Source organism: Mobula birostris, chromosome 19, assembly GCF_030028105.1.
Source record: "Mobula birostris isolate sMobBir1 chromosome 19, sMobBir1.hap1, whole genome shotgun sequence".
NCBI classification, from domain to species: domain Eukaryota; kingdom Metazoa; phylum Chordata; class Chondrichthyes; order Myliobatiformes; family Myliobatidae; genus Mobula; species Mobula birostris.
The window spans coordinates 51,523,629-51,667,807 of record NC_092388.1 but is presented as its reverse complement, the minus strand read 5'-3'; the positions used below and the strand labels follow the sequence as shown (position 1 = coordinate 51,667,807).

The window sequence follows — 144,179 nt, the reverse complement described above, 5'->3', positions numbered from 1 at the left end:
AAATAAATGCATTCAAAATCCCCAAAGATAATGGAATGCAAGAGTTTCAGATTATAAACAATAATTATTTCCCTGCCTACCATGTATCTCTAAAATTATTTCCCTGCCTATCCTTGTACTGTATCTCTACAAAACTTCACATAACACACATCATATAACCTGTTGTTATATAATTTATGTATAGTTTCCTAATACAGTGTATGTTGCCTCAACTTGTAGAAAAACTGCCTGATCTAAGTCTAGAAATGAGAGATTTATTTCATATATCTGCTTAGAAACATGGTAAAATAACTTGATACAATAACTGGAGGGAAACTATTACCTCTGGTGGGGTATTTATAAAACACTTGAGTAAACCCCAATATTAGAATAACACCATTAATAGCCATTGTCAGCAGATATCCCTCTATACAAGGGAGCTCCCTTGTCAAACTGCTTGTTGATGCTCAGTCAATCAAAACTGATATTGATAGGTTTTTATTGATAAGCATTACCAATTGATATGAAATCATGTCAACTAAATGGAGTCATAAATGTCATAATATAAATAAATGTCTGAAAATGGTCAATGAGGCTGAATAGTGTATTCTGTGCTATAATCTAATTAAGGCTAACCATTAGACCTAACCGACACCTACTGCTCAAGCCATTGGATGACATTGAGGTTGTAGCTGAATTCTGGCCATGCAGAAAACTATGCCCTAGGAAGGTAGGTAGCAAAGAAAGCATTTATCTTCTCTGCAGCTATATTTTTTATGTCCACAGAATGTAGATCATCAATTCCAGGGCACCTATCGGCTCTAAGACCCCATCAATTTGCTCAGTACTTATTTTCTACTGACAGAGATTGGTTTAAGTTCCTCCTTCCCTCCTGATATCCTTTTCAGCTTCTATTGTTTTTGGGATGTTTTAATTGTCTTCTATTTGATCCAAAATAATAATTTAGAGTCTCTGCCATTTCTCTATTTCCCATTATTATTTCCCATCTCATTTTCTACAAGAAATGCCATTTACTGCATCTGCTATTCATCCATACTTCGTATTTGTTTTTATATTATTTGCTTGTTCACTTTTATACTTGATTGTCTCAATTTTTGCAATTCTTTTGGTCATCTGCTGCTGATTTCTAAAAATTTCCACTTCCTTGCTGAGCACTTATCTTTGCAACTTTGTATGCCTTTTCTTTCAAATATGAATTTTTTTCAAGTTTGACTTCCTTAGTTAGAAATGGATGGGACATCTTTCAGGTACAGCCTTTCAGTCTTATTGCAATGTACCTTTACTGAGATTTATGAACTATCTTGTTAAATGTCTGCCACTGCTGGCCTACTGTGTAACTCTTTAGTCTATTTTTCCAGTCCGCTTCAGGCAACTTTATCCTCATACAATTGCTATTAAGTCTAGGACACCAATTTTAGATCCAAATTACTCACCTCAAATTGCCTTAATTTATACTTTGTTCTATCATATAGCTGCTATTATGGCCTATATATTTGCCCCCATCAGTAAACTCATTTCATTTCATTTTGGTTCCTTTAGTATCAGAGAATGTATACGGTATACAACCTAAAATTCATCTTCTGCAGAGAGATCCATAAAACAAGAGACCCCATAGAAAGAATGATAGAACATTGAAGCCCTGCAGCCCCCCCCAGCCTCCACACAAGCTGCAGCAAAAGCACCAACCACACCCCCCCCCTTGCACCAGCAGAAACACCAACCCCACCCCACCCAGCAAAAACCCCCAAAGAGACCTTGATCCAGAGTCCATTGAAACTACAGTCCATAACCCAGCAGACTGGTATCTCAGAAGGGCTCTGTCTCGCCAGCGAGGGAGAGAGAGGTAGTTCCTGCAACAACAAGAGTGGAGACCAGCAACTTGCTTTTCTGATGTTACAATCTTCTGCCTCACTTCTCCAAGTGCCACTCTCCCCCCCCAACCCCCCGCCATCTCGAAGGTCGACAGGCTCTCACTCTGTATCAAGAGAGAAAGAGAGAGAGAGAGAGAGAGATTGCTTGAGTACAGGTACCCACGATGCTTGTCGGTGAAATTGGTGAGAAAATGGGTGATTAACGGGGTCACTCCACAAGGGCACATATCTTCCAGGCTGTTCCTGGAGATAACGAAGCATTAATCTGCACAGCCACTCTGAAAACGCACCGCTTGTGAAGAACCGTAGATCACAGACTCCGACAGAACCCCAAACACCTTGAAAAGAAGGAAAAGACATAAGAGAAGAAGAATAAGCCGTGTCATAGATGAACTGGAAGTAGTTGCCTGGGTCTGCAAAAACTGCTGGTGCCATCTTTCCACACTCCTCCTCTCTCCTCCCCCTCCTCATCATAACTTACTTTTTCTTATCTCCACCCAGAATGATTCTACATCTTAACCTCCTGAGAAAATAAAATTACTCACCACTGTCATAATCTTATCCTTTATAAACAGACTACCCCACCCATTTTTCTGCTTGTCTTTTCATAATGTCAAATACTCTGAATGTTCAGTGCACCACATTGGTTCCTTTAATGGTTGTGAGATCACACCCATTTATTTCTATTTCTGCTGCCAGCTCATCTATTAGTTATAAGTGCTGCATGCATTTAGGTAAGGAACCTTCAATTTTATCTTATTATTATTTACATAGTGGGCACAACTTCTCACCGTCGAGGACATCTCCAAGAGACAGTGCCTCAAGAAAGCCCATTCATAATTAACTACCCTCACCACTGGAGATATGCCCTTTTTGCATTATTACCGTCAGGGAGGAGATACATGAACCTGAAGATGCACACTCAATGATTCCGGATAGCTTCCTCCTCTCTGCTATCAGGTTTCTGAATAGCCCATGAACTTATGAACACAACCTCATTATTCACTTTTTGCATTATTTATCTATTTTCTAATTTATGGCAATTTTATATATTTGCATCGTACTGCAGCTGCAAAGCAACAAATTACACATCATATAAGAGTGATAATGAACCTGATCCTAATGCAGCCTCCTGCACTGCTCCTTCCCATTACACTCTAGCTACTGTTATCTGTCATTGTTCTTCACTTTTTCTCTTTTGCTTCGTAGTGTGCCTTCCTGAAGCCTTTTCTCCTTTCTGGGTTACTCCTGCCAAGCTCATTGAAGCCCTCTGCTACATTATGAACCAGCCCATGCCATGAGGATATTGGTCCTGTTCCTGCAGAGATTCTACCTACTTGGCTTGAAGAAATCCTCTCTCTCCCAGAAATGATCCCGATCCCTGAGGAATCTGAAGACATGAAAGACTTCAGATGCTGGAGTCTGGAGCATGAAACAATCTGCTGGAGGAACTCAGTGGGTAGAACAGCATTTGTGGTGGAAAAGTTGAAATCCTACATTAGAACACAAGGTTTGATCTGAAATATTGACAATTCCTGCCCCTCCCCAACTCTGCCCTACAACCCACAGACGCTTGTATACCTGCTGAGTTCTTTCAGAAAATTGTTTGTTGCCTGAGGAATTTGAACCTTCCCTTCTTGCATGATCTGTCCAGCTACATATTTAACTGCTCCCTATATGGGTACTCACTAACATGCGAAATGTAATAATTTGAAAATTACTGTATTTGGGGCTTTGGTTTTTAATCTCTTTCCAAGCACTGCTAAATATTGTCTGCTGGAGCTCAGCTCTCCCTCTGCTAGATGGGTGTCAAAGATAAGCAACATATTTACAATCTGCTACTGGCTGATGTGCAGTATTAAATTTATGCCACATGTACCTCTGAAAAAAAGCATATCCCAGAAAAGTGTCACTTAGAAGATACTGTAACAACATGGAAGTGGTCCTGTGCTCGGAGGAGACCAAAGTGTAACTTTTTGGCCTTAATACTAAGCAGTACGCTTGGTGTAAGTCTAATGCTGCACATCAGCCAGGTAGCACCATCCCTACTGTAAAGTACGGTGGAGGTAGCATCATGCTATGAGGATGCACTTCAGCACCAGGGATGGGAAATCTGGTCAGGACTGATGTGAAGATGAATGCTGCTAAATACAGAGAGATTCTGGATAAAAACCTGCTAGCCTCCACCAGAAAGCTTAAATTGGGGAGGAAGTTCATCTTTCAGCAGGACAATGACCCTAAGCAAACTGCAACAACCATGGAGTGGTTTCAAATGAAGAAAATTGATGTCCTTGAGTGGCCCAGTCCTGACCTTAACCCGACTGAACATCTCTGACGAGACCTCAAGATTACTGCCCACTGCTGCTCCCCAGCTAACCCTGAAGAGCTTGAGCAATGTTGCAAGGAGGAATAGGCAAATATTGCTCCATCATGTTGTGCAAAGCTAAAAGACACTTACCCAAAAAGACTACTGGCTGTCATAGCTGAGACAGGTGGTTCAACTAAGTACTGAGCAAAGGGGGATGAATACTTTTGAACTGTTGACATCTCAGTTTTTGAATTTTTAGTTTTTCATGCTTTACATTTTTCCTTTTTTGGCTCTACTGTGAAAAAGAATCATGTGATTCACGAATAAAAATTCACAGTTAAATTGCTCAAAATCCCTGATTTTAATACTCATTTATGTGTACAAAGAGTAGGTGCTGAATACGCTGAATACTTATTCAAGGCCTTCCTCTGGAGACTTTCACTATTGTAGCTGTTCCATGGTTTAATTCATGTGATATACAAAGTATATATATATATATATATATATATATATATATATATATATAGATGTGGCCCAAGAGCACTGAGTACTGTGAAGGCTACTGAATCTGATAATATCCTAGATTAGCACTGAAAACTTGTACACATCCAACAATGCCATAGAGTCACTCTACTGGTATCCAGCAGTGAAGACACGGAAGACTGTCCGGATATGTCCTGTACTCAAAAAAAATTACAGGTCAAACTACTATACTTAATTACTGTAAAAAAAAGGTTACTCCCAATTATCAGCACAATAGGGATGGAAAGTATCAGTGCAATTATCAAGCAATATTTGCTCACTAATAATACTCTATAACCAATCTTCAGCATTGATTTCACCAGGACCACAAAGCATCACAACCCATCAATACTTCAGCTGAATCAAAATTCAAAGTTCAAAGTAAATTTATTATCAAAGTACATATATGTTGCTATATACGACCCTGAGATTATTTTCTTGTGGGCATATTTAATAAATCCATAATAGAATAATAACCATATCAGAATCAATGAAAGAGCGCACCAGCTTGGGTGTTCAACCAGTGTCTAAAGACAACCAACTGTGAAAATACATAAAGAAAGAAATAACAATAATAAATAAATAAACAATAAATATCAAGAACATGAAATGAAGAGTCCTTGAAAATGAGTCCATAGATTGTGTGAACATTTCACTGATGGGGCAAGTGAAGTTGAGTGGAGTTAGCTCCACTGGTTCAAGAGCCTGATGGTTGAGGGGTAATAACTATTCCTGAACCTGGTGGTGTGTGTTCTGAGGCTCCTATACCTTCTTCCTGATGGCAGCAGAAAGAAGAGAGTGTGTCATGGTGGCAGGGGTCCACGATGATGGATGCTGCTTTCTGCAGCAGCATTTTGTGTGTATGTGCACAATGGTGGGGAGAGTTTAACCCAGGATGGACTGGGCTATATCTACTACTTTTTGTTGGATTTTCTGTTCAAGGGCATTGGTGTTTCCAGACCACGCTGTGATGCAGCCAGTCAATACAATCTCCACTACGCATCTATAGAAGTTTCTTAAAGTTTTAGATGTCATGCCGAATGTTCACAAACTCCTGAGGAAGTAGAGGTGCTGCCGTGCTTTCTTTGTAATTGCACTTACATGCTGGGCCCAGGACAGTTGCTCCAAAATGGTAACACTGAGGAATTTAAAGTTACCAATTCTGTCCACCTCTGACCCTCCGATCGGGACTGACTCATGGACTTCTGGTTTCCTCCCCCGAAGACAATAATCAGCTCCTTATCTTTGCTGACATTGATTAAGAGGTTGTTGTAATGGCACCACTCAGCCAGAATTTCAATCTCCCTCCCTATATGCTGATTTATCACCACCTTTGATTCGGCCTACAACAGTGGCGTTGTCAGCGAACTTGAATATGGCATTGTGGCTGTGCTTATCTACATAGTCATAAGCGAGCAGAGCAGGGGGCTAACCATACAGCCTTATGTGCACATGTGGTGATGGAGATCATGGAGGAGATATTGTTGCCAATCTGAACTGACTGGAGTCTGCAAGTGAGAACATCGAGGATCTAATTGCGCACGGAGGTACTGAGGCCAAGGTCTTGGAGCTTATTGATTAGTTTTGAGAGGATGGTGTTATTGAATGCTGAGCTGTAGTCTTTAAAGAGCATCTTGATGTAATAATAATAATAATCTTTATTGATTGCGAGTGGGAAATTATTTTGTTACAGCAACAACATTTAAAAACACATTTAGCAATAATAATAATAATTTAAAAATAATAAATACAATAATAAAAACTAATAATAAAGAACAGAATAATATTATACATGAGAATAGTTTACCAATATACAATACTGTGCAATAATAATGTATGAAATAATAAAACTGAGACTATTGTACCATGATGAGTGTTTTCCTGTCGCACAGAGATGAACTGTTGTATATGCTTATTGTATTTGATAGGAAAGATTTTCTGTAACAATCCTTGTGACAGTGGAGCTGAATGAGACTGTTTGAAAGAGTGCTCCGCTGCTTATTCAGTGGGTCATGGAGAGAATGTGCCTGAATATCCATAATGGATAACAGTTTGCTTAGTGACCTCTCCACCACTAACTCAAAAGAGTCCAGGTTGTAGCCAAGGATGGATCCAACAGTTTTGCTGAGTTTATTTAGTCTTTTTGCATCACCAGCATCAATGCTGCTCCCCAACATAAAGCCACTGCACTCGCTACAGCAGACGGGTAAAAGATCTCCAACATCCTGCTGCACACATTGAAGGATCTCAGCTCTCTTAGAAAATAGAGTCTGCTCATTGCCTCCTTGTAAACAGCCTTGGTGTTGGTTTTCCAGTCAAGTCTGTTGTCAAGGTGAACACCCAAGTATTTGTACTCCTCCACCACCACAACTTCTTCTCCCAGAATGTATACAGGACATGAGGTTTGAGTATGAACAACATCTAAAATGGCAAACAAGAGAAAATCTGCAGATGCTGGAAATCTGAGCAACACACACAAAATACCGGAGGAACTCAGCAGGCCAGGCAGCATCTAGGAAAAGAGTACAGTCGACATTTCAGGCTGAAACCCTTCAGCAGGACTGGAGAAAAAAAACGAAGGGTAGATTTAAAAGGTGTGGGGAGGGGAGGGAGAAACACAAGGTGATAGGTGAAACCTGAAGGGAGAGGGGATGAAGTAAAGAGCTGGGAAGTAAATTGGTAAAAGAGACAGAAGGCCATGGAAGAAAGTAAAGGAGGAGCACCACCAGAGGGAGACAATGGGTGGGCAAGGAGATAAGCTGAGAGAGGGAAAGGGGGATGGGGAATTAAGGTGGGGGGGGTGGGGGCATTACTGGAAGTTTGAGAAATCGATACTCATGCCATCAGTTTGGAGTCTATCCAAACGGAATGTAAGGTGTTGTTCCTCCAGCCCAAGTGTGGCTTCATCACAACAGTGGAGGAGGCCATGGATGGACATATCAGAATGGGAATGGGAAGTGGAATTAAAATGGGTGGCCACTGGGAGATTCCACTTTTTCAGATGGAAGGAGCATAGGTGCTCAGCGAAGTGGTCTCTCAATCTACGTCATGTCTCACCAATACGCAGGAGGCTACACCAGGAGCACTGGACACAATATATGACCCCAACAGATTTACAGTACATGGGAGAAATCAAAAGCAGACTGCTGATCACTTTCTACAACATATACCTTCCCATTGCCTGTACCTTTAATTCCCACACTGACATTCCTGTCTGTGGCCTCTTACACCACGAACAACAAGGCCCACTGTAAGTTTTAAGAACAATTTCTCAGTTTCCTTCCGGGCTTAATAACTAAACATCTTGCTTTAGGAACTTCCTTTTTCTTTCTATTTGTATCATTTTATTTATTTAGAGATACAGTGTGGAATGGATCCTTCTGCCATTTCGAGCTGTACCACCCAGCAACCTCTGACAACCTCGATTTAACCTTAACCTAATGACTGGACAACTTATCATGACCAATTAACCTATCCAGTGTGCCTTTGGACTGCGGAAGGAGATCAGGGCACCCAGACATTCCACAGGGAGAACATACAGAGACTCCTCGCAGAGGACACTGGGAATGAACTCTGAACCCTGATGCCCCGAGCTGTAATACCATTGTGCTGACAGCTCTGTTACCGTGGCGCCCATCAGGACCATACATTTTTGCCTCATTATCTTGGCTCGGTTTTTCTTTTTCTGTTAGTATAATCTGATTTGCTGGGTATGTCCTACAGCCTCATTGTTATCAAAACATTATACAGTCAAAGCACAATGTGCTCCTCTCTTCTATTCTAACTACTCGCATAGGCCTATTCATTCTCACCCTATCGGTGATTTTTCCTTTGTTCTACAATCCCTTGCATACTTTCACTGCTGTTGAAAATTAACTTGTTTACTTTTGCCCCCAATACAGATGAAGGATCCATGAACTAGATGATAATTTTTTCTCTTTCCACAGATGCTACCTGCATTGCTTAGTGTTTCCAACATTTACTGTATTATTTGAAGGCAGTAGTCACCCTGCCAACAGATGGCAGTGTAGTACACTTAACTGCACCGTCCTTGTTGAGCCAGTATATGTTATCCTTGCTTATCACAGGTAACCTTTATTTGCTAGCCTGGTGGTTAACTTAATGGTCAAGCAACTAGAGATTGAGACAATCGACCTGGAGTTTGAGTTACTATATCAAAGTACTTCAATTAAAGTATTCTTGAGTGAAAAGTTAGTACCATGAAACTACCAGATTGTCATCAAATCCTGACTTGCTCTGAACTTTCCTTTGGCGGACACCCGCATTTTATGGAAGAATAAAGCATGTAGATATGATCATTTCTCTGCATTGAGGAGATGTTTCGTTTCAATAACAAGGTTCTGTACAACCAGACTAAGAATTTTATCTTCTGACACAAAATTATAATTTCTGTTAGAACAAGCAAGTGTACCAGAAATCGTATCTAAACGCCTGATTTTGCTGCAGACAGGGCCTTAGCTGAAAGATAATCTAAAAACATCTTTAATATGATTCCTTATGTGGAAGTGAAGTTTCATTGGCTGCCTGATGACTGCATTGATCAGTCATATTTATTTTATCTTTCCTTTCACTGATCACTGATTATTCATCCAATGAAGACCTAAAGAGTTGCATTATGAAGATTAGATTATCATCACTTAAACTTCTTTCATAATACTGAGCCAATAATAATGGGGGTGTTTTCTATTTTGTGTGGGGCATATTTAAGATGTTGTCTAGTTGTTGCTTAGGTTATGAATGGACTTCTTTGCTCAAGATATTTCATATAATTCTATCTTCAGACTGGGTTCTACGATGCTTGTGGGATGAATCTATTTCATCGCAGCACCTGAAGCATTAGGTCTATTTAAGATCAATATTCACTCAGTGGCATCTTTATTAGGTACCCCCTGTACTTAATAAAGTGGCCACTGAGTGTATGTTCATGGTCTTCTGCTGCTGTAGCCCATCCACTGTAACATATGGTTATTTATAACTATGCCTTCCTGTCAACTTGAAGCAGTCTGGCCATTCTCCTCTGACCTGTCTCATTAACAAGGCATTGTCACCCACAGAACTGCCGCTCACTGTTTATTGTTTTTTGCACCATTCTCTGTAAATGCTAGAAACTGTTTTGCATGAAAATCACAGGAGATCAGCGGTTTCTGGGATACTTAAACCACCCGTCTTGTACCATCAATCATTCCATGGTCAAAGTCACTTAGATCATTTTTCTTCCCTATTTTGATGTTTGGTCTGACCAACAAATGAACCTCTTGACCATGGCTGCATGCTTCTATGCATTGAGTTGCTGCCAGGTGATTGGCTGATTAGATATTTACATTAACTAGGAGTACCTAATAAAGGGGCCACTGTGTATTTCATCACTAATAGGGTCTGTACATCTGAGCAGACACATTAGTGCTGTAAAGAACTATTATGTATTAATGGACTATTATGTGTTATGTGTCCTACAGATAGACTTCTTAATGATGTGGCATGGAGCAGATCTTTTGTTGCCCCTAAGTCATTTAGCTCCTACCTGGGGCCACAAAGTTTACTCCAGCATGCCACCTGTGCAGTCATCCAGAAGAAAAGCTCCCTCACTGCAAATTGCACTCATAGAATAGGGTAAGTAGCCTGTAAATCCTTATTCCCAGCCTCATTGGATATCAATGATGACACAAAGCTGGGTGGCAGTGTGAAATGTGAGGAGGATGTTATGAGAATGCAGGGTGACTTGGACAGGCTGGGTGAGTGGGCAGATGCATAGCAGATGCAATTTAATGTGGATAAATGTGAGGTTATCCACTTTGGTGTTAAGAACAGGAAGGCATATTATTATCTAAATGGAGTCAAGTTAGGAAAAGGGGAAGTACAACGAGATCTAGGTGTTCTTGTACATCAGTCACTGAAAGCAAGCATGCAAATACAGCAGGCTGTGAAGAAAGCTAATGGCATGCTGGCCTTCATAACAAGGGGAATTGAGTATAAGAGCAAAGAGGTCCTTCTGCAGCTGTACAGGGCCCTGGTGAGACCACACCTGGAGTACTGTGTGCAATTTTGGTCTCCAAATTTGAGGAAGGACATTCTTGCTATTGAGGGAGTGCAGCGTAGGTTCACAAGGTTAATTCCCGGTATGGCAGGACTGTCATATGTTGAAAGATTGGAGCGACTGGGCTTGTATACTCTGGAATTTAGAAGGCTGAGAGGGTATCTCATTGAAACATATAAGATTATTAAGGGATCGGACATGCTGGAGGCAGGAAGCATGTTCCCACTGATGGGTGAGTCCAGAACCAGAGGCCACAGTTTAAGAATAAGGGGTAGGCCATTTAAAACGGAGCTGAGGAAAAACTTTTTCACCCAGAGAGTGGTGGATGTATGGAATGCTCTGCCCCAGAAGGCTGTGGAGGCCAAGTCTCTGGATGCTTTCAAGAAAAAGATGGATAGAACTCTTGAAGATAGTGGAATCAAAGGTTATGGAGATAAGGCAGGAACTGGATACTGATTGTGGATGATCAGCCATGATCACAGTGAATGGTGGTGCTGTCTCGAAGGGCTGAATGGCCTACTCCTCTATTGTCTATTGTCAAAGTTACCATGAATGCTTATGAACACCATTGACACAGTCATAATAAAGACAGAACAAGTAATAAGATAGTATGTTAGACATGGCTACAGGGACTTAAGTAAAGAGTCATTCAAAAGAGTAAAATTCCAGGAATTAGTGGCAGTCTGCTTCACTGGATTGAGGACAGCTGAAAGAGGAAAAAGCAGTTGTGGATGGATTTGGAACTGTTTGGAAATTAATAATATCTGGCAGATACAGCTGTTAGGACCACTGCTGTTTATCACATTTTATTACTGACCTAGAAGTAGGTATTGGAAAAGCAATCTGTAAGACTGCAGATGAAAGGAAGATATACACAAGCATCAGGACTGAAGATGATTACAGGAAAATGTAGCTATGCTGAGGGAATAGACTTGTGATTAGAAAATGGTGCTGAACTGAGAGAAGTCAGTGTTAACTGTATGGGCATTGTGACCAGTGGACGTATGTGAACGTTACTTGGGAAAGTACCAAATCCATCCAGAGCTTTAGCAATACTTAATGGAAATCAACCTGAGCACGTCCGACCCAGTAAAATCCTGCACTTCAAACCACCCACAGACTACTGTATTTTAAGTCACTTAGGCAGTTTTGTGGTTCTGCTTTGAGTCTTTCACCACTGCCCTGATTTTGACCCCTCCTTACCTCTTCTTACCAGATTTCAATCCCTGACAGTACCACTACCAACCAACTTCATGACCTCCTATCAGTTAAATGATAAAGTATAAAGGTAAGCGAGCGAATAATATAAAAGTGGATACCAAAAGTTTTTTCAGATATATTCAGAGAAAAAGAGAGGCGAGAGTGGATATCAGACCACTGGGAATGACGTCAGAGAGGTAGTAATGGGGGACAAAGAAATGGTAGACGAATTTTGCATCAGTATTCACTGTGGAAGACACCAGCAGTACGCAGAAATTCGAGCGTGTCAAGGACAGAAGTGAGTGGAGTTGCTATTACAAAGGAGAAGGTGCTTGGAAAAGACTGGTGGTGGATGAGTCACCTGGACCAGATGGATTTCTGAAAGAGGTAACTGAGAGATTGTGGAGACATTAGTAGTGATCTTTCAAGAATCGCTAGATTCTGGAATAGTTACAAAGGACTGGCAAATTGCAAATATCACTCCATTCTTTAAGAACAGAGGGAGGCACAAGAAAACAAACTATAGACCAATTAGCCTCACCTCAGTAATTGGAAAGATGTTGAAGTCCATTATCAAGGATGAAGTTTTGGGGTACTTGCAGGCACATGATGAAATAGGCCGAAGTCAGCATGGTTTCCTTAAGCACAAATCTTGTCTGAAAAATCTTTGAGGAAATAAGAAGCAGAATAGACAAAGAAGAGTCATTAGATGCTGTTTGCTTTGATTTTCAGAAGGCCTTTGACAAGGTGCCATACAAGAGGCTGCTAACAAGGTAAGATGCCATGGTATTACAGGATTGATATTAGCATGAAGATTGGTTGACTGGCAGGAGGCAAAGTGTGGGAATAAAGGGGGGCTTTTCTGGTTAGCTGCTGGCAACTAGTGCTGTTTTGCATGGGTTAGTGTTGGAGCTCTTCTTTCACGTTATATATCAATGATTTAGATGAAGAATTGATAGTTTTGTGGCCAAATCTGCAGATGATACAAAGATAGACCATAAGACGATAAGACCATAAGACAAAGGTGCAGAAGTAGGCCATTCAGCCCATCAAGTCTGCTCCGCCATTTTATCAAGAGCTGATCCATTTTCTCCTATTTAGTCCCACTCCCCTGCCTTCTCACCCTAACCTTTGATGCCCTGGCTACTCAGATACCTATCAATCTCTGCCTTAAATACACCCAATGACTTGGCCTCCACTGCTGCCCGTGGCAACAAATTCCATAGATTCACCACCCTCTGACTAAAAAAATTAATTCGCATTTCTGTTCTGAAAGGGCACCCTTCAATCCTTAAGTCATGCCCTCTCGTACTAGACTCCCCCATCATGGGAAACAACTTTGCCACATCCACTCTGTCCATGCCTTTTAACATTCGAAATGTTTCTATGAGGTCTCCCCTCATTCTTCTAAACTCCAAGGAATACAGTCCAAGAGCGGACAAACGTTCCTCATATGTTAACCCTCTCATTCCCGGAATCAGTCTAGTGAATCTTCTCTGTACCCTCTCCAACGTCAGCACATCCTTTCTTAAATAAGGAGACCAAAACTGCCCACAGTACTCCAAGTGAGGTCTCACCAGCGCCTCATAGAGCCTCAACATCACATCCCTGCTCCTATACTCTATTCCTCTAGAAATGAATGCCAACATTGCATTCACCTTCTTCACTACTGACTCAACCTGAAGGTTAACTTTAAGGGTATCCTGTACGAGGACTCCCAAGTCTCGTTGCATCTCAGAACTTTGAATTCTTTCCTCATTTAAATAATAGTCTGCTCATTTATTTTTTCTGTCGAAGTGCATAACCATACACTTTCCAACATTGTACTTCATTTGCCACTTCTCTGCCCATTCTTCCAATCTATCCAAGTCTCTCTGCAGATTCTCCGTTTCCTCAACACTACCGGCCCCTCCACCTATCTTCGTATCGTCAGCAAACTTAGCCACAAAGCCATCTATTCCATAATCTAAATCGTTGATGTACAATGTAAAAAGAAGCGGCCCCAAAACTGATCCCTGCAGAACACCACTGGTAACCGGCAGCCAACCAGAATAGGATCCCTTTATTCCCACCCTATGTTTCCTGCCAATCAGCCAACGCTCTATCCACGTATGTAACTTTCCCGTAATTCCATGGGCTCTTATCTTGTTAAGTAGCCTCATGTGTGGCACCTTGTCAAAGGCCTTCTGAAAATCCAAATATACAACATCCACTGCATCTCCCTTGTCTAGCCTACTGGTAATTTCCTCAAAAAATTGTAATAGGTTTGTCAGGATAGGTGGAGGGACAGGTGGTGTTGTGGAAGCAGGGGGTCTGTAGGTGGACTTAGACAGACAGAAGAATGGACAAAGAAGTGGTAGATGGTTTACAGTGCAGGAAAAGGTAGATGGACTATAGTGTAGGGTCATGTTAGAAGGAATAAATGCATAGACTATTTTCTAAATGAGGAGGAAATTTTAAAAAATCAGAGTTGCAGAAGGACTTGGGAGTCCTTGTGCAGGATTCCCTAAAGGTTAACTTGCAGGTTGAGTCAGTGGTAAGGAAGGCAAGTGCAATTTTGAGAGGATTAGAATATAAGAGCAAGGACGTAATGCTGAAGCTTTATAAGGCATTGGTCAGACCGTGCTTGCAATATCGTGAGCAGATTTGGGCCCATTATCCATGCTGGTTTGGAAAAGGTCCAGAGGAGTTTCACAAGAATGATAAGGTTAATGTATGTGGAGCATTTGAAGGCTCTGGACCTATACGTGCTGGATCTTTGAAGAATGATGGGGGATCTCATTGAAACCCATTGAATATTGAAAGGCCTAGATAGAGTGGATGTGGAGAGAATGTTTACTATAGTGGGAGCGTCTAGGACCAGAGGGCACAGCCTCAGAATAGAAGGACGTCCATTTCGAACAGAAATTAGGAGGAATTTCCTTAGCTCGAGGGGAGTGTATTTATGGAATGCATTGCCACAGACGGCCGTGGAGGCCAAGTTATTGGGTAAATTTAAAGTGAAGGTTGATAGGCTTTTGATTAGCCAGGACATCAAAGGTTACAGGATAAGGCAGGTGAATGGGATTGAGAGGGATAATAAATCAGCCATGATGGAATGGCAGAGTAGACTTGCTGGGCTGAAATCATGCAAATAAATATGCCCAAATTGGTGCGGTCTTTCATTGATTCTATTGTGGTTATTATTCTATGGATTTAATGAGTATGCCTGCAAGAAAATGAAACTCAGGGTTGTATATAGTGACATAGATGTACTCTGACATTACATTTACTTTGAATTGTGAATGGCTTAATTCTGCTCCTCTGTCTTATGGTTTAAAAGTTGGCCTAAATATTGACCAAAATAATGCTGGTGATATACAGCAACATATTGTGGGTAGCTCAAAAATCGACTAGATATACTTGTTCTGAACTACAATCACTACAATCCGCAGCCTATAATTTCCCTATAAGAAACATACTTTTGAACCATCAAATCAAACTAGCGATTTTATGATCTCCTGAATGATTCGGTGAACTTGACTCTCAGGAATGCAGGTGTTGTAGTGTCAGAAGTTGGCCATCACCAGCAGAGAGTGTGCCTGGCCGGACTTCAAGCCAAATTTAGGCGCTGGGGCCTGAGAAAAAACAAACCAATGTCCAACCCCACTACTCCGTGCCGGCCAAGATCCTCCCACTGAACCCGTCTCGTCTGCCTGCGTTTGACCCATCTCCCTCTCTTCTTTCTACTACCATTGGGCAGAAGCTGCAGGACTCTCAGGTTCCATGCCACCAGGTTAAGGAACAGTTATTGTCTGACAACCATCAGGCTCCTGAACCAGTTTCACTCGCCTTACTTCACAGACTGTGGATTCACTTTCGGGAACTCTGCAGCTAATGTTCTCAGTATTATTTGTTTACTTCTGGCCATGAACCAAGATGGCAGCTTAACGTGGAGGCTCCGTACAACCTTGCACTAAACAACTTTAAAACCCTAAGTTATCAATACCAGCTGAACTCGGGCTGTGTCAAAAATGACTACAATCAAGGACTGTGATATTTTCACCCAAAGACGTGGCTCACAAAAACAGAAAGTTAACACTCCATCAACAGAGCCAGACGAGGAAGCTACTAGTAACATGGCGGAGATAATGGTGGTGCTAGCTGAACTAAAGTTACTTCGCTTTGAGTTTGGAGGATTTGGATCCAAACTGGACAGTATAGATGACTGCCTGGGTAAGATGGCCAGCTCTGTCGCTGCCTTGGAAAACAAGATGTCGGAGGTGAAGCGAAATGTTGCTTCTTATACCACATGGATGGAAGAGGCTGAAAACTGAATAATGACAGCAGAGCGGCACCGCACCTGGAAAAGAACAAGACTGAACTAACCAATGCCATGAAACAAATCGCCTACTTGGAATCCAAGACTGAAGACCTGGAGGATCGGAGTGGAAGGAAAATCTTGCGGTTGTTCGGCCTCCGGGAGGGCACTGAGGGAAACCAACCACTGCTGGAGATCATACAAAACATGCTGCCGTGCTGGCTGGAGCTGGACACCAACAGATCCTTCATCCTAGAAAGAGTTCACCGAACTCTAGCACCGCCGAAACCAACCCAGAACAGAGCAGTTCTCATTCGGTTCCCAAGATTTTGGGATCGGGAGTTTGTTCTCCGCTTCACTAAACGGCGTAATATCACGTATGAGGGAAACAAGCTTTTCTTCACTCAGGGCTTCTCAGCTGAGACCATGCAACAGCGAAATGAGTTCAACACTGTTAGAGAGTGTTCGTCGAAAAAAGAACTTTCCGCGGATTTCAACATAATCCATGCAAGATGAGGGTCCTTCACGATGGGAAAATATACCTGTTTTCATCACCAAAAGAAGCGGAAGATTTCCATCAAGGACACACCTGAGGGATCTGATTAAGGCAGTGGTGAGATTTGTTTACTTCCATACCCATGAGAATCAGCTGATACTGACTGCTTAACAGATATAAGCCTACACTGAGTCCCAGAAGAAATCTTTTTTTTAATTCCTTTATTTTTTTTTACTAGAACTGCTACTTTAGCCTCTTTTATTCTATTCTTGAAAAGATATTGTATTTAAGAGGTTGTTTATGCTGCCAGAATAGCTTTATTATTTTGCCTATTTTTATTATTTATAACATTTTTGTTTGTTGAAACCTTAATTCTGGAGAGACATTTTTAATATTATCTCCAAGGTATTGAATATAGATATCTCTCCTCACCCTATTACTGCTATCTTTGGACTACCTAAAATTTCCAGTAATCTTTCTCCTTCAGCCCGTAGAATGATTGCATTTCTTACTTTAATGGCGAGAAGATGTATTTTACAACATTGGAAAGTGCTTAATGCTCCAACTACCTTTTTTTGGTTTTCTCAGACGATATTATGCTTGAATTTGGAGAAAATTAGAAGCAATCTTTATGATTCCTCATTTAAATTTGAACAGATCTGGAGATCTTTTATTCAATATTTTCATTTAATGTAATATACACCCTTCTTGTTTTTTTTACTGTTTTTAATGGAGGTCGGGATTGAGGACGTGATTTTAAGTTTTTTGACTCTGTTTGGTTTCAAGTTAGCCCATTGCTTTGCTTTGCTTTTAGTTAGTTGCACGGTGGGTTTTTTTTGGGGGTTTTTTTTTTCCTTTTCTCTATTGATATATATTAAAATTAGTATACTATTATGTTACCTTGGTACGTTATGTTTAAATTACATTGTTTGTATCATTTTTTTGTATTAATATCCCCTGTAATTTTATTATATTCTAACAGTGTATTAGTGCCTATATGGCTTACCTTTTTGTATACTTATTTAATAAAGAGATTTAAAATGGAAGAAAAGAAACCTTAATTCTATTGAGGTGGAACTCCATGGACCTGAATGAACATTTATAATAGGCAATACTGGCATACAGTTCAGTGGCTACTTTGATTTTATTTTTATGCTAAGTGGGTTGAGTATATAATGTTCAAGATATAATAAGGTGCATGGTTGATGGACGTCACTAGTTGCCTATGGATTTAGGTTCGCATAGTTTAGCTGCTCCTCCATAGAGTGGATCAGCACAAGCCCTATAGTTTTTTGTTTTGAGCAAGGGGGGGGGGAATTCAAGAGTTCAAATGTCTATATGTGTAAATGTATATGTGTTTTTTGTTTTTCTTTATGTATGTCATGCACCCAACACAGCAGTAATATTTCTTACTCCTTTTCCTGGTATAATTGACATGTACCATATATGGAACAAACGAGCACTCAGAATATCTTTAATATTAAAGTCACAAGCTGGAATGTTAGGGGACTAAAGAAGTTAATCAAATTGAAACAGATTATAAATAGGATCAAACAGCTTAAGTCCAAAATAATTTTTCTTCAAGAAACCCATCTGACAGTTTCAGATATTAAATTGGTATGGAATAGATGGCCTAGCCAAGTTTGAGCTTTGACTGCCTTGGCCCACACATTCCTGTTTCGGGTCAAGTGGATCATTTCATTGGTATTCATTTCCAGTTCTCTGGCTGCTGTCTCCATCATCATTTGCCTTTGTCTTCCTCTTGCTTTCTTCCCTTCAATCTTTCCCATAATTACCGTACATTCTAACTCCTCTTTCCTAATCACATGTCCAATGAAGTTACGTTGCATTTTCATGATCTCATATATTATTTCTCTTTTCGTGTTTGCTCTATTCATGACATCCTTGTTAGATATTCATTTCGTCCATGATATTCTTTGCATCCTCCTCAAAAACCACATCGCTGCTGCTTCAATTCATTTCCTCATGTTACTAGATATTGTCCAACATTCTGAGCCATATAACATAACTGGATAAATGTAACATTTCTGTACTCTGAGGCGGGTTATCACACCTAGTTTAGTATTGGTCAGTATACTCTTCATTCTTGTAAAGGTGTCTTTTGCCATCCCTATTCTTCTTTAGATGTCCATGTCGCACCTGCCATCTCATGTCACCCAGCTTCCTAAGTAGCAAAATTCTGTACTTGATTCTCCTTCTTTTTGGATATCACCATACATTCTGTCCTTTTGCAATTGATAAATAGACCCATTTTTGCACTTTCTTCAACAACTATATCAATTAAGTTTTGTAGTTCTTCCTCCATACTTGCAATTAACACAGTGTCATCCGCATATCTGAAAATATTGATGTTTTCACCGTCATCTTTGATTCCCAAGATGTCTCTTATTTTTTTGTAATATTGTTTCACTGTACACATTAAATAAATCAGGGGAGAAAACGCACCCTTGTCTAACACCTCTCTTGATTTTTGTAAACTGACTAACTTCTCCATCTATTCGTACAGCGGCAGTTTGTTCCCAGTACAGATTTATGATTAGGCAGTGGTCTTTCGAATCTAGATCTAGAGTTTCCTGTAATATTTCAAATAACTTATTGTGCTTCACTTTATCAAATGCTTTTGTGTAGTTGATAAAACAAACAAATAAATCCTTTTGCACTTGAATAGCTCATTCTGATGGTATCCTTAACAGCAATATTGCGTTTCTTGTACCTTTGTCTTTCACAAAACCACATTGTTCTTTACCTATTTCAGCTCGTATCTTACTTTTAGCTCTTGTCATCAAAATTCTTCTAAGTATTTTGCTGATATGACTCATTAAACTTACGGTCCTATGTAATTTACATTCTATTGCTCCAGGTTTCTTAGGAAGAGTGATAAATACTGATTTTTTCATCTCTTCTGGTATTATTCCAGTCTCATAAATGTCATTGATTAAATCAGTAAGTTTTTCAATTCCATAATCTTCAAGGGCGATAATTTAAAGGAAAGGCAGCAGGTCCTGATGAATTAGTAATAGAACAAATTATCGCCCTTGAAGATTACAGTATGGTTGAAGTATGTAGAGAACAAAACCCTGGCAAAATAGAATACTCTTGTCATTCAAGTACATGTAAATTTCGTTCCCGTATTGATTATTTTCTTGTCTCAAGAGAGCTCTTATCAAAGATTAACAGTTGCTGGTATGATACTATAGTAATAAACAACCATGCTGCTCTTTCATTAAGTATTCATATGGAGAAATTTATTCACAGTCCCCCTAACTGGCGATTTCAGGTGAGATGGCTACAAAACCCAGACTTTGTTAAATTTGTGGGAACTAAAATAGTTAGTTATTTTGAGTTAAATACAGATCAAACTAGTGCCAGCATGAGACGGGAGGCGTTCAAGGCATATATTAGAGGAGAAATCATTAGTTATACAAGCTCCAACAACAAAAAAATAGAGATGGAAACTTTGGAAAAACAAATTAAATCTTTAGTGATAGAACTAAATGAAAGGGATAATCCAAGAAAACAAAAACATCTGCTACTTTTGAGAGCCAGATATAATAACTTATCTGCAGATAAAACTGCAAAAAGTTTAATGTAGCTGAAGCAATCTTATTACGATCAAGGAGAAAAAGCTGGGAAACTTTTGGCATGGAGAATTTAAGAAATACAGTCTGATAGAGCAATTTATACGCATCCGTCAGTCTCATGAGACCATGGATTTGTGCCTTGGAAGGTTTTTCCAGGGCTCAGGCCTAGGCAATGTTGTATGGAAGACCAGCAGTTGCCCATGCTGCAAGTCTCCCCTCTCCACGGCACCAATGTTGTCCAAGGGAAGGGCATTAGGACCCATACAGCTTGGCACCAGTGTCGTCGCAGAGCAATGTGTGGTAAGTGCCTTGCTCAAGGACACACATGCTGCCTCAGCCAGGGCTTGAACTAGCAACCTTCAAATCAATAGTTACAGCAATTAACAGGATAATAACCTCTTTAGGAAGCCTAACAGTAGACCCATTGGAAATTAATAACAGTTTTAGAGAATTTTATGAACATTTATATAGATCAGAATGCCCCCAAGCCTCAGAAGAACGGGACATATTTCTTTATCAGTTTCAATTCCAGACACTGACAGAAAATGTAAAAAAAGAGTTAGATAGAGGTATAACAATTGAAGAGATATCACAGGTTATCCAAAATATTAACAGCGGTAAAGCGCCAGGGCCTGATGGCCTACCAATTGAATTCTACAAAACATTTCAAGAAAAATTACTAGTCCCACTCTTCAATATGTAGGACGAATCCGAGCGGAATGGAACTTTTCCACCCTCTTTAAGGCTGGCAATGATAATGCTGACCTTGAAACCAGGCAAACAGCCTACAGAATGTTCCTCATTTAGACCGATAAGGCTAATTGGATTGGACACAAAAATACTTTGTAAAGCCTTAGCAAGAAGATTAGATCCTTATATCCCACATCTAGTTCATAACGATCAGAATGGTTTTGTGCAAAAACGCCAAGGATTCCATAATATTAGAAGAGTTCTTAACATAATTCATGAAAAATTTGATGCTAAAGATACAGCAGTATTATCACTGGATGCTCGGCAGGCCTTCGATAGAATAGAATGGCCATATTTATTTAATGTATTGCCTAGATATAGATTTGGAAAGGACTTCCTTAAATAGATTCAGATTTTATATATAAATCCAATAGCCAGTGTCTTAACAAATAGTATAGTTTCTGAACCAGTCATCTTGGAGCGATCTACTCGCCAGGGATGTGCTTTGTCACCAATGCTGGACATAGAACCCCTGGCTATGGCAATAAGAATGCAGACAGGCCTGTCGGGCGTCCAGCTAGGAGAACAGGAACATACAATATCCTTATATGCTGATGACGTGATTCTTTTTTTAACAAATTTATCTGTCAGTATTCCAAACTTAATGAAACAGATTGAATTGTTTGGGCAGTTCAGTTCTCTGGTTATAACATTAACAACTCAAAATCATCAATACCATTTTTGAACAAAGAAGGAAGATTGAAACCAGTCATAAAAACCCCATTTATAAATGCAAAGGAAGGATTTACCTACCATGGTGTCAAATTACCCCTGAAATTAAAACGATCGTCCCAACAAACTATGATCCACTAGTGGGCAAAGTGGAGGAGACGTTGGATCGATGGATAACAATGCCCATATCAATGACTGGCCGTATAAACATGATCAAAATGAATATATTACCAAAATTTCTATACCTTTTTCAAGCACTTCCTCTCCCACTACCAAAATCATTTTTTGATAAGCTTAATAGTATTTTTAGTCAATTCATCTGGAATAATAAAAAATCTGGACTGAAACTTAGGCTGCTATACCTGCCTTAGGAAAGGGGAGGGCTACGGTCTCCGAACCTGAAATGGTACTATTGGTCTGCTCAGTTACGTCCTGCAATGTTTTATTTCTCAATGGAGGCCCTTCCAGCCTGGGTGAATATTGAACAGGCATCATTATCAAACCTCCCATTAAAGCTCTATCTATACTTCACAGAACCTAGAAATCTGAAAAGAACAACCGAGAACCCTTTCCTCAAAAATACTATTGACATCTGGTATAAAGCACATCAGCATGTTGAAGATACTCCTCCTATCTCTCGCTTCTCCCCAATATAGGGCAATACATACTTCAGGGCAGGAAGAGCAGATGGTGGTTTCAGAATCTGGGCAGACAAAGGTGTGCAGAAAATAGAGGACCTATATATGAATGGTAATCTTATTACATTTGATCCATTGTGTCAGACATACCATATTCCTAAAAAACACTTATTAAAATATTTGCAACTGAAACATTTCATACTATCAAAATATAAGCGTTTAATATCTGAACCACCACTATCACATCTTGAAAATCTCATACTTCTAAACCTAAAGGGGAGGAGTTAGATTTCTTTATTCTATACGGCTTTGATGTCATATGATAAGGCGTCCACCATTGACAGGCCAGAGGCATGGAGACTGGATGTTCAAGAGGACATACAAGAAACTGAGTGGGAAATGGCAATGCTTAAAAGCCCGAAAACAATCAATTAACATGAGAATGAAGCTATTACAATACAAATGATTAATGAGAACTTATATTACCCCGGTCAGACTGAACTGTTGGTCCCCTGACATCCCAGACACTTGTATTAAATGTCTAGAAGAAAAGGGTACTCTGTTTCACTGTGTATGGGACTGTCCAAAATTTTAAAAAATACTGGAAAACAGTTGTTCAGCCTATATCTGTGATTGTTGGAGTAAAGGTGCCTCACCAAGCAAAAATGTGTGATTCTGCGCGTTCCGCTCCCTCCGTTTGAACTGGACTTAGTGGCATCGAGATTCTTCGTCACCGAGGAGGACGTCAGAAGGGCCTTCCTGAAGGTAAATCCAAGGAAGGCGATGGGCCCAGGTGGCGTCCCGGGACGGGTTCTCCGGGCCTGTGCAAGCGAGCTAGCTGGAGTGTTTGCTGACATCTTCAACTGCTCCTTGCTTCAGTGTAAGATCCCCTTGTGTTTTAAGAAGGCAACGATAATCCCAGTGCCGAAGAAGAGCAAGGTGGCATGCCTGAATGACTATCAACCTGTGGCTCTGACATCAATTGCTATGAAGTGCTTCGAGAGATCGGTTATGGCACACATCAACCACTGCCTACTGGTCAACCTCGCCGCTTTGCAATTCGCCTACCGGAGCAACAGGTCAACGGCAGATGCCATCTCTCTGGCCCTACATTCCTCCTTAGAACACCTGGAGAATAAAGACACATATGTAAGGCTTCTTTTCATTGACTACAGCTCTGCCTTTAATACCATCATTCCAAATAAACTGATTCCTAAGCTCCAGAACCTGGGCCTTAGCACTCAGATCTACAGCTGGATCTTCAACTTCCTCACAGACAGGACCCAGGCTGTGAAAATAGGGGACAAGCCCTCCTCTACAATCACTCTGAGCGCCGGTGCCCCACAAGGCTGTGTACTCAGCCCCCTACTGTACTCACTGTACACCCATGATTGTGTAGCCAAGTTTCCATCAAACTCAATATATAAGTTTGCTGATGACACAACAATTGTAGGCTGTATCTCGGGTAATGATGAGTTTGAGTACAGAGAGGAAATTAAGAACCTAGTGGCATGGTGTGAAGACAATAACCTATCCCTCAATGTCAGCAAGACGAAGGAATTGGTTGTTGACTTCAGAAGGAGTAGCGGACCACATGACCCAATTTACATCGGTGGTGCGCAAGTGGAACAGGTCAAAAGCTTTAAGTTCCTCGGGGTCAATATCACAAATGACCTGACTTGGTCCAACCAAGCAGAGTTCACTGCCAAGAAGGCCCACCAGCACCTTTACTTCCTGAGAAAACTAAAGAAATTTGGCCTGTCCCCTAAAACCCTCACTAATTTTCATAGATGCACCGTAGAAAGCATTCTTCTAGAGTGCATCACTACCTGGTATGTAAGTTATCTTGTCCAAGACCAAAAGAAACTGCAGAAGATCGTGAACACAGCGCAGCACATCACACAAACCAATCTTCCGTCCTTGGACTCACTTTACAACGCACGCTGTCGGAGCAGTGCTGCCAAGATAATCAAGGACACGACCCACCCAGCCAACACACTTTTCATCCTGCTTCCCTCCGGGAGAAGGCTCAGGAGCTTGAAGACTCGTACGGCCAGATTTGAGAACAGCTTCTTTCCAACTGTGATAAGACTGCTGAACGGATCTGGGCTGTACCCTCCAAATATCTGGACCTGCCTCCCGGTTTTTTTTGCACTACCTTACTTTCCATTTTTCTATTTTCTATTTATGATTTATAATTTAAATTTTTAATATTTACTAATTTTTACTATTTTTAATTTAAAAAAATATTTAATATTTGTAATCCGGGAAGCAGGAAGCGCAGAATCGAATATCGCTGTGATGATTGTATGTTCTAGTATCCATTGTTTGGCGACAATAAAGTATAAAGTATAAAGGTATATATCCAAAGAACTTTACTGTTAGTTCAAAACAGTCAATTTTAATTGACTTTGGACTCCTGCAGGCCAGGAGGATGATAGCTTTATCTTGGAGAAAAATGGATATACCTTCTGTGTACATACATCTATTGATGCTTCTGGACACATCTTCAGTGATGTTCCTGATATCATTGGGTGTTTTGGGTCTTTCAACATCATACAACCTCCTCCAGGTGACCCAGCCGGGGCTGATCAGACCCCAGCTTGTGTCCAGGTGGCTAGCTATTTATGACTCCATGGCTCCCCTCTTTTGAGCCACAGCCATCTTGAGGCCCTCTCTGCCGCATCGGTGGTACTGCGGATTGGTCTCCTCTTACCCTCTCCCTTGATGCCCAAAATGCTGAAGGTTCTAACTAAAGAACAGGCTATGAATCCCCTACAACCAACCTCCACTGGGAGACACCTTGCTCTCCATCCAGCCTGCTGACAGTTGCTGACCAGTCCTGCGTACTTGGAGAGCTTCCTTTCAAAAGCCAAGCTATCTTCCCACGGGACTGTCAGCTCCAGCAGCACCACTTGCTTAGTAGACTCAAACACTAGGACAATGTCTTGTCGCAGGGTGATGACTGCGATATGGTTGGGGAACTTCAGCTGCCCTTCGAGGTCCACCAACAGCTCCAGTCCCTTGCAGAGGTCAGAGTGCCTGCAGATGTTCTTTTGGCAGGTATTAGCTGCTCTCCAGCTCTGACAAAGGCAATGGTCTGCTTGGAGGGTCGGGACCGCTTCACCCACTTAACTCCTGCGCTGACGGCTTCAGCGATGGTCTTCAGGACCTGATCATGCCTCCACCTTTACCGTCCCTCACCAAGTGCCCTTGCACAGCCGCTGAGGATGTGCTCCAGGGTTCCTTGCTTGGAGCACAGTGGGCACACAGATGACTCTGCCTTGCCCCATGTGTGCAGGTTTGATGGGCTTGGAAGCACATTGTACACTGCCTGGATGAGAAATTGGATGCGGTGTGGTTCGGCTTTCCAAAGATCAGCCCAGGTCACTTTCCTCTCAACCCCATTCTCCCATCTTGTCCAAGCTCCCTGTTGCTTCATTCCCACCGCCTTGCAGGCTCTCATCTCCTCCACTACTGCTCTCACCTCCCCCTGAACTAGACAACGCCTTTCCTTCCCTCTGGTGTCCACTTGGGGAGTTGGAAAGGATCCTAGCCCGGCTCGGCCTCGTGTGACCACTCCCACCAGCCTCCTGTGACGCAGCCTCGCCCCTGCCTCCTGAACAGCTTCCTCTGCCCTCCACTTCCTGCCAGTACGTACTTGGATCCCTGCTCCAGCCATCTTTGGGTCACTTGAGTCCCTATACTGTAGCACTTCTCTGGCTCTTGTTACCTTGAATTCTTCCTCCAAGGATTTGAAGTGCAGTTGCAGTTTGTTGTGGTGTCCATAGAGTGCGATGCTGCTCAGGCTCTTTGGCAGCCCCCGCCATCTCCTGAGGTGGTTGCTAACCCTCCTCTCCAAGGTTTCGACTGTCGAGATCGGAACTGCATAGACGAGGAGGGGACACAGGATTCTGGGAAGAATGCCATGCTGATACACCCAGGCTTTAAACTTCCCAGGTAGGCCAGACTTGTCCACAGATTTCAGCCAGCCAGTCATCTCGGTGCAGGTTGCCTGAATGGATGTTGTGTCCTTTAAAGAGCTGTCAAAAACTTTGCCTAAGCTCTTGACTGGCTTTTCTGTGATGGTTGGGATGGCTGTGCCTGCGATGCTGAACCGGAACTTGTTCTCCACCTTCCCTTTCCTCAGCACCATCGATCTTGATTTGGCAGGTTTGAAACGCATCCGGGCCCACTCCACCAGCTTTTCGAGCCCTTGCAGAATCCTCCGGCAGCCTGGGACTGATTCTGTGGTGACTGTGAGGTCATCCATGAATGCCCTGATAGGTGGTCGCCGTTGAGCGGAATTCATTCTGGGCCCTCTGGACTCTGGTTCAGCAGACTTAGTGAGCATGTTTATGGCTAGGGAGAACAGTGTCACTGAGATAGTGCACCCTGTGATGATGCCGACCTCCACCTTGTGCCAGGTTGATGTGTTTGCTCCAGAAGAGACCCTCATCCTGAAGTTGCTGTAATAATCAGCGATAAGGTCTCTGATTCTGCTGGGGACGTGATATTTGGTCAGTGTGAGCTGCACCAGCTTGTGCGGAATGGAGCCATATGCATTTGCCAGGTCGAGCCACAACACTGACAGGTTGCCCTTATTCTCTCTGGCCTCCCTGATGAGCTGTGTCATCACACTGATGTGCTCCAGACAGCCCGGCATCCCTGAAATGCCACCCTTCTGGACTGATGTATCAATATAGGTGTTCTTTGCTAGGTAGGTGCACAACTGGTTGGAAACTGCACTGAAGAAGATCTTTGCCTCGACACACAGCAGGGAGATGATGCGAAACTGATCTATCTGGGTGGCATTTTCCTCCTTCGGGATCCACACCCCTTCAGCCATTCTCCACTGTTCTGGGACCTTCCCCCTTCTGCAGAAGATTCTCAGGATCTTCCACAGACGCAGCAGGAGTTTGGGGCAGTTCTTGTACACTTTGTACGAGGTGTTGCTTGGTCCTGGAGCCAAGCTTGCCCTTGCTTTGCGGACGACCTCTCTGACTTCCCTTGGTTGCAGCTCTGACATGTCAAACCGCACATCCGGTTCAGGTGGGTCTATTAGGATGTCACACTCTCCCAACTCCTGCTCTCTTTCAGGATCATTATATATCTTCTTCAGATGTTGGTCTATGTCTTCCTGCGAACAGGCCAGTTTCCCACTGCGCTTCTCCCCCAGCAACTCCTTGGTGAACTTGAAGGGGTTGGTGATAAAGGCAGCACGTTTTCGGGCCCTTTCACGATGCCGCCTCCGATGCCACTCTGCCCGGCGGAGGACCCTGATCTTCTTTCGTAGTATGCACATCAGCTGGACCAAGCCAATGCGCTCCTCTTCTCCTGCCTCCTTGTATTGGGACTTCAGCGCTTTCATCTCCTGCCTGATGTTTTGGATCCTCAATGCTCTTTGGTTCTTTGAGTAAGATGTTTTGGAGCCTTCCTTCTCCTCTTCTCCGAACCGTTCAGCTGCGATACTGACAATAATTGTTGTCATGGCTTGCAGCTTCCTATCAACCCCTCCCTTCGCCGTTGCTCCAGAATTTGGTTAATATCGTCATCAAGCTGCTTCCACAGTGAAGTCATGTTAGTTGCAGGCCATTTGATCCGCTTCCTGTTAGACTTCATGTTTGAGGGATTAGTTTGCAACACTTGGAGGTTCCGGGCACAATACATGTATGGGTGAAGGAGATGGCATCTTGTATTGTATTGGAGAGATTGACTTACATAACCAGATGAAGGGCAGGAGAATTTGAAAATGTGTGGAAACCTTTATTAGAGTTCCTTGGACATGAAGGTGCACAGTCATTTTGCAATAGCTGTGTGTTGAGTGCTTCTACGTTTTTTTTTCTGCTGTGTTTTTATTTTACTTCTTTGTTAAATATGTGAAGTATGTGAAATGTTATATTTCTTTTCCTTTGATGATTGTGAAAAACATGAGGACATGTTTCACTATTTAGATTAATTATTATTATTGTTTATTTGTATATGTGAACTATATGTAAAATTCAATAATTTTTTAAAAAATTATTTGTTTACTTTTATTATTTATTTGCATGATTTTGCACATTGCATGTTTGTTGGAATTTGTTATGTGTGAGTTTTTCATGGAATCTGTTGTTATTTCTTTATATTCCTGTGAGTGCCCCCAAGAAAATGAATCTCAAGATTGTATATGGCATACATATTTTGATAATAAATGTACATTAAACTTTGCAAAGTGATGATCAGCCTTTGCTTCAGCCCTACCATGCTCCTCAGAACTCTCTTTTCTGCAACTCCCCACATGTCCCATTACCAGGTTTGGACATGCTTTCTTAGGCTGTTTTGCTGATTATATGATATTAAAGTTGCTTTCTCGATAATTAGGAATTAAATTTAATATGGTTAATGCTTATAAGTTACCTGTAATAAAATAATTGATTGAATAGGTACAGTAAAACTTTGCTTGTGATATGGTGCAATATAAAATATACTTAGCTGTAGGCCAAGTATCTTTTATGTAAGAATATGAATTTAGGTCACAAAATGGAAGGCAAAGGAAAAAAGGATTAAAACTGGTCAAATTTGCTTTCAAAATACAGAGATTTGAAGTATCAAGTTTTTAAGCCATTAACTGGACCAGAAATCTTTGAAGAACACTTCAGGGAAGCTGATGTTAACATTCCTAATGATTCTTAAAATGTTTATTTCTTCTGCTGTTATGAAGTAATTGAAATGTACAGTAGGGAGCAATGATAATAAAGCCACAAGAAACCAAACATTAGTAAAAGCAAAGAGAAAGTTTAGCAGAATTTGAAATGGTTTAGCTGGGACAGCAATTGAGTGATAAAATAACATTGACGGAGAGTGACATTAAAAATCTCTTGTACACTTCTCAAGAACTGCTATTTTAAAGTAGCTGTCAGGTTTGACTTGATGAACTTGTATTTGATTGTGACATTGCTTTTTATTGCCAAAAAATGTTCCTTCGGAAATTCCCACAGCAATACAGTTTGGAGTCAAAGCATCCTCTGAATAAATGGACTAACTTCTTCTTGGTAACACCAGCAGCTTGTCTGACTTCTGCTGTGTTCACCATGGTGGAATGGGCAGTGAAAAGGTATTCATATTCACTAAATGCCTGAAGCCTACTCAGTTGTGACATTGAAACCGAGGGTTTGGAGTAAGTGAAATGTGGGCAAAATATTCACTGTAGAGTATTTCAGGTCTGGGCCCCTCATCAGAAAGAGGGAAACAAAATTGGAAGTGCCACTTTCATGCTCTATCCCATTCCCACTCTGACCTATCTGACTATTTCTGTTGGTCATCAGATTGGCTAAGGTTTTGTTCTTTCGGTATTCTGTCTCACAAGCTTAAAAACAGTAATAATGGGAATACCTTAATTTCAGATTTTCAGATTTCCACCATGTGTAGTATTTGACTTACATTATCTTGTTTTCTCTCATTCCTAGTTCTGAATAAGGGTCTCAGGTCCGAAATATTAAACATTTCACTTTCCCCTGGTACTGCCCAACCTGCTCAGTGTTTTCCAGCATTTTCTATTATTGCTTCACTAAAATTGTCATCTTGCTGGTTGTGGGATCAGCAACGATTGATATAAATATATATTTTTTAGCGATACGGCGTGGAGTTGATCCTTCTGTCCCTTTGAGCCACGCTGCCACAGCAACCCCTGACAAACCCGATTAACTGGAATCAAATCTTGGAACAATTTACAACGACCAATTAGCCCACCAGGTACATCTTTGGATTATGGGAGAAAACCAGAGGACCCAGAGGAAACTCACATATTCCATGGGGAGGACGTTCAGAGAGTCGTTGCAGAATGGCACCGGAACTGAACAGCCAGCTCTGGGACATTCCGAACTATAATAACATCGTGCTAGCTGCTGTGCTACGGTGACGTCCAGCAGTGACTCCATTCTAAAGGTACTTTGTGTGCGACAAATATTCCACTGAACTTGATGTACCACTTTACAGGTGTCTTCTGAAGAACACCAACGTAAATTGTGCACAAGTTACTTACTGATAAACAGGCAACAGAATACAAGGCAAGCTACAATAAACAATCTTAATCCATTGTACTTACAGTCCCTGCACATTTAATAACACTGCTTCCTTAAAGGGCAAATACCTCCCAAATTTCCTCACTGCCATGACTTCGAAAAAATCAGTTCATTCTGCTGTGCAGAGATTTATTTGCCCCAGTCCCTATTTGCCCTGGGAAAATTAACCCTTAAAAAGCACAATGTTCTTCTAATAAGGTATTCATCTCTGAGAAGGAACTTGAAACAAAGGCCCCTGCCTAATGGATCCAAGTGGTCAGTGGGTATGGTTTTGATAAAGACTGAGCTCTCTGTGCAGCTCCAGTCAACCTTTATCATTTATCCAACATAAATAATAGATTATCTGGTCATTTTCACATTGCTGATAGTGGAATCTTGCTGCATATAAATGAACAGGAACGATGCCAATATTTAATGTTATTTCATTGGTTGAATGTGTTTTGAGATTTTCTAAGATTATAATAGATATGAATGCATCTCAGAGGGATTGTGCCCATCTTCTTAAATGGAGACATATCTGATTGTGGTAACTACAGTACTGATTGGCTGGCAATGGGGGGGTGGTGGATTTCCTTTGCCCTCTTTGTCAAGATCCTTCTCAACTACATCCTGCCAGGACCAAAAATTTCTCTGCATGCTAAGGCACAATGGACATGATATTCATTGTGCATCAACTAAGCAATGAAGGGAGAAGCATCAACCACTATAAATTGACTTCTCTGACCTCATAACGACCTCAACCCTTTTCAAAAATTGTACTCCCAAACATTCATCTGAATTCTACATAATATTATTCAGACTATGATGTTAACTAGCTGCTCTGCAAGAAATCTAATCCCAGTGCAGACTGGTGCCCATCAAGGCTGTATCATTGGCTCATCCCTCTCACTGCAAAGCTGCACCTCCGCTCCAACAAGCTCTCCTTTGAAGTGGTGTTAATCTGTGGGAATAATGGGAAGCTGTTCAATTTACATTGCCTCCACTTCAAAACCAAGGTTACTACAACTTAAAGAAGAACAAATCTTCACATGCTGGAAGTAGACAATGTAGGAAATGTTGAAACTCCTTTAATTCCCCTCACCTCTAGATGAAAGGCATACAAGCTGTAAGAATCCATTTGGTTCAAGCTACTGCATACCTGTCTTTTAATGGAGTACATGAAATAATTCTTCTTGGGCCCTCTCATTCATCCATTCTCTCGTGCAATGAAAAATGTTATTTTATTATTTTATTTAGAGATACAATGCAGAGTAGGCCCTTCCAGTCCTTCGAGCTGTGCTGCCTCAGCAACCCCCGAACAACCCCAATTTAACCTTAACCTATCCACAGGACAATTTGCAATGAGTAATTAACCTACCTGGTACATCTTTGGACTATGGGAGGAAACCGGGGCACCCCGAGAAAACCCACACATTCCACATGGAGGATGTATATAGACTTCTTACAGAGGATACTGGAACTGAACTTGGAACTCCCGAGCTGTAATAGTGTTGCATTAACCACCACACTGCCATGGTGCCCAAATGTATTAATGCAGCTTCCTGAAGGGACCCATTCCATTCTCTCAGTTTTTCTGGTTCTATACCATCTCTGTTGGTGATGACACTCTTCACATGAGTACTTCTGAGATGCTTTCTGTTATTTTTACTCATTGATTTCCATTGTCTATAGTTGAGAGGGCCCTCACCCTTCTGTTCTATTTCTTGCACATACTCTCACCCCACTCCTTCCATTCAGAGTAAGGGTATAGTTCAGTCTCACGTGCTGAGAATCTCCATCAATTTCTGTTCTTATTTCACGCCAATCTTAGTTGTCAATTGTAGTAAGTAGATGATGCTTATGTAAGCGTGAATTCAGAGGTTGAGCTCCAAGTCATTGTAGTGTGTCCACTGAAGTACACAGGTGTACGGGCTTTAAATTAAATATTCATAAAACCAATACAAAACAGAAAATGCTGTGAACATTATTTCTTCCTCCCCCATGGAGGCTGCCTGACCGGCTGAGTGTTTCCAGCATTTCATACATTACAGATTTAACACATCTACATCTTTGCTTAAAAATTTCATCCACAAAAGCAAGTTGTCTACCAACCTATTCTCACTGCATAATATTGCCCCTGACAATGAATGTCTATGACAAGACCTTTGAAAACATGAAGCACATTCCATTTCATAGCAGCTACATCTCAATTAGGCAGGCGTATTGATGAAACTTGTCGTTAGCCTCAGTGTGCATAATGGTCTTTGGCCTTCTGAATTAAAGAAGGTTTGAACATCAAGACCTCAAATGTAGCACAAAGCTTACTTTCTGCTGGGCAGTAGTGATCCCTGTCCACCAATACTCTTTTGAGGCATGGACTACTTATAGCAAAAACCTCAAAACAATAGTAATATATCACAAATGCTACCTCCATTAATCTGTTCAAGGAGTATAAGAGATCCATGTCAGTATCCTTTCTCAGGCTAACACCCCTAGCATTAAGGCCATAAATTATGTTCAATTGCATCTGATGGGCAGGACAATTTGTGCAGATGCTCAACACCTGATGCTTGAAAGGTTCATTCTGTTTCAGCATGGCAAGATATCAGGTGGACAGAGTAAATGTTTCAAAGATGTTCTTGCAAAGGGCATAACATCTGTATTGATTCCCAGAATTCCTGACTCAGGAAAGCTGAAAGTGAAGAAGGAGTGTTTAAGATGACAGTGAGACCATCAAATCCCTTCACTCTGTCTCTTGTTTAAGTTTTGTTCATACTTGTAACGTTAATTTCCATAATGACTTGGTATGCTTTTTATAGCAAGTATAGTAGAACATAAGAAATAGGAGCAGGAATAGGCCATCTGGCCTGTCGAGCCTGTTCTGCCATTCAATAAGATCATGGCTGACCTGACCGTGGACTCATCTCCACCTACTTGCCTTTTCCCCATAACCATTAATTCCCCACTATGCAAAAATCTATCCAACCTTGTCTTAAAAATATTTACTGAGGTAGTCCCCACTGCTTCATTGGGCAGAGATTTTCACAGATTCACCACTCTCTGGGAAAAGCAGTTCCTCCTCATCTCCATCTTAAATCTACTCCCCCGTATCTTGAGGCTATGTCCCCTGTGTTGTTCAGTGTTTCCTATCCATTTGAAGATCAAAAAACAACTTCACACCTATTCTATAAACTTTTTTTGTACAATAACAATTGCTTTATTTGAGGACTTATTATGCTCTTTGATCATACGTCTAGATCACTATTTCTGATTGGGATTTATAAAGTGACAAAATTTAAATATTTTAAGGAGTAATACGGGGTAAATGTAAAATAAATTTATATGCCTATGAAGAAGTGTTGTGTATGCTTGGTTCAGCAGATTTTTTATTGACAGGAAGTTAGCCAATGGAACAAGAAAGAAAACTTGCCTGCTGTTTACACAACCATGTGACAGCATTAGATGAGGGAAATTTTCAGAAAATTCTTGCATCAGTCTCTGTGATGAGTAGTTGTGTTCATTGGAAGAAGTACAATGAAAGTAACCTGAAACTACATGTTAAGTCATGAGAGATGCTGTGAGGTTATGTTTCTTAATACCAGCTTCCAGTTCTGGTTGCCATGTCAACCAGTCATTCTTATACTAGTTTTCCTAGTTTTCAAGGTAAATAAATCTTCAAGTACAATAGTAGCTAGAATTTGCTGGAAGAGAGCATCTTCCCATTTTATCTTCACCTTCAGTCGGAACATTTCTGGTCCTGTGAATTACCGGCTGTGAGTTTCGGTACCCATAATCTTTTTTTTATCTGGGAAATTGAAGCAGAAACTAGAAGACATAGGTTTAAGCTGAGAGGGGAGAGATTTACAAATGATCACTTCTTCACACAGAGGGTGGAGTGTATATGGAATGAGCTGCCAGAGGAAGTGGTTGAAACAGGTTAAGGCATTTAAAATAGAGTGATATTTTAATGCAAGTTACTTAAGCTATGCTAGTTCAGTGTCAGTGGCAGAATATGTGTTGTACATCTGTCCATTGGCATTTTTTACTGTACATTAAATACTGAAATAAGACTCTCGTCAATTTCAAAAAGCAGGAAAGTCCCACTGCCAAAGCTTTCTTGAAAACAGGATTGGCAGAGATTTTACAAAATGATATGACATCACCAGCTTGGTATCAGCGTATCCCTCTGCAATTGGACCTTGGGCTTTCTGACTAACAGACCCCAATTAGTTAAGTTAGACAACCTCTGCTCCTCCACTCTTACCCTGAACACCGGTGTGCCTCAAGGCCGTGTGCTGAGCTTCCTTCTGTACTCCCTTTTCACCTATGACTGCATTGCTGTACATGGTTCTAACTCCATAATCAAGTTTGCAGATGACACCACGGTGGTTGGTCTGATCAGAGGGGATGACAAGACAGCCTACAGGGACGAAGTCCAGCACCTGGCTGCATGGTGTGCCGACAACAATCTGGCCCTTAACACCCAGAAGACCAAGGAGATCATTGTGGACTTCAGGCATGCCAAGAGTCACATTCACATCCCCATCTACATCAACGGAACTGTAGTGGAGCATGTATCAAGCTTCAAATTCCTTGGTGTCCACATTTCTGAGGATCTCACCTGGTCCCTGAACTCCTCTATCATGATCAAAAAGGTGCAACAGTGCCTTTATTTCCTGTGGAGCATGAAGAAAGCTTACCTCTGTCCCAAGATATTGACGGATTTTTACCGCTGTACCATTGAGAGCATACTCATCAACTGCATCTCAGTGTGGTATGGCAGTTGTCCCGTATCAGACCGCAAAGCACTCCAGCGGGTGGTGAAAACTGCCCAGCGGATTATCGGCACCTAATTGCCCATCATTGAGAACATCTACCATAAATGCTGCCTGGGCAGGGCGAAAAGCATTATCGGGGATGCATCTCATCCTAACCATGTACTTTTTACTCTCCTCCCATCTGGTAGGCGCTACAGGAGCCTCAGCTCCCGCACCAGCAGGCACAGGAGGAGCTTCTTCCCTGAGGCTGTGACCCTGCTGAACCTCACATCACAGCGCTAAGCAGTATTGCATCCGTATTGTACTGTCTCAGTACTTTTATACTTGTGTGCTGTAGCACTTTTTTTATTCGCAGTTATTTTGTAAATAACACTATTCTTTGCATTTCTGGTCAGATGCTAAATGCATTTCATTGGCTTTGTATCTGTACTCGGCACAATGACAATAAAGTTGAATCTGATCTAATCTACCCACCAGTGCTTCAGTGTGAATGGAGGGTGAACTGGAGGTGTACGTCACACAGCCAATTACCAAGTAAAAAGCTGTATAGGCAATAAGCACAATGGACCAAATGGGAACAACACACACAAAATGCTGGAGGAACTCAGCAGGCCAGGCAGCATCTATGGAAAAGAGTACAGTCAACATTTCGGGCCGGAGAAGAAAAGATAAGGAGTCAGAGTTAGAAGGTGGGAGGGAAGGTGGGGTCAAGGTGATAGGTGAAACCAGGAGGTGGGGAGGGATGAAGTAGAGAGCTGGGAAGTTGATCGGTGAAGGGGGAATCTAATACCCCTCGATCGTGACCCCACTAAGGAGCACCAGGCCATTGTCTCCCACACCATCACCGACTTTATCCGCTCAGGGGATCTCCTATCCACTGCTACCAACCTTATAGTTCCCACACCTCGCACTTCCCGTTTCTACCTCTTACCCAAGATCCACAAACCTGCCTGTCCTGGCAGTCCTATTGTCTCAGCTTGCTCCTGCCCCACCAAACTCGTTTCTGCATACCTCGACGCGGTTTTATTCCCCTCTGTTCAATCCCTTCCTACCTATGTTCGTGACACTTCTCATGCTCCTAAACTTTCCGATGATTTTAAGTTCCCTGGCCCCCACCGCTTTATTTTCACCACGGATGTCCAGTCCCTATATACTTCCATCCCTCATCAGGAAGGTCTCAAAGCTCTCTGCTTCTTTTTGGATTCCAGACCTAATCAGTTCCCCTCTACCACCACTCTGCTCCGTCTAGCGGAATTAGTCCTTACTCTTAATAATTTTTCCTTTGTCTCCTCCCACTTCCTCCAAACTAAAGGTGCAGCTATGGGCACCCGTATGGGTCCTAGCTATGCCTATCTTTTTGTTGGCTTTGTGGAACAATCAATGTTCCAAATCTATTCTGGTATCTGTCCACCACTTTTCCTTCGCTACATCGATGACTGCATTGGCGCTGCCTCCTGCACGCATGCTGAGCTTGTTGACTTCATTAACTTTGCCTCCAACTTTCACTCTGCCCTCAAGTTTACCTGGTCCATTTCTGACACCTCCCTCCCCTTTCTAGATCTTTCTGTCTCTATCTCTGGAGACAGCTTATCTACTGATGTCTACTATAAGCCTACTGACTCTCACAGCTATCTGGACTATTCCTCTTCTCACCCTGTCTCTTGCAAAAATGCCATCCCCTTCTCGCAATTCCTCCGTCTCCATTGCATCTGCTCTCAGGATGAGGCTTTTCATTCCAGGACGAGGGAGATGTCCTCCTTTTTTAAAGAAAGGGGCTTCCCTTCCTCCACCATCAACTCTGCTCTCAAACGCATCTCCCCCATTTCACGCACACCTGCCCTCACTCCATCCTCCCATCACCCCACTAGGAATAGGGTTCCCCTGGTCCCCACCTATCACCCCACCAGCCTCCGGGTCCAACATATTATTCTCTGTAACTTCCACCACCTCCAACGGGATCGCATTGGAGGCTACCCAGACAGAATATAAGGTGTTGCTCCTCCAACCTGAGTATGGCCTCTTCACAACAATAGAGGAGGCCATGGATTGACATGTTGGAATGGGAATGGGAAATGGAATTAAAATGGGTGGCCACTGGGCGATCCCGCTTTTTCTGGCAGACAGAGCATAGGTGCTCTGTGAAGTGGTCTCTCAATCTACCAAATCTCAATTACCAAAATACTAGCCATTTGGTGAAAATAGGTGATTTGCTTCCTCACACATAAACAGCATGCCATATATTTTCTGAGTCACAACCAAAGCCAGTGCACTCAGTTTGACAGTAAATATTTACATAGACATTCATCTTTGCTCATACTTTATGATCAGGCCTTGAGTTTTCAAGTTCAAGAATGCCTTAGATATGTTGACAGTGATAATATGGTCAGCTGTTCTCTTAAACAGTTTGAACATTTTCTCAGGTGGCCACTGCCCTACTGTATATGTAAGACTCTGGCCTCATTACATTAAACCATGAGTGACCAGAGAGCATTGCATAATTTGCCGGAGTAACTCATCAGGTCAGGCAGCATCTATGGAGGAAAATGAACGGTTGACATTTCGGGTTGAGCCCCTACATCAAGACTGAAAAGGAAGTTTGCAGAAGTGTGAATAAAAAGGTAGGGGGAGGAGGAGGACCAAGAGCCGGCAGATGATAGGTGAATCCAGGTGAAAGGAGCAAGGTAGGTATGTGGGTAAGGGATGGGAGAGTTGGGGGGGGGGGGAGAGAGGAATGATGTGAGAAGCTGGGAGGTGTAGGTGGAAGAGGCAAAGGTCTGAAGAAGAATTCTGATACGCGAGAACAATAAACTTTGGAAGGGAAGGAGGTGGTGAATCAGAAAGAAAAAGTGTGGGAGATGGTGAGGTGAAGGTGGGGAGGGGAAGAGGAGGAATAAAGGGGCCTTAGGCATATGGGAAAACAAAGGGAAATAGAGTTGAGTTGTCGTTGGAAGTTAGAGGTCAATGTTGATGTTCTCGGGTTGGAGACCACCAACTTGGAATATGAGGTGTCACTTCTCAGGGATATCCTGGCTGTTTTGCAGACTGAGTGAAGATGCTCAAAAAAGCAATACCCCAGCTGGAATGAGGTTTCACCAGTGTGGACGAGGCTGAATCAAGAGCACTGGATGCGATAAAACACCAATGGATTCACATGTGAAGTGTTGTATTCCATCTGAGTTCTAGAGTTCCTCCAGCATTTTGTGTCTGTTGCTCCAGATTTCTAGCACCTGCAGTCTCTCTTGTGTCTTGTGTGACCAGAGAGCCACCTTCGTCATATAGGAGGCACTATTGCCAGTTTGTATGGAGTAAGGTTCCATAATGTGGAAATGACTTTATATCTGTTTCAGTGATGTTGTTCAGTGAGGATTTAGTGTGAGCTCCCTGGATCTTTTTCAAATGGTTCCATGACTGCCTGAATTTAATATTTCATCCAGTAGACAGCATCTTCAGCAGTAGAGCATTTATTTAATACGGCAATGTCAGTTTACGTTTTTGTTGGCAAATCTGTATAGGGCTTGCTGAAACTTCTGACTTAGATGTGAGAGCACATATGTTGAATGGAAGCTAACATCTAAATTATTCGTGTTACATTGGCACATGGGAGTGGATCACTGAATTGCCCTTATGACACTGGCTAGATTTCAACATCTTATGATACTAAATTCTCCACCAGCCTCACTCTGCAGCCAGTAACTCATGACCTGTGACAAAGCTGATTTCCTCCACTTGCTCCAGAGTCATAGTGAACAGAGGGACAGGCTCTGTAAACTCAAAGTGGGCATGGATGATTCCATTCCGCCTGTGAGTGCAAAATGTATTTAGGATATATTAGTTTTAGGTATAAAGCATGTGGCCTCAACTCAGTTCCTTCTTAGAAATTGCATGGCAAACCAGCAAAGGAGAGTGAGGCGTGCAAGGGCTACATATTCTTTCTCCCTGCAGCCTCTGCCTCAGTAAAACAGCCAATATCATCAAAGACTGCACCCACTCCAGTCATTCTCTCCTCACCTTCCCATCGGGCAGAAGATACAAAAGCCTGAAAGCATGTACCACCAGACTCAAGGACATCCTCTGTCCCACTGTTAAGAGTATTGAATGGTAAGATGGACTCTTGATCTCACAATCTACATCATTATGACCTTCACCTTATTGTTTACCTACACTACATTTTCTCTGCAACTGTAATATTTTATTCTGCACTCTGTTATTGTTTTACCTTGTACTACCTCAATGCATTTTTGCAATGAATTAATCTGAATGACTAGCCTTCAAGACAATCAGGATCAGAATCAAATTTATTGTCACTGACATACTGTAGTCATGAAACTTGTTGTTTGCAGAAAGTTACAAAATAAATAAAAAGTCAAATAATGATGTAGTGTTCATTGGTCAATGGACCTTTCAGACGTTTGATCGTGGCGCTGTTCTGTAAATATTGAATGTTGGTCTTCAGGTTCCTGTACCTCCTCCCTGATGGTAGTAAGGTGAAGAGGGCATATCCCAGATGGTGAGGGTCTTTAATGACGGATGCTGCTTTCTTGGAGATGATAGTATGATAGTAGGAAACATTGTGCCCATAATGGAAATGGCTGAGTCTGCAACCTCTTGCAATTCTGTGCATTGGAGCCTTCATACTAGGCTCTGATGCAACCAGTCAGAATGCTGTCCATGATACATCCATAGAAATTTGCTAAAATCTTCGGGGCACACCCAATCTTCTCAAACTCCTAATGAAGTATATCCACTGGCATGCCTTCTTTGTGACTGCTCAATACATTGGGCCCAAGATAGATCCTTTGAGGTGTTGATGTTGAGGAACTTGAAGCTGCTCAGCCTTTTTCTGACTGAACGCTCAATGAGGACTGGCATGTTGTCTCCAATTTCCCTTTCTTGATATCCATTATCAGTTATTTGATCTTGCTGAGATGAGTGCAAGGTTGTTGTTGCAGCACCACTCAGCCAGTCAATATATCTCCTTCTACATGCCATCATGTAGCCATCTGAATGATTTTCACTGTGTGTCAATACATGTGACAACAATAAACCAATTTACCCCTATATGTCCATTGTGCGAAATGGGTGTAAGCTGTGGGGTGGAGGGGGTGGGGGAAGGAGTGCGCGGTCCTTGAATGATCCATTCTACTATGTTGGTTTGCCATGCCTTTTTTGAGAGGGAACTACAGACAGGCCACAACGCTTCCTTCCTGAAACTGAATACATTTTGCATATGCTACTATGTACAATTTTGTTTACTTTCCCCTGTATTGCAATAATTATTGTACCAGATGGATTCCAGGATGGTTTCCATTGTTAAGTAATCTTGGCATCGCATCATTCCTCTTCTCCACTCAAATGTGCCAGTGCAATAAAAACATGAAACTTTAGCATGGATTCTTTGTTGACATTTCTGGCATGCAAACACAAAACTTGCACTACCAGGATCTTCTCACATTTTGAGGCACCAGAAAATGATGAGATATAGTAAAGATATACAGTATTGCATACCTTGAATTGTTTACTTTCAGGTTGTGAACAATGAATAAAAGCCACAGACCTGGGACTGACTGATGTGAATCTAAATCCAAACTCCTGCTAGTATGGCCTGATGTTATCTAAATAATTTTTTGTCTGGAGCTAATTTATCCACTCAATGCTCTTCACTGGATATTTGGAATTGCTTGGGTATGGGTGCTGGGGGAGAATGTTAAGATTTATAAACAAAAACACAACTTCAAAAAGTTAGAACGAAAATCCAACAGCTCTTGTGGACTGTTGACTTGTAGACTCTTAGATACATGGGAGTCATACAGCAAAGGAGTAGTCCCTTCAGGCACTGTGTCCCTATTAACCATGGAAACAATCCCATTTTCCTCCCAACGTCCCCAGCAACAACTATACCCTGCCTCAGAGGTTTAGGCAATTGTGTTAATATGCAGCAAAGTACCTACACGATTGTCTTCTACCCACTATAAATGGCCTTTGTTACATATAGCAAAACAGCCATGAGCATTTGTTTTGCAACTTAGATGGCCCTTCACAGAAGCCTGAGCAAACTAATGAAAGAGGTGAAAGGGTGGGTAATCAAGAAGCATGTCTAAAAATCTCCCCGAATCGGTGTTTGGAGTGTTAATGGACAGAGGTTCAGGGAGGGCACCTGTGCAACTGAAGGCAAGGTCACCAGCAGTTGATTAAAGAGAGAGGATGTAGAAGAAACCAGAGCGAGCAGAAATGTTAGTATAAGGGAGCTGTAGGAGTGAAGATGATTACAAAGATTGTGAGGATGTATTGCAAATTTCAGATGTTGATATTTCAAAAGCAAATGGTTACCAGAGATGGTGTGGACTGATTAATTGTTATATACATTCTGAAAACAGTTTTGACAGCAGGGAGAGAATGGAAGTTGCAGCCAGACTTGACTAGCTATAATTGACTAGATATTGAATCAATTGAGCATAATCAGCCCTATTGAGCTGGATAAAAGTTTACATAGTATAATTTAAAATTTATGACACATAAAGAGGATATTGCTAATTGACTTGTTTACTGATTTGCCCACCGCTGAAACTACATAGCCTGTAATTCATCAGTGGTTTGTATGGGGTATCCAGGGAGAGGGAACAGCTCTGGTGAAAGGGCTTTTCATGTCCATTTCGGGGCAGCTCACTCACCTTTGGTCCCCACCAGACACTCAGCTCTCACCTGTGGATCCAAGTAGCTGTTTGCACGCGATAGTGGCCATACCTGGTACATCGCTTTGACCAGGCGGGCTAAACCAGGTGAGGGTAGCCAGCAAGCCTCATACCCTGGTGAGATAGGGACATGCCTGTCCCAGCATGCAAAATTGGCTCTGGCTGACTGGGTGGATGAGATCTACAGTAAGTTCTAATAGCCAGGAAAACGGTACTGCATCACTCCATAGAGAGCAAAGAGCATGACAAGGCATAGAAGATGTCATAGTCATCCACTGCAACCAAGGAAGACCCCAGTTTGTGATGCTTGTTTGTACCACTGGACCTGGACTTACTGAGAGTGGAACTGCCCCAGTGCAATGACTTTTCTTCTTTAAAAACTGTACTCCACAGGTTTCCTGTTATCATTGGACATGACTGAAACTACCACCACAACCACAATGCATCAGTTTAACTTTTCCTCCCTTTTCAAATAACAATCTATTATTTGCAATTCCAGTCTTTCATCTTCGAGGATTATAAAATCATTCTCTGGCCCTTTGCAATTTCCTGTCCTATTCCTCTTAATAAGATGGGATATTTTTCATTCATGTCAGGCGAATTATCCAGTTTTAAAGGTGCTAAACACCTTCACACATATTAATAGATACCTTCACACCTTCACATATATTAATAGATACCTTCACACCTTCACACGTATTAATAGATACCTTCACACCTTCACACATATTAATAGATACCTTCACAGCTTCACACATATTAATAGATATCTTCACACCTTCACACCTTCACACATATTAATAGATATCTTCATACCTTCACACATATTAATAGATATCTTCACACTTTCACACCTTCACACATATTAAAAGATACCTTCACACCTTCACACATATTAATAGGTACCTTCACAGCTTCACACATATTAATAGATATCTTCACACCTTCACACCTTCACACATATTAATAGATACCTTCACACCTTCACACGTATTAATAGATACCTTCACACCTTCACACATATTAATAGACACCTTCACACGTATTAATAGATATCTTCACACCTTCACACCTTCACACATATTAATAGATACCTTCACACCTTCACACGTATTAATAGATACCTTCACACCTTCACACCTTCACACATATTAATAGATACCTTCACACCTTCACACGTATTAATAGATACCTTCACACCTTCACACATATTAATAGACACCTTCACACGTATTAATAGATATCTTCACACCTTCACACCTTCACACATATTAATAGATACCTTCACACCTTCACACATATTAATAGATATCTGCACACCTTCACACATATTAATAGATATCTTCACACCTTCACACATATTAATAGATACCTTCACACCTTCACACGTATTAATAGATACCTTCACACCTTCACACATATTAATAGACACCTTCACACGTATTAATAGATATCTTCACACCTTCACACCTTCACACATATTAATAGATACCTTCACACCTTCACACATATTAATAGATATCTTCACACCTTCACACATATTAATAGATATCTTCACACCTTCACACATATTAATAGATACCTTCACAGCTTCACACATATTAATAGATATCTTCACACCTTCACACATATTAATAGATACCTTCACACCTTCACACATATTAATAGATACCTTCACAGCTTCACACATATTAATAGATACCTTCACAGCTTCACACATATTAATAGATATCTTCACACCTTCACACATATTAATAGATATCTTCACAGCTTCACACATATTAATAGATACCTTCACAGCTTCACACATATTAATAGATATCTTCACACCTTCACACGTATTAATAGATACCTTCACACCTTCACACATATTAATAGATACCTTCACAGCTTCACACATATTAATAGATATCTTCACACCTTCACACGTATTAATAGATACCTTCACACCTTCACACATATTAATAGATACCTTCACAGCTTCACATATATTAATAGATATCTTCACACCTTCACACGTATTAATAGATATCTTCACACCTTCACACATATTAATAGATACCTTCACAGCTTCACACATATTAATAGATATCACACCTTCACACATATTAATAGATACCTTCACACCTTCACACATATTAATAGATATCTTCACAGCTTCACACATATTAATAGATACCTTCACAGCTTCACACATATTAATAGATATCTTCACACCTTCACACATATTAATAGATACCTTCACACCTTCACACATATTAATAGATATCTTCACACCTTCACACATATTAATAGATATCTTCACACCTTCACACATATTAATAGATACCTTCACAGCTTCACACATATTAATAGATATCTTCACACCTTCACACGTATTAATAGATATCTTCACACCTTCACACATATTAATAGATACCTTCACAGCTTCACACATATTAATAGATATCTTCACACCTTCACACATATTAATAGATATCTTCACACCTTCACACATATTAATAGATACCTTCACAGCTTCACACATATTAATAGATATCTTCACACCTTCACACATATTAATAGATACCTTCACACCTTCACACATATTAATAGATATCTTCACACCTTCACACATATTAATAGATATCTTCACACCTTCACACATATTAATAGATACCTTCACAGCTTCACACATATTAATAGATACCTTCACAGCTTCACAGCTTCACACGTATTAATAGCATATAGAAGCCCTATGGCTCACCACATTTATGTTACCTGTTTTCCCTACCTTCCAAATCCCATTTACCTGTACTAAGTCCATAGCCTTCTGTGTGTTGGAGAATCAGAACTTGTCTAGACAGTTCTCAGATGTTGTGACGGCACCTTTAGGCAGCAAATTCCAGACTCCAACCACCCTCTGTGAGAATGTTCCTCCTCATATCTTCTCTACACCTTACACCACTCATCTTAAACCTATGCTCGCTTGTCTTAAACAGCCCCACCATTAAGAAATGTTTCTACCATGTACTCTAACTATTCACAAATTTATATACCTACTGTATATTAGGTCAAGCTTCTCCGTCCTCCACTGCAGAGAAAATAAACAAGGCTTATGCTACTTTTCCTTATAACCATAATGCTCCAGTCCAGGCACCAACCTGGTGAACACTCTACAGCACAACTTCAACACTTCCTCTTTTGTGAGGGCAGATGCAAAATATTCTTTCAGAACTTTATCCAAATCTTCCACATCCATACCTTTTTACCCTAATAATGTTTACTCTTTTCTTGTATTCTGTTCACTAGTATTCATAAAAACGTCTTTGAATTTTCTTTGAATTTATTTGCTGTTTTTTTTTGTTGCATTTTCTTTCTTTGGTTGCCTCACCTACACTTTCTATGGTCTTTCAGGTTTTATGATCCTGGTGTCAGAGTTAAGCTTTCCTTTTTTAACTTATACTACCTTGTCATTGAGGAGGCTCTAGATTTGGCTTATGCATTCTGATACCCTTTGTAGAACCATGTGTACTCTGAATCCTTGTATCTCCTCGCTAAATGCTTCTTGTTTTAAGATTGGTTTAATTTGAAATGGTAGTTTCCAATGTATCTTGGAAATCAATTCTTGGTCCAGTAACTTTGGCTAGATGCCAACTGAGAACATTGACTCCTACTTTATTTGATCTTTTTCCATAGCTATTTAAAATCCAAACAAATTTTGATCACTGCTATACCACAAACTACTCTTTTCACTGATACTTGTATGCTTGTGCAGTTTCCTTCTGAGAAATTAAAATCCTGAACTGCCCCCACTCTTGATGGGTTTGCTACATACTGGCTAAAAACATTGCAAAGTTACACTTAAATAATTTTATGCCCTTTTTTTTACACTGACTGAATCATTGTATATATTACAGTGATTGTAATATCCCTCAAATATTGCCCTGTGGAGGGAAATGGACAATTGACCTTTTCGGTCAAGACTCTTCATTTGGAATGGTCTCAATCCAAAATGTTAACTGTCCATTTCCCTCCATATTGTTGCCTCATCTGCTGAGTTCCTCAAGCTCCTTTGTGTGTTGCTCCTGATTCCTGCATCTGCAATGCTGTCTGTCTATTATTGCTCTAATGCTTTTGCATGTATCAGAAATTTACTCTTGTATCTCCCTATGGCTGACTGGAAGTCCACAATACATTCCCAAGAGAATGAATACCCTTTTTGTTTTAAAAAACAACGAACATCATCAGTTTCATTGAACCCTGCGTACAAACTGAGGACAAAGGAGTGATTGTGCGATATCCATAGGCATAGAGAATAATTCATGAGTTTCAGGATGGATGGTTATGAACCTGGGAGTTGATAAGGAGCTCAGAATTCTTGGAGAAGAAGATAAGATGTGTTTGCAGTTAGTGAGGATATAAGAGCAGATTTTTTTTTTGTTGCCATTTGAATGATACTGTACTTTGGAAAATGAGGGAAACTTTTAATCAGAAGTCAGAACAAAGATGAGTTGTTCAGTTTTAATAGTTCACAAAGGGTAGCTTGAAATGATATGCTTCTGCATTACTGTATTGTTTGCCTTTTATCCATCATTAATTATTATTATTATTATTTAGTTTGATTAGAATATTAAAATTACACCATGGTAATCAGTAATGGCAGATCCTTCACTGGTGCAAGGATAATGGGAGTGTTTGTCTTAGCTTGTATACTCTGAATCATCAAAACTTACAGCTTTATTACATTGAAAATGTTTACTCACTGCCCTGAGAAACTGAGTGCTAGCCACCTAGAGTTATCGTTTTAGCAGAATTAAATGGACTCTAATGGCCTTCTTTAAATTAGATCCACTAATATATATGGGGTACCAATGAGCGATCTTGAACTACCAAATTCCAACTCAGATGATTTTTTTAAAAGAAATATTCAAATTATTCTTTCTTTTCAATTACTTTTATTTTATAGAAAACAAGTCTGTGTTAAATGAGATAGATTTTGATTCAGTGGTCTTGATTTGGTGCCTTTGATATGAGACATAAATTCAAACACAGTCGTCACTATTATTGTGGATTTGAACTCATCAAATCCAAGCTGATCTGCAATCACCCACTTACTATCACCTAATCCTACACTCATCTCATTTTATTCTCCCATTTTCCCATCAACTCTGCCTAGAGTTCACCACTCATCTATACACTTGATGTAATTTACAGTGATATCAGACTTTGGGATTAAACTTTAATCATCCTGTTGATTTCTGAGGAATCCAGAACACCTGGAGCAGTGTTTCCCAACCTTCTTTAAGCCCATGCCCCCCAAAGAACTTTCATATTTGCCAATGCCCATATACTTTCTGGTACCCCCATAGTGTAAAAGCATGTCTGACATATGTTAACCTGGAAAAATCATTCAGCTTTAAATTTTTATTTGTCTTTAAACCTAGCTTACACAGTACCTGTGCACTGTACAGCAGTATCGATATCAATGTGATCCTAGAGCTTGATGGCTTTTAGCAAGAGTTGAAATACCTGGTTCAAGTTGTCACAGCAAAAGCCTTCAGTCACCATGTGTAATAATGTCCAAGCAGTTTCTGTTTTTTTGCGAATATATGATTCACTGCACTGGAGCCTCTTTCAACAAAGTAGGAATGGGAATGCAATGACGAGCAGTTTGGCTCTTCTCTAAAGACCAAGAAACTTCATATGACAGTGTAGCCACGTACCACAAAAGCCACATTTTTGAAAAGCATTTTTGCTTCTTCATCATTCTGAATTTCGATAATTTCTTCTTGCAAGCCCTCTTCCTGTTCTTCCACCTTACAAAGAAATGGGTTAATTACCCAGTCTGGAATTTCCAGATTGTTCAAATACCTGAATCAATTTTGAAAATCCTTCTTCAGTGTCTGCAGGTGTAAGCAGTACTCCTACAAATCACCATCTGTGAATGAGAGTGCCACACTTTCAATGCAGGGATACTGTGAGAACATTCTTTTCCCAATGTTTTGCTTATACATTTCCAATTTTCTGATAAAAGTGGGCTTTGTACTTTTTTACTTGGATTAAGTTGAAATTCTCAACCTGCAGTTTCATATTTAGAGTGTTCATTTTGACATACAGATTGGCTAGGTATGCCACATCTCCATGTAGAAGTTCAGTCTTGTTTCCTAAGCTCTTGTCAACTTTGAGCATAAATCCAACCACAGTGTCAAAAGGATCAAAGAAACATTTTAAGCAGCAGCCTTTTGACAGCCAATACACTTCAATGTGAAGGAGCAAGCATTCAAACTCTTCATCATTACCTTGACATATCTGGCATAATATTCTGCTATTTAATGGATGAGCTTTAATTTGGTTGATAGCCGATATTACAATAGTCATGCTTCATGAAAGTCATAGGCTGAGGTTTTCGGCTGCAAGATGTTGACGATGAATTACAAACAGACTTGGAATTTCTATTTTCATAAATGCCACTAAGCTAGCATAGCAACTTGTCATATATGGTGCTCCATCTGTGCACAAGAAATTATGTTCCTAATCGGAATACTTTTATCCTCAATATATATTTGAGCTCGTCGCAGATTGACTCTCCTTTGATATTTGTTTCTAACTTTTTATGAAACAGAATCTCTTCAAAAACTTTTCCATTTTTGACAAACTACATATGCCATTAGCGAAAAAGGTCATTTTCAGCTTCCTTGGCAAAGGACTCAAGTGTGCAATGCTTTTCAAATGCTTCTTTCATCTTCTGGAACTGAGTAATACCATGAGCAGCCTCTTCAGGGTGTCTTTTACAGAAGTGTTCCTGCAATCTTGATGGTTTCATGGCTTCATTAGACAGTATGGTATTACAAATAAGACACATGGGGCTAATTTATGCATCCCCAGTAATGTCTGGTTGGCAAGGTTGGGTGAGATTGCCGAGTTTCAGATGCATTGTGACGATGAGTGCCCACCGTCAGCAGAGCTCCTGTGTTCCCGTGCCTCATCCTTTTTTCTTTGGAAGTGCCTGCTCTACTCATTGTCGCTCAGGTGTTGTGACTCAAGTTAGGATGCTGTTCCCCCCCCCCAAGAATCTTGAACACCCTTCAATGACTTCTATTTCCCCTAACATCCCCCTGTTGGGAATCACTGACCGAAAGAAAACACACAGTTTCACTAAGAGAATGTGTAACTTCCGCATAGATCATGGCACCTGAGGTCAGGATGTAATCCAGGAGCGGTGAGGCAGCTGCTCTGTGCTACTCTTGAACATAGAACAGTACAGCACAGGAATAGGCTCTTTGGCTCTCAACGTTGTGCCAAACCAGCTAGAAAGCTAATCAAAAACTCCCTAACACTAATCCCTCCTACCTACAGCAATTCCATATCCCTCCATCTGCCAATCCAAATGTCTCTTAAAAGCCTCTAATGTATTTGCCTCTATCACCATACCAGGCAGCGCATTCCAGGTATCCTGGACTCTCTGAGTAAAAAACTTACCTCTCACATCCCCCTTGAACCTAGCCCCTCTCACCTTCAATGCACGCCCTCTGGTATTAGACATTTCAACCCTGGGAAACAGATACTCTGAACACTCTATCTATGCCTCTCATAATCTTATAAACATCTATCAGATCTCCATTTAGCTCCAACGCTCCAGAGAAAACAACCAAAGTTTTTCCAGCCTCTCATGACAGCACAGGCCCTCTAAACCAAACAACATCCTGGTAAACCCCTTCTGCACCCTCCCCAAAGCCTCAACATCCTTCCTATAGTGGAATGCCCAGAAGTCCTATGCAATACACCAAATGAGGCCTAAACAGAATTTTATAAAGTTGCAACACAGCCACCTGACTTTTAAACCCAATGCCTCGGTTAATAAAAGCAAGCATTCCATAAGCCTTCATAACCACCTTATCGACCTACGTAGCCACTTTCGACGAGCTATGAACTTGGATCCCAAGATCTCTCTGCTCAGCAACACTGCTTCATCTTTGTCCTCTAAACACCCTAACGTATTTATACACTGGGCACTGATCTCCTGGTCCTCCATTTCCTTTTCTTTGGTAAATACTATAGCAAGGTACTCAGTAAGTACCTCACTCACATTCTCTGCAACCAAGCAAGTGTTCTACCCTTTATCCATGAGTGGTCCCAGCCTCTCCCTAGTTATCCTCTTGCTCTTGATGTATGAATGCAAAGCCTTAGGATTGACCTTAATTCTACTTGCCAAGGACTTTTCAAGGCCCCTCCGGGCTTTCCTAATTCCCTTCTTTAGTTCTTTTCTGGCTTCTTTATACTCCTCGTGTTCTTCGTTTGATCCTAACTTCCAAAGCTTTACATACTTCCCTTTTTCTTCTTGACTAAATTCATCACCTCTCTGGACATTCAAGGTTCTCTTATCTTTCCATTCCTGTCCTTCCTTCTAACAGGAACATACCTTTCCTGTACTCTGTGTAATTGATTTTTAAACACCCTCTGCATGTCTGATGTGAACTTGCCAGGGAAAAGGTATTCCCAATTAAGCTTCTTTATTCCTACCTAATGCCTCATAATTTGCCGAACTCCAATTTAAAGCTCTCTCACAAGGGCCATACCTTTTGTTATCTATAGCTACCTTGAAAGCTAAGGAGTTGTGGTCACTGTTCCCTAAATGTTCACCCACTGAAAGGTCAGTCACCTGGCCAGGCTCATTACCCAACACAAGGTCCAGTACAGCCCCTCCCCTCATTGGACTATTCACATATTGATTTAATATGGATACACTTAACAAATTCTGCCCCATCTAAACCTCTTGCATTAAGGCGGCCCCAGTTTATACGAGGGAAGTTGAAATCCCCCACAACAACAACCATAATATTTTTACACTTTTCCTTAATCTGATCACATATCTGTTCCTCAATGGTTATTAGGGGGTCTGTAGTACAATACCATCAGTGTGATTGTACCCTCCCTGTGCCCTTCCATATGGACACCCCTCCATTATGTCTCCCTCGAGTGCAGCTGTGATATTGTCCCTGAATAGTAGTGCAATTCCACCTCCATCTCTTTTACATCCTCGTCTATATTTTCTAAAACTTCAAAAAGCTGGTATATTAATCATCCATTCCTGCCCCTCTCTTAACCAAGTTTCAGTAATGGCTACACATCATAGTTCCATGTACTGATCCATACTCTATGTTCATCACGCTTACCCATAATACTCCTAGAATTAAAACACACATACCTCAAACTATCCAACCTTCTTTTCCTACATGTGTTCAGTGGGCAAAATTTATGGAAGAAATGGAGAATTTAAGGATGATTGATTGTTACAATTATTCATAAGTAATTGGTGGGTCCCAGAGCAAATGATATTTGGGAATAAATCTAATAGAGCACCACAGATACGAATACTAAATATAATAACTAGTTTATGCATGAAAAGACATAGATGACAGGCAGAATTTGCATAAGCTTGTGAAACAATGATGGCATAAGTTGACCCATTCCTTGTGGATGGAGACACATGAATCTGCAGATATGTAATCTAGAGCAAAAACAAATTTTAGGAGGAGCTCAGTAGATCAGGCAGCATCACTGGAGGAAGAGGGATGGTCACGGGATCTTGCCTGTGAAGATTTCATGTGGAAAAAGCAAGACAATACTTTTGTTCTTCTCTGACAAATCTACATTTTTTATATTAAGGCAATTTTTCTTCACAAAAGAGTTTAGAAACAATGGATCCATTATTTCCAAGTCTGAAATCAATTACCTTTCATAGAGTTGTATTTGAAAGAAGGAAGTAAAAAGCATCTTAAAGGTTAGGAGGAGAGATATTTTGGTGGGGGTGGGAAAAGGAACGAGGGCATTTCAGAATTCAAGGAATAGCAATTAAAAGTTGTGCAAAGGAAACTGGGACACCTAGCAAGCTCAATCTGGAGGAATGCAGACTGTAAAGATAGCTGAAAACATAACGACATGAATTACAAGTAGGAAAAGGCCACTCATCTTTTGAGCCTGTTGTACTATTTCATAAGATCATGGGCTGATCTGAACTCTACTATTCCATAAGATAATGGGCTGATCTGAACTCTGCATTTCCATAAGATCATGGGCTGATCTGAACTCGGCATTTCCATAAGATCATGGGTGGAACTGAACTCTGCATTTCCATAAGATCATGGGCTGATTTGAACTCTGCATTTCTGTCCACCCCAGTAACCTTTCACCCTTTGTTTATTATAAATCTAGTGCACTCTAAAAATATTCAAAGGGTCTTCTTCTGCCTTTGTGAAAGAGTTTAAGAGACTTAAGATCATCTGAGAAAGAAAAAAATGTCACCCCATCTTTCTCTTAACTTGGTAATGTTTTATTTTAAGTAATGTGTTCTAATTCTAGATACCCCCAAAAGAGAATACAATCTCTCCATATCAAAAACCCTTAGGATCTTATGTTTCAATCATGTGCCATTTTATTCTTTTAACTCCAACTGAATAAGCTGAGACCACTTGAATTTCCCTCATAAGAAAACATACTTGTTCCCAGGTTTGAATCTATTGAATCATCTCTGAACTGCTTCCAATAGACTAACATTCTTCCTTAAATTATGAGACCAGAAGAAGTGGGCTTAGTTGAAGCACAAGTTCTCCAATGTATTTGCAATTAACAGTAATATTCCATCAATTTACTGCTGAGATAGGGATAAGGGAATCCATGGAAAGCTAGATTAAGTTCAAATTGAAAGAATTCTTGTCCTTAGCTATTGTACTACCCCATGAATCTCCATGTTCAGCACAGCATTCTCCGCAACTTCCACCATCTTCAACGGGATCTTACCACCAAGCACATCTTCACCTCCCCCACTCTGTTCTCTGCAGGGATTGCTGTCTCTGGGATTCCCTTGTCCGTTCTTCCCTCCCCACTGACATTCTTCCTGGCACTATCCCTGCAAGTGGAAGGAGTACTACACCTGCCCATTCACCTCCTCCCTCACCTTCATTCAGGGTCTCCAACAGTCCTTCCAGGTAAAATAACACCTTCACCTGCATACCTGTACTCTCAATGCTGCCTCCCCTACATTGGTGAAACCTGACATGGATTGGGGGACAGCTGTGTGGAGCACCTCCGCTCTGTCCATAACAAGCAGGATTTCCAGGTGGTGAATTATTTTAAATCCAATCCCCCACTCCCATTCTGACATGGTCTGCTTTACTGTGGCGATGAGGCCACCCTCAGGTTGGAAAAGCACACCTGGTAATTTTCCCTCCCCCTTCTTCCATACCTCACTCCAGCTGCCCTCTTAACTCAGCCTGTCACCTCCCTCTGATGCCCCATCCTTTCTCCCATGGTCAACTCTCCTCTCTTCTCTTGTAGGTATTTTCTTCTTCACCTTCTAGTTTCTCACTTTACACCCCACCGACCTGCGCTCACCTATCACCTTATCACTTGTACTCCTTCCCCTCCCCCCACCTTCCTATCGTGGCTCCTTCCTTTTTTCTTTTTAGTTCATATGAAGGGTCTTGGCCCGAAACGTCGCTTGTTTATTCCTTTCCATAAATGCTGCCTGCCCTGCTGAGTTGCTCCAGCTTTGTGTATGTGTTATTCTGGATTTCCAGCATCTGCTGAATCTCTTGGTCAATTTGCATATAGTACATTACGATTCAACCTTTTGCTTTCATAAATAGTTTTTATAATGAATTTTAACAGAAAACTTTAAAAAAACTGTGTGGGGAACTTTAAACGAGGAACGCATCAGTTCCACAGAAATCTTTCCTCCTCAGCAGAGGTGAACATCAATATTTAAATTACCGACAGAAGGAAGTTCTTTCCTTAACTTCCTGCTAATTCGCTACATTATGGGTGGAGGTAGGTCTGACGTGGTGTGCGTTGGTTTGGAAAGAGAACACCCCTCACTTAGCTCTTCAAAATAGTCTTTCAGGAAGTTGCAGATATATATTCCGCATCATATGGATAAATTATCTGAGGGATGACGCGCGGTTTCATTGCTTGTGGAGTTTGAACTATTGTGTGTAGTCTGTAGCTAAGCTGACACAGTTGAGAAGTGGCATTGTACGTGCGTTGCTTCAAACCGCAGTTTGGCTTCCATACCAGGATTAAAGAAAAAACAAGCGGCTTTCCTCAACTGTACTTTGGGGGTGGACTTCTCCTTGTTCAGAGGTAATGCATGTTAAAATCAAGCAGATTTAACGTGATCACTGTTAATTCTTACGCATTGTTTAAAAAATAAACAACAGGTAGATTGGCTAAGAGAAAGCCCCATACAGTTACTGGCTGCTAGGGGAGTTTTGCTTTTAGGCTTTGTGAGGAATCTCGGACATAGAATTTATGGATAAGGGCAAAATATTTTTAATGTTTTCTTTGAAGATATAACGTTGTTTCGCGCAGGACTGTTAAGATTTTAACAGGAGTTTCTCTACTGATAACATTCATATTTTTTAACTACGTAATAGTTGGAACTGAAAGTGTGTTGGCAAACTGAATAATTCAACTGACATCAGTATTTGATTGATAACGTCGATGTCTAGCCAAACTTGCTTCAAAGCAAAAGGTATGTTACAGACAGGTTAACTCGCAGTAGATTGTAGCCGGTGTTTCTGAACAAAATTAGATTTTAAGAAACGTAACTTTTTTAAAAAACTTGACTTTTACGAGCGACTGTACACATTTTCCCTCAGGTTGAGTCAAAATCATTGTAACTGGGGGTTTCAAATGCATTGCGTGCAGATTTAAGAGATTGATCAGATAATATTGCAGTGGCAGTAGTTGCTGCTACTAATATTTAGATGGGTTATGGGCGTTACTCAATTCGCATGTGATCTGGAAGATTAGTTGGTCTCAAAACTAATTGAATTTTCGGCTAAATTGAGTTCCAATGATGCGTATCGTTTATTTCACAGTTTACACGATGTAGTTACAAACAAAACAAGAAAAATGCTGGAAGTACAGTACACAGTTTACTTTTTCTCTCTCTAGAAGTGCTATTTGAACTGAAATGTAAACACAAAATGTTGCACAAGATTTTTAACCTTTGTTTTTAGAGCTGCAGAGTCTTAACAGGTTAGGAACAGACTCTTTGGAAACGGGCACTTTATCTCCATCTAGATGAGAGGAAAGAGAGGAAATTTCATTTGAATGTGGGAAAAGTGGAAGGTTCCTCGTGACAGTATTTGGGAGTGGCAGTGGCCTATGTGGTGGTTGTGCATCTCAGAGAAAAGCAATACTCATCTTAGTAAACAACATTGCTTCACTGTTTTAAATGTTCTACTTACCAAGAGAGTTCTCCTCCATGATCCTGGCCACAACGTGCATACTGCCAAAAGCCAACGTTAATCAGGCACTCGAGATATTGAATGCTGCCATCACCAAACAAGAAATAGCCAACCCTGATGCCTTCAATAAGGCTTATTTGAAGAAATCTCTGTCCCATTACCATCAACGTATGACCTGTAGCACCAGGGGTCCCAACACAGTGGATCACTATTGTGCTACATTTAGAAATGTTCACTGTTCAGTGCCTACACTGGATTTTGAGAAATCTGATTACTTGGCCGTCCTTCTCCTACTTGCATACGGGCAGGGGCTAAAGAGCAAGGCTCCAGAGATGAGAGCAACAAAGAGGTAGTCGCGGGAGGCAGATGAACGGCTATGGGATTGCTTCGAGTTGGTGGACTGGACCATGTTTCAGGACTTGTCGGAGGATCTGAATGAATACACATGGTTGTCACGCACTTTATAAAACAGCCATAGACAAGTGTGTTCCCACAAAGTCCTTCAGTCTTCTCCAATCAGAAGCCCTGGATGAACCATGAGATCCACAATCTGCTGAGGGCCAGATCAGTGGCATTCAGGTCTGGAGACCAAGTCAGCTGCAAGAGATACAGGTATGATCTTTGGAAAGCCATCTCTCATACAAAGTGGCAATTCTGAACCGAACTTGAATCACTGAAGGATGTTTAACACTGGTAAGGCTCCAGAACAGGGGGTCAGAGTTTGAGGATAAAGGGGAAGTCTTTTAGGACCGAGATTAGGAAAAACTTCTTCACACAGAGAGTGGTGAATCCGTGGAATTCTCTGCCACAGGAAACAGTTGAGGCCAGTTCATTGGCTATATTTAAGAGGGAGTTAGATATGGCCCTTGTGGCTATGGGGATCAGGGAGTATGGAGGGAAGGCTGGGGCGGGGTTCTGAGTTGGATGATCAGCCATGATCATAATAAATGGTGGTGCAGGCTCGAAGGGCCGAATGGCCTACTCCTGCACCTATTTTCTATGTTTCTATGTTTAAACGCTATTATCTCTTACAAATTAAAGCCAAGTGACATACGTTAGATGACAACAAAGCTTCGCTCTCAGATGATCGCAATGCCTTCTGTGATCAAAACATGGAGGAACCCTCATGAACTCCCCATAGCCCCTGATGACCCATTGATTTCAATCTCTGAGGCCAATGAAAGAGCATTGTTCAGGAAGGTGAACACACAGAAAACATATGGCCAGATGGGATACCTGGCCGAGTACTAAAGACCTGTGCTGATCAACTGGCTGCAGTGTTCACTGAGATCTTTAACCTCTTGCTTTGGCTTCAGTAATATCAGTGCTTAAGAAGAATGTGATAGCCTGCCTCTGTAACTATCATCTAGTAGCACTTTCATCCATAGTGATGCAGTGTTTTGAGGAGCTGGTGATGAAACATTAACTCCTGCCTGAGAAGTGATGTGGATCTGCTCCAATTTGCCTACCATCACAACAGGTCCATAGCAGATGCTATCTGAATGGCACTTCACTCAACTCTGGAACATTAGAATAGTGAAGATGCTTTTTATCAACTATAGCTTCACATTCAATATTATCATCCCCTCAAAACTAATCAATAAGCTTCAAGACCTTGGCCTCTATACCTCCTTGTGCAATAGGATCCTCAATTTACTCACTTGCAGACTCAGTCAGTTCAGATTGACAAAACATCTCCTCCACAATCTCCATTAGCACCGTTGCCCAAAACGCTGTGTGCTTAGCCCCTGCTCTACTCTCTTTGTACTTAGGACTGAGTGGCTAAGCACAGCTCCAGTGCCATATTTAAGTTTATTGATGACATGACTATCATAGGCTGAATTGAAGGTGATGATGAATCAGCACATAGGAGGGAGATTGCAAATCTGGCTGAGAAGTGCAGCAACAACAACAACCTCTCACTCAATGTCAGCAAGACCGAGGGGCTGATTATTGACTACAGGAGGAGGAAACCGAAGGTGCATCAGCCAATCCTCATTGGGGGATCGGAAGTGGGGAGGGCCAGCAACTTTAAATTCTTTGGTGTTAACACTTCAGAGGATCTGTCTCGCTGCTGCCATCAGGAAGAAAGTACAGGAGCCCCAGAACCCATACTACCAGGTTCAGGAATAGTTATTAGCCCTCAACCATCAGTCTCCTGAACCAAAGCGGATAACTTCACTCAATTTCACTTGTCCCATCATTGAAATGTTCCCATAACCAATTGGGCTCATTTTTACAGACTCTTCATCTCACAATTTCAATATATATTTATTTTTCTTTTGTATTTGTGCAATTTGTTGTCTTTTGCACATTGGTTGATTGTCCCTCCTGTTGGGTGCTGTCTTTCATTGATTCTGTTGTTTTTCTTGGATTTACTTTGTGTGCCTTCAGCCCACCATGTGCATACTGACTACTCATACATATTAATTCTATTTTCCCTTATATCTTCTATGCCTTGGCTTTTACAGTGGAATTTGAAATACAACTTAAATGTCATGAGACTGTCTACCTCCAGCATATCTTAAGATGGGTAACTCCAGATTCCGGATACCCTATGGGAAAGAAAAAAAATCTGATTACCTCTAAGCAAGCATCTTACACAAGGCTTAGACCTTTGCCCTCTGATTTGATACACCTTTGTTCGGGGAAAAAAGTTTCTCAGCTTCCACCCTACCTGCACCCCTGTATTTTGTGAACCTCAAACTGATTCCCTCCCAGCTTCTTCTAAATCCAAGAAACACAAACCCAGCTTATTCAGTCTCCCATCTTAACTGAATGCTTAGCACTCCATCCTCGGCCACACCTTGGTGAATCTCCCCTGCTGTCTCTCCAGATGCTGTTCTGATTGTAGTATGGTGGCCAGAAGAACTTTCTATTTTCCATTTAATGCTTTACAATTATTTTATAAAAATGCATCATAACTTCCCTGTTAATCTATACATATGTCCCATGTGTCTTAATCTTATCTATCTTCTATTCTGCTATCTCAAGGATCTTTTGATTGTACAGCAAGTTTCTTTATATTCTCCGGAGCCTTATCATTCATTGTGTGTATCCTACCCTTATTAATCTTCCCAAAGGTACATCATTTCACACCTACAAGGATTAAATCCCATTTGCCATTGCTCTGTTCACTTTTTTTAATCAATTCATCAATATCTTCTTGTCGTTTAAGACTGCTCTCAATATCATCATTTCCACCAGTTCTTAAGTCAAATTATCAACAAGTGTGACAATCAGGCGATGGTGGTGCTGGCAGCTATTGCTATTTGCTGCCGAAATCAGATAAGATTATTTCACCGAGCACTATCAGTTTTGCCCAGTTGCAACAGAGCGAGAAAGAAACAAAGGATATTTAGCAAGAAATACCATACATGACTCGCAATCTTTCACGCAGTTGGTTCAGCCGATGAAGTAATTTCGAAGGGTGGTTCTCATTGTGATGGAGTGTGGAGGTGGACATTTTCTGTATGTAGCCCGTCATAATTTGGAATGCATTACCAGAAAGGATAGTAAAAGGAGCTTTTGAAAGTGCAATAACTTTCAAAATACAATAGGATAAATACTTGAAAGGTTTAAAACCTCAAGTACAATGGAGTTAAAGACTGCCTCTGATTTCATGTTGCTGGATGTGTGCTGTTGTTAGAATCTGTCATGTGAAAATCAAGAACAATTGCATAGAAACTCTGTTCTGCTTCCTGCAGAAGGAAGCCTCTCACGCTGGGAATTCAGTGACATATTTAGAGGGAAAGAAATCATGATTTGACTGTTTATGCCAACATATAGAGTGCTGTACATAATGAGAGAATTTCAGATAAATTATGACAGTGTAACCTGGAGCAGCAGATTCCTCTGAAAAGCTGAAATTTGTCATACACAAGGAATGCTGTTTTTCTCAAGGTGAATGGAAGTGATTGTTTTTTGTGGTATAAACAGTGTTGTTTTTTCTTTAATGGAGGGGAGTAAATTAAATTTGTCATGGATTTCATTTTTAGCCTGGACAGGAATCAAGGTAATGTATGTGGAGAAGGGGTGGCAGACTGGTACAGCAAGTGGAGTGTTGCCTCAGCTCCAAGGATTTGAATTCAACACTGACTTCTGTTATCTGTGTGCAGTTTGCAGGTTTTCTCTGTGTTCATATTTTCATCTGGCTGTTCGAGTTTCCTCCCAGATCCCAGAGATGTCCAGGTTCACAGGTTCATTGGCCTCTCTTAAGCTGACTCTAGTATGAACAGGAGTGGTAGCAAATGGGAGTAGTTGGGAATGTGGAAAAAATAAAATGGGGTTACTGTAGGATGAGTGCAGATGTGTGCTTAATGATTGAGATGGACTTGGTGGATGAAGGCTCTGTCCCTGGCATCTCACCTCTCCACTCTTTCATTAAGAAAGAAGAAAGACTTGACCATGAATTCTGGTGTCACTGAAGTTGAAGCCAAAGGCTTACCCCGGCATAATTATAGGTGATATAAAACCAGGGGAAATTGATGTCTCTTGTAACTAGTGCACTCGGAATACAAATTCTTCTGTATATCCCAAAACTTTCACTTAATCTCCTTACCCATTTTGGCCTTAACAAACAAGTCAGCTGATTAATGGGGTCTTTATTATAGCAACACACATCAAAGTTGCTGGTGAACGCAGCAGGCCAGGCAGCATCTGCAGGAAGAGGTGCAGTCGACGTTTCAGGCCGAGACCCTTCGTCAGGACTAACTGAAGGAAGAGTGAGTAAGGGATTTGAAAGTTGGAGGGGGAGGGGGAGATCCAAAATGATTGGAGAAGACAGGAGGGGGAGGGATAGAGCCAAGAGCTGGACAGGTGATAGGCAAAAGGAGATACAAGAGGATCATGGGACAGGAGGTCTGGGAAGAAAGACAAGGGGGGGGGACCCAGAGAATGGGCAAGAGGTATATTCAGAGGGACAGAGGGAGAAAAAGGAGAGTGAGAGAAAGAATTTGTGCATAAAAATAAGTAACAGATGGGGTACGAGGGGGAGGTGGGGCCTTAGCGGAAGTTAGAGAAGTCGATGTTCATACCATCAGCTTGGAGGCTACCCAGACGGAATATAAGGTGTTGTTCCTCCAACCTGAGTGTGGCTTCATCTTTACAGTAGAGGAGGCCATGGATAGACATGTCAGAATGGGAATGGGATGTGGAATTAAAATGTGTGGCCACTGGGAGATCCTGCTTTCTCTGGCGGACAGAGCGTAGATGTTCAGCAAAGTGGTCTCCCAGTCTGCGTTGGGTCTCGCCAATATATAAAAGGCCACATCGGGAGCACCGGACGCAGTATATCACCCCAGTCGACTCACAGGTGAGGTGTTGCCTCACCTGGAAGGACTGTTTAGGGCCCTGAATGGTGGTAAGGGAGGAAGTGTAAGGGCATGTGTAGCACTTGTTCCGCTTACACGGATAAGTGCCAGGAGCGAGATCAGTGGGGAGGGATGGGAGGGACGAATGGACAAGGGAGTTGCGTAGGGAGCGATCCCTGCGGAATGCAGAGAGAGGGGGGGAGGGAAAGATGTGCTTAGTGGTGAGATCCCGTTGGAGGTGGCGGAAGTTACGGAGAATAATATGTTGGACCCAGAGGCTGGTGGGGTGGTAGGTGAGGACCAGGGGAACCCTATTCCTAGTGGGGTGGCGGGAGGATGGAGTGAGAGCAGATGTACGTGAAATGGGGGAGATGCATTTAAGAGCAGAGTTGATAGTGGAGGAAGGGAAGCCCCTTTCTTTAAAAAGGGAAGACATCTCCCTTGTCCTAGAATGAAAAGCCTCATCCTGAGAGCAGATGCGGCGGAGACGGAGGAATTGCGAGAAGGGGATGGCGTTTTTGCAAGAGACAGGGTGAGAAGAGGAATAGTCCAGATAGCTGTGAGAGTCAGTAGGCTTACAGTAGACATCAGTTGATAAGCTGTCTCCAGAGACAGAGACAGAAAGATCTAGAAAGGGGAGGGAGGTGTCGGAAATGGACCAGGTAAACTTGAGGGCAGGGTGAAAGTTGGAGGCAAAGTTAATAAAGTCAACGAGTTCTGCATGCGTGCAGGAAGCAGCGCCAATGCAGTCGTCGACGTAGCGAAGGAAAAGTGGGGGACAGATACCAGAATAGGCACGGAACATAGATTGTTCCATAAACCCAACAAAAAAGCAGGCATAGCTAGGACCCATACGGGTGCCCATAGCTACACCTTTAGTTTGGAGGAGGTGGGAGGAGCTGAAGGAGAAATTATTAAGAGTAAGGACTAATTCTGCTAGACGGAGTAGAGTGGTGGTACTATAAGCCTACTGACTCTCACAGCTATCTGTCTCCGCCACATCTGCTCTCAGGATGAGGCTTTTCATTCTAGGACGAGGAAGATGTCTTCCTTTTTTAAAGAAAGGGGCTTCCCTTCCTCCACTATCAACTCTGCTCTTAAACGCATCTCCCCCATTTCACGTACATCTGCTCTCACTCCATCCTCCCGCCACCCCACTAGGATTAGGGTTCCCCTGGTCCTCACCTACCACCCCACCAGCCTCTGGGTCCAACATATTATTCTCCGTAACTTCCGCCACCTCCAACGGGATCCCACCACTAAGCACATCTTTCCCTCCCCCCCCCCCCCCCGCATTCAGCAGGGATCGCTCCCTACGCAACTCCCTTGTCCATTTGTTCCCCTCCATCCCTCCCCACTGATCTCCCTCCTGGCACTTATCCGTGTAAGCGGAACAAGTGCTACACATGCCCTTACACTTCCTCCCTTACCACCATTCAGGGCCCCAAACAGTCCTTCCAGATGAGGCAACACTTCACCTGTGAGTCGACAGGGGTGATATACTGCGTCCGGTGCTCCTGATGTGGCCTTTTTATATATTGGCGAGACCCGACGCAGACTGGGAGACCGCTTTGCTGAACATCTACGCTCTGTCCGCCAGAGAAAGCAGGATCTCCCAGTGGCCACACATTTTAATTCCGCATCCCATTCCCATTCTGACATGTCTATCCACGGCCTCCTCTACTGTAAAGATGAAGCCACACTTAGGTTGGAGGAACAACACCTTATATTCCGTCTGGGTAGCCTCCAAGCTGATGGTATGAACATCGACTTCTCTAACTTCCGCTAAGGCCCCACCTCCCCCTCGTACCCCATCTGTTACTTATTTTTATGCACACATTCTTTTTCTTACTCTCCTTTTTCTCCCTCTGTCCCTCTGTATATACCTCTTGCCCATCCTCTGGGTTCCCCCCCCCCCTTGTCTTTCTTCCCGGACCTCCTGTCCCATGATCCTCTCGTGTCCCCTTTTGCCTATCACCTGTCCAGCTCTTGGCTCCATCCCTCCCCCTCCTGTCTTCTCCTATCATTTTGGATCTCCCCCTCCCCCTCCAACTTTCAAATCTCTTACTCTTCCTTCAGTTAGTCCTGACGAAGGGTCTCGGCCTGAAACGTCGACTGCACCTCTTCCTACAGATGCTGCCTGGCCTGCTGCGTTCACCAGCAACTTTGATGTGTGTAACTTGAATTTCCAGCATCTGCAGAATTCCTGTTTGGGGTCTTATGTTTACTCTGAATCTAATAATATTATGGCGGCTGATATGTGAAAATTATTGTGTCAACTAAGCTGCATGTCCTTTTGCAAAACAAATGTATTTATTACTGCCAGTTGGACCAGGAAGCAAATTGTGGAACTGTCGTCTTAAATGAGGGAACTTAAAAAGCTTACATGACTTTGGATATCTTGCACGAAGATCAGGAAACAAAATAGAGCTGTTGAAGCAAAAGTGGGAAAACTGGTTTGTTTATTACTACAGGCAAAGAGCAGGTGGATTCTAATACCTAAAAGCAGGTGTGTCACATTTTACAAATTCATAAGTGATATGACGCTGTATATATCAATAAAGTAACTGCAACTCTGTACTTGACCCCCCCACCCCCAGGTTATGACCTTAGAGGTTACAGAAATTTCACCATACTGAATTCACAAATTACTACCCAAAATTTTGAGATATGGAAATAAAACTTGGGGGGGGGGGAAGGTTGGTTTTGTGTGTGTGTGATTATTTCTCAAGATGCATTTCTGATGCATGTACAGATAATGTACCTTCATATTAAGGAAAATTGCAGTTGAGATGATTTTCGAGCAAAGCTTACCTTATGGAGTAATGCACACAAAATGCTGCAGGAACTAACTAAGTCAGGCAGCATCTATGGAGGGGAATAAACAGTAGAGGTTTCAGGCTGAGACCCTTCATCAGGATTGGAAAGGAAGGGGGCAGCAACTAGCAAAAGAAGGAAGAGGAAGGGTCAGGAGTATGTTGGCAGGTGATAAATGAGACCAGATGAGGGGGAAGGGGGATGAAGTAAGAACCTGGGAGAGGTAAAGGGCTGAAGAAGAAGGAATCTAATAAGAGAAGACAGCGGGCCATGGAAGAAAGGGAATGAGTTAATGAGGATGGCGATTCCTCTACCCTGATGGTGATGGTGAACTGGGCTTGTACTCGTTGGAATTTAGAAGATTGAGGGGGGATCTGATTGAAACGTATAAAATCCTAAATGGATTGGACAGGCTAGATGCAGGAAGATTGTTCCCGATGTTGGGGAAGTCCAGAACAAGGGGTCACAGTTTGAGGATAAAGGGGAAGCCTTTTAGGACCGAGATTAGGAAAAACTTCTTCACTCAGAGAGTGGTGAATCTGTGGAATTCTCTGCCACAGGAAGCAGTTGAGGCCAGTACATTGGCTATATTTAAGAGGGAGTTAGATATGGCCCTTGTGGCTACGGGGATCAGGGGGTATGGAGGGAAGGCTGGGGCAGGGTTCTGAGTTGGATGATCAGCCATGATCATAATAAATGGTGGTGCAGGCTCGAAGGGCCGAATGGCCTACTCCTGCACCTATTTTCTATGTTTTTCTATGAAATGTGTGACTTGAGCATGCATTTGATAGGTATTGCAAGAAATTAGCATTGAAGGTGGTCACGTTATGTGCCACGTTTGTAACTGTCTATCATAATCCTGATTTATTGGTAATTTACTCATGTCTGGTTTCACACATTTACCTTGTTCCTTTTTTTAACAACAGTTCTGCATCAGAAGCCACCTGTACATAAACTTGGTGTTCCACAAAATTATCTTGACACTATTTTGTTTCTAATTTCCCAATTGTTGATGTTTCTCCTAAATTTAAAAACCTTTACTTTCATCCTTTTATTTTTCCCAGTGGAGAATTATGGGAAAGGTTTTGTCAATCTTAATATTCACCTGGAAGCTAAAATGAGATTTTTTGCTGCAGTTCTCTTTTCATTCTATTCCCACCTGTTTCTGTAATCGTATTTGTTGGTCTTTACTTCCTGGGAATTACTGAGAATTTATAGTTTGGAACTCTGCTTCCCTCTTCCCAGTTCATCAGGACTGTACTTGTCCAATTACAGTTTCATTACTTTTTTAAAATAAAAGTCCTTTTGAACATCAAAAAAATATCTCATATGCCCTCTTCCAAAATTCTAGAAAGCTTCATTTTTTTTAACCCAGAATTGATTTAGCATTTCAATTTTACTTTTACTGCGTTACTCACTAAAGACTTTCTTTTTGCATTGACCTGCAGTTGTTTTTTTTATTATTTTCTAATCAATATACTTTTGGATACTTTCTGTTTTTGTTGTTTTCAGAGTTTTATCTATATGTTGTGCCCTTCTGTTTGTCCTGTCTCCTTGTTTTAATATGATGACAACACTAAAGTTAAGAAGAGTGGAGGTGATTTGGATTAATTTCTGTTCCTTCAGGCATGGTTACCATACTTGTAATATGTATCTGTGACTACTTTCATGCACAACTTGGAAGTCACCATCCTTAACAGGAGAAAAGCTGCAGATGCTGGAAATCCAAGCAAATAAACAAAATGCTGGAGGAACTCAGCAGGCCAGGCTGCATCAATGGAAAAGAGTAAACAGTTGCCATTTCAGGCCGAGACCCTTCATCAGGTCCTGATGAAGGGTTTCGACTCCAAATGTCGACTGTTTACTCTTTTTCCATTGATGCAGCCAGGGCTGCTGAGTTCCTCCAGCATTTTGTGTGAGTCACCATCCTTAGCTGGATGCATTTTGTTTTTTGGAAAACTACCCAAAGTGGGGTTATTGAGCACTATTTCTCTTAAATGATTTTTCCTATCAACAGTAACAACTGGTTTTATCAAGTTTGCTCCAACTTCTTCTTCTCTTTTCTTGGAGAGGAAAAAGTAGAACTGGTAATACTTGGCTTCCACATCGTTGTCATATTTATTTTGGTTCTAGAGCACCAGTTTCAAATTATACCTCCCATTCCTTTACCTTTTTATTCTTTTGTGAAGAATAACTAGATGAAGAATAACTCGGGCCAGGCATGTTTGTAATCCATAATATTTATCACTTTTCCTCAGATTCTTCTGTTAATGTCCTCGTTTTAGTTACTTCTCTTCACTGAAATTTGATACTGTATCCTGCACATGCTCTTGATCAATTTACTGCATTGATGCCATCCCAAACACTTGGCTGTACGTCAACCAACTTGAATATCCTCTTCCAACATATTTTGCTGTTTATTCCCTCTTACCAAGAAGCTATTTTTGATTGGCTCATGGGACGCATCATATTGGTGGAACCTTTGTGTGTCTGGGAGCTTGTAACCTGTGTCTTGGGGGAAATTGTTCTTTTTGTGTACTGTACACAGGACCTTCCAGGCTAATGTCATGTAATGCATTGAAGGGTTATTATTGTAGAACTAATGGTCTACAAATGGCAATAACATGTCTCTTCACAATGTTATCGTCATTCCTTTCTCGATATCCTCTTCTCTGCAGTGCTGTGGTGTTGGTGCTCACTTGTCTCTGCTCTGCCATTGTTTTTGTTGGAATTATGGAGAGCCAGAACAGTAATACTACAAGGCATTACATGCCTCCAGGCTTTTCTGTAATGCCTCCATCTCCATATCTCATTATTCCTCTAAAAGTGACATGTATTCTGAGGACAATATCTATGGAATACAGAGTGGGTTCGTTTTCTAAGCTGTGTTACTGAATGCAAGGCACTCATTTTGGTTGATTTTCCGTGTGCAGATGCTTGTCCTGATGGCTGGAAACTCCACCTTGTATTCAAGAAAAGGGCAGAGTTTCTAATAGCGAAAAGTCAGAATAATCTATAACTGAGGCATGAAAAGAAAGCATTGCGATTTTGCATTGGACAGCTGTGTTTTGTCTGTTTGGTCACAAATTTTGCATGATCAGTACAAGAGAGGTTCTGAAGAACAGGTTCAAATCATTTTTTTCCAAAATAAATGTGTTTCTGAGGAATGAAGTCCTTTGCTAAATTTAGTTTCTTCTGTACATAGGTTAACAAGTCTATTTAAATAGTTTCGTCAAGTGCTTGTGGAAAGTAATTATCTCTTGGGGACTATTTATGTCAATAAAAGATAGGGATGGTTTCTAAGCTAATAATGGGAGTTCAATGTGAGAAACTAAATGATTCCTTGATGTTAGCATTTCTGATGACACATTAATAAACGCTGGGACTAATTTTAATTGTCATGTGCTTTTTGAGGGAGGAAGGCAAGTTTCAGTGTCTGTATAAACCCTTTGCTAAGGCGAATGGGTAAAAATGTCATTGTTGAGCTAGAATATAAAAGCTGGAATATTGCTTTTAATTCTGGCCACAGCTTTAGAGAAGGTGCAGATATTTACAGGATAATGCAACTTGCGGGGCTCTATCGAATTCTACAGCTTCAGATATCTTGCCCTTTTTTTTTCTTGTTTGCATCAGGACAGCCATTTGTACATGCTGTTCACAAAACGCGCCCCCCCCCCCTTACCCCCACTGATTGCACTTGTATTGTTTGGCCTACCCAGAAGACCAGGTGATGCAACATCATCCAGACTTCACAACTTAACAACATTGCTGTAGACAAAAGAGATTAACTGTCCATTTTCATCATTTAGGGTTGCCAACTTTCTCACTCCCAAATAAGGGACAAAAGTAGCAGTCAAATACGGGACACTTGTGTTTACCCCGAGAAAGACTACCATGACCATGAAGCCTTGCGCGGGCACTTGTGTGCGCATGCGTGTACATGCCAAATTTTTTTCTACAAATTGGTTTTGGCTTAATCTTCTGGACTACACTGTATGTACATTATTTCTACTTTATATAGGCTGTGTATTTATCATATCATTCCTGCTTTTACTATATGCTAGTGTTATTTTAGGTTTTATGTGTTATTTGGTAGGTTATTTTTTGGGTCTGGGAACGCTCAAAATTTTTTCCCATATAAATTAATGGTAATTGCTTCTTCCCTTTACGCCATTTCGGCACGAAAGGTTTCATAGGAACGTGCTACCTTAGCGGGGGAAATACGGGACCAGGGCGGTCCTGTATGGGACAAACCCAATTTAGCCCAATATATGGGATGTCCCAGCAAATATGGGACAGTATGGCAACCCTACCTTCATTCCACTCAGTGGTCTTCTCCATATTCTTCATTACTTAGATTGTCCCTGCACCTCCCATAATGTGCCAGGTTTTGAGCAATTTTTAGACAAAGGTCTAGTAAAGTTTGCCAGTAGTAAGAAAGGAAAATGGTTTACAGTTCTTAATAGAGCAAGACAGATGAATAACAAGCCAGAATGGCCTTGATATATTTGTTGCTGGAGCTTGAAGAATGGTAGCTGCTGTAATAGTTCAAAACATCCTGGATGTGTGAATGGTTCCAGTAGATCAAAAGGTAGCTTGGTATCAGTCACCTGGGAAATGCAGGAATGCCTTAGTAAGGAAGCCTTAGCCTTAGTAAGCTTTCTACAGAGCACGTAGAAAACTTCACTGTAATTAGGCAGAATTAACATAGATTTATGAAAGGGTAATGGTGTGTGTGGACAGGATATAATCAACATGATGGTCATGTAGAACCATTGCCAGACAAAAAAATTGCACAAACCATTTTGGCTTGTTATTCATCTATCTTACAAGGAATGTTGCTGTATTAAGACCTAGAAACCATTTTCCTTGCTTGTATACAGGCTTTTCAGGGTAATGTAGTGCACATGTAATAGTTGGCTGAAGAGGATATTACGGGAGTCAGCAACCTGACGACATGAAAATCATCTGTGATGTTGGCGTGCCATGCTTGAATTATGTGTATGGTATAGGACAGTTGAGGAAGGATAGAGCTATGTACATTGGAGTTTGACTGAAATATACAAGGTTTTGAGTAAGCTAGACGAGATGAGCTATTGTTTTCTTGTACCAAGTGGTCTTGTCATGCAGTGTAGGGTTAGCTATTTGGGACTGATATTGGGTGAAATTTGTCCAGTGGATCTTCAAAACACTCTGAATCAGGGCCGTGGACTCTCAGTTTTTGAGCATATTTAAATCTGGAGTGATTAGGTTCTTGAACTCCCCTTGAAATCAATTGTTATGATTATCAGTCGGAAAAGTGGGTTTGAGGCACCTTGCAGGAATAAATCCTTTTGTTCTTGTATTTAAAGGTGTCGTAGTTTTCTTGTTTACTGTTTCTGCCAACATTCTGGTTAAATACTTCCGGCAGAGGTGTTTAAAAGGGGGTTGGATAATACCTGAAATTAAAGAATTGTCAAGATCATGACGGGGAAACAAGGACTTGCTGGATTGCTCATTTGTTGAGCCAGTCTAGAGTTGATGGGCAGAATGGCAATTTGTGAGCGGTCTTTGGGGTCCGTGTATGGGTACCTCTGTCCTGGTTTCTGTTTTGGAGAGGAGAGGGGAAACTGTGTTGGTTTGTGGTCTCCAGTTGTGAGAGCTTCTTGTGGGGCATGAGAGGTTCTGAGTGCTGCATTTGTTCAGTGTGGCTTGGTCACTCCATGCACCAAGTAATGTGGACTGTATTATTTGGTTATCTCTTAACCACCTCCAAAATAAAGTTTTCTTCCAAGGTTCTCCTTCGAGTAATATCTGTACAGATAACATGCAGCTTATGGAACACACATCAAAGTTGCTGGTGAACGCAGCAGGCCAGGCAGCATCTGTAGGAAGAGGTGCAGTCGGCGTTTCAGGCCGAGACCCTTCGTCAGGACTAACTGAAGGAAGAGTGAGTAAGGGATTTGAAAGTTGGAGGGGGAGGGGGAGATCCAAAATGATAGGAGAAGACAGGAGGGGGAGGGATGGAGCCAAGAGCTGGACAGGTGATAGGCAAAAGGGGATACGAGAAGATCATGGGACAGGAGGTCCGGGAAGAAAGACAAGGGGGGGGACCCAGAGGATGGGCAAGAGGTACATTCAGAGGGACAGAGGGAGAAAAAGGAGAGTGAGAGAGAGAATGTGTGCATAAAATAAGTAACAGATGGGGTACGAGGGGGAGGTGGGGCCTTAGCCGAAGTTAGAGAAGTCGAATTTCCAGCATCTGCAGAATTCCTGTTGTATGCAGCTTATGGAAATGTTTTTGGTACAGAATGTACCAGGAAAGCTTTAAGAACAAAATTTGGTCCTTTGGACCTGAGTCAGAAATTGCACTGAACAGATGTTATGTTGGTTATATTAATTGCATGTAAATGGCATTGTAAAATACTGCAAATTGCTGATTCTTATTGCAGAAAGTGTTTAAGTTTTACTAGGGTTGCTACTAGCCTTATTTTTAAGGGCTCACTGAAAAACCTTGGTAATATTCTAACTTGCCATTCTATTGAATAATGGAGTACCTTGGTCTTTTGTTCCACAATCACTTCTGGCATAATTGGTCTTTCACTTGTTGATTCAACAATCTCCTATCATGTTCAGCGTGTTGCTTGTGGAGTTGAACACTGGGTAATGCAAGTTCCTCTTCCCTTTTCCAAGTAGTGGCTTTGAATATTCTTTGTAATCTCATTCAAAGCTTGCTTTAGTGCTGCTTGGCTACCACCCGCCCCCCCCCCCCCCCTCCCGGCCAAACATTTCTTTATATGAGTATTTAAATGCATTAATTCTTCAAACAAGTAAGTGAAGGTATATGGCAATAGGCCATTTGTTACCTCTCTCTGCTTTACCTTTTCAAAAGACAGCTGCTTTGTATGATACTGCATATTGCCTCACATTTATTTATTTCCAAGTATTTAGTATCTTTGGTGTTAGCTGGTACACGTTCTGCTTCTTCCGCGAAAGGACCTAATAGACTCCTGTGAGGGTGGGGGGGGTGGGAGAGGAAAAATAATTCTCCATTCCTCTTCTAAGTGGGCATGACAGGTTAGATTTGAAATGTTTCCAGAGACCTGACTGTGGGAACAAAGTTACAAGGTAGAGGTGGTCATTTTGGTCTTCTGAGATGGTAGTGAATTTCTGGGAATGTTTATTTCTTGAAGGCTATGGAGACTAGATCATTAGAAGTATTTAAAGTGGAGGTAAATGATTTTGAATGACTGGGAGATCGAAGATTGTGGTGCGGAGGAGGTAGCTGGGGAGAGCATGCACAACAGGTTAGACGAAACAGATAAACTATGATAGTATTGAGTGGGTGTGATAAGGAGATGTGGTGCTGGCCAGGTTGAAGGAGTCAGGTGGCCTCCACTAGTTTTGTGTTGTTCAGATACATTTATAACTACTAGTTACCATTTAGCAAGACCATTGATTTTTTTTTTTGGATGTTTGACAAACTGTCAAGTAGTTTTGTTCTTTCTGCAGCAGGTGTAGTATTGACATGTGTTTGGACTATGTGAAGGAGCACTGGCCCTCTAGTAATGGTTCTAGAATAGGATCCCATGAAGGGAGATGATAAATTGGGTGTTGAATCACCACAGTTGCCAGCAAAAGTAAAAATGAAATTGACAGTATCAGAAACTTGAATATTCCAGATGACTTTTCACTACTGGATTCCTGAACAGCTGTTTGGGTGGAGTTGGGCTTTCCTTCTAAACTCTTCTTGGACAAGGTCTCCAGATTTTGGTTATGTCTGCACTGCTACTCAAAACCCATGTTTGAGATGTGCATCTTTATCCTGGGAGGATTGGGAAAACAGTATCAGCTGTGTTTGAGTCAGAGCTACAGATCACGTACATGAAGAACTATGCTGCAATTCTGAAAGAATTCCACAAATGTACAGTGTTGCTTAATACATTCTGAGAGGAAAAAGGAAATGTTGCATTGCATCTTAGAATTTATTACTTTAATGAGATTTGCACAGTAAAGGAAAAAATTTCATGGATGTTGAAGGTCACTGATAAGCAAAGGAAATGTTTGAAGAACTAGGGTATGGAAGGAGAAGTAGTTAACCTTTCAAATGTCTAATGAAACTAACTTTTTTTCTTTTCACTGCTTCCTGGTATGATGAAATCATATTTCTGTTTATTGTAAGATTCTTGAATATTAGGTGACATTGGCAATAGCTAGTCTTCCTTTACATATAAGAAGCTGCTTGAATATGCTTAGTGGGATTAGAGTTGAGTGAACAGTGTCAGTGTTAGAAATATGGTTATTAAAACTAAGTGCTGTCTCCTATAGGACAATGAATTGGATGGCCCGTTGTGGTAAACCATGTATATATGTTGTAACTCGGTTACCTGTCTGGACACACCCCTCTGCTGACTGCCCCTGTGGCTCCTCCCACAGAGTCCTGTATAAAGGTGTTCGTCTTGCCCCTCCCTCTCAGTCCGGGGGCAGACACTCACTGTGGAGGTCGTATTGTACAGCGAATAAAAGCCTTTCAGTATTTTTACCAAACCTCAGTCTTTTGGAGTAATTGAAGGTGCTTCAACCATAGACTGGCTTCTGTGATGGTGGTGGAGATCTCAGGAGGAAGTCTTTTGGCTGAATATGTGCATGCTCCATCTTTGTCTGTGGCCCTATTTCTTGCTTGTGTTAGCTGAGTATCAGTATTACATGCGTAGGACTTCAGAACAGGGTGCTAGACTTCAATCTGATTCATTGGTTTTAAGATAATTTACCTCTGCCTGTTGCCTGCTGTCGTGACTGTTTAGCACTCATGTCGACCGATGCTACAGTTTTTACTACCTCATTTTTAGACATCAATTTAGTGAAATAGGATAAAACTTAAAGGTAACATTTCATTTTTTTTAAAGATGGGTTCAACTTTTTTATCCCTTTGCAATTCCCAGACAGTTCTTTCAAGGTGAGGCAAGGCATTCTTTAAGGTCTCCTGTCCAATAGTTATTCCTCCAGGTGACATTGCTAAAGTAATTTCACTTTTCATTACCCTGAACTGCTGTGTTGGGCTGACTAGTATCCAAATTGTTGATGTAGGCCCCATAGTACAATGGTGACCACACTTCAAAACTATTTCAAATGCTTTAAGCATTTTTGAGTCAGGAAACAAAAGCCACTTGTTCAAGCTGGTGTCTGACAAGTAGCCTTTGCTTCAAGTAGCGTGATTAAAGCTCTAGCTTTGACTCTGTGGTGGATCGTGCTTTAGTTCACACAAAGTGTGGGCTGTGCAACATTGCATGGATTCCAGTTGGCAAATATTGATATTATCACTGCATTATCAACTGTAGGCACGAATTAAACATATTTTCTGGCAGCTGCTCTCTTTCCACTTCCACTTGCATTGCACAGAGTGGTCTGTCTGGTAATACCTTCCTGCACGGCGCTGGCTTAGTTATGGTTGGCAAGACCCTGTGTTCCTTGTAGCTGTAAACAGCATAATGTGGCAGAAGCTGTAATGCTTTGACAGCTGGTTGGCTGAACTAGTCATCAGACAATATGCAAGTGTATGAATATAATGGATAAATGACAGACGCTATTGCAAACATTCAAAAAAATCAGGGTTTTAAGATATTACCTTAACTGTGAGAAAACAAATTAAGCTAATTAATTTAAAATAAATATTTAATAACTGATACCATTCTTCATTGAAGTGAATGCTCATTTACTCATACTGCCTTATGAAATAGGAGGCTATTCAGCCCCTTAGGTCTATGCTAGGTGTCTATTCATTACTTCCCTTAATTCCCATGACATATTCTGCTGTTCTCTCCTCGTGCTCATCAACCCTTCCCCACACCCCCTACTTTGATTCTTCTGGCACCCCCATACACAAGATTAATTTACAGAAGTCAGTTTAACTGCTCATCTTGAGGATGGAGGAAGAATCTGGTGACCCAGATGGGGAAAATGGATCCCACAATCTCTTTGACCCACTACCATCAGGAAGGTGGTACAGGAGCATCAGCACTAGGCCTGCCAGACTGGGAAGCAGTTTTTTCCCTCGACCTGTGAAGCTATTGGAAACCCTGCCTCCATCAAGGTCTTGCCACTAGGGCACTGAACTATTAACTGTTTACCTGTGCTGAACTTTACTACATGCATTTTGAATTGTATTTTAACTTGTGGTATATAATTTGTAGTATAATATTTTGGTTTGTGTGCTCTGTGTAATGCGGGTTGTGTGGGTGGATCCTGCTCCAGAGAAATGCTGTTTCGTTTGGTTGTATATATGTACAGTCAGTCGACAATAAACTTGAACAGATGAAACCCACGTAGTCACAGGGAGAATGTGCAAACTTCATGTAGACAGCAGGGGAGGTCAGCATTGTTACTGGACCTGTGTGACACTAGCATCAACACTATCTTTGCATATACATTGAAGTGGGAACATGTGGTGGTGTAATCTGGTGGAGCAACATTCTTCACTGGAATATTTGCTTTATTTCACACCAATAATTTCCTTGATGGTGAGCTGCGGCTTTCAGTGTCATCACTGGTAAGTTCTCCTCCATTTTGTGCACTAGCCTAGCTTGAAATAGTATCACACTTCTTCGTCATTGCTGGAACTAGTGCCTGAAGATCCCTTCATAACAGCTCTGTATGGATCCCTTCACCACAAGGACTTTAGTGGTTCCTTCACTCTGAGTACAGATGTAAAAGAGCAATAAATACCAGCCTTGCCGGTGGTGACTACAGCCCAAGTGTGAAGGTATCTCATGGTTCTCTGGCAAGTCTCTTAGAGGCATTGAGTGGAAACTTGGATACCTTTTCTGTCTGCTATTCCTGTTAATGTTACACAGTTGGCGAGACCATGAATGTTGGAATGACTGGGATGTTTTTAAAAAATATATATTGATAGCAAGAAATATCTTACAATTTTATTTGCTTATTTCTTGAAGGCTTCAAAGCATTTTTCATGCTTTTTGGAGAGTAGCCTATTTCCAAGGCTTGCTGTGAATATGTGCGCAGAAAGATCCCACAAGCACAAATAACATGTTTGTATGATGGTGGAAAAGATGATGTGGCTCTTCAGGTTTTCTTCCAACATAAAGGTGATGGACATCTTAACCTGAAAAGGCAACAAAGGGCTACATATAAAATCTCTTCCATAGGACAGCACTGTATGCACCTTTAATGGAGTGTGCTGGTTTTATAAGCTGTAAATGGAGTCAATTGTAAGGGGTTTCTTCTTTTATGTTATTGCTGAGGCTAATAGAATGGCTTCTTTGTTAAGTTTAAAAAAAAAATGGCTTCTCTGATGTTAACTGCTGAGACAGTGGTTCTCTCTCTAGCAGCTTGTTTGGGTTATACTACTGATAATGAGAATTGTATTCATTTGCTAACCAATTGGGATAGATGTTATTCTTGTGTGTCTGTAAACTATTGTTTTCGTGGGCCTTGGGGCAGAAGGTGCGATGGGCACAGAGAGAGGAGACGCGATGCTGTAAGCTGGCTGACGGAACGGACCCCGAACGGGAGTCCGAGGCCCAGGGTCTTCGGCGAGGAAGGACGTGCTGGACGCGCCCTGGTCGACCACCGTGGTTGGTCACAGGCGGTGGGTCGAGGGGGTCGGAGGGGATCGAATGGTGGAAAGAAGACCCCGTTAATTGAGCTCCAACGGTTGTGCATGAAGTGGTTGAATTCTGATAAGTTTGGCGCCTTTGGCTTTCCTTTTATATTGTATCTCTTCTAATTACTTAGTTCCAGTAAGATCACAGATTGTATTCTGTAAATCATGTGGTGTATTGTCTGTTATTTGGCGGGGTGGGGTACATCACACAGCATCTACCCAAACTTGATTACCCAGTTTGGTGGGGCCGAAGGCTGCTCCCCCTAGAGGAAAGTGAGCTGAGCGAGCCTGAGGCTTACCAGGGGGCCACACAATGAACACAGATCTTACTCCCAAACAACTTAGCTGAGTTCAGTTGTTTGAATAAGGTTATTCCAATGGAAGTAATGGTTTGAAATTATTACGTGATGTTGTAACAAACATGAATTATGCAAGAAAGATGAATTGAAATAAAACTTGCTGACGTGTACATGCAATTTATTTAACTACTTCCGTTGCTGTGCAATAGACTTGCATTTGTGGAGCTTACCTTCATCTGGAGATTCAAGTAGGTGGTTATTAATTTTTCTCTGAGATAATAAAGCTACAGTAGGTTTAAATGAGTTCCTGGAGTGGTCAGTTGGTAGTTTGGAGTAGTTCCCAATCATACACACTGCCTGAAAGTTCAGAAGCAATAGATTCACCAAGTGGATGTTTTCGATGTAGTGTGAAGCAGCTGAAGTGAGTGATGATACTCATAAATTACTGCTCAATCTTTGTTTTATCAAAACAAATTCAGTGCTTGAGATCATACATGAAAGAAAAAAGGTGAATCAATTTAGTGATGCTATGAGTTGATCTGTATAAGCAATATGCAAGGTAAGCTTTTTGCTGTATCTTGATACATGTATCAATAATAAATTAATCCTTAATGTTGTAATTATTACAGGTGCCAGGGCTGGTTCCAGTGTGCAAACTCTCAAGAATGGAGACGGATAATAACACCCATCAGGCGGTGGCAAAGGGTTTATCGGTGGACAGTGAGTTGACTCTTGAGCCACTGATAATGTGCAAGCTGTGCCTTTGTGAATACGCTCCTAGTAGAATGACCACTCTGGAGCAGTGTAGCTGCGTCTTCTGTACCCTGGTGAGTGCTTTCAGTTACTCATAACAGAGGGGAGCTTGTTGAAACTGAGCCCGGTGCATAGGTATAACTGAGATTGTTTTCATTTTGATTGATCAGGAGTGATGCAGCTTTACTGTAAATGGTAAATCTCAGGAACTTACTACTTCCCTGTCTCAGTCCCTGACACTTGTTTTTATTGTCTCTGATCTTCATTTCAGTGTTCCCATAAATTAGTTCCCATAAACTAGAGCTATTCCAAGACCATTATTAGAGCATTTCAATCCAACCAATCTATTTATCTTCCTCTAAGCACTTAGATTTTCCATATCCTTTTAATCTTTTTCTTTCATCCCTTGTCCACTTTAATTTGATGGTTGATACTTTTTCTGCCTCAGTCATGAGTCTTGGAAGTGAAAAGTTTATACTTCTTGGTGCAACTAAATTTCTTCAGCACTTCCAAGTTCATTGTATTGCAAGTCAATCCAATGACGTAATTCTAGAGAAATCAGAGATTTTCTGGATACTTTTATATTTCTAATCATCTGGCTGCGTCTATATCAGTGTTTCCCAATTTTTTTTTATGCCATGGACCAATACCATTAAGCACGGATACTGTGGACTGTTCCAGGTTGTGAACCCTTGATATAGGTGAATCCTCACATCTATCTTTCATCCAGCACGTAGACTGTTTCAACCAATTATCTTGGTTTTAAGTAAACTCTTGGTTACTTCATGGTCTGTATCTCTGCCAGATTCAGTAGCAACGACCAAAGTGCACACAGCCCTCTGATCACAGGGTGACAATAGAATTGTACAGGACAGAAACCAGTCCTTCAGCCCACCACATCCATACTGATCTTTTTGCCCAGCTATAGTCATCCCATTTGCCCACATTAGCTCTGGATCTTCAATGCCTTGCCTCTTCAAGTGCCTGTTTAAATGAGTCCTAAACATAGCAGTTGTATCCATTTCCATGCCAATCTCTGTCAATCCCAATACCAACCACACTTCGTGATAAATCAAAAATAATTTTCTTCTGGGATCACCTTTAAGGATCCTTCTTCTCACCTTAAACTTATGATCTCCTGTTTTGATACGCCTGTTATGAGAAAAGGATTCCATCTGTTCCTTTTAGAATTTTGTGTCAGATCGCCCCTTAATCTCTGGTGCTGTGCTTCAGGGATTCCCAACCTTTTCTGTTATGGACAAATACCATTAAGTAAGGGGTCCATGGACTCTGGTTGGAAACTCCTGCTCTAGTTAAATGAGCCTATAATTGCATTAGAGAGTGTGCAGGGAAGATTATCGTCTTCACAATTAAAGTTTAACGACTATTGCTACTTTTAGTGAATAGTTTATCTCAAATTTGCTGACGTGTCTACCTTTGGTTTAAAATATGTATATTCCTTTTCATCTACAGTATGTTTAATGTTCTATTAAATTATCCAATAACCCCAGTTTTGCTAATCTTAACCAGATCATTGCACAGGATGAGTTGATGTGATCCTTCTCTCTTTCCCAGCAGAATTCTATTGCAGAACCTCTGGGTGGTGGAACTAGCTCCAATTTTGTTTTCCCCTATTGGTTTTAAAATCCAATTTACTCTGCTCCTTTGTCTAACTTTGCAAGTGGTGTATTGTCAAAGGCTTTTCCAAAAGTGTGTCTTCCTCTACACCCTCCTCCCATGTGGAAAATAGCAGCAGGCTAAGCAACAAAAGTGAAGAGAGATCACATTTAACTTGGCCCATTATTATTACAAATCTATAGAAAAGACAGTGGTTCCATTAACATTTGTGTAGAATATGGAATTCATCTGGTTTACACTTCTGAACCCTTAATTTGATTCCAAACTCTTGAACGCATTTACAATCTGTTCACAGAACTATATTTTGGAATATTTCAATAAATTACAAGGTAACTGAGCATTCAGTAAAAATGTATGGATGGAATTATGAGCAGAAATTTGTTTTGCTAAGAGTTTTAATTGCAGCAACACAGAATATTCATATCACTTAAAATATCACATTTTGAAGAGGAGCAAAGCCCAAGGTTCTCCGATGCATTAAACATAGCAGACATTTCAATGCTAATTAACCAATGTTCTTTTTTTTCTCCCCCCCCCCCCCCCCCCTCATGTTTGGCCCATTAGTGCTTGACACAGTATGTAGAACTAATGATCAGAGAAGGTTGTGGAACTACAGTCACATGTCCAGAGCTGGAATGCCCTAAAAATGGTGTCTTACAGGATGCAGAGGTAATAGTATTTTGTGATCAATAGGAATTGTCTTAACATACTGATTTTTGGATTTAAAGTTGTAATATTTCTTCAAATTACAGTCATCTGTTAATGTCACATCAAATTGTAATGCTTCAACCAATCACTTTTTGTCAACCTATTTCTATTGATATCTCAGTGAATCTGTACTCCCTGCCATGTGAAAGTCATTTGTCACTCTTTGGGGTCCAACACCATTGCCCTGCCTTCAGTATTTTACAAGATGCTGTGAATTTAAGGGAAAGAATGGAGTGAAAATGGAGCAAAACACTCAAATTAAATGTCCTCTTGGAGTTCTAATTTTTCCATTGTCACACAAAAATCTGAGAAACCATTTTTAAAAGAAAAAAAAATCCAACCTGGATTACTTTAGAAGTAACATAGCAAACTAAAGAGTTCTAAAGTGTTTGATATTGGATCCAGAGGAATAATGTAATCTGTTTATGTATTAATCTGCTTTCTGTGCCACTCAGCGATACTGAATAGTGGAAGGATGTCAGACGAAATGAGGTGGAAATGTATGTATGCCAAAAATACAAGCAGAAATGTTCTGTGTTCCACCAAACAGTGCAACCAGAGTATTGAAGCACTCCCACTGAAGTGCCTGTTAATGTCTTTGTTAGAAATGAAAAGCCTTTACTTGTGAGTTGAGGCATTATTTTTAAGACACTTTAATGGCAAAAGTAAAATGTGCTTTGTATCCGAGAGCACCTGTGGCTTACTTGGATCAACAAAATCACTCAGAGCCTTTGGAGAAGTTTGACTAATGGATATTCATTTCCCATTGGTTGCACCAGTACCTGACGTGCCAGAATTCAGAACCAGGCTGCTGCGGTGGAATGTTTGCTTGGCTCCAAGCATCATGTGCCGCCTTCCTGCTTTTTTCTAATGGCTAATTTAGGCAAGCTTACTGTATTATTGTAGAACATTCATGCGGGTCCTCTCCTTGTTACCAATACTCAACAGGCAGACATTTGGGAGACAGGCTGGATGGATTTGTTGGCTGTTAAGGGGCTGCAGGTACCTTCTGCTGCATGGGAACTTTCTATGCAGAGATATTCAAGTGGCTGAGTTAAGCGTTTTCGCCTAACTACACCTTGCCATTGGTTTAAATATGTTGCTGGGTGATGGCATTTCTGACTTGTGGATTATTCACATTATGCACACTTCTCAGGCACAGAACCCTGTTGTAATCTGGGGAGGACTTGTATGAATTTAGTGAAGTGTGAATAGCATGCTTGTATCAAAATCCACTTCTATTTGTATGGTGACCCCTTGATAGAACCGATAACTTGACTTGTATCAGTGCAGAGGCTTTCCTGGCAGTGTTTTGCAGTGCATTTTGGTAGCTTCCATGGGTGAAGTTGTTGCTCCTTGGCTCTTATTTAAAATTTGCAAATATAGGAGTTATCATTGTCCAAGTTAACAAACATTCATATGGTTAATCAATATCTAAAAACATGGGCTGGGCTGACAAATGAATGTGACTATCAGAAAATGGGTTTCCCATTTCCTGTTGCTTGCTAGTATTCCTAGTTTAGTATAATCCTCTTCCATTTTCCCAAAGTACTTGGTTTGGTTTCAAACTCATGGGCTGGGTTGAAAGTGGAATTGTAACCTCAGTGTCAGATTTATTATGTGCATTCATTTATGGAATTGTAAGTTATCGAGCCAAGTGCTCTGTCTGCCCTGTTAATTAACTTTTATTGTTGATTGTTGAACTAGGCAATGATGGGGCCCCCAGTTCCTCCGATCACCTTCCAGCCTGTATCTCACCCTCTCAACCACACCGCCATCTGCTAAATACTGGTGATCTTCCCTCTTCCCATTCAGTTGTGAAGCATGGTTAATGTTAATGCATCTTCTAACTCTACAGGCAGTTTGACTCCTAAGTTATTCTAGAATTTTATTCCTGGTTCCATCATTTGCAGTTTCTTTTGTCGTCTTGCTTCATGAAGCAAGGCAGTAGCACTCAAGGCTAGCACTCAAGGCCAGAACTCCAGGCCGTTGTCAATGGCACAATTGATCCTTGCATGAATTTTATTAAAGCTGAGTTTTTGTTTTTTTTACTTTTTTGGGAAAGGTTGTGTCTAAATTATACAACTCAATTTAAAAAAAAAAACACCATAGTTGAATTGAGGATATTCAAATAAGCAAAGGATACAGGTAAATGCTATTAGTGTAGAAGGCAAAATGTCGGTATGAAGGGCTGAGGGCCTATTTCTGTGCTGTGTGACTATGACATGGCAGACAAAATTGTGAAAAGCCTCATTTTACTTCAAGTAAGAGCAAACAGAAGTTTATAAACTTATTTCTAGGAGGGAAAACAAATCGTTTGACTTGTATAAACACTTACTTAAAAAAAAACATTTAAATCATGCCATTAAATTATGTTCCAGGAATTCAACACTATAATACAGGAATATAATTTGTTTGGATGTGAGATCTCGTATAGAAATGAGTCGGTCTGGAATTGGTTGGGTAAATGGCAAACTCAGGAATGACTGAGAAGGAGGAAGGAAACTGGTGGAGGAGCTGGAGGCAGTCAGCTCTCTAAGGGATTAGATCAGGAAATCTGGCTCACGGTGTTAAACGTTTGGTATCGTGGGCATTTTGTAAGTGTGTGCTTTAATAATTTCTTAAGCTTGAACCATTAAAGAGCCAGGCATGAGGTTCGAAGCATAACTAAACTGAGGGTGCAGGGAAATATAGAAATATTAGGTTCAAATACCTGTGTCTTAATAAGTGAGTGGTGAAAGTGAATTGTTGAAGATTGGAATCTGCTTGTGTAGTTGGTATGATTTGTCATTTGAAGATCCATTTTTTTTTTTTTACCTTGACCAATGCCATGAAGTTATTGAATTTCTTATGGCACTGCACTTACATCCTTGGGGTCAAACTGCTGCCACTGAACTCCCTTTATTTCTGATCCCACTGGATTTTGCTAGCATGTTTGACGTGTTCCTTGAGTTCTTGATGATCCATGATATCTCTCTCCATGGTCTGGCAAGTTGTGCAATCCTTCAACCTTGTAGATTGGGTCTGTTTTACTTCCTCCACACATCTGTTTGAGTGATAATACATACAGTATCTCCTTTAAGAGTTTCGGGTTAGCTTTTAGTGGTGCTTCAAAGTTCTGGATCCCTGCCATCATTCAAGAAAGAGGATGCCAGTCATGGGTTAATGTGTGTTGGATTTCCTCCATCCATTTTCAGATTCATGGGACAGCCCTCAATAAAATTATTCTGGACAGGAAGTAAAGTGCAATTTTCCATTAAACTTAAATGTTTTGAACACGAGATTCTGCAGATGCTGGAAATCACAAAATGCTGGAGGAACTCAGCAGTTTAGGCAGCGTCTAAAAACATTCGATATTTTGGGCTGAGACCCTTCATCAGGATTAAAAAGGAAGGTGGTGGGGGGAAGAAAAATGAGGTGATCGGGGGAGGGGAAGGAGTACAAGCTGGCAAGTGATTGGTGAAAGTGGGTGAGGGGGTGATAAGTGAGGGAGGGGGAAGTAGTGAGAAGTGGAAGAAGTATGGGGCTGAAGGAGTCTGATGGGAGAGAAGAGTGGACCATAGGTGAGAGGAAAGGAGGGGGGCACCAGAAGGAAGTGATGGGCAGGTGAGGAAAAGAGGAAAAGTGAGAGGGAAGCCAGATTGGGGAATAGAAAAGAATGAATGGGCGGGGCGGAGGCGGATCTACTGGAGATTAGAGAAATTGATGTTCATGCCGTCAGGTTGGAAGCCTACCCAGGCAGAAAATAACATCAACAACAATAGTAATAATAATAATACCTTATAGAGCACTTTTCATACAAACAATGTAGTTCAAATTGGAATAAGGTGCAAACATAGAAGTAAAAGACAAAATGATGTTAGTTAAAAGCAAGTTTAAATAAATAGGATTTGAGTCGGCGTTTAAAAGTGCCAACTGAGTCTGCATCCCTTGTAGTATTAAGTTGTTGAGTTCCACAGCTTAGGAGCATAGTTTTAAAAAAAAAATGCTGACCTGCCAATTTTCTTTTGAGGGGAATTATTTAAATTTAAAAGACTGGCGGAAGAAAATGAGCAGGATTATAAAACAAAATACGAGGTGTGTCTCCTCCAGAGGAGGCCTTAACCCACACATTGGAATGAGAAGTAGAATTAAAATGGGTGGCCTTTGGGAAAAGCCGGGCTTTTGTTGCAGTCAGAGTGAATATGCTCGACGAAGCAGTCCCCCAATCTATGTTGAGCCTCACCAATGTAGGAGAGGCCACACTGGGACTGTCATTTGCAGTAGATGACTCTGACAGACTGTCAGTAGAGGTGTTGCTTCACCTGGAAGGTCTATTTGATGGTGAGGGAGGTGGTGAATGGGCAGAAGTAGCACTTGATCACTTGCAGGGGTACGTCGCAGAATGGAGATCAGTGGGGAGGGCTGAGTGGACAAGGGAGTTGTGTAGAGAGCCAGCGCTATGGAAAACAGAGATTGAGCGAGGGAAAGATGTGTTTAGTGATATGGTCCCATTGAAGAAGCCGGAAGTTATGGAAAATGACACACTGGATGCGGAGACTCATGGTAGGCAAGGGCAAGGGGAACTTGATCCCTGTTACGGCAGCAGGGAAATGGGGTGTGAAATGGAGGAGATGCTGGTGATTGATGTTAGAGGGGAGACATCTCAGATGTTCTGGAATGGAAAATCTCATCTTGAGAACAGATACAGCAGGGATGGAGGAACTGAGAAAACATAAATATTTTGACCCTGCTATTTTTAATCCAGTTTCTAAAAGCTATCTAATTCTTGTCACTCATGGATTCAATTGCTTGTGTTTTTATGATCCAGACTAGATTGGAAAACCATTCACAGGCAACAGACTTGTGACATGTTTGGAGTCATTAAAGCCAAGGGGCAAGCAAACTAAACAAATTGAGCAGTGACAAATGTCAGTGCTGATGCCATGAAACAGGATTTAAAAAAAAAAATCAACCCCTTCTTCCCAGATACGAGACCAGTGGCTTCCTGCAATTATAAAAGATGAGATGCAAATTTTGTTCATTTGCATGATGTAAATCAGATGAAAAGTGAACAGAATTAGATTTAGTATCATCGGCATATGTCGTGAAATTTGTTAACTTTATGGCAGCAGTACAATGAAATGCATGATAAATATAGAGAAAAAAGCCAGTTACATTAAGTGTGTCTATCAAATAGTTAAAATAAGTAGTGCAAAAAAAAAACAGAAATTAAAAAAAGTGAGATGGTGTTCATGGGTTCAGTGTCCATTTAGGAATCGGATGGCGGAGGGGAAGAAGCTGTTCCTGAATTACTAAGTGTGCCTTTAGGCTTCTGTACTTCCTTCCCGTCAATAACAGTGTGAAGAGGGCACGTCCTGGGCGGTGAGATACTTAATGACGGATACCACCTTCCTAAGGATACTACAGAGGCTAGTACCCATGATAGAGCTGAATAATTTTACAAGTGTCTGCAACTTTGATCTTGTGCAGTAGCTTCCCACCCATTCCCTGTCCCGCCCCCATACCAGATGGTGAGATGGTGATGCAGCCTGTCAGAATGCTCTCCAGGGTACATTCATAGAAGTTTTCAAGTGCTTTAGTTGACAAACCAAATCTCTTCAAACTCCTAATGAAATGTAGCCACTGTCCTGCCTTCTTTATAGCTGCATCAATATCTTGTTTTGTTTTCCCTCGCCTGACCACAATCAGCTCTTTGATCTTGCAGACAACCAGTTAGTTGAGTGCGAAGTTGTCACTGTAACACCACTCAGCTAACTGGTATATCTCGCTCCACGATCCTTTGCTACTTTTTCTACATTTAATAGCGAGCATGTACCCTTTACTGTTTTCGTGCAAGTCTGACACAGCTATTTTGCTTTCTCTGTGGGGCCTGATTTTGGAAAGCACATACATAATTTGTACGATGCAGGTGTGATTGAGTTGATTGACTAATGTGGCGGCATCCGTTCGTCTCACGAGACCGTGGATCTGCGCCTGGAAAGTTCCAGGGTGCAGGCCTGGGCGAGGTTGTATGGAACACTGGCAGTTGCCCGTGCTGCAAGTCTCCCCTCTCCATGACACCGATGTTGTCCAAGGGAAGGGCAAGGGCTGATACAGCTTGGCACCAGTATTGTCGCAGGAGTTGCCAGAATGAGGCAACGTTGGACTGCCTTGGGGACTCCAGCTCCGGATTTGTCCTCAGGGTTTATTCCCAAAGCCTTTCCCATGAGTGGGTATGGCCGCAAGGCAGCGGAGGTTTGAAATCAGAGCTTCCCTCTCTTAAATGGACTGCCTTCCCAGGCTGATGAGCTCCAGCTACCCGAACTAATGTGCAAAAACCAATTCCTGCAGATTGGCATACCCCTGGATCTTGGGCTACACTCAATACTGAGCTATTGTTAAAAAATAATTTAACTATGTCACTGTTGAACAGGGAGAATTCAATCAGACTGGTTATATGTTGGGAGTCCTGACCTGTTTGGAAAAAATGTATTAAATTCAGCTGTTATATCAAGCAAGTAGACATGGTCTTTAAAGTGAATAATATCTTGAAGGATGTGAGAGCCCAAAACAATGTGATTATGCAAATATTAGAAGAATGAACTAATTAGGTCAAAGCATCGACATGTGATAACTCTTACTGCCACAGTGAAACTAGAGGACTGCTGTAATGCAGAGGAAGTGAGTGCAATCACATGTTAAATGGTGAGGAGCAAAAAATTGCAGACGAGAACCAAAAAGACTGTTGTTGAAAGGATGGGTAGAGTTTGGTCAGTGTACAGAAGAGAAGCTGAAATGTTTCACAACTGTTGCAGTGTGTTGGTATGTGAACAGGGAGCATCAGATGTAGTCATAGTGATAATACAAAGTACTTTGAGAGTTCTGTCTGAACTTCACACTGTACTTAAGTAGCCAGAAGCGGGGGTTAGAAACACGAGTGATTGCAGGTGCTTATCTTCTAGCCTTCAATTTGAGTGGGGACAAAACATTTTTTAAGCGTATATGAAATGTAGGTAAGATGGTTTAATGATATAACTCACAATGAATAATAACTTTGTTTTTGAAAGGTTTGCACCTGAAATGTGCTGGCTCTGTTTCAGGTATCTTGAGGGTAAATAATAAGAGAAGCTTCTGAGGGAGGAAAATCTGCTAGATGGCAAATGGAACCTATAGCACTAAAGAACCATCTTCTGAACATGCATCAAAAAATGCAGGTTGAAAATAAAAAAAAATTATTTTTTCTTAAACATTTGAATGAATTTCAAGACCATAAGACATCGGAGCAGAATTGGGCCATGTGGCCCATCAAGTCTGCTCTGCCTGATTTATTCTCTCTTTCAACCCCATTCTCCTGCTGTCTCCTTGTAACCTCCTATATTTTTATATTTCCTTTCTTGCCTTTTTTGGGGTTGTGGTCTGTAAATTCCATAAAGATGAATTTCTCTTACTGGAGCAGCTACAAAGTGGAAGGTCAGCTATCATCTGCATCAGTCTTTAGACAAATTGAGTGTTGTGCAATGCATTGCACACATTACATGATTAAAATGTATTATATTTGATGCTTTTGAAGATATCTAGGTGAATACCAATTGCAGGGAGTTACAAAATTCATCTTGTGTTTCTGCCTGCAGCTGAAGAAAGGTAGATTTTCATTACCTTGTATCCCTAAGCATCAGAAAAATATTGTTTGTATTGTAAGCAATTTCTCATCTGTTTAGTGTTTGATCAGACATTACCAGAAATAGTGACTCATTGCTGTCACAGATTTTTGCCAAGTACTGTACCAGACCCACCCTGGTGTTTCATTCAAAACTTCTGAGTAGCAAGCAAATAATACACTGATCTAAACAATAAATTAAAGTTCAAGGAGAGAATTATGGCTGTTCATATGACACTTGTTTCTTTTTGATTGAGATTTGGTTATTGCAACAAGATTCGTATACACATAGGATTTGTGAGGGAAAACCAGTAAGAAGATCCAGGTGCTACATCAAAAGCCATTTTAAGTTTTCATACCAGCTGATAAATCTCAACCTGTGATGATTTTTGTGAAATTATTGATGTTTTTATTTTGGTGATTTCCTAAATCATTGCCAGGAACATAGGGTGTTAACGGAGTGCACTGAAAAAATCTGAAATTTTGCATACCTTTACAATGGGAAAAGTGAATAACAAAATGGAATGGGAGTTTATTAAACGTAAGAGATAAAAAATTTTCAGCAGCAGGGCTTTTGATGTTGACTTGTCAATAACAAATCTGCTTTTGCTGTGGTTCAAGGACGTAATGAGCACTAGGCCATAATAAGTTCATAAACTTGCCTCTCATCACGTCTCTTGCATCTACCCCCAGCCCTTCTCTGGTTCAATCTGCCTATTAATGCCCCTGCCTCATTCAATTGTCTAATCACCTTTAGCCCCTGTCTCTCCTCTTCCCACCCCCAAAGTGGCCATCTTCACTTTCCCTAAACCTGACGCAGGGTTTTGAGCTGTAACATTGACAATTCCTTTCCCCGCTCCCATCCCTGTGTACCTGCTCAACCTGCTGTGTTCCTCCAGCAAATTGTTTATTGCTGCAGTTTCCAGAATCAGTCCTTTGTCTCCATGGTGCCACATGGAACAGTTGTATTGATGGAGGATTTTCATTTTGATTTGAATCAAGTGTTGCTGCTTTCAAACATCTGACTTTCAAGTGGGTGAGGGGAGGATGTGGTGAGGAAGATGGGCTCATTTCTCTTGCACTTCAGAAAATTTTCAGGCTTTGTTTGGAAGTTTTGTAAACCTATAACTATTGTTTATTTTTATTGAGATACAGTGCTGAATGGGCCCTTCAGGCCCTTTGAGTCGTGCTGCCCAGCAATCCCCTGATTTAATCCTAGCCTCATCACAGGACGATTTACAATGCCCAATTAACCTACCCAACTGTACATCTTTGGACTGTGGGAGGAAACCGAAGCACCAGGAGGAAACCTACACGATCACAGGGAAACATACAAACTCCTTACAGGCAGTGGCGGGAATCGAACCCAGGTTGTAAGGCATTGTGCTAGCCATCAAGCTGTTATGAACAATGCTAGCAATTAAACCAGGATCTAATATTTTAGGAACTTGCACAAGGTAAATATTAATTGTTTTTTGTCTACATGGAACATGTGGCACTTAATGTCTCTGTGGCTTTCATCAGACATTCTGATGCCTGAATTGTTGACAACATATGTTGCTAGAATAATGGGTTCCTTATGGAGGGTTGGGGGCACTCTAGGGCAAGTGGGAATTTGGACAGATGTCTGGTGGAAGTGGTGGAATTTCCCATGGCAGCATGCAAAGGATGGTGAAACCTGCCTTACTGCCTGTCTGTTTGTTTTGTACACCCAACAAACTGCGTGTCTGTTTTGATGACCCGAGTCGATGTCTCAAGGCCTTGTCTGAAATTGACCAATTCAGTACAAGCCAGCTGTCAAATCCACTTCCTCTGTATAACTGAGTAACATACAGAGTGATGCAATTTGACTTGTTTGTGTGAAGTTCCCAGGTTCCCTTTTGACTGTGGGTTAGTAAGTTAATTGGCAACTTATTTTTTTTTTTAAAGGAAGGGGCTTCCCGTCCTCCACTATCAACTCTGCTCTTAAATGCATCTCCCCCATTTCACGTACATCTGCTCTCACTCCATCCTCTCGCCACCCCACTAGGAATAGGGTTCCCCTGGTCCTCACCTACCACCCCACCAGCCTCCAGGTCCAACATATTATCCTCCGTAACTTCCGCCACCTCCAACGGGATCCCACCACTAAGCACATCTTTCCCTCCCCCCCTCTCTCTGCATTCCGCAGGGATCGCTCCCTACACAACTCCCTTGTCCATTCGTCCCTCCCATCCTTCCCCACTGATCTCCCTCCTGGCACTTATCCGTGTAAGCGGAACAAGTGCTACACATGCCCTTACACTTCCTCCCTCACCACCATTCAGGGCCCCAAACAGTCCTTCCAGGTGAGGCAACACTTCACCTGTGAGTCGACTGGGGTGATATACTGCGTCCGGTGCTCCCGATGTGGCCTTTTATATATTGGCGAGACCCGACGCAGACTGGGAGACCGCTTTGCTGAACATCTACGCTCTGTTCGCCAGAGAAAGCAGGATCTCCCAGTGGCCACACATTTTAATTCCACATCCCATTCCCATTCTAACATGTCCATCCACGGCCTCCTCTACTGTAAAGATGAAGCCACACTCAGGTTGGAGGAGCAACACCTTATATTCCGTCTGGGTAGCCTCCAACCTGATGGCATGAACATCGACTTCTCTAACTTCCGCTAAGGTCCCACCTCCCCCTCGTACCCCATGTGTTACTCATTTTTATGCACACATTCTTTCTCTCACTCTCCTTTTTCTCCCTCTGTCCCTCTGAATATACCCCTTGCCCATCCTCTGGGTTCCCCCCCCCCTTGTCCTTCTTCCCGGACCTCCTATCCCATGATCCTCTCGTATCCCCTTTTGCCAGTCACCTGTCCAGCTCTTGGCTCCATCCCTCCCCCTCCAGTCTTCTCCTATCATTTTGGATCTCCCTCTCCCCCTCCTCCTCCAACTTTCAAATCCCTTACTCACTCTTCCTTCAGTTAGTCCTGACGAAGGGTCTCGGCCTGAAACGTCAACTGCACCTCTTCCTACAGATGCTGCCTGGCCTGCTGCGTTCACCAGCAACTTTGATATGTGTTGCTTGAATTTCCAGCATCTGCAGAATTCCTGTTGTTGGCAACTTATTATGTAGGTTGATGGAAGAATCTGATGGGAGGAGTTGATGTAAATGTGAAAAGAGGTTACGAGGAGAATTGGTGAGGGGAATGGCATTGCTTTGAGCTGCCACAGACTTGAAGTGATGAAGTAGCCTCCTCCTCTATGGTAAGGAAATGTGTTATACTTTTGAAATAAAACAAAATACAGCAGTCCAAATGTGCTCTTCTGTCTGTCTCAGTGATACCAGTGTTTTGATCTAGTGAAAATGAAGGAATATATCTAAATGGAATGTGTTGTGACAAAGAGAAAATAAAGGTCTTTCCATGCAGCTGTATTTACATATCAGAGGTTTTGAAGTTTGTATCTGGAAATACTTATTTGAATATGAGTAACCACAATGGGTGGAGCTTTTAAAAATGTATGTTTTAGTTAACTTTCTCGCTTTAACAGGAATTGACAGTTGTAACATGTTTTAGCTGGAAGTGGAGAATACATTGTGCAATTTTTCCTTCTCTGGGAAGAAGTGGAATTGCAGGTTCTGGTGGGAATCCTTCCCAAAATCCTATTTTCCCATCATTAGGAGAACATACCCACCCAAAAAAAAAAAATCCCTCAACTAAAATCCATCAGTCCCAGCTAGCATGGTTCTGCTTTTCCGTGGCAAGATGCGGTGACATCATGGGCAATTAAGATAAGTGACTTACATTTATTGATTGAATTGCAAAATAATTGTTTATTTTCTCTGGACAGAGATGGCCCTATTTGTAAATGTATTTCATAACTTTTTTTTTTAAAAGTGAGCTCCTTTCAGGTCTTGTTTAACTTGTTTTGTTTTATTTGTTTCAGATTGCTTGTTTGGTTCCAGCTGATCTGCTTCAGCTGTACCAGCAATTGAAATTTGAACGAGGTGTGCAATTTTTTAATTTGCAAAAATGCTCTCTCGGCTTCTCACTTGGGGGTTTTACCTCTTTGGACTCTTATCAATTTTTGCCTAATCATTGGGTCAGCTGGGGCTCTATTTCATAAATTTATTTTTCAAATCTAACATCTTAATCAGCTGAGGCTGCTAATCAAAGTTGGCTTGTTTGTGCTGTGCCTCCCTTTTGCCCAAATTTTCTTTATTTCTGGCTATTTTGGAGTTCTTTTCTGCACGCGCTTTATCAGCTTCTTGTCTCAATTGTAAACTGATATTGTGACGTGTGTTATGTAAGTGGTGCCTTTTCAGACTCAGCTGTGTGGAAAGGTGTGCACTAAGTGATTTTGGAGCCAATTGTAATTTATTCTCATTCAGTTTCCATTGTAGTACTGTGAATAAAATGGTGCATCCATCTCACTGCTTAGTTTTGTGTGTAATTGATCCTTTTGGGGGTTAAAACCCCACTAGCTTAAACTTTTACAGCCTTGTGCAGCCTATCAAATTGCAGACTGCCTGAGATGTTTAATCTGCTGCTGACAACAGGTCATAGTTCTGGTCCCCTAATGATAATGAGGTGAAACGGTGGCCTGTTTACCCATCAACATAACGATGATTTTTTTTGCTTTGCCTGTTGGCTTTTGATATTCAGCTTTTCTTCTGCCTTGGAAATGTTCTTGGGATATGATTAGCAAAGTGCTCATCTTAGAATGCCACAGGTTTGTTATGCTTCCATAAGATTAACGGATGGAAAAACATTGAGCTGTGACCTTTATGTTTGCCTTTCAGTGAGTTTCAGATCATGACCTCGTGATATACAAGGATGATTTCTTGGTTAATAGTTAGAAACAGAAAAACTACAGCACAATTCAGGCCCTTTGGCCCACAATGCTGTACTTTAGAAATTACCTAGGGTTACCCATAGCCCTCTGCTTTTCTAAGCTCCATGTACTTGCCATGAAATCCATTACTATCCCTAACTAGATAGTTACCCCATTTGTTCTTGGAAAAAGTTAAACCACATGCATTGAAGTCAATCCACATACTTTAACTGTGTAAGGGGAGGAATTTCCTTTCATATGCTAAATACTTAGGTGTATACAGCAATCAGTCGTCTTCCCTGCAGAGCCAAGTTGGTTGAGGAAGAGAATTGGGGAGATGAGCAACATTTTCATATTGAACTTGATGAGGAAGGCAGCTTGCAGACTCTGATCCAATGCTCTTGAGTTATAGGGGGTGGGTGTGGAAGAAATCACCCAGAGTTTCTGCTCCGGACCACTACCTATCAGGCCTTCTGGAAGTAGGCATAAGAACTTTTGCATGTTGGATTGTGCATAGTTATGATAACCCCATAATGAAATAGCTCTATGATATGCATGTTAAATACAACAGAGTAAATGGTTATTGGAGGGAGGTGCAAATGGAAGTTGATATTGCGGTCAGTTTACAAATCTCATTGAATGATGGAGCAGATTCAAGGGCCATGAATGTGTTTGTTTATATAACTGGCCACATTCATATGACCAATAACCATTGGAATAAGGCACTGGAACTCGTGAAACTTTTTTTTCTAATCTATATTCTTAATGGATTAATTAAGGAGTTTGTCTGCATTTGAACCAACTGGTGAGAGGGCAGCACCCTCACTAGCCCTAGAGAGGATACAGCCTAAACAGGGGATTGATAGAGGGATCAGTAAGGGAGGAGATATAATCCTGTCCATGTTGGGAATGGGAAATGCTGAAACTTTCTACTTTTGTTTGGGTAGAATTGTATTTTGTTCCACTCATAGAAAATAATCTCCCTTATTTGTGATTTTTTGTTTCAAGTCCACCAGTAAATGCCATGTAAATCTTCCAATTTTCTTGGTTTATGGGCAGAGTCTCTTAATAGAATGCGGGGGCGGAGGTTGTTGACGAGGATTAATATAGGATTATAGTGAATGGGTGCCTGATAGTCAGTATGGATTTGTGGGCAGAAGGGACTGTTTCTCTGACTATATTTCTTTAATGACCAAGCCCCACTCTCTCCTTTCAGTGAGTTAAACATTCTTAATTTTATTTGAATCTAATTCAAGTTGGTTTCATTCAAATGCTGCAATGTTCCCAATTGAATCAATAATTCTTCAATTTGGGGATTATGGTATACAGATATTGCCATGGAACTTGCAATTGTCAAAAGAACAATGGAAGCAACCCCCTCAAAATATTTGTTGGGTCTAGTGAACATGTACACTTTCTGTCATATCCTATTCCTGTCGTATTTTCCCTAACATATTTTGTGGATATATACCGCACCTCTGAGACAGTAATATGGCAACCACTTTTAACTCCACTTTTTGTTATAAATGAGCTGCAGCACATCAGTAAAGCACCTCACCATTATCATTAAAACTTGTATTTCCATATACTTGTATTACTATCTTTTAAAACATAATTGATTCTACAGAAAGTGATAATGCTGGGTGGTCCTGTTAAGGTTGGGGAAATATATTCTAAAAAAACCAACATTCTGAAAATAATCCAACAAAGCCAGTGAAAATGATGATGTGCAGTTGCTTTGAAAAGTATCTTCATTAACCTCTTGGATTTGGACACTGTTGGAATTTAAAACTTTTCAGAGTTGAAATAACCAGACAAAACACAGAAATTTCTAGAACTTGTAAGGGAAGAAAGGTGGTTGATTCGTCAGTCTATGCCATTGTTTTTCCTCGGTAGACCCACTCCTGTGTCTCTCTTGCCTTTTCCTATTCATGCTCTTTTCCTCAATCACTTGTCTAAAACGTACTTAAATGATCTCAATATGTTTATCCTCATTCCATGTCTATATCAAAGAATTGGACATTCTTCAGATGGCATTTACATTCACTACCTTTTAATACCAAGGGTATTACAAGGATGTAATGCACCTTTATAACACAATGTTACAGGAGTTCCCTGAGTTACAGATAACATGATTTGCTGAAATCCAACTTTAGGCAAATTTACGCATGTATTTTTCAGGCTAGTAATAACAAAATTTGTTAAAAACTTTAAGCAACATATATTTCCATTAGTTTAGTTATGGTTAGTGTCGGGGTGATTATCCAATAAAATTAAAGAATTATAGTAAATGTAGTTCTATAAACAGAAAAAAAGATGTTTCTGTCTCATAGATAGTTCTGTCAAACAGTATCCTTGTGTAAGCTGGGTACAGCCTACAGGTAGGTGTTACAATATAACCGTGTCAAAATTTGGCTTTCAGCTGTGGAAAATGAATGAAGAGAAAATGTGTTGGTGTCCTACTATTCTCTCCATCTCAATTCCAGAGTGTCTGCATCAGTTAAATTTTGTCCTACAGTTGCATGGAATTTCATCACAGTTGGTAGCAGAAATAATATGTAGTTTTCAATTGAATGAATTTTGGAGACAATAAACATCTCAAGGTCATATTTTTGCTGTACACTGGTACGTTTACCCAACTCACTTTAGATGTGTTCATTGGGCTTCACTTTGTTGAAATTTCTCTACATAGAGAGCAGTAATTCTCCAAGAATGGCCCATTAATGGTTTATATATTGGGTCTGATTAGAAGTTCCTGTCATTTCTCCATTGACTCTACTATTTCACTTGGACACTGAAATGGTTTGTTGTGTCATGTGGTTAAGTCTACTACCCTGTACTACTCTGAGCATGATGTGAGGATTCATCGTGTACCCAGATGGTAGTCTTTCTTTTATCCACACCAGCAATGAAACTGCAAATTAATCCTTGGGTAGCACCATAAAGATGAAGGGAAGATTACAAAAATGGGAAGGTACATTAGATCAATAGGGAAAGACAAGCCCTGCAATGAACTGAACACAATAACTGATCTCCTGCTTGGAAAATAGTGTGGCAAGTATTAATCTTTAAAGCTGTGATTACCCACTTTTCTCAGTAAGCAGATTGAGGAGGAAATTTGATACCCCCTTGCTTGCTTGAGGCAATTGAGTTAAATGGATCTGAGGAGGAAGTCTAATGCATATGTTATTGCTTAAAGGATTAGCTGAAGTAGGGAGGAGTGAGGCTTGTGTAGAGACATTATGGACCATTTGGGCCAAAGAGCCCACCTGTGTTCTGTAAATTCCTTGAATGAGACCTCTGCATCTACAAGGATATTTGACTTAAAATAAACCATGGTTGTTTTTTATAAATATTGAATAGTTAACCATTTAGATAATCTCAGAAGGGATCTTCAGGGAAAGTGCTGCTTTTTCAACTTTTCTTGACCTTTAGGATTTAGTATTGGCCCAACATTCCAATTGGGTTGGCCATGAAACAGTCTGAAGCATTTCAGAGGTTTTCTAAAGGATAATGCAGAGGTGAGCAAAGAATTTGGCATTTAAAAAAATAAAAAGATATAGTGTAATCCTGCAGCAGAACATCTTGAAACTTCTGAAATTTTAGTGGAACCATTTATTGGAGCACTTCTCAGCTCTATTTTTTCTTCTTTGCATCCAGATTCCTAGAACAAAAGGCTAGGAAAGTTCCTGTGAATAAAATTCACGACTAACAGTACTCAAAAATCAGACATTCGTGAATTACTACACTAAAATTAAATCTCCAATGCTTACAAATTAAACTTGAAATGGCACCATTTCCAAAATAGTAGCTATTCATAAGAAATCTTTAATTAGTTTATGGGGGGAAAAAAAACTGACATTGCACAAAATAGTTCTTGTGATGAAATGCTTTAGATGGAAAGACTGAAAATACTTTGCTCTCAGTTATGAAAGCAATCAATTTTATGACTTTATTTTTAGAAATCCATCTGGATCCCTCCAGGACAAGGTGCCCCAGGGTTCAATGTCAGGCGGTATGCCACATTGATGCAGGTGACTCTCACCAGGCAGTGCCGGTTCAGTGCCCCTCCTGTTGCACAGAGTTCTGCTCCATCTGCAAAGCCAGTTGGCATCCAGGGCAAGGTTGTCAAAAGAGCCCACCTTTCATGCTTTCAAAAGGATCTGATGACGGGTAAGGATTACAAAACCTCAAAATAGTAACCTTGTTATTGGACTGCAGAGAGATTTGTGAACTCATCGTTAATGATGCCATATCTGCGACTCACCCAGAGGTGTCATGAGAAAATCAGTGTGATTTGTAATAGGGGCACTTCCAATAATTTCATATATCTTGCCTCAGGTCTTTCCTGGCATATTTTTACAGCAGGTAAACCTAAATAGCCACAATGCATTTGTGTAACTTTTCTCAGTAGAGTTGAGATGTAGCTTGATCAGGAAAAGTGTGTATATTTGTATATCTAAAAAAACAAACCAAAGTGCTTCTCATGTAAGGAATTAAATATAAATTGGAAAAATAATGTATTCCCTGCCTAATCAGTTCATGACATCACATATTTGGACGTACCTTTGACCTTTTTAGACCATAATACTGTCAGATGTGGGAGCAGAATTAGGCTGTATGACCCATCGTGTCTGCTTCGCCATTTCATTATGGCTGATCTAATTTTCTCTCGGCCCCTGTCTCCTACCTTCTCCCCATATCCCTTCATGCCCTGACTAATTAAGAAACTATCAACCTATGCCTTAGTTATACATAAAGACTTGCCCTCCACAGCTGTCTGTGGCAAATATTCCAGAGATGCACCACCCTCTGGCTAAAGAAATTCCTCCTCCTCTCCGTTCTAAAAGGATGCCCCTGTATTCTGAGGCTGTCTTCTGGTTTTAGACTCTCCCATCATAGGAAACATCCCCTCCATGTCCACTCTATCAAGGCCTTTCACCATTCGAAAGGTTTCAGTGAGGTCACCCCTCATTCTGAATTCTAGTGATTACAGGGCTAGAGCCTTCAAATGCTCTTCATATAACAAACATAGGAAACATCCTCTTCACATCCACCCTATCTAGTTCTTTCAATATTCAGTCGGTTTCAAAGAGATCCCTCCTGCATTCTTCTAAGAGACCTTTTAATATTTATCAATATTTATCACTAGTTTCACACTGGGACATGAAGAGCAGGAGTTGGTCAGCTCAAATACATGGTGGGTACACATTTGGGCGAGGGGGTGGGTGGGCAAACTGGAAGAGGGGAATCCTATTTTCACAGAGCAAGCTTCTTCAAGAAATGAACTGGTTCAGTGTTTCAGCAACTCTCCTTATAGAACCAGTGAATGCTTTTGGGCTTTGATGTTTTACAATCACATATTATTCTAACCTCTTGACATTAAAGACACTGGTTCATCAGCAAGATGAGCACAAAGCAGTAGCCATCAGCACCCCCTATCCAAGCATTCACCTGGGCTGTAGAACTGGGTACTCTGGTTTCCTCCCACAGTCCAAAGGCTTGCTGGTTAGTAGGTTAATTTGTCATTGTAAATCATCCTGTGATTAGGCTGGGGGTAAATCGGTGGGTTGCTGCATGGTGAGGCTTGGTGGGCCGGAAGAGCCTGTTCCTCACTCTATCTTTAAATAAATAATTCACCATTAAAGCAAGCGAGGGACGGCAAAAATGATTGTATTGCTCATGTCATGACTGGCATCAGTATCTGCTAGACTGACCGTTGCCTCAACTATTCTGTTATTCCCATCAATACTACCCCAAAGCAACTTCATCAATGTTGACCTCACAGTACTAAAACAATAATGGTGACACACTCAAGAACCACACAAAGGCAGTTCTCGGAAATTCTTTGGCAACTCCATGCCTACAGGAGCCTCAGAGAGTCCATTGTTTGCAGTTGTCTCGAAGTCCATTATAGCTGGGACCTGTTAGGAGACTCCTGGGTTCTTTAACGGGAAGAATCAAGACTGGTTTAACTAGACAGAACATGAGTCAAAGAGCCAGCTAACCACAAATATAAGGCATCCTGGATTGGAAGCTTTGAATTTCCTTATGGGGAAAACAAGCACCTGCAGGCAGAGGTCCAAACTGGTGACCTAAAAACAGATAAAAGTTGTAGAGAATGCAGCAAGACGTACTCTAAAGTCCAACTTAACCATGATTCTGTCCTAGGTGTGACAGAGTCACTCCATTCTACAGCCTATACACTCTTGACTGATGGGATGTGTAAAATGCCCACAAGACAGCGAATCTCAGGGTAATATTTGGTGACGTGTACGCTCTTTGATATTAAATTTACTTTTGACTCCGACTTTGAAAATGGCTTTAACCCACTTCAAAACTAAGGTCTTGGAAACAGGCAGTATCCCTGCTGAAACAGCTGCTTATAAAATGCTTGGATGACAAAACAGGAGAGAAGACTTTGTACGATAGATCCAGAAGTCTGGGTGGAAAAAAAACAAACACAGAGCAGGTCAGGCAACGTGTGGAAAGAGAAACAACTAGCGTTTCAAGTCCAAGATCCTTTGTCAGTTCTGAGTATTTCATGCATTTTCTCTTTTCGAGGTGATAAGCCTTGCACTCAACTTCCACTGGACAAAGGTCCTCTATAACACTCTGCTCATCTTGCTGCCCCCAACATTAAGGTTCATAGTGAGGGCATGTAATGTGTGTACCTCCTCCTGGGAGCCTCTTCTCATTGAAGGTAGAATGATGTGCCAGTGTGCCAATGCATCCTTTTAGGAAATGGGTATTTGAGGATTAGGATTTTGGATCCGGGACACAACTCTTGATGTACTGTGCAGCTGTGATCCCATTCTTCTCTGTGCTTCTGAGACCTGGACCAACCACAGAAAGAACCTCCAGGTATTCAAAAGATCCCACTAACTGTGTCTTAGCGAAGTGCTGCAAATCCACCTGAAGGTGAAGTGATCCAATGCCAGTATCCTCCTTCAGGCCAATGTTCCGGTTTTGAGAGCCCAGTTATACTTAGTTTGCCTTTTTGTTCAGGCCATCTCATCCACATGCTTGACACGGAATAGACAGACATTCTATTCAGAGCTCGGCCATGGAAGGAGGTTACCAGGTTGACAAGCAAAGCTTCCAGTATTAATTATTTCTTTAAAATCACTTTGAATAAATGCAACAACTTCACCGACTCCTGGGAATCCTTGGCCTATGGCTTCTCAAAGTAAAGAAGTAGCATATAAGCTGGTATTAAGTACCTCCAGACCAAGCCCTGTGTAAAATAGTGGAAGAACCACCTCACACAGTACCCGTCCACCTGGCCAGTTGGCTCCCTTCCATCCTATCTGTAGAAAAGCTAGAGTCTGGCTCTGGACTTCGCAGTCCCCCTCTATAATTAAAGTCACTCATCTTTGATCTGAGGGGGACTGCTTAAGGAGTGGATGGAAATTCAGATAATCTAATGAACGATGTTGCAATATTGGCTGAGTTTGGCTCAAGACTTGTATCACCTACCCTTTACTGCTTTCCTTGTGGTGTTGTATCTGTCATATTGTGGCATCTATAATCCTGAGTACCTTAACTTTCAACTTCAGCCTCTCTTCCCTCCCTTACTTAATTATCACCACCCTCATCTTGATCCAGATATCACTGCCTTCTCTTGCTGCACTCCTTCCCCTCACCTTTTATTACTGGCCATCTCCCCCATTTCTAGGTCTGAAGAGTCTAGACCTGAAATGTAGACCTTTATTTATCTTCACAGATGCTGCCTGACCTGAGGTCCTCCCACTCCTTTGGTGTTGCTCCAGATTTCCAGCATCTGCAGTCTTTTGTCTCTTTTTCTATTCCTTGTTTTCTTTTGGCTTTACATTTTACCTTTATAACATTATTGATTTCCTAGACTTCCTGCAAATGACCAAGAATACATGTTGATTTCAAAATTGATGGTCTATTTATACTATCAATGCAGCCAATTAGCATATTCTAATCTGGCTCAATCCTCCTCTCAATGGAAATAATTTTTTAAAAAAATTCTTAAATAATAGACATTATAATTTCCCTTGGCTTTCCTACATAATCCAATAGCTTTATATCTTATTATTACTCAATTACAAGTAGAAAGAAAGATGTGGCATTATCCAAATGTACGAGTTTAAACTAGAATTAAGTCATCTGGACTCCTGAGTCCTTCAACCATTTAGTTAAATAAATGTGGCTGATTTATGCTATTAATGTTACAACTTTAAAGAAAAGCCTCAGATGTAAGCAATTTGAAACATAACAAAATGCTAGCAACACTCAGCAGGCTGAACGACATCTGTGGAAAGAGAAATGGTTAAAATTTCAGTTCTGGGGTCCTTCCTCTTATTTGTTGAATGATTCCAATATTTTCTATAATAATATTGCTACGTGTTTGCATAATCTTATGAAGTACAGCTTTCTGTTCGTTTCAACTTGTTTAAAGGTTACAACTTGTAACCATGTATTGTTAATACTGTGGATTCCAGTTAATTGAGCCGTTGGTTAATTGGGGCAGCTATTTTTTTGGGACAACTAAGAACACAACCTAATTGAGAGAATGGCCAGCATTCCCTTTGTTTATTTGGGACCCTATGCCACTTAACTGGGACAGGAGCCTATTGCTGAACAGTTTCTAACTAGTGTCATTCACATGCACTTGCATGCCATTAGACACTACACCATCTTCAAGTGAACACTTATTAAATACCATCAGTCATGTGTGTTTGTCTTTTTAAAAAAACGCAGCATATTTTTTGTAACTGATAGTTGACAAGAAATAAGCAGCAAGATAATCTGGAACTGTTTTGCTCAATGCTGTTCCGAGCATTCCGGTTGGAGATACCAGAAATGGCTGGGAGTGAAAATGAAACTATTTCACTACTTCAAGTTAGGAACTATGAAAAATTTGAAGATATTAACAATTACCTTGAATATTAGAGAGGGCACAGTTTTGAGGTGCTTGGAAGTAGGTACAGAGCGGATGTCGGGAGTAAGTTTTTTTTTAATGCAGAGAGTGGTGAGTGCGTGGAATAGGCTGCTGGTGGGGTGGATACTTACACTTTATTGTCGCCAAACAATTGGTATTAGAACGTGCAATCATCACAGCGATATTTGATTCTGCATTTTCACACTCCCTGGATTACAAATATTAAATATTAAAAATAGTTAAAATCAGTAAATATTAAAAATTTAAATCATAAATCATAAATAGAAAATAGAAAAATGGGAAGTAAGGTAGTGCAAAAAATCCGAGAGGCAGGTCCGGATATTTGGAAGGTATGGCCCAGATCCGGGTCAGGATCCGTTCAGCAGTCTTATCACAGTTGGAAAGAAGCTGTTCCCAAATCTGGCCGTACGAGTCTTCAAGCTCCTGAGCCTTCTCCCGGAGAGACGAAAAGTGTGTTGGCTGGGTGGGTCGTGTCCTTAATTATCCTGGCAGCACTGCTCCGACAGCGTGCGGTGTAAAGTGAGTCCACAGACGGAAGATTGGTTTGTGTGATGTGCTGCGCCGTGTTCACAATCTTCTGCAGCTTCTTTCAGTCTTGGACAGGACAACTTCCATGCCAGGTTGTGATGCACCCTAGAAAAATGCGTTCTACGGTGCATCTATAAAAATTAGTGAGGGTTTTAGGGGACAGGCCAAATTCCTTTAGATTTCTCAGGAAGTAAAGGCGCTGGTGGGCCTTCTTGGCAGTGAATTCTGCTTGGTTGGACCAAGTCAGGTCATTTGTGATATTGACCCCGAGGAACAAAGCTTTTGACCTGTTTCACTTGCGCACCACCGATGTAAGTAGGGTCGTGCGGTCCGCTACTCCTTCTGAAGTCAACAACCAATTCCTTCGTCTTGCTGACATTGAGGGATAGATTATTGTCTTCGCACCATGCCACCAGGTTCTTAATTTCCTCTCTGTACTCAAACTCATCATTACCCGAGATACAGCCTACAATTGTTGTGTCATCAGCAAACTTATATTGAGTTTGATGGAAACTTGGCTACACAATCAGGGGTGTACAGTGAGTACAGCAGGGGGCTGAGTACACAGCCTTGTGAGGCATCGATGTTCAGAGTGATTGTAGAGGAGAGCTTGTCCCCTATTTTAACAGCCTGGGTCCTGTCTGTGAGGAAGTTGAAGATCCAGCTGCAGATCTGAGTGCTAAGCCCAGGTTCCGGAGCTTAGGGATCAGTTTATTTGGAATGATGGTATTAAAGGCAGAGCTGTAGTCAATGAAAAGGAGCCTTACGTATGCGACTTTACTCTCCAGGTGTCCTAAGAGGAATGTAGGGCCAGAGAGATGGCATCTGCCGTTGACCTGTTGCTCTGGTAGGCGAATTGCAAAGCGCCGAGGTTGACCGGTAGGCTGTGGTTGATGTGTGCCATAACCAATCTCTCGAAGCACTTCATAGCAATTGAAGTCAGAGCCACAGGTTGATAGACATTCAGGCATGCCACCTTGCTCTTCTTCGGCACTGGGATTAACGTTGCCTTCTTAAAGTACGAGGGGATCTTAGACTGAAGCAAGGAGCAGTTGAAGATGTCAGCAAACACTCCAGCTAGCTAGCTTGCACAGGCCCGGAGAACCTGTCCTGGGACAGCATCTGGGCCCGTCGCCTTCCTTGGATTTATCTTCAGGAAGGCCCTTCTGACGTCCTCCTCGGTGACGATGAATCTCGATGCCACCAGGTCCGGTTCATCTGGAGGGAGCAGGATGCTCCTCTTCTGTTTGAATCTTGCGTAGAATACATTAAGTTCGTCTGGAAGAGAAGCACCACAGTTACTGATATTCCCAGCCTTTTCTTTGCGTCCAGTGATCTCATTTAGACCCTGCCATAGTCTACTGGCATCCCTCTGGTTAGCCTGGGCTTCCAACTTGGCTCGATACTGCCTCTTATATGATAGGGTCTTTGAAGAGGCCCCTGGATAGGTACATGGAGCTTGGAAAAATAGAGGGCTATGGGTAACCTTAGGTAACTTCTAAAGCAAGTACATGTTCGACACAGCATTGTGCATTCCTGTAAAGGTGTAAAGGCCTGTATTGTCTGTAGGTTTTCCTGTTTCTATTACATGAAAATGAATATTTGGAGGATGCAGTAATCGACAGCATTGCATGAAGGCAGACCACTCTGCCAATAAATATTAGGAACTAATACACAGTTTTATAGTACATCAGTATCATTGGATAGTGTTCTAATTTGTTCTGTTTCATTTTTTTATATATATATATATAAAATTTGTTAGCTAGTTTGTCTTTTTTATACCTTTTTAACTATTTCTATGAAACTGCTTTAAAAATAGATTTATTGATTTATTATCATATATAATGAACATGATTAACTTGGCTTGAGTCCTGCTGAAGAGTCTCAGCCTAAAATGTACTGTTTTCCATAGATGCTGCCTGGCCTACTGAGTTCCTCCAGCATTTTGTCTGTGTTGCTTGGACTTCCAGTATCTGCAGATTTTCTTGTTTGTAGCTTAGCTTAATATTGTCATAGCTGGAGGAAGTAGTGGGGATAAGCTCTCACTAACTATTAAATGCTCACAATGGCATACATTTCAAATAGCCTCTGACAACCAAGTTCAGCACCTGGCCTTCACAGGTGGCTTAGGTACTGAGCCCGGCAGAATTGTTTCTACTGACAGATGGGGCAAAAGCGAGTTACTGGTGCCAAAAAAAAATAGTTGCTTCGGACAGATGGAGCTCATCAGCCACGGTTGGCAGCTCATCTAGGAGAAGGAAAACTCTGTTCTCAAACTTCCAATGCCTTGTGGCTATATCCACTCATGGGAAAGTCTTTGGTGTAAACCCTGTGGAAAAAATTCACAGCTGCAGTCACTAAGGCATTTTTACATTGAGTTCAGTGCTGACTGGCAACTCCTGTGATGCTGCTGGTGCCAAATTGTATCCATCTCTGCCTTTTCTATGGATTCATTAGCTGCATGGAGAGGGGGAGCCTTCTGCAAGGGGCAACAGCTTGCTCTCCATATTGTAGTGTTCTCGGGACAGGAGAAGTACTGCATCATCAATAGGGATGGGAGAACTACTGGAGGATTGGAGGGTTGCAGATGTTGCTCCCTTGTTCAAGAAAGGGAGTAGAGATAACCCAGGAAATTAAAGATCAGTGAGTCTTATCCGTGATGGGCAGGTTGTTGGAGAAGATCCTGAGAGGTGGGATTTGTGAGTAAGGCATTTGATAAGGTTCCCCATGCAAGGCTCATTCAGAAAGTAAGGAGGCATGGGATTAAAGGAGAGCTTGCTTTGTGGATCCAGAATTGACTTGCCCACAGAAGGCAAAGGGTGATTGTAGATGGCTCATATTCTGCATGGAGGTCAATGACCAGTGGTGTTCTGCAGGGATCTGTTTTGGGACCCTTCCTTTTTGTGATTGATTGATTGATTGATTTATTTATTTAATAAATGACCTGGATGAAGAAGTAGAAGAGTGGGTTAGTAAGTTTGCTGATTACATAATGGTTGGAGGTGTTGTGAATAGTCTGGAGGGTTGTCAGAGGTTACAGTGGGATATTGATAGGATGCAGAACTGGGCTGAGAAGTGGCAGATGGAGTTCAACCCAGTTAAGTGTGAAGTGGTTCACTTTGGTAGGTGAAATTTGAAGACAGAATATAGTATTAATGGTAAGACTCTTGGCAGTGTGGAGGATCAGAGAAATCTTGGAGTCCATGTTCACAGGACACTCAAAGCTGCTGCACAGGTTGACAGTGTTGTTAAGAAGGCATTCATCAACTGTGGCATTGAGCTCAGGAGCTGTGGGATAATGTTACAGCTATACAAGACCTTGTTCAGACCCTAGTTGGAGAACTGTGTTGAGTTCTGGTCACCTTACTACAGGAAGGATGTGAATACTATAGAAAGAGTGCAGAGGAGACTTACAAGAATGTTGCCTGGATTGGAGAGTATGTCTTATGAGAATGGGTTGAATGAACGCAGCCTTTTCTCCTTGGAGTGACAGAGGATGAGAGGTGACCTGATAGTTGTGTAAGATGATGAGAGGCACTGACTGTGTGGATAGTCAGAGGCATTTTCCTAGGGCTGAAATGGCTAGCACGAGTGGGCATAGTTTTAAGGTGCTTGGAAGTAGGTACAGAGGGGATGTCAGGAGCAAGTTTTTCACACTGTGGTGGGTGTGTGGAATGTCCTGCTGGTGACGGTGGATTTTAAGAGAATCTGAGATAGGTACATGGAGCTTAGAGAAATAGAGGGCTAAGCGGTAGGGAAATTCTAGGCAGTTTCTAGAGTAGATTATGTAGTCGGCACAACATTGTAGGCCAAAGAGCCTGTAATGTGCTGTAGATTTCTGTTCTATGCCCTGGCTCATATATCATGTAGACAACTAGGACACCATATCTGTGGTCGACCCTGACCAACTGAGGACCTCATGAATGTAGCTTTACATTGTAGTATGGAAATTGCCCCAGGCAACTTCTTCAAAAATGATCAAACATTGTTTTAGTGATATTGATTGTTTTTCTACTATTGCTCGGTGGATTTAGTTTACATTGTACAGGACATTAGCTTGATATAGTGTCATGGTTAGTGCCATGCTTTACAGTACAAGCGACCCTGGGTTCAATTCCAGCCGCCGCCTGTAAGGACTTTGTACGTTCTCCCCATGACCGCGTGTGGTTTCCTCTCACAGTCCAATGGCATACTGGTTGGCAGGTTAATTGGTCATTGTAAATTGTCCCATGATTAGGGTAGGGTTAAATTGGAGGTTGCTGGGCAGTGCGACTCGAAGGATCTGAAGAGCCTATTCCACCCAGTCAATAATTAACGTCTCTTCAGAAAGGCAGTGCAAACTGCATTGAAATATCAGGCTGGAGTTAGTGCTGAAGTCCTGGAGCCCTGAAATAATCTGGAAGAATGAAAGCTACTTGTAATATAGAGCTAGCTTGTAAAATGTAATAGCTTTCCATTGCTTGTATGCTTGATTTCTTTGGGACTGTATTAAGTATGGTAGCTCAACAACATGCATCCTTTGCATCAGTGAAACTGATTAAGAAAATTGACAAGTAGGTTAATAAACAAAACTAATTGAAACCAGTGAACAACAGGAATTCTGCAGATGCTGGAAATTCAAGCAACACACATCAAAGTTGCTGGTGAATGCAGCAGGCCAGGCAGCATCTCTAGGAAGAGGTGCAGTCGACGTTTCAGGCCGAGACCCTTCGTCAGGACTAACTGAAGGAAGAGTGAGTAAGGGATTTGAAAGTTGGAGGGGGAGGGGGAGATCCAAAATGATAGGAGAAGACAGGAGGGGGAGGGATAGAGCCAAGAGCTGGACAGGTGATAGGCAAAAGGGATATGAGAGGATCATGGGACAGGAGGTCCGGGAAGAAAGACAACCGGTGAAGATGTTTTAGGTCAGATGAGTAAAAACTTTGACAAAGAAGAGGTATTTAAGTTTCTGCTTTGCTTTCCTCTGAGGCAGGGGTTCATTCCCAACTTAGGGTCTACAGTTCCCTTGCTTAATGATGTTAGTCCATGGCATAAAAAAGATTGGGAACCCCCTGCTGTCTAAAGTCTTATCGTGGCAATCCCAAAAGAGAAAACCAGACAAATCTTTTCCCTTTTGTTTTTGCTATTGCAAATAATTTACTTAAGATTTCTAGACCAGCTTCTAGAAGTGAATGAATCAGCATATTACTGAAATGTTACTGCTGCAAACTTTCAAAGGGATTTAAAAACTGATAAACCACCTTGTCAGATTTTTGGATGAGGATGGTTTTAATCAATAGCTTGGATATTTGTGTTTTGGGGAAAAAAAGTCAGGGGGTAATATGCAGATTTATGATTATTTTGATAACACAATATAGTCTCAGTTGGTTAGTATGAAGTCATCTGAATTGTATTATTATGTTAATTTATAGTTTACACATAGGATTATTTTGGGATCAGGCTCTCTGTTGTTTCTTCTGCTACTTAAATTGCAAGATAAATGTTATATTGTTTTCCTTTGCTTTCTTCTATAGTTTTCTCAACAGCCATGACACAGAAGCTCCCATCAAACAATGTCCTGTATGTCATATCCTGATCGAACGAAATGAAGGCTGTGCCCAAATGATGTGCAAAAATTGCAAGCATACCTTTTGCTGGTACTGCCTTCACAATCTGGATGTACGTATATTTTTTTCAAATAACTGGTACACATTTAAGGAGTTGCTTGGATCACACTGTATGTTTTTATTAAAGTTACTTCAGGAATTAGTATTAAGGCAGACAGCCTGACTGAAGGTGCACCCATCTATGCAGCAACTGATCTTATGAGACCTGTCAGTACATTTGCACAGCACCACCTTGGTTGCATCTTAAGTTACCCAGATAGCTGATGGAGGCATTATAAACAGTGCCAACTTCTGACACCACGCCCTTCCTCTCACTTCTTCCTCCTTCACTTCAGGACCCTAATTACCTCTGTACCTTCACGTCCTTGTTGAGCCCCCGCCCTTTAAAAATACTCCAAATATTTAGACTGTTTCTTTGAGCATCACCATTATTATTTTGTTTTGTTTTGTTACTAGGATTCTGAAAAACCTTAAAATATTTATCTTTGCTAAATGCACCATGGAAATGTATTTAGTTATGCTAACAACAATAAATTAAGGATACTTTCAACCTCATTTAGGTTGTGAACTACAGTATAGACAACTACAAATGAATGAATTAAGCACTTAAAATGCTAATATACACACTGTGTAGTTGATGATAAACTAAATCTGCAGGTTGTTGAAATTCAGTAGAATGTGAAGGTTCAATGTGATTAGTGGATGACCTGTACTTTTCAGAATGATATTTTCCTGAGGCACTATGACAAAGGACCATGCCGCAATAAGCTTGGCCACTCCAGGGCTTCAGTCATTTGGAACAGAACCCAGGTGAGTGGAACAGAAGTTGGACTTAGAACTGCTTAAATTTCGACTTGATGTGGTGTAATAGGTATTTTGGTGTAGAGAATTGGATGCAGTTATTTATAACAGTTGTGGGGCAGGATACCATAAGATATAGGAGCAGAATTAGACCATTTGGCCTATGGAGTCTGCTCTGCCATTTCATCAGGGCTGATCCAATTTTCCTCCCAATCTCCTGCCCTCTCCCCTTCGTGCCCTGACCAATCAAGAATCATACTGCACATACTGTTGTAGTGGGATTGAATTATCTTTATGAATTGCTCTCCAATTTGAACGCTCTTTATTAAGACCATAAGAATAGGAGCAGAATTAGGCCACTCAGCCCATCGAGTCTGCTCTGCATTCCATCATGGCTGATTTATTATGTCTTTCAACCCCATTCTCCTGGCTTCTCCCTGTAACCTTTGACACCCTGACTAACCAAGAACTATTAACCTCAAACAACAGGAATTCTGCAGATGCTGGAAGTTCAAGCAACACACATAAAAGTTGCTGGTGAATGCAGTTGGCCAGTCAGCATCTCTAGGAAGAGGTGCAGTCGACGTTTCAGGCCGAGACCCTTCGTCAGGAAACCTCAGTTTTAAATATACTCAAATACTTGGCATCCTCACATATCTGTGGCAGTGAATTACACAGATTCACCACCCTCAGGCTAAATGAATTCCTTTTCATCTCTGTTCTAAATGCCTGTCCCACTATTCTGAGGCTGTGGCTGCTGGTCCTAGACTCGCCCACTATAGGAGACATCCTCTCCACATCTGCTCTGTCTAGGCCTTTCAATATTCAGTTGGGTTTCAATGCAATCATCCCCTCATTCTTCTAAATTCCAGTGAGTACAGGCCCAGAACAATCAAATGCTCCTCATGCTTTAACTCTTTCATTCCCAGTCTCATCCTTGTGAATGATTCTCATCCCCTGCACTTTCTCCAATGCCAGGACATCTTTTCCTAGATAAGTAACCCAAAACTGCTCACAATACTCCAAGTGCAATCTGACCAATGCTTTATAACAGGAGTCGGCAACCTTTTTGCTTCTGTGGGCCGGCTCGCGTATTAATGAGCGACAGTGGGCCGAATAAATGCCATAAGAAACTTGAAATATGGGAATTATCCATTTAAATACATCTAGTTATGTTTTGCCTCAAATTAATGAATAACACATGCTCAAAAATCATTTGTGCTTAACCAAGGATGCCAATTAGTAATCAAAGTCAGTTTAGTTGCAATTTGTTTCAATCAAGGCATCTTTTGAATCTATTAAAAGGACACAAAGAATGTTTAAACATAAAACTTATGATCATGATGCATTGAATGGTGGTAAATTAAGTATAATAAGAAAATTTTAATGCAAACAGTCGATAAATCAATGTGAAACTTGATTAGATTATGAGAACTCTCAGTCCTCTTATTGTCATTTAGAAATGCATACGTGCATTAAAAAATGATACAATGTTTCTCCGGAGTGATATCACAGAAAACAGGACAAACCAAAGACTAACACTGACAGAACCACATAATTATAACATATAGTTACAGCAGTGCAAAGCAGTGCCATAATTTGATGAAGAACAAACCGTGGGCACGGTAAATAAAGTCTCAAAAGTCCCCGAGCTGACCGACTCCCGAGTCCCCGATAGCGGCGGCAAAAGGGAGAAACTCCCTGCCATAAACCTCCAGACACCGTCAACTTGCCGATACCTTGGAAGCTGCCGACACTGAGTCCATCCGTCTGAAAACTTTGAGCTTCCAACCAGCCTCTCTGATGCAGCCTCCCGAGCGCCATCCTCTGCCGAGCGCCTTCGACCTCTCCCTGGCCGCTGAAATACACAAAGCCGAGGATTTCGGGGCCTTCTGCTCCGGAGATTCCGGTTACCACACAGTAGCAGCGGCAGCGAAGCGGGCATTTCAGAAGTTTTCCAGATGTTCCTCTGTACTCTCACGTCTGTCTCCATCAAATCAGGATTGTGCACGGTCCCCTACTTGACAGATAACAGATATTTATCACTGAAGTGGCCGCGCGCGCTGCCGTCGCGTCGCCATCTTCTCCTGATGCTGTTTGTTGCTTGAAAGCTTCTCAGTAATGGGCGTCAGACTTGTTGATGCCAAGAGCAAGACACTATCCAGATGGGCATTAGTCAATCTTGTTCTCAAATGGTTCTTGGTGTGCTTCATTTTTGAAAATAACTGCTCACATCGAAAAGTGCTGCCAAACAATGATGCCATCTTTTTTGCGTGGTCCACTAAGTTAGGATGCTTCCCACTTGAATGAATATACTTTCTATAGAAGTCAAGCACTGACACATCTTTAGAATGGAATTTTGATCTCAATATGTCGTCACACTGCATCTCAATCAATTCCATTTGAAAAATTTCTGATGCAGTGTCCACTTCCACATCAAATGGAGTAGCAAACAGCTTGAATTCATTTGCATGCAAGCAAAAATCAGCAAAACGAGTTGAAAACACTTTTCTCAACTCTTGGACCTTTGTCTCATTTTCTAGGCAAATGAGACAAACTGGTTTCCCAGCTTGCTCAATGAAGAAGTAATCTAGTGTCCAAGTGTCTTGGAAATTTCAGCACTCAGTGTCTACCTTCCTGCGTTTTGCATTCATTGCCAGTGGAATTTTTTTCTTCGATTTTATTTCCAAATGAGTTATTCAACAAGTACCGCAGCACATGTAAATATCTGGATTCTTATTGTGGATTTCTTATTAAAACAGTGACACTGTTTCTGTTTACAAATTTGAACAATCCCATCTGAAAACCTGCGCGTGCACGGAGAGTATCTAATACAGAGTAATAAGGTAGTCTGCCTTCCTGACATTCGTATATACCAGTGTTTGCTTTGGAACAAAACGGAACCTGGGGCCAGTGTAACAAGACGGCATACATGTCCATCAGTGTGGTCGCATGAAACACTCAGAATAAGGAAAAATCGCTCGTGGGCTGGAAAAGCATAGAATCCCTATATTTGCTCGTGGGCCGGTCAAAATAGCTTTACTGGTAGGTTGCCTATCCCTGCGTTATAAAACCTCAGCATCACATCCTTGCTTGTGCATTCAAGTCCTCTCAAAATGAATGGTAACATTGCATTTGCCTTATTCCGGAGGCTCGACTTGTTTTTGACTTACTGTGAGATTGTGAAGGGGATTGGGGTGATATTTCTGTTTGTAAAAGTGACTGCAATGATGGCTAGTATACTACATAATGCTGTGAGAAATGAACTGTACCATAAGCAACAGTGTTTGTAGTTTGATTTGGAGAGTGTGCTATGCTCTTTATGGGTGCGTGCCATCATTCAAAATGAAAATATAACAAAATGGATCATTATCAGCCTCCCATGGGGTAGGCTTGGAATAACTTTGCGTTAAGGATTGTGTAACTTGATTACTGATGCGATGGGTTAAAGAAGAACTAATGGCTTTGCCTTTCACCCCTTTCTTCCATACAGGTTGTAGGGATCCTCTTTGGATTAGGTCTGATTGTACTGGTCACATCTCCACTTCTACTTCTGGCCTCACCCTGCATCCTCTGCTGTGTCTGCAAATCCTGTAGGAACAAGAGGAAACACAACCGTCCACCTTCTACTTAAACTGGAAAAGCTGCCCGATCCTGTCTTTCTCCGGTGACAAACTACCTCACTTCACCTGCTTGTTGCTGCCGGTGATGTGGCTGCTGGGTCAGTGCCGTGCAAGAATGTTTTATAGAGGATTAATCAGGACAGAGGTGAGGGTTGCTTAGCATATAGTAACTGAATCAAGCAAGCAAAATGGATTTAGTGGATGCATTTTGGCAATATTGTCCAAACTATCTTTAAAATCCAAACTTTTACAGCCTCTTTTGTTCATAATCTGAAGATAATTGTATGTTTTCAGCTGTTCGTTGCTGTTTTTGTGTGAAATTTTCACCATTAGACCAACAGCCTGGCCACCATGTCTGTTATGATTCAGGCTGACCACTTCGGGATAGAATAAAGTATAGAATTACAGTTTTGTCAGTTCCCTTGAAACTATGTTGTTCGTGCCTGCATCTTGTTATTCTGTTTTTAAGAGAGCATTAGGCTCCTCCTGACATTTTGAGGTTTAAAGGCATTGTGCATGAGATGAGGACTCATAATTTCTAACTACTCAGCCCACATTCTGATACCTGTTTTTCTGGAGTATTGTTTAGGTTTCACTTTTTCCATTTGGTATTGCAAATTATAGCCTGGTACAATCAAAAGGATTAAGTTGCATGATAGGGTGATAAGTTCAGTTCTGTTTTATATTCTTTCAAAGAGGCTATAGGAATGTGGCACAAGACAGTTCTCTTTGTTGCAACACTTGTAGTCTACAAGGAGTGGAAGGTGAGGCAGAAACAATTTATATGGAAACATGGATTTTAAAGGAAGATGTACATTGTCTTAAATTGAGCTAGATGATTTGCATCATGCCTCCAAATTAAGGTAACTGCATACAGTAAGACATTCATATCAGCTAACAATGATATCCTGGAAATGCTTGACAGATCAATAGGGAGGACGAGGGGAATAGAGAGTTAAAACTTTAGATTTAGTTGTCTTTTGGGATTTTGATCAATGAAAGTTTCATTGACCTGAAATGGTTAACTATTTTGTTCTGAGTGTTTTCTGCTTTTATATCTGATTTTCAGCATTTTGACCATTTTACTTGCAACATTTGTGTTGAGAATGCCATCTTCAGAAAAATGGGCTATCTTTTAGGAATTATATAATATCCATATAGTCCCTGGTTTTAGCGGCAGCTGTTGTGCTGGATTTCGATTGGTGCTTAATTCATGACATGGAGTTTTACAGCATAGAACAGATTTTTATGGCAATTGCTTTCTGTAGGATCTGTTCACTCTTTCCCATCTCCCTCTTTCCCTAAGGAGGAAGGATATATAATGCCCATTCAACTTCAGGATTTTTTTTAGGTAAGGTGTTTGCATCCTATTAACACCTTCCACATATTAATTTATTTTGTTAATAAATATTTCCCATCTCCTTATTAATTTCATTTCCCAATGTTATGATTTGTAGAATTCTCTCCCTTGCATTCAGATCTCTTCCAGACTTCACCTTTTTTTTGTCCTAGAACTTCCAAAGCTCTGTACCCCTTTTTGGAGTTCTCCATTCAACTTTGGATTCTTTGTGCATTAACCCCAAATTTTGCTTAGTGTATGTGGCTGCAAAGAGAGCTGTATAGTTCACAAGTTATGAAATTTCCTCCCCAAACATCTTTATCTTCATGTTTTTACTGCTCTTTCCTTTTTGATGTGACTTGACGCTTATCTCTGACTAGGCGCACATGATCTAATGTCTCGGTTCACAATTTTTGTCTGAAGTGCCGGTGAAACCCCATATTGTTGACAACACAAAGTACCGGTGTTAGGAATGAGAAACGTGTCCCTCTACTCTCATCTCTCCTCATAATTAAAGCCTCTCTTCCCTCTAATCATCTAATTAATCTCTTATTAAACCTTGACAACTCTATTTTAAATCTACCATTCTTTTAATTGTACTGTAACAATTTGTTCATCTAGCCTTTAACAGTTCCTAACAAACTCCTGTGTTTATTTTAAAAAAAAAGGACTTCTTGCTTTTAAAATCTTATCTGCTTCCATGTAGAAACATAATTTATATTGAACATTTTCAGCAGAGTTGTCAGAATGAGGCTGATTGAAGGTGAGATTTTAGAGGGAGAAAGATGTGAACATTATTGCAACCCTACACAATATCCATTGACATTAAAATTAATTCCACTGACAGGGAGGTGATTCAAAAAATAAAAGGAATAAAATGGTCCCTGAAGTAATCCTTCCAAAGTACAAAGCATAGAGATAACCAGAGACTGAAGATTTCACCTACCTCACAGTGACAGCAGCTGTTACAGTGAGCTGAAGCAACCTGCAATATGAAACAATGCTCTCTGAGGGAAAAGTTACCCTAATCTACCTGTGATGTCCTGTTGGTGCTTGAATCTACCAATTTTCAGCCTTGTTTTCTGGCAAGACTTTGAGAACAGCTGTGCTTCAATAATGATCCTGTGGAAAAAGTTGATAAGATCTGTCATATGCAAGAGGGAATTACAAGGAAGTCTCAAAGTTCCTTTGCCTGTACTGACAAATGTTGACTTTCTTTGTGCACAGATAAAGGTTATGAATCTTTTTTTATATAGTAATAACTTTGGATCATGCTATGATGGCAGATTCTATCCCAGCATAACATTAAATGTTAAAATCAGCCAAGTACGTGTACAGAATTGGCATAGTAAAAAAAAATGAGTGGATGTTGAATTTAAGGGTAACTTTTAAAATGCCATTTAAGGGTAACTTTTAAAATGATTGTGTTCTGTATGCAGAGCTTTGTGCAGTGGGAATATTTATGAAGAACTTGTTTGTTGAACACACTCTCCAGTTCTACTTTTGGGCTTTTGGTCAGAATTGTGTCAAAGTTTTCTCAACAATGCTTGGAACAGTAATACTGCAAAATTTGATCATGACTGATCATTTGTTTTTGGGCAAGAGTCCATTTTTTTTGGTCTGATCACCTTCCAGTGAGCACTAGATGCCTACACACTGTCCTAAAGCACTTTGCAACCAGCTATACAGTTCCAAAATGTAGTTATTGTGTGGGGAAAGATAGCAGCCATTTTATGCCCAGCAGGATCCCATCAGCAGCATTGTAACAAGATGTAGGTCTGTTGAAGGGTAAACACTGTCCACGATCCCAGACCTTCCATTTGGAAAAGGAGATCTTGATGGACAGTTGGAGTGATACAGCCCATAGCAGTACAGAAATCTGTACTGCAGTGGAATGTCAGCCAAGGCGGTGCACTGCCATTCCTGGAACAGGGCTTGAGCACATGACATGCCAACAGACATATTAATTTTGCAAAAATATATTTAAAAAAAAAAAAAAGTGTCACACTTGTCGCTAAATCAGAACGTTAAGTCTGATTCTGGGTTATGCAGTGATTTTCAGTGATGTTTTATCTCTTGTATTTAAGATTTTTGCATATCAGATGTGTATTGACAGGGCTGCCTGTGCTGGAGTCCTGAGCACTATCTTTACAATTTGACTAGTTGTCAAGATAGTCCGATGAAGATTTGGAGCATTAATATTACATTACATGAAGACTTTTTTCCTAAATGTCATAATGTCAAACAAACAAATAACGTTCAACTTTCCAGGGACTGAACAACTTGCTTTTCTAAAACAATGGCCCCACAGATTTGAATCTGAATAGCTTTTGGGTCAATGATGTTCAGCCCTCCTGCACCAGAAGAAGTCATTTCAAGGGCCAGTAATAAACAAGGTACTGACCATTTGTTAATTGAGAGCTTATGTTAGGATGTTTAGTTTTCTTACAGAGGGCTATTGATGTCTGGAGAGAACAGGGTGGAAAGTTGGCTGAAAGAAGATTGCTGGACTCATTTACGGAACATCATACTCTGTAGTCTAGGATAATGAAATCCACTGAGCAGAATGGCATTACTTGGGGTGATATACACTAAGCAGTGAGACTGAGATGTAGGGCCTTCAGGAAGCAGCCTGGCTGTAGCAATAACATTTGAATATTGTATCATTGTGGTTCAAATCTCAAATGCTACATGCTTGAAACACTCTACAACCTGCGTTGCTTTGTACAAGGTACATAATTGAAGGGGGTTTACTTTTGTGTTCTACGTGTTACTAAATATCATTGTGACAGAAGACCAACTCCATGAGTTGACCTGACTTGATGGAGTTTATTTTAACCATATTGGGGAATTTCAATGCAGAAACTGATGATTTGGGTTGGGAGGGGTAATAGCAGTTCTTTTAAAAAAGAAAACCAAAACAGCTAGCTCAAGAAAAAGCACAACTAGGATGGGTCACAACCCTCTTCTGGAATGTGGGTGGATCATTTTAAAATAGAGATTAAAATATTTAAGTTTATTCTAGTTGGTTAAGTTTTCCTGGTTTTGGAAAACCCAGGTCCTGGAGGAGGTGACAACTGCAGAGCCCAGTAGGTGGGTCCTTGCACCTGAATTTTCTGACCTCAGTGTCTCTGTTTCTCTCTTCTCTCCCTCCACCCCTTCAACATCAGGGCCATGGAGATGGAGCACTTGTGCTATGTGATTCCATTCATCCCTTCATGCCTATCCTGTTCTTTCTTCTGATTGCTGTAGCTCACTGTTCTGTTCATGTTCCAGTTGCACTATGGCAGACTCTGTTATTGTTGCATTGGGTGTGTCTATCATATTTGTGATATTTGGCTACTTTCACATAGCAGAATAGAGCAAAGCAGGGCTTTGGACATTGGGCCAGACAATTTCAGTCCAAACAGCCTGGTCACTAATTTTAGATCTAATTTCATTGCTATGTACATCAATAGCACTTTCATCAGTTTAATCAGACTCAGCATAATTTTGTACTTTGAGTCTAGCATCCTATCTGATATAATTGTCAAGGATGCCATTAATGGGCTATCATTACTGAAGGGAGAAGTGGGGGTACAAATTGGATGCCATTTATGGGCTATCACTACTTGGGAGTGTAATAGCTGCCATTTTAATCTGCTACAGTCCTTTTGGTGAAAAAACTCTCATAGCCCCTGGGAAGTGATGAGATCCAGAATTTAAAACCTTTGATTATGAAGGAATGATGATGCTTACTCAAATGGGGAAGATCTGCGATTGGGAGGGAACATAGAAGGACAAGATGGCAATTGTGTTGAAGCTCACTGATCTAGGTATTTGTTCCATTCCATCTGAGTGAGGGGTGTAGACATGAAGGAAGTTCATGGTTAGCTAAGTTTTTATATGTCCAAATGTTCAAATGTGGTGATGGTTGTAGGGTGGGGTGAGGTGAAAAGGAATGTCTGTAAATTGGACTTCCCATGTTTGTGTTGCACTTTGTTTTATAGGTTATTTTCACCCCTTCCCCATCCCACCACCCACATGAAAATCAGGCTAGGGACCTATAAGGGGAGAGTGGGTAGAATGTGATGCAGCAGGTCTGGAGCAATGCCCTTTGAATAAAGTGCTTTGTGAACCAAGTGGTTGTCATTGTCCAAGTATATGAAAAGCAAGTTTATGAATTGTTTGAAGAAAAAAAACCACAAAAAAGCCCACACTTTATTCTACTAATGGGTATTATATACCAGGCCTATACCATTAGCTTTACCTGCGGGGATATCTAACATCCAAATAATCACGTGACTGTTGTGGAGTTTATAGTTGGAGATGCTTTCCTGAGGTTTCACCAGGATAGTGTGGTTTAACAGCCAATTCAAACTGCCTTTGTTCCCTGTGGCCTGTATCTTCCAACTGAATGGAGAGAAAGAACTGGTTAATAAAAATGAGAGGGAGGCAGCAAAAATCACAACCTTTCCCAAGTCCCAGTGATTTAATTATTTCCATGGCTGTTGTTCACAGCACTAAATGTAGCAATCTGTGGGCTGTTCCAGAGGATTAGCAAGCTCAGCTGCAGCTGGATCCTCTAGTAAACTAAACACCCCTTACAATTGCCTTAAGCTTCCCTTGGCATCCCAGGTGTTAACTTCAATACCATGCCTGTATGCTTCTATTGGGGGAAAAAATCATGAGAACAATATTACAAATCTATGCACCTTACACATATAGATAAATATAAAGCTGTATGTAATTATGCCATATTGCTGAATAATGTTAAAAGTTTGTAAGAAAAACTGAGTGTTGAAGCTTATGTATATTTTGTTAGATAAAAAAATAAATCTATTGCTTTTTATTGACTGTGTTTGACTTTTTTTTTAAGCTGGCATTTGGCTGCCAATCCTTTATCAGCTGTATAATGGAAGAATAGGGTGTCCTCTCTCATTTATTTTCTGTTTGACTGGAATTTCTGAAGGAAATAGTGGTCTGCCATTTAAACCACAGAAGGTAGGTAACAAATGGGAAACTGAAAATGGTGGGGTCAGCAGAATAGAAAACATGACACGAGTAATGAGCGTGCATTTGGTATTCTCCGATTCAGGAAGATTATTATATTCCTTTGTCCTTTGCGGGGTGGGGTGGGGGGGGGGATTTCAGTTTGAACAGTTTAGAGCCATCACCTATTGGGTATGCTTTACCTGCCATCCAAGTTCATAAGATCTGCAGTGGCAAAGAAAACTACTCAGTTGTGTCAACCATCAGTTCTATGCACTGAGTGAAAATCTATAACATGTATAGAAATGGTGAATGGGCAGCCTCTGAAGAGATGTTTTGCTTTACTTTCTGTCTCTCCTGAAGGGAGTAACTCCCTGGAATACATCCATCTCCTGTGTGACTTCTCTTTCACACGTGCATAACTTTGAGCCAAAACATTGGCATTTATAACGAATTAGGGCTCTGGCAGCAATAAATAATTCACCTGTCCTAGTCAACCATTAATTATCTCCTGGTCTACTAATTCCATGACTTTGAAAAATCTGCTAATTGTTGCTCTCTGCTGTGTTCAACTCAGAATACTTCCAATTAATCATTGTCCCCTCCCCATTGCCTCAAATTTGGGGGCTGTGACTTCAGCTATTTTATATTTTCACCTTTGGGAAATTCCTCGCCAACTGCCTCTGATTTTCCCGAGATGACACTCCTTAAACCTATAAATGCTGGAAACCCATGCAACGCACACACAAAATGCTGGGGGAATTGAACAGGCCAGGCAGCATCTATGGAAAAGAGTAAACTATCAACGTTTCAGGCTGAGACCCTTCATCAGGACTGGAAAGAAAAGATGAGATGATAAGAAACGACGTTACCTCTGGTATCAAGTTTTGTTGGTGTTGCTCTTGTGATTCACTTTAAGGTTTTTGTTTTATAACATTGATGTTTAGATTCTATAGACAGCTGTTTAATTTCTAAAGTTCATTTTTCACTTTCGTATCTTAATGATAAGTGTAGACTGATTATTTTACCGCTGATGGCGCCTGTCAAAACAGAAGTTAATCAGTTTACACTCCTAAATGCATGCTCATCAGCAGTAATTTCTGAGTTCCAGCTAATTGTGATAATTCTACACATACCCTGCTGTGAGAAGCTAACTTAAAATGCATCTGGACAGGTACTTGTATGAACAAGTTGTAGAAGGATGTGGAAATTGGATTGGCATAGACGCAGTGTGCTGAAAGACCTGTTTCCACACTGTACAATTTTATGTCTCTATTTTCCACTAAGAAGAAGGTTGAAACTTTGAGTAATGAGGCTCTAAGATATTTTATGCAATACTCTACTTAAATTGTCTCAATTTTTGTACCATATTGTATTACAGTTCCAATAAATTAAATTCCACAATTGGTAATTATCTTTCAGAACATTATTTTTATGTTGCGATGCACTCAGTGGCCACTGAATCAGAATCAAGTTTATTATCACTGGCATGTGTCGTGAAATTTGTTAACATAGCAGCAGCAGTTCAATGCAATACATAGTATAGAAGAAGAAAAAATATATAATAATAAAAAAGTAAATCAATTACAGTATATGTATATTGACTAGATTAAAAATCATGCAAAAAATGTATATTTAAAAAAAAAGTGAGGTAGTGTTCACAGGTTCATTGTCCTTTTAGGAATCTGATGGCATAGGGGAAGAAGTTACATAGAACATAGAATAGTACAACACAGTACAGGCCCTTCGGCCCACAATGTTGTGCCGACCCTCAAACCCTGCCGCCCTTATAAGCCCCCATCTTAAATTCCTCCATATACCTGTCTAGTAGTCTCTTAAATTTCACTAGTGTATCTACCTCCACCACTGACTCAGGCAGTGCATTCCACGCACCAACCGCTCTCTGAGTAAAAAACCTTCCTCTAATATCCCCCTTGAACTTCCCACCCCTTACCTTAAAGCCATGTCCTCTTGTATTGAGCAGTGGTGCCCTGGGGAAGAGGCGCTGGCTATCCACTCTATCTATTCCTCTTATTATCTTATACACCTCTATCATGTCTCCTCTCATCCTCCTTCTCTCCAGAGAGTACGGCCCTAGCTCCCTTAATCTCTGATCATAATGCATACTCTCTAAACCAGGCAGCATCCTGGTAAATCTCCTCTGTACCCTTTCCAATGCTTCCACATCCTTCCTATAGTGAGGCGACCAGAACTGGACACAGTACTCCATGTGTGGCCTAACCAGAGTTTTATAGAGCTGCATCATTACATCGTGACTCTTAAACTCTATCCCTCAACTTATGAAAGCTAACACCCCATAAGCTTTCTTACCTACCCTATCCACCTGTGAAGCAACTTTCAGGGATCTGTGGACATGTATCCCCAGATCCCTCTGCTCCTCCACACTACCAAGTATCCTGCCATTTACTTTGTACTCTGCCTTGGAGTTTGTCCTTCCAAAGTGTACCACCTCACACTTCTCCGGGTTGAACACCATCTGCCACTTCTCAGACCACTTCTGCATCCTATCAATGTCTCTCTGCAATCTTTGACAATCCTCTACACTATCTACAACACCACCAACCTTTGTGTCATCTGCAAACTTGCCAACCCACCCTCCTACCCCCACATCCAGGTCGTTAATAAAAATCACGAAAAGTAGAGGTCCCAGAACAGATCCTTGTGGGACACCACTGGTCACAATCCTCCAATCTGAGTGTACTCCCTCCACCACCACCCTCTGCCTTCTGCAGGCAAGCCAATTCTGAATCCACTTGGCTAAACTTCCCTGGATCCCATGCCTTCTGACTTTCTGAATAAGCCTACTGTGTGGAACCTTGTCAAATGCCTTAATAAAATCCATATAGATCACATCCACTGCACTACCCTCGTCTATATGCCTGGTCACCTCCTCAAAGAACTCTATCAGGCTTGTTAGATACGATCTGCCCTTCACAAAGCCATGCTGACTGTCCCTGATCAGACCATGATTCTCTAAATGCCTGGAGATCCTATCTCTAAGAATCTTTTCCAACAGCTTTCCCACCACAGACGTAAGACTCACTGGTCTATAATTACCCGGACTATCCCTACTACCTTTTTTGCACAAGGGGACAACATTCGCCTCCCTCCGATCCTCCGGCACCATTCCCGTGGACAACGAGGACATAAAGATCCTAGCCAGAGGCTCAGCAATCTCTTCCCTCACCTCGTGGAGCAGCCTGGGGAATATTCTGTCAGGCCCTGGGAACTTATCCGTCCTAATGTATTTTAACAACTCCAACACCTCCTCTCCCTTAATATCACCATGCTCCAGAACATCAACCTCACTCATATTGTCCTCACTATCATCAAGTTTCCTCTCATTTGTGAATACCGAAGAGAAGTATTCATTGAGGACCTCGCTTACTTCCACAGCCTCCAGGCACATCTTCCCACCTCTATCTCTAATCGGTCCTACCTTCACTCCTGTCATCCTTTTCTTCAGTAATTGAAGAATGCCTTGGGGTTTTCCTTTACCCTACTCGCCAAGGCCTTCTCATGCCCCCTTCTTGCTCTTAGCCCCTTAAGCTCTTTTCTTGCTTCCCTATATTCCTCAATAGACCCATCTGATCCCTGCTTCCTAAACCTCATGTATGCTGCCGCCTTCCACCTGACTAGATTTTCCACCTCACTTGTTACCCATGGTTCCTTCAACCTACCATTCTTTATCTTCCTCACTGGGACAAATTTATCCCTAACATCCTGCAAGAGCTTTCTAAACATTGACCACATGTACATAGTACATTTCCCAGCAAAAACATCATCCCAATTCACACCTGCAAGTTCTAGCCTTATAGCCTTATAATTTGTCCTTCCCCAATTAAAAATTTTCCTGTCCTCTCTGAATCTATCCTTTTCCATGATAATGCTAAAGGCCAGGGAGCGGTGGTCACTGTCCCCCAGATGCTCACCCACTGAGAGATCTGTGACCTGACCCGGTTCATTACCTAATACTAGATCTAGTATGGCATTCCCCCTAGTCGGCCTGTTAACATACCGTGACAGGAATCCATCCTGGACATATTTGACAAACTCTGCCCCATCTAAACCCTTGGAACTAATCAGGTGCCAATCAATATTAGGGAAGTTAAAGTCACCCATGATAACAACCCTGTTATTTTTGCACCTTTCCAAAATCTGCCTCCCAATCTGCTCCTCTGTATCTCTGCTGCTACCAGGGGGCCTATAGAATACCCCCAGTAGAGTAACTGCTCCTGACTTCCACCCATACTGACTCAAAAGAGGATCCTGCTACATTACCCACCCTTTCTGTAGCTGTAATAGTATCCCTGACCAGTAATGCCACCCCTCCTCCCCGTTTTCCGCCCTCTCTATCCCTTTTAAAGCACTGAAATCCAGGAATATTGTTCCTGAATCGTTGAGTGTGTGCCTTCAGGCTTCTGTACCTCCTACCTGATAGTAACAGTGAGAAAAGGGCATGTATGTTTGTGGTCTTCTGCACACTGTTTGGTGTAAACTCTAAAGCAGGGTTTCCCATGCTGGGGTCCATGGAATTAAAAAAAATGTTTGGGACACCCTCTCTCCCCCTGTTATGGGACTGTTGTGTGTGAAAATCCCAGGAGATCAGTTTCTGAGAAATTTAAAACCACTCTGGCACTGACAAATCATTCCATGGTCAAAGTCACTTCGATACCATTTCTTCTCCAGACTGATGTTTGGTCTGAACAACAACAGAACCTCTTGACCACAGCTGCATCTTTTTATGCATTGAATTGCTTCCACATGATTGGCTGATTAGATATTTTCATTAACAAGCATGTGTACCAAATAAAGTCACCACTGAATCTACATTCTGATTCAAACCAGTGTGAAGCCAGGAAAAGGGCATGCAGTGACATGGGAATGTGAGACTGCTGTATGATCATTTTAGTCCATTGAGCCAGCCCTTGGCATAGTATATGCAAAAACCTGTCTAAATTGTGCTTAATTTGATTGCACAATTGAAGTCCAAAGTAAATTTTAATCTGTCACTTCCTTGTGGGCATCCTCTACAAACCTTATAGAATAGTAGCTATAACTGAATCATGAAATGACTGCAGGGCATTCAGTCAGAGTACAGAAGACAACAGACTGTGCAAATGAAAAGAGAAGGAAAAAAATGCAATAAATATCGAGAACATGAGATGAGAGCCCTTAGAACTGAGTACAGCAGTTGTGGCAACATTTCAATGATGGGGTGAGTAAAGTTCTCCCCTTTGGCCCAAGACCCTAATGGTTAAGAGGTAATAACCGTTTCTGAACCTTCCAGATGGCATCAGCGAGGAGAGAGCACGTCTTAGGTTAGCAAAAGTCAGTCAATTTGAATGTTACCTAACCCACTGCGTGGTCATTATATTTGATCTGTTCATTCAGCTTGCCTCTCCCAGGTTTCATATCACATTCACTTTTATCAGTTACATAAGAGTATTCTGCAGCTGCTCAAAATCTTGAGCAACACACTTATGGTGCCTTAGGAACTTGGCCAGTCAGGCGGCGTTTATGGAGGGGAACGTTTCAATGAATGGTCAAGGTTTCGGGGCGAGACCCTCCACCAGCATTGCACACATCAGTCTCTCGCAACAGTTTTCAAGGAGACATTAGACTATGTAGTGGAATAGAGCTCAAAAGAAGCTTTCAGGGCAGTCGGGGCATTCTGTGCACAACAGTTTCAAGGATTTTATGTATTATGTGGGGGGAGGGAGTTCAAAAGAAGTGAGTGGGAGTTGGGGCATTTGGTGCACCACAATTTATGCGGAGGCATTGGATTGTGCATAATTAGGCACTTGGCAAGGGCCAATAAAAAGAAGTCGGAGTTTAAGTGAAGTGGCTGTTGTAGGAGCAGGCCAGTGTTAGAGCGGGCAGTTCAGGCTTTGACTCAGAGAGGCTTTGGTGAAAAGGGGCAAAGGCTGTAGGTAGATATTTTCATTTAATTTTTATTTCTTCCTTCTTGCACAGTTAGAGCAGCTGGATTGGTAGGGAGGAGAGTGGAGTGCTCTTGCAGGATGTGGGAATGCAGGGAGACCTCCAGTGTCCCTGATGACTACACCTACAAGAAGTGGATCCAACTGCAACTTTCTTCAGACTGTATTAAGGAATGGAACTGGCTGAACTCTGGATCATTCAGGAGGCCGAGGGATTGAGACAGGGCATACAGGAGGTGGTTACACTCCAGATGCAGGACTCAGGTAACTGGGTGACCGTCAGGAGCGGGAAATGTGCAGCGTACCCCTGTGGGCTATTCCCCTCAGCAGCAAGTCAACCACATTGGATGTTGTTGGGGGGAGGTGGGCGAGGAATGACCTAGCAGAGGAAAGCCACAGTGGTCAGGCTTTGTGGCTCAGAAGGAAAGTGGGGAGAAGAGGTGAGCTGTAGTGATAGGCAGTTCAATGGTTAGGGGAACAGACAGGAAGTTCTGAGGATGAGATGGAGATGCCTGGATGGTCTGTTGCCACCCAGGTGCCAGAGTCAGAGTCATCTAGAATGGCGACCACCACACTCTTAAGTGTGCTGGTGAGCAGCCAGAGGCCGGGGTCTATGTTGGTATTAATGGCATGGGTAGGAAGGGTGTTGAGGTTCTGTAAAGTGAGTTCGGGGAATGAGGTGCTAAACTGAAGGACAAGACCTCCAGGGTTGTGATTTCAGGATTGCTACTCATGCCATGTGCTAGTGAGGCCAGAAGCAGGAAGATCACCTATATGGTGGGTCAGTCTGCACCTGAACTGGAGGTGGATTAATATCCATCCTTGCATAAGGTTTGCTAGTGCCACTGGGGAGTGGTGGGTTTAAACTAGAGTTGCATCGGGATGGGGAGCAGAGTGCCATAGTGGAGTGGTTGTGGAGAGAGATGTTGTTAAGCCTACATGCAGAGTCAGGAATCAAAAGTCTTGAGTATAGTGTGAACTAATGTTCTGAGTTGTGTATATTTCAATGCAAGGAGTATTGTAGGAAAGACTGATGAGCTTAGGGCATGGATCAACATGTGGAATTATGACATTGTTGCCTTTACTAAGACTTGGGTGCAGGAGGGGCAGGACTTGCAGCTCACTGTTCCAGACGTGATGGAGCGGAGGGATGGCATTAATAGTCAGGGAAAAAGGGAAAATGTCATGGTAGTGCTCAGACAGGACAGACTGGAGAGTTTGTCCACTGAGGCTCTATGGGTGACTCTGAGGAATAGGAAAAGGATTATCACATTAATGGAATTATATTATTGACCACCCAAAATTCTGCAGGATTTAGAGGATCGAATTTGTAGAGACATCACAGATTATCGCAAGAAACACCCAGAGGACTGGATGGGATAAAGTTTGTCAAATCCATTCAGGGGAGTTTCTTTATTCAGTGCAGAGAGGTCTCAACTAGAGAGAATGCAATACTAGATCTCCTATTACAGAATGAGACGGGGAAGTTGACAAAGGTTTGTGCAGGGGAGCACCTTGCGTCTAATAATTGTAATGCATTTAGTTTCAAGATGATTATTGAAAAGGATAGGTCTAGTTTTTGGGTTAAGATTCTAAATTGGAGAAAAGCCAATTTTGGTGGTATCAGAAAGGATCTGGTAAGTTTGGATTGGGATAGGGTGTCTTCTGACAAAAGTGTACTTGCTGAGTGGGGTCTTTCAAAAGTGAAATCTTGAGAGTACAGTGTTTGTATGTTCCTGTTAGAATAAAAGGCAAGGATACATGTTTAGGGAACCTTAAGGTTTTTGAGAGATATTGAGGTCCTGGTTAAGAAAAATGAGGTACATAGCAGGGATAGGCAGGTAGGAACAAATGAAGAGTAAAAGAAATGTAAGAGAACACCTGAGAAGGAAATCAGGAGAGCTAAAAGAAGGCATGAGGTTGCTCCAGCAGACAAGGTGAAGGAGAATCCCAAGGGTATCTACAGATATATTAAGAGCGAAAGGGTTGCAAGGGACAAAATTGTTCTCCTGGAAGACCAGAGTGGTAATCTACGCATGGAGCTGGAAGAGTTGGGGAAATCTTACATGGATTTTTTTGCATCTGTATTTGCTTGAAGTTACCAGGAAAGTTGATGAAGGTAAGGCAGTAGATGTTGTCTAGATAGACTTTAGCAAAGCCTTTGACAAGGTCCCGCATGAGTGGTTAGTCAACAAGGTTCAGTAAGATGAGTAGTAAGGCTTAGGTTCCGTCACTTGGCATTTAGGTTGAGGTAGTAAATTGGATTAGACATTGGCTTCATGGGAGAAGCCAGAGGTGGCAGTAGATGGTTGCTTCTTCTACTGGAGGTCTGTGACTAGTGGCATGCAGCAGGGATTGGTACTGGGTCTGCTGTTGTTCATCATCTATATCAGCAGTCTGGTTGATAATGTGGTAAACTGAGTCAGTAAATTTGTGGATGACACCAAGATTAGGGGTGTAATGGATAGCAAGGAAGACTATCAAAGCTTGCAGCAGCATTTGGGTCAGCTGGAAAAATGGGCTGAAAAATGGAAGATGGAAGTTAATGCAGACACGTATAACGTGTAGCACTTTGGAGGACAAACCAGAGTAGGACTTGCATGTTGAGTGTTAGGGCACTGAGCGATGGGGTAGAATAGAGGGAACTGGGATTACAGGTCTATAATTCTTGGCAGTGGTGTCACAGATAGTTATGGTTGTAAAGATAGCTTTTGGCACATTGGCCTTCATAAACCAATGTATTGAGTATAGGAGTTGGGATGTTATGCTGAAATTGTATAAGATGTTGTTGAGACCTACGTTAGAGTATTGTATGCTGATTTGGTCACCTACCTATAGTAAGGATGTCAATAAGATTGAAAGGATGCAGAGAAAAGTTACAAGGATGTTGCCAGGACATGAGGACCTGATGTGTAGTGAAAGGGTAAATAGGTAAGGACTTTATTCACTGCAATGTGGAAGAATGAGGTGAGATTTGACAGAGGTATACAAAATTATGAGGAGCATAGTATATGCAAGCAGGCTTTTTCCACTGAGGTTGGGTGAGACTAGAACTAGAGGTCATGGGTTAAAGGTGAAATGTTTAAGGGGAACATGAAGCGGGTATTTCTTCAGTCAGAGGGTGGTGAGAGTGTGGAGCAAGTTGCCAGCAGGAGTGGTTGATTTCAACATAGATTTAAGAGTAATTTGGACAGGAATGTTGATGGAAGGTGTCTGGAGGGCTATGGTCAGGGTGTCGGTCGATGGGACTAGACGGATTAGTTTTTCAGCCTGGACTAGACGGACTGAATGACCTGCTTCTGTGCTGTCGTGTTGTATGACTCTACAACTGTTGCTCAAGGTTTTCAGCATCTGCTGTGAAAATCCAGCATTTTGTGTGTGATGCACTATGATCAGATACTTGGTCTGATGACCTCATTGACCTTGAGTGTCTTTCCTCCTCTATAGCAAATGAATTCAACTCTTATTTTCAACTCCCATGGTGTCTATACAAGTAACCTTTGCTGCACATATAATAGCTCTATCTGTTAATATTGTGACTGTCTGTTTCTTGCTTCAGATGGATAGAGGTGGAGGTACAAACATAAAATCTTTAACTGAAGGCTGAGACTTGCAGCTGAACTACAGTGGCAAGTGATATAATGTATTAAGGTTACCTCATGGTTCTTTCATTTCTTAAATTCAAAGATGTGATGTACCTTTATCAGATTCCAGGCTTATTAACTTTATTTAATACTATTTTCTTTTATTTTCCCCTTTGCATGGACCCTTGGTCTACACCAATGTAAATGGAAAGGATCCAAGGCATTGTTAGGGTTTTTCACATCGGTTCAGGAACCTGATGAAATGTGAAGTATGAATGGCAATAATTTTTAAAATTAAAAGAACAGCTTTGTACCAAATATCTGCTGTCTACAGGGTACTGGCCCACGGCAGGAGGTTGGCTACGCGGGAGATGGTTTGTAAACTAACGTGGCCATGCAACATTCTCACAACACAGTCACAACAGAGTGATTAGAGCCCAAAGTGGACACAAGGTTGAATCCCAGAATCCAGAAAAAGGACAATTTTCTCTACGCTGGTCTAAAGGAGTAATTGTGTCTTCCAGGATGTCAGTGACTAAGGAGTGTACAATAATTAATCACAGGAAAATCCTCAGGGAGTGGTCCTTGTGTAACAGGATGTAAGCCAAAGTGAAGTTGAGACCGAATCAAAGGAACACCATTAAAAAGTTGTGGGAAGGTGATTCATCAGCACAGAGCAGATGTGTTGGAAGTGGAGGAATACTTGTGTTGTCGAGGAGGTTTTCAAATATCGATAATTTGCGATGAGCAGATTTAAAAGCATGCTAAAAAAAATGTTCAGCAAATCAGGAAGCATCTGTGGAGGGTGAACCTGAGTTAATGTTTCGGAAATAAAATCTGAAATTCTGGATGAGGGAGAAACAGCGCAAATGCTGGAAGTGGGGGATACAAAGCTGATTAAACAAAAGTAAACAAAAATCTAAAATTTGATTCTGTGCCTGGAAAGTTGCGATGTGCATATTTCCTAATGGTGAAGAAAGGGGCCATTTGACCTATTGAGCTTATGCCTGCTTCCTGAGTGATTCCACTCCTTTCAAATTTATTTTTATTTTATTTAGAGATATAGTGCTGAGCAGGTCCTTCAGGCCCATTGAGCTGCTCCACCAGCAACCCACCGACTGTATTCAACTATATGCTAATCACAGGCCAATTTACAATGACCATTAACCTACCGTATTTCACTATATGCTAATCACAGGCCGATTTACAATGACCATACACTGGCTGTATTTAACCGTATGCTAATCGCAGGTCAATTCACAATGACCATTAACCTACTGTATTTAACTACAAACGTTGTATATGCTAATCACAGGTCAATTTACAATGACTAGTAGCCTACTGTATTTAACTATATGCTAATCGCAGGTCAATTTACAATGACCATTAACCAACTGTATTTAACTATATGCTAATCACAGGTCAATTTACAATGACCATTAACTTACTAATCAGAGTATCTTTGGAATGTAGAAGGAAACCAGAGCACATGGAGGAAATCCACATACTCGTGGGAAGCACGAAAGAGCTTCTTACAGATAGTGTTGGAATCGAGCTCTGGTCTCTGACACCCTGAGCTGTAATAGTGACATGCCAGCTGGCACGCTACTGTGGCTCCCCACTTTGGCTTACCTCCTGTTTCATAAGGACTACTCCCTCAGGATTTTCCTGTAATTAGTCATTTTAAGCTCCTTAGTTACTGACACCTATAACCTATTCTCTTTTCAGAGCAAATTTAGAATATCAAACTTAGAACAGTACAGATCCTTCAGCCCACGGTATTGCGCTGACTTTACAATGTACTCTGTTCAATCTAACTCTTCCCTCCTATGCAGTCCTCCATTTTTCTATTGTCCATGTGCCTATCTAAGATATTCTTAAATGCCTCTAATGTATCTGCCTCAAACACCACCCTTGGCAGGCTGTTCCATGCCCAGGATACACTCTCTGTGTAAAGAACTTATTCCTGACGTCCTATGCTTGTCTCCAATCACCTTAGAATTTACCTATTTGTATTAGCCATTACTGCCCTGGGGAGAAAGGTATCTGGCTGAACAACAGGAATTCTGCAGATGCTGGAAATTCAAGTAACACACATCACAGTTGCTGGTGAACGCAGCAGGCCAGGCAGCATCTCTAGGAAGAGGTGCAGTCGTTGTTTCAGGTCAAGACCCTTCGTCAGGACTAACTGAAGGAAGAGTGAGTAAGAGATTTGAAAGTTGGAGGGGGAGGGGGAGATCCAAAATGATTGGAGAAGACAGGAGGGGGAGGGATAGAGCCAAGAGCTGGACAGGTGATAGGCAAAAGGGATAAGAGAGGATCATGGGACAGGAGGTCCGGGAAGAAAGACAAGGGGGGGGGACCCAGAGGATGGGCAAGGGGTATATTCAGAAGGACAGAGGGAGAAAAAGGAGAGTGAGAGAAAGAATGTGTGTATAAACATAAGTAACAGATGGGGTACGAGGGGGAGGTGGGGCATTAGCGGAAGTTAGAGAAGTCAAATGTTCATGCCATCAGGTTGGAGGCTACCCAGACGGAATATAAGGTGTTGTTCCTCCAACCTGAGTGTTGCTTCATCTTTATAGTAGAGGAGGCCATGGATAGACATGTCAGAATGGGAATGGGATGTGGAATTAAAATGTGTGGCCACTTCGCTCCCTACGCAACTCCCTTGTCCATTCGTCCCCCCCATCCCTCCCCACTGATCTCTCTCCTGGCACTTATCCGTGTAAGCGGAACAAGTGCTACACATGCCCTTACACTTCCTCCCTTACCACCATTCAGGGCCCGAAACAGTCCTTCCAGGTGAGGCAACACTTCACCTGTGAGTCGGCTGGGGTGATATACTGCGTTCGGTGCTCCCGATGTGGCCTTTTATATATTGGCGAGACCCGACGCAGACTGGGAGACCGCTTTGCTGAACATCTACACTCTGTCCGCCAGAGAAAGCAGGATCTCCCAGTGGCCACACATTTTAATTCCACATCCCATTCCCATTCTGACATGTTTATCCACGGCCTCCTCTACTGTAAAGATGAAGCCACACTCAGGTTGGAGGAACAACACCTTATATTCTGTCTGAGTAGCCTCCAACCTGATGGCATGAACATTGACTTCTCTAACTTCCGCTAATGCCCCACCTCCCCCTCGTACCCCATCTGTTACTTATTTTTATACACACATTCTTTCTCTCACTCTCCTTTTTCTCCCTCTGTCCCTCTGAATATACCCCTTGCCCATCCTCTGGGTCCCCCCCCCACTTGTCTTTCTTCCCGGACCTCCTGTCCCACGATCCTCTCTTATCCCTTTTGCCTATCACCTGTCCAGCTCTTGGCTCCATCCCTCCCCCTCCTGTCTTCTCCTATCATTTTGGATCTCCCCCTCCCCCTCCAACTTTCAAATCCCTTACTCACTCTTCCTTCAGTTAGTCCTGACGAAGGGTCTCGGCCTGAAACGTCGACTGCACCTCTTCCTAGAGAAGGTATCTGGCTGTCCATTCGACCTATGCCCCTTATCATCTTGTACATCTCTATCAAGCCCCTGCTCATCCTCCTTTGCTCCAAAGAGAAAAGACCGAGCTACCTCAACCAATTTTCATTAGGCATGCCCTCTAGTCCGGGCAGTATCCTGGTAAATCTCCTCTGCACCCTCACCAAATCTACCACATTCTTTCTATAATGAGACAGCCAGGACTGAACACAATATTCCATGTGTCTAATCAGGGGTTTATAGGGTTGCAAAATTATCTTACTGCTTTTGAACTCAATCTCACAACTAATGAGGACCAATACCCTTCTTAATAAACCTATCAACCTGTGTGGCAAAGTTAAGGAATCTATGCATGCTGGCCCCAAATTCCTCCGCACTGCCAGGTGCCCCGTATTTTGCCTTCAAATTCAACCTTGAAAGATGAATCACTCCAACTTTCACTTCTCAGCCTAGGTCTGCGTGCATCCTGTCAATGTCTCTACACACTATCGAAAGCTCTACCAATGTTCATGTCATCTACAGATTTATTAACCACCCTTCCATTTCCTCATCCTCGTCATTTATAAAAATTGCATAGAACTGGCCCCAGAACAGGTCCTGGTGGAATACATTGGCAGAATGTGCTCCATTTGCTACCACTATCTGCCTTCTATGACCAAACCAAGCCTGTATCCACACAGCCAAGTTTCCCTGGATCTCCTACCCACTGGCTTTTTGAATGAATCTACCATGGAGAGCCTTATCTAACTCCTTACTAAAATCCATATCCATCACATCTACTGTTCTACCTTTATTAATGTGCTTTGTCTGCTCCTCAAAGAATTCAGTCAGGTTTGTGAGGCATGATCTGATCCTCACAGAATGTATGCGGACCATCCCCAATCAGACTATGCTTCTCCAAATGCTCGTAAATCCAGGTTCTAAGAATCTTCTCAAATAACTTGCCCACCACAGATGTAAGACTTACTGGTCTATAATTTCCAGGGTTACCCTTTCTTGAACAAAGGAATAACATTTGTCACCCCGCAGTCATCTGCTACTTGTGTCTGTGGCAAGTGAGGATGCAAAAATGACTCAAAGGCACAGTAATCTTTTGCCTCACTTCCTGTAACCTGGGATATATCCTGTCAGCCCCTAGGGACCTAATGCTTTTCAAAAATTCCAGCACATCCTTCTACTGAACCTCCGCATGCTCAAACATATCAGTCTGTTTGATGCTGTCCTCACTAATAACAATGTCTTTCACTGGTGATTACTGAGGCAAAGCAAGCTCCTCTGCTTCCTCAGGTACATGTTTCCTATACTACCCCTGATTTGTCCTACCCTCACTCTGACCATCCTCCTGTTCTTCACATATGTGTAAAATGCCTTAGAGTTTTCCTTAATCCAACCTGCCAAAGCCTTCTCATGACCCCTTCTAGCTCCATTAAATCAGTGGTCCCCAACCTCTGTGCCGGAGACCGATACCAGGCCGCGAAGCATGCAGGGATACAGCGGTAGCCAGAGCGCACCCAGCACATCTTTAAGAAAAAGCTGAAATAAACAAGCTAATTAATTAGGTACTGCCCAGAAGCCAGTCTTCATTAGAGGAACTGAGGTGGAGAGGGTCAATAACTTTAAATTCTTCGGCATTAAGGATCGACGTTTCTCTCTCTGAAAAGTGTCAGAGGATCTGTCCTGGGACCAGCACGTAAATGTCATTACAAAGAAAGCACGGCAGCAACTATACTTTATTAGAAGTTTGTGTAGATTCAACATGTCACTTTGATCCTAACAGCCCTGTCTTTTCAGCCTGTCTGGGCTGGCGTTTAAATTGACCAAACAATAGAACAGCTAAAAGAAAGAGGAGTGAACATCACGTAGAGCAAGTGAAATCGGCAATCGCCTCTGATCTGGGCCGATATTTATGTGCTGGGTGGCACCTAATTAATTAGCTTGTTTATTTCGGCTTTTTTCTTAAAGATGTGCTGGATGCGTCCCGGCTACCTGCATGCTTCGCAGCCCGGAGGCTGGGGACCACTGCATTAAATCCATTCTTCAGCTTCTTCCTGGCTATTTTGTAACTCAAGATGAAGGCCTCGCTCTAACTAATTCAATTGTAAGCGAGACGGGAGAGCAGAAACCTGATTGGATGAGTACTAACCAATCAGGAAGTGTGGACTACAGGGGGATAAATACCACCGGACTAACCATGCCCAGGCATCATCCCTGATGAAGGTGACAGAGTTTGTCATCGAAACATCGGTTATAATTGATACCTGTACCTGGCTGGAAGCCCAAGAAGAGTTTATTTGTCTCCAGAACCCTGTCTGATCTTTGCTTCCTAAACCTTAAGTAAACTTTCTTCCTCTTGACTAGATGTTCCACATTTCTTGTGAAACATGGTTCCTTAGCACTACCACCCTTTCTCTGCCTCAATGGGACAAACCTGTCCAGAGGCCTCTACAAGTACTCCTTAAAGAATCTCCATATTTCCATTTGCTTTTCCCTGAGTACATCTGTCCCCAATTTATGCACCCCAGTACCTGCCTAATAGCAGCATAATCCCCCCTCCCCCAATTAAATACTTCCCCATACCATTTGCTCCTATGCCTATTCAAGGCTATAGTGAGTTGTGGCCACTATCTCCAAAATGCTGTTCCTTATAAAGATGTTACTGGGACTTGAGAACCAGAGTTATAGGGACAGATTGAATAGGGTAGGACTTTATTCTCTGGAGTGTAGGAGAATGAAGGGAGATTTGATAGTTATACAAAATTATGAGAGAGTAAATGCAAGTGGGGTTTCTCCACTGAGGTTTAGGTGAGACTAGAACTAGAGGTCATAGGTTAAAGGTGAAAGGTGAAACTGAGGGGGGAACTTCTTTATTCAGAAGTTAAGTGTGAGTGTGGAATGAGCTGCCAGCAGAAATGGTGGATACAGGTTTGGTTGCAACATCGAGAAGTTTGAACTGGCACGTGGATGAGCGGGGTATGGAGATCTATGGTCCTGCTGTGGCTCGATGGTACTAGGCAGAGTAACAGTTTGGCATGGACTAGATGGGCTGAAAGGCCTGCTTCTGTGCTGTAGTGCTCCATGACTATTCTGTCATATCTTCACTAGGGGTAATTTATAATAGCCGGTTCACATTGTAACCAAAGGTTAAACAATTCTGAAGAGCTGCACTCCTGCAGGAGCTTTGTTGAAGGAGCTTATGGTAAGAAAGATTGGGAAAAAAAGTACTGGGGCAATGGTACAGCTTTATATGACACAGAGCTAGGCTGAGATCGACTCTTTGGGGATTTACTGGTTCTATAGTGGATCTTGAGCACCCTCTACTGACCACTCAATGAATTCCAGCTATACTCAGTGGCTGTAAAGGCATCTCTTGTGCTTGTTAATGAAAAGAGAGACCATTCAATGACTTCCTTGTAACCAAAATGGCCATTAACATATAATTTTAACACCAGATGTATAACAGAAACATACAGATAATTCCAGGATTTAAAAGGCTTCAGGTGCTCTAAACATGGTGTATTCTTGTGGATTTGCAATGCTGAGTTGTGATCTGAGGTCATTACTATGACAAAAGGGTTCAGTGGCTGCACCAGGATAATTATATAATCTCAGAGTTAAAGCTCAGTCATGAACTAGTGAAACTAGGCAGCAATACTCTACATTAAAAGCAAGAAAAGTTGGAAAGCATCTCAGTACAAAGCCATGGGTTTGGAAGCCATTAATATATTTTAATGTGTGAGATCATTGACGCAGATGGCAAATAAGGACTCATAGTTTATATAGTTGCTTTCCTGAGAGATGGTTAAACTCAGTGAATGTTTTTTTGCACACAATGAGAGCTGATGGCACTGGGGAAATGTGTCAGAATGGACAGGAGAAACAAAGGGCTGCAAATGTTGGAATCTAATAAGGAATCTGATCACTTGCAGCCTCTTGTACTCCCACATACCACCTTCCAGCCTCTTTCTCTAGCTGCACCTTCTCCTCCCCCACCTGGCTCTGCCTGCCCCCTTTTTAAAATTTCTTTCTCCTTTTGTCTTTACCTTTCACATATTAGCCCCCTGCCTCACCTCTTTATAGCAGCCATCTCTCCTCTACACTCAAACCGAAATATTGATGATCCCTTTCCCTCCACAGATAGTCATAAAGCAAGACAGCGTGATAAACAGGCTCTTCGGCCCATTTAGTCTGTACCAAGCTGTTATTCTTCCTAGTCTCATTGATCCACACCTGGACCGTAGCCCTCCATACCCTTCTCTTAAATGTTGCAATGAAACCAGCATCCACTGACAGCTCATTCCACACTCTGAGTGAAGAAGTTTCCCATCAGGTTTCCCTTAAAAATTCACCATTCACTCTTAACCTATGACCTTTAGTTCTAGTCTCACCAAACCTCAGTGGAAAAAGCCTACTTGCATTAACCTTATCTATGCACTTCATAATTTTGTATACCTCTTATCAAATCTCCTCTCATTCTCCTACACTCCAGGAATTGAGTCCTAATCTATTTTACCTTTCCCTATAACTCAGGTCCTCAAGTCCCAGTCACATCCTTGTAAATTTTCTCTGTACTATTTCAATCTTATTAATATCTTTTCTTTAGGTAAGAAAAGAGCTGTCACAATACTCCAAATTTAGCTTCACCAGTGTCTTATACAACTTCAACATAACATCCAAGTCCTGTACATTGATTTATGAAGGACAATGTACCAACAGGTCTCTCTATGACCCTATCTACCTGTAATGCCACTTTGAAGGAATTATGAATTTGTGTTCCTAGATCTCTCTGTTCTAACTCACTCCTCAGTGCCCTGCTGTTCACTGTTTAAGTCTTACTCTGGTTTGTCCTCCCATGGTTCAACAACTCACACTTGTCTGCAGTAAATTCCATCTGACATTTTTCAGCCCATTTTTCCAGCCGAGGATCTGCTGTGTTTCGCAATTTTTTTTTGCAACATAATCTTCCACTTTGGTCAGTAATGTACTGAAAAAGCAATTTCTCCAAAAACACTTCCAGAATGCTTTACATATATTGCCCATTGTAACATCACCTCTCCCATTATTATTTGGATAGAAGTTTCCCATTAACACTTGTCCACAGTTCTTGTAGCTCTCTGTAGACTCCATGCAAATCTGTTCCCTTATCCTTTTGACTAATATCTAAATGTGGAATTACGCTAAAGTTATAGTCATACTTCTACAGGTTCTTAAAACTAATTGCATGGATTTCACCCTTGACACCTCAAAGACATCCACTCTCCACCACTGTAGTAATCATTGCTGCCACCCACTTTCCTTCCATTTGTTGATTCTAGGAATAACTGCAACCAGACCTCCACTATCTTGATCCAAGCCTCTATTATTGTTATAATAAACTCCCTTGAAGCCAGCTCGTGGTGTAACAGCACCTGCACCAGAATTTAAGGTGAGTGGTCCTGAGTTTGAATCTGGCTGGCTCCTTGTACACTTTCCAATCGTAGTGGGCTGAGCATTGAGCCAGCAACTTGGCCTTATAAAAAACAAACAAACAAATGTTAAAGAAACGCAAAGTTGCCACCCAGTGCACCGCAAGGCACGGAGAGGAACAACACGATTCCCTTGAAATCATTTGCACCTACAGCTCATCAATATCATTCACCATGCACTGTGCTCTAACATTACCTACTCTGCAAAGCCACCTTTGATCTTGCTGTTTCCTCCTTGGTTTGGTTCCAGGTAATACTGCACTATTTAGAGATATTAACTTCTCCAAATCCTTTATGTACCTTTTATCTTCTATCCTCATTTTGCTGAAACTCTTGCATTGATTAGTTGTAAAATACTTGAACAAGTTGGGGATGGGAGTATGTGTACTATAATATCTTTGGCAAGTACTGTATATCTGACCCTAACTGCATCAATGATTCATGGTACAATGAAGCTACAATTTAATAGCAAAACCATCTAGTAAGCTCTTAAAACAAAACTATCGGCTGGTAAAATACGGAGTCAAAATGATAATTGACGAGATTATATTCCACTATGGCTCTACAAATGTCCAGAATGGGATAATTGAATCAGTATTGGCAAGGCCATGGTTGCTGACCTATTGGCCAGGTAGCAGTTCAGAATGGGAGAATGAAAGTCATATTATCCTTGGTGTCTCTCGAAAGCAGCTGAAGTTTTCATTTTGACTGCTCTGCAGATAGAAATGGATGTCACTATACACTTACTCCAGCAGGGGGAGTGCTAGTAACCTTGTGACATCCAGCGCAGTCATGTTCAGAATGAATTCTGACAAATGGATATCGAGGTCAACCAAGTTTGATTTAGTAACTTTAGATCAGAAATGATTTGAGATTTGAATCTTAAGTTGTTTAGTTGTTTATCAACATGGATTGTTAAAATGGCGTGGGGGGGAATATAATTAAAAAAAGCTAATGGAAGATTGGTCTTTATTCTTGTGTAGCTACTGCTATACAAAGTCTCATTTGGACACCCCTTGAAGTATTGTTGTCAGGCTGAGTATCTCACATTCAAAAGAACATATGGTCCTGGAGGAAGTGAAGCTTAGATATGCCAATAAGGATGACAAGGATTAAAGGTTCTACATCAGGTTGTCAAAACTGCCTGACACATCACTGGCATCAGCCTACCTGCCACTAAGGACACATATACAGAAAGGTGCTGCAAAAAGGCTAGCAATATCATGAAGGATCCCACCCATCCTGCTCATGGACTGCTTATCCCGTTCCCTTCAGGGAGGGATGCCACAGGTAGCATCCACATTAGGACCACCAGACTCAAAAACAGTTACTTTCCGCAAGCATGAGGCTGATCAACACCTCCACCCACTAACCCACCCCTCCACACCCCACCCCACCCCCCACCAGTACTTTATCATTTCCTGTCAGAGTCTCCTAATGTACAGACACTCCTGTGCCTAGCGTCACTTTATGCACACATGGTTAATCTATGTACATAAGCTATCTCAAATACCTATATTGTGTGTTTTTTATTATTGTGTTCTTTATCTTATCGTGTTGCATCGGGTCTGAAGTAACAATTATCTTGGTCTCATTTACACTCATGTACTGGAACAATCTTGAATCTTGAATGTCCAAACAGAGATTACAGAAAAAAATTTTGGATTTTAAGATGAAAGTTGTTCAAGCTGTTAAAGACATTATGGTGAAGGGAAAGGTTGGCTATGTTTCTGTTAGTTGGAGGGCCCAGCATTGATGAGTGTTGGCTGTGAGGCATTTGAATCTCAGCTTCACAGATGTTAAAGCATTATATGGGATAATATGGTCCATGACTCAATGCCAGTTCCTCGTTAGAGAACCAAGTTAGTCCCCAGTCTTTCCCCAAATCCATGCAAATTATTCTCTCTTAAGCACCTATCCAGTTATTTTTTAAATACACCAATTTATTCTGTTTCCACCATCTTTTAGAAGATACTTCTGCTCCCAGAGTGAATGTGTTCTAATGTGCATGAAAGCTTACCTCATATCCTTCTTGTAACTTCTTCTCAATCTGTGTACCTGGGTCCTTGAACCAATTAATGGAAAGTTGTTCTCTCCTACTCTGTCTAAGCCATTTATGATCCCACACTGTTGAATATCATCATTTTTTCTCTAAAGAGAAGCAGCCTCAACAACATCTGTCTTGAGCTCATGGAAGGGGCTACATGACAAATCAAAACAACTCCATCTGGTTTGTCTTTCGGTAGAGAAGTGTATTAGAAAAATCACATTATTAGATTTTTTTGTTGGTTGTTCAGGAACCGGACAAACCCTGCACAATTCTTTAAAATGTAAAATAAATAGTTTGCATCGTCATTGAAGGACTTGGTGAAAAGCTGTTACTTCTGACAACTTTTCTATCATCTATGTTGAAATGATACCTTTTACTTCTAGTGACTTCAGATAGTTAAAAACCTGAACTTTAATCACTGGCTCACAGCCATTCACAGTCCTACTCTTCTGCACAAAGTCCAAGGATCCTAGGAAGAAGGCATTCAAGACTTTCAAAGCTGCTTTCTTCAGGAAAGCAAGGCACAGGAAACTCATTTACGGTGGAAGGAAAAGAGTAAAGCATTGAAGACGACCAGTAGAAATAGTTTGGATTACTTTACTTTGCTCTGAATCCAGTGTACGTTAAGCTGTTTGGACGAGTGAGTGAAATTGGAATTGTTCTCTCAGGATAGAGAAAGCTGACAGTTTTAATAGTGGTGTCTGCAATTTTAAGATTATGATTAATATTATCTTGTCATATGTACATAAAACATTGAAACTCACAGCGAAATGTGTTGTTTGCGCAATAACAAATGGTCCAAAGCTATACTCAGGGCAGCCCACAGGTGTTGCCATGCTTCTGGAAACAACATAGTGGTTGAGAAAAGGGAGACGGCCTTCACTGGTAGGAGGATGAATAATTTAAGTATATTGATTTAAACTTCTGACATGTAATGATGTGATATATCTTGCTAAAGTAAAACCAAAGCATGAACGTTTATCCCAGTCTCCCTGTATTTTGCTTATGATTAGTTTTGGAGTTATAATACATAACAGGAAAGTTATTTGAAGGTATTCCAAGGATTTGGATATATAAGTATTTGGATAGACTGGCACTGATTAGGGATAGTCAACATGGCTTTGTGCATGGTAAGTCGTGTCTAACCAATCTTAGAGTTTTTTTGAGGAAGATACCAGTTGTGAGGGTGGTGGAAAAAGACTCCACAATAATTATCAAAAGGGAACTAAAAATTAGAGAAGGAACAAGCAGCATGAGTCAGGGAAAAATGATAACTCTTTTAAAGGGCTGACATTGGTACAAGCAGCTGAATAGTTCCCTTTTGTGGTGTAGGTATATAAATAAACCCTAAATGGAACCTTTGACCAATTCCTCATTTCATTATTCTTTTGTCTTTTTCTTTTTATTCTCTTCTGTGGTTTGGGCATGACTGGCAAGGCTAACGTTTAATGCCCACCCTTGATTGCCCTTGGGAAGTTAGAGCTCAGATGCCTTCTGGAACTGCTACAGTCCTTTTCCTTAAAGTCTTTCAAGGGATGCAGGCTTCACAGGCTGAACCATCCCTAAATGATCTTGAGAAGCTGGTGGTGAGCTGCTTCCTTGAATGGCTCCTGTCCTTGAGGTGCGTTTACACAATGCACCTTGGGTTATATGTAAAAGTACGTGAAGGGCATATGTCATCACGACACCATGTCATAAGTGTGGATCTTGCTAAAGTAAAACCAAAGCATGCACGTTTATCCCAGTCTCCCTGTATTTTGCTTTTGATTAGTTTTGGAGTTATAAAACATAACAGGAAAGTTAGTTGAAGGTATTCCAAGGATTTGGATATATAAGTATTTGGATAATCTGGCACTGATTAGGGATAGTCAACATGGCTTTGAGCATGGTAAGTTGTGTCTGACCAATCTTAGAATTTTTTTGAGGAAGATACCAGGAAAGTTAATAAAGGCAACAGAGTGGTAACCTATTCATGAAGCTGAATGAGATGGGGGAGATGTTAAATGGATTTTTTGCATCTGTATACACTCAAGGAAGTTACCAGGAAAGTTGATGAGGGCAAGGCGGTGGATGTTGTCTACATGGACTTTAGCAAAGCCTTTGACAGGGTCCCACATGAGAGGTTGGTCAAGGAGGTTCAGTTGCTTGGCTTTCAATATAAGGTAGTAAGTTGGATTAGACATTGGCTTCATGGGAGAAGCCAGAGGGTGGCAATACACGGTTATTTCTCCTACTGGAGGCTTGTGACTAGCAGTGTGCTGTAGGGATTGATGCTGGGTCCAATGCATCAGCAACCTGGATGATAATGTGCTAAACTGGATCAGCAAATTTGCAGATGACACTAAGATTGGAGGTGTAGAGGACAGCGAGGAAGACTATGAAAGGTATTAGTGAGGCCCAACCTGGAGTATTGTACGCTGGTTTGGCCACCCTCCTACATAAAAGATGTAAATAAAATTGAAGGAGTGCAGAGTCAATTTACAAGGATGTTGCCAAGACTTGAGGACCTGAATTATAGGAAAGGTTTGAATAGGTTGGAACTTTATTCCCTTGAACATAGAAGATTGAGGGGAGATTTGATAGAGGTATACACAATTATGGGAGGGGTATAGGTAGGGTAAATTCAAGCAGGATTTTTCCACTGAGGTTGGGTGGGATTACATCTAGAGGCTATGGTTAAGGGTGAAAGGTGAAATCTTTAAGGGGAACATGAGGGGGAACTTCTTCACTCAGAGGGTGGTGGTAAGTGGTGGATGTGGGGTCAATTTCAACATTTAAGAGAAATCTGGATAGGTATATGGTATGAAGGGCTATGGTATGGGTGCAGGTCAATGGGACTAGGCAGATACATGGTTTGGCACAGACTGGATGGGCTGAGTATCCAATTATACTGCCAGAATCCCCATATACTGTACTTCAGTTAGTGTTACAAATAACAGGCTCAGCTGATGGTAGATCTCTGACTTGGAGTCTGAAAGAAGGTAGACAAAATTTCATGGCATAATTTGAGGTTTGTTATCCCTAGAGTCTGATCCAATACTGGCCCTGGAAATGTCATCACTAAATAGGTTATATAGTTATCAGCACATTGCTGTTTGTGAGATCTTGCTCTGGTTGGCACTAATGCTACAGTAGATGTTAGGACCTTTGTAATGTCCTGGGGAAGTTGCTCTGTGGAGATAAGTCTTTTATTTAAAAAAAACTTTGCAATAAGGAGTTCTTATGTAGTAATATCCTGGGGAAGGTCCTATATAGAGAAGTTTTTTTTAATTTAAAGAACTCCGTAGTAATGAGTCTGATGTACCACTAGCTTTCTAGTGTACACTCAGAAAGAGAAGTACAGAGCACCAATGTCTTGGAATTTTGCTGCAATCACACACATTTAGAATGAACTGCCAGGGTGAGACTATGGTCTCGTTGCAATTGCACCTGCAGACTTCCACGTGCAGCAGAAGTAAGAAGTGCATGTCCCAAAGATAACCACGCTTCTCTAAAACACTTGGATGGTGGGCATTGGTCATGCTATTGAGGATCTGGTGGCAGGAATACTTTAGGCATGGATGCTCACCACCAAGCACGGCAGTACTGATGTTGTCACAACAAATCCAAGAGTTGTGTTTTGCCAAAGTCCAGCAACATTGCCTGAGCTTGTACTTCTCTGCTGAGGTTCAGAACCGGTACAGCAGCCAGCAAGAGAACCCATAGGCTCTGATCAAGCCCCTACCATGTGCAGACAGATGGCTTCGCTTCACTACCATTTGCTGATGTGCTCCTCCTCCAGTTGCTGCTGACTGTCAGAGATGCTTTCATAACAGTGAGAAGCTCGCTTGTGAGTACACCAGTGCCCTAGGTGACGCGACCAGACCCCAGAATCATCACCAGAGAATGACTATGACCTCTCTCCCGAGTTATTAGTTCCTCCTGCTCCACAGTGAGCACAAGACAAAGCAGAAAGGACTGGCTGTTGAAGGGCTAGGGCTGACCAGCTCAGTGTGCCTGAGAATGAAGGAGCTGTGAAATCTGGGTATACTGCATTGGCCATGTGGATACACAACTGACAACCATGGTGTGGTTGTTCATTCACGGAATGAATGCCAATGGAATGTTTTATTCATGATGAAGGGAAGTGAATACCAAAGTAGGGAGATCATGATTGAGTTACCTAGGTCAGTCATATCAGGAGTGCTCTGTGTAGTAGTGGTATCCTTATTAAAGGAAAGATGTAAATGAGTTGGGAGCAGTTCAGAGAAGGCTTACTGCTTTGATACCTGTAATGAGTCAGTTGCTGTAGGAGGTAATGTTGGACAAGCTTGTCAGGTGGGCGGGTGGTATCTTGTGGGAGAAACTAGAACTAAGGGTCAAAACTTACTAAGAAAGTGTCACCTGCTTAAAGACAGTGATGAGGCAATTTTCTATTTCTCTCAAAAGGACATGGGAATGTTGCTGGACTTTGGCAAAACATGACTCTTGGATGTCCTGCTCTGGGATCTCGGCCTGAAACGTTGACTGTACTCATAGATTCCATAGATGTTGCCTGGCCTGCTGAGTTCCTCCAGCATTTTGTGTGTGTTGCTCCGATTTCCAGAATCTGCAGATTTTCTCTTGTTTGTCTCTTGGATTTGTTGTGATAAGACACATCAATACTGCTGTGCTTGATGGTGAGGATCTATACCTAGAAGGTGTCTGCCACCATAAACTCAATAGCGTGACCAATGCCCACCATGCAAGCACTTCAGAGGAGCATGGTTATCCACAGGACATACACTTCATATTTCTGCTGCAGAGAGTGGCAGTAACAGAGTCTTTAAAACTTAAGGCAAGAGTGGATCATTGATAAGCAAGAGGTGATGGATTACAGGAATCAAGGTTACAATCAGATTAACTGCAACTTTTACTGATCTTTACTGACGCTGGCTCAAGGAGCTGAGGAGCCGCCTCTTGCTCTAGTTTGTACGTGTTTGGTTAGAAAGCAAGCCCACTTGCACCACATGGGGCACCAACCTCAGGGAGTCTCAGGTCAGATAGAGTGCAGTCTATCACTCCTCCAGCAAGAGCCAGTGAATTATTTTCACAGTCATTTGTTAATAGGTGATCACAGGGGTGGATTGCACTACGGTAAGATCCTGCACACTGCCAATAAGGTCAGCGACAACTAAAACAGGAGATGCTAAAAAGATCAGGCAGTGTCCACAGTAGGAAAAACAAGACCAAATGGAGGTGGATCTTCCCCCAAGTTGTACTCAGCTCTGCCAGCAGATAAACACGAACCTGAATGCTCCCAAGCAGTTGCCGAAATGCAGTCTTCAGCCTAGCAAAGTGTCAGCCCTGAGGCGCCTGTACTGTATGGAGTAGAAAGGGACAGCATTAACCTCAAATGATTTCCCCCAGCTTTTGTCTGCAACCCTGCTCCCTGATGATTACACCTGCCCCAAACACAACTGAACGACTGAAATAAATGGGAGAAAGCTGGCTAGGTGAGGATTTTTATTTGAAGCCAGTTTGAATTTTTTTTTGTGCACATTTAGCCTTTTCTTTTGAAAAGTATTTAATAGTTTAAGACATTTTAAATTTCACTTTTTAATCAATTCCAAGTGATTTGAAGTATATAGACACATAAAACTGCAGACACATAAAACTGCAGATGGAACAAAGAACAAAGTTCTGGAAGAACTCAGTTGATCAGGCAGAATCTGTGGTGGCAGAGTGATGGTCAGCCTGTTGAGTCGATGTGTTATTGATGTGTGTCGTAGTCAGCGACTCTAGGTGAGGCTCTCCAGCTGCTCACGCCACTGTATCTGCACCTAGAGAGTGACTGCACTCATTACACCTCTCCCATCATCTGAGAACATAAAGAAATAGCCTGGCCCAATGGCAGGAAACCAGGGATTAGAAAACACCGCAAGACTAGACTCAGAGGTTGATCCCTTCAGTGGAGCTGGGTAAAAGACAAGAAAAGTCTGTCCTAGAGGTTGTATAGCACGAGAGCAAAAAAACCATTTTTTCCCCCAAAGTTGTGGCACAATATCCCTTGGGCAAGTTAAACAGCTACACAAGTTTCACCTTAATATCTCATCCAAATAAACTACTGCCCATATTAAGTTCCAGCACTGCCTGCCCCAGTTAAGATTAGTAAGAGAACTGCACTACCACATCCATTCCAGAGAAATTAGTGCAGCCTGTAACAAGTAAGTGAAGCTTGATCTATAACAACAGATACATCAGAGTTCAATAAAATCCACCCACTATCTGTATAGATTAAGGGACGTACAGGACACAGAGCTGCCTCACAACCTATAGTTTGATTACTGAGTTCTAAAAAGCTGGGGTTGATTTATCAGGCTTGAAATAAGAGGTCAGAACTAAATCCAACTATACGTTGTTCAGAGTTGACGACCAGGTGTGAGAGAGTACATCAGGTGTGTAGAAAATTGTTAGAGGCTGCATTCTGTGGCACACAATTAGATGTCATGGAGTTATAGAACTATACAGCATGGAAAAAGGCCCTTCAGCTCAACTTGTGTATGCTGATTACATTGTCTGTCTGTGCTACCTTTGGTCCACATCAAGGAGGTTCTCCATCAACCAATGTTTGGGGACCGTTCTGCTGTAAGTGACAAGAGCTAACCTAACACACAAAGTCTGTCTTTAACAGTTCTCATCTTGCTGCATTTTCCCAGAGAAATTATGTCTTGCTGTAGTTCTGGACATGGGTTCTGTTCACTCATGTGCTTGCAAATTCCGGAGGATAAATTTGACCAACCTGAGAAAGCTGTGTTTGGTGGGGATTGTGATTCATGATTAGATTGAATCTTTTGTTTCCAATTCAGACCTTGGGCTGCCCAGTCTGTATTGACAATAACCACACAGCTCAGCGGTTTCTGTCCTCAACTTGAACCCAGCAATGTGTAGGGCTTGTGACACTCAGGGCTAACCTAGTCTAATTGAGACAAGTACACATTTCATGTGACTGCAAATTCAATTTACAGACTTCAGTTCATTGCAAAATGTGAGAGAGAACTAGAGGGTTGGCTCCAATATGGCCTGAGATATGCAGGAACCCAAGAACAGATTAAGTGGTGGGGGGGGGGGGGAGTTACAAAATGTGC

General features: G+C 41.5%; 1 protein-coding gene across 1 annotated transcript; it reads left to right on the top strand.

The window, feature by feature from the left end:
- The first annotated feature begins 53,743 nt into the window (after positions 1 to 53,743).
- Positions 53,744 to 116,357, top strand: LOC140212589 (E3 ubiquitin-protein ligase RNF144B-like). The gene is made up of 8 exons (XM_072283567.1): positions 53,744 to 54,043; positions 75,812 to 76,009; positions 78,138 to 78,242; positions 89,838 to 89,898; positions 94,688 to 94,898; positions 105,699 to 105,843; positions 106,512 to 106,601; positions 110,086 to 116,357. Exons 2-8 carry the CDS (start codon positions 75,848 to 75,850, stop codon positions 110,224 to 110,226), a joined length of 915 nt encoding a protein of 304 aa, XP_072139668.1. The 5' UTR covers positions 53,744 to 54,043; positions 75,812 to 75,847; the 3' UTR covers positions 110,227 to 116,357.
- The last annotated feature ends 27,822 nt before the right edge of the window (positions 116,358 to 144,179 follow it).

Excerpts from the sequence above, each read along its gene's own strand:
- LOC140212589 (XM_072283567.1), top strand. The coding sequence starts at position 75,848 with ATGGAGACGGATAATAACACCCATCAGGCGGTGGCAAAGGGTTTATCG. Across the intron at positions 89,899-94,687 it reads GCAATTGAAATTTGAACGAG|AAATCCATCTGGATCCCTCC; the intron begins GTGTGCAATTTT and ends CTTTATTTTTAG. Across the intron at positions 94,899-105,698 it reads TCAAAAGGATCTGATGACGG|TTTTCTCAACAGCCATGACA; the intron begins GTAAGGATTACA and ends TTTCTTCTATAG.